The sequence below is a fragment of the Phocoena phocoena genome, chromosome 11, assembly GCF_963924675.1.
Source record: "Phocoena phocoena chromosome 11, mPhoPho1.1, whole genome shotgun sequence".
NCBI lineage: Eukaryota > Metazoa > Chordata > Mammalia > Artiodactyla > Phocoenidae > Phocoena > Phocoena phocoena.
Genome location: NC_089229.1, coordinates 95,792,004 through 95,912,781, shown reverse-complemented (window position 1 = coordinate 95,912,781; position 120,778 = coordinate 95,792,004). Strand labels below are relative to the sequence as shown.

At 52.5% G+C, this 120,778-nt stretch overlaps 8 protein-coding genes, 3 non-coding genes and 1 pseudogene across 16 annotated transcripts; 9 read left to right on the top strand and 3 right to left on the bottom strand.

Moving 5' to 3' along the window:
* Positions 1 to 10,245: 10,245 nt before the first annotated feature.
* LOC136130835 (thioredoxin-dependent peroxide reductase, mitochondrial pseudogene) lies at positions 10,246 to 11,017 on the top strand (annotated as a pseudogene).
* Positions 11,018 to 11,492: 475 nt separating this feature from the next.
* TRNAA-CGC (transfer RNA alanine (anticodon CGC)) lies at positions 11,493 to 11,565 on the top strand. Its single transcript has one exon. It is a non-coding gene; the product is annotated as a tRNA-Ala (tRNA).
* Positions 11,566 to 19,347: 7,782 nt separating this feature from the next.
* On the top strand, positions 19,348 to 25,068 carry LRRC23 (leucine rich repeat containing 23). Of its 2 annotated transcripts, none has more exons than XM_065887673.1 (7): positions 19,348 to 19,444; positions 19,904 to 20,076; positions 20,153 to 20,262; positions 20,710 to 20,963; positions 22,045 to 22,175; positions 22,825 to 22,961; positions 24,807 to 25,068. In XM_065887673.1, exons 2-7 carry the CDS (start codon positions 19,954 to 19,956, stop codon positions 25,066 to 25,068), a joined length of 1,017 nt encoding a protein of 338 aa, XP_065743745.1. In that variant the 5' UTR covers positions 19,348 to 19,444; positions 19,904 to 19,953. The 2 variants fall into 2 exon arrangements, with proteins under 2 accessions (XP_065743745.1, XP_065743744.1); XM_065887672.1 differs by lacking the exon at positions 19,348 to 19,444 and adding an exon at positions 19,605 to 19,692.
* Positions 25,069 to 26,240: 1,172 nt separating this feature from the next.
* On the top strand, positions 26,241 to 34,239 carry ENO2 (enolase 2). 2 transcript variants are annotated; one of them, XM_065887905.1, is made up of 12 exons: positions 26,241 to 26,367; positions 27,530 to 27,629; positions 28,139 to 28,234; positions 28,385 to 28,443; positions 28,732 to 28,801; positions 29,382 to 29,515; positions 29,723 to 29,945; positions 31,185 to 31,382; positions 32,259 to 32,460; positions 32,687 to 32,795; positions 32,958 to 33,016; positions 33,320 to 34,239. In XM_065887905.1, the coding sequence occupies exons 2-12, from the start codon at positions 27,545 to 27,547 to the stop codon at positions 33,387 to 33,389; spliced, it is 1,305 nt and encodes a 434-aa protein (XP_065743977.1). In that variant the 5' UTR covers positions 26,241 to 26,367; positions 27,530 to 27,544; the 3' UTR covers positions 33,390 to 34,239. The 2 variants fall into 2 exon arrangements, with proteins under 2 accessions (XP_065743977.1, XP_065743978.1); XM_065887906.1 differs by lacking the exons at positions 26,241 to 26,367; positions 28,385 to 28,443; positions 28,732 to 28,801 and having other exon boundaries at positions 27,545 to 27,629; positions 33,320 to 33,389.
* An 8,550-nt stretch (positions 34,240 to 42,789) lies between these two features.
* ATN1 (atrophin 1) lies at positions 42,790 to 49,910 on the top strand. The gene is made up of 9 exons (XM_065886995.1): positions 42,790 to 42,840; positions 43,109 to 43,246; positions 43,392 to 43,505; positions 44,197 to 46,175; positions 46,328 to 46,550; positions 46,947 to 47,643; positions 48,531 to 48,674; positions 49,003 to 49,183; positions 49,353 to 49,910. Exons 1-9 carry the CDS (start codon positions 42,814 to 42,816, stop codon positions 49,384 to 49,386), a joined length of 3,537 nt encoding a protein of 1,178 aa, XP_065743067.1. The 5' UTR covers positions 42,790 to 42,813; the 3' UTR covers positions 49,387 to 49,910.
* An 866-nt stretch (positions 49,911 to 50,776) lies between these two features.
* Positions 50,777 to 50,838, top strand: LOC136131631 (U7 small nuclear RNA). Its single transcript, XR_010656368.1, has one exon. It is a non-coding gene; the product is annotated as a U7 small nuclear RNA (small nuclear RNA).
* A 139-nt stretch (positions 50,839 to 50,977) lies between these two features.
* C11H12orf57 (chromosome 11 C12orf57 homolog) lies at positions 50,978 to 52,616 on the top strand. 2 transcript variants are annotated; one of them, XM_065887707.1, is made up of 3 exons: positions 50,978 to 51,153; positions 51,453 to 51,629; positions 52,388 to 52,616. In XM_065887707.1, exons 1-3 carry the CDS (start codon positions 51,102 to 51,104, stop codon positions 52,537 to 52,539), a joined length of 381 nt encoding a protein of 126 aa, XP_065743779.1. In that variant the 5' UTR covers positions 50,978 to 51,101; the 3' UTR covers positions 52,540 to 52,616. The 2 variants fall into 2 exon arrangements, with proteins under 2 accessions (XP_065743779.1, XP_065743780.1); XM_065887708.1 differs by having other exon boundaries at positions 51,102 to 51,153; positions 51,453 to 51,542.
* Positions 52,617 to 58,145: 5,529 nt separating this feature from the next.
* PTPN6 (protein tyrosine phosphatase non-receptor type 6) lies at positions 58,146 to 68,214 on the top strand. Its single transcript, XM_065888333.1, has 16 exons — positions 58,146 to 58,299; positions 58,378 to 58,500; positions 58,699 to 58,893; positions 61,343 to 61,532; positions 61,689 to 61,805; positions 61,892 to 62,005; positions 62,163 to 62,259; positions 62,641 to 62,720; positions 62,895 to 63,044; positions 64,437 to 64,568; positions 64,686 to 64,840; positions 66,854 to 66,921; positions 67,020 to 67,171; positions 67,269 to 67,360; positions 67,716 to 67,856; positions 68,025 to 68,214. Exons 1-15 carry the CDS (start codon positions 58,292 to 58,294, stop codon positions 67,828 to 67,830), a joined length of 1,788 nt encoding a protein of 595 aa, XP_065744405.1. The 5' UTR covers positions 58,146 to 58,291; the 3' UTR covers positions 67,831 to 67,856; positions 68,025 to 68,214.
* Positions 68,215 to 72,094: 3,880 nt separating this feature from the next.
* PHB2 (prohibitin 2) lies at positions 72,095 to 76,814 on the bottom strand. Of its 2 annotated transcripts, XM_065886915.1 has the most exons (10): positions 76,487 to 76,814; positions 76,239 to 76,323; positions 75,844 to 75,923; positions 74,792 to 74,976; positions 74,252 to 74,381; positions 74,046 to 74,149; positions 73,558 to 73,635; positions 73,118 to 73,194; positions 72,603 to 72,608; positions 72,095 to 72,419 (listed from the first exon to the last, which is right to left on the bottom strand). In XM_065886915.1, exons 1-10 carry the CDS (start codon positions 76,611 to 76,613, stop codon positions 72,392 to 72,394), a joined length of 900 nt encoding a protein of 299 aa, XP_065742987.1. In that variant the 5' UTR covers positions 76,614 to 76,814; the 3' UTR covers positions 72,095 to 72,391. The 2 variants fall into 2 exon arrangements, with proteins under 2 accessions (XP_065742987.1, XP_065742988.1); XM_065886916.1 differs by lacking the exon at positions 74,046 to 74,149 and having other exon boundaries at positions 72,392 to 72,419; positions 73,558 to 73,625; positions 76,487 to 76,613.
* LOC136131668 (small nucleolar RNA U89) lies at positions 73,726 to 73,981 on the bottom strand. The gene has a single exon (XR_010656398.1). It is a non-coding gene; the product is annotated as a small nucleolar RNA U89 (small nucleolar RNA).
* Positions 76,815 to 76,885: 71 nt separating the features above from the next.
* On the top strand, positions 76,886 to 82,704 carry EMG1 (EMG1 N1-specific pseudouridine methyltransferase). Of its 2 annotated transcripts, XM_065886743.1 has the most exons (6): positions 76,886 to 77,165; positions 81,124 to 81,225; positions 81,335 to 81,476; positions 81,841 to 81,899; positions 81,977 to 82,126; positions 82,436 to 82,704. In XM_065886743.1, exons 1-6 carry the CDS (start codon positions 76,998 to 77,000, stop codon positions 82,547 to 82,549), a joined length of 735 nt encoding a protein of 244 aa, XP_065742815.1. In that variant the 5' UTR covers positions 76,886 to 76,997; the 3' UTR covers positions 82,550 to 82,704. The 2 variants fall into 2 exon arrangements, with proteins under 2 accessions (XP_065742815.1, XP_065742816.1); XM_065886744.1 differs by lacking the exon at positions 81,977 to 82,126 and having other exon boundaries at positions 76,998 to 77,165; positions 82,436 to 82,549.
* Positions 82,669 to 112,793, bottom strand: LPCAT3 (lysophosphatidylcholine acyltransferase 3). Its single transcript, XM_065886742.1, has 13 exons — positions 112,569 to 112,793; positions 89,068 to 89,175; positions 88,457 to 88,563; positions 87,869 to 87,962; positions 87,685 to 87,722; positions 87,167 to 87,345; positions 86,332 to 86,440; positions 85,595 to 85,681; positions 85,336 to 85,502; positions 84,034 to 84,181; positions 83,800 to 83,958; positions 83,564 to 83,692; positions 82,669 to 83,332 (listed from the first exon to the last, which is right to left on the bottom strand). Exons 1-12 carry the CDS (start codon positions 112,717 to 112,719, stop codon positions 83,576 to 83,578), a joined length of 1,464 nt encoding a protein of 487 aa, XP_065742814.1. The 5' UTR covers positions 112,720 to 112,793; the 3' UTR covers positions 82,669 to 83,332; positions 83,564 to 83,575.
* Between the last annotated feature and the right edge of the window lie 7,985 nt (positions 112,794 to 120,778).

Genomic DNA, 120,778 nt, shown 5'->3' with positions numbered 1-120,778 from the left:
ACTGCCACCAGGAGAGAAGAGAGAGGTGGTCACAAGGTCATTAGTTGCTATCAAACCAGGGCCTTGTGTTTCTAGTTTGGAACTTTAATGGCAATTGGGCATTTCCCCATCAGAAGATACCAGCCTCATTATATTCTGGAAGCTAGCCCTTTGCCTAATACTTCTGTTTAGTAGCTCTGGGTGGCTTTTGCTTCCTGTTCCTCCACTGATACAGCCTCAACAGTTTGAACGTTTTTGGTTTTTAAAACTGTTATGCCATCCTTGGCTGGTTTTGAAATCCTTCCGTCCCAAGGCTGTCTTCTCTGGCAGGCGGTGTGAACTGTGACTTGAGACCAAGAGCTTTTCTCTTTCCTTTTCTGCCATGTATGGCCATTGTGAGGCACATACTTCTGCTTCATTTCTTCCAGGAATAAGTTTAGTGCTTTTAGAGATTTATCACATGTACTTTGCTGTCACTTTAACAGTTACAGAACTTGATGACCTGGCTTCACGAAATCTGTTGAATCTTGATTGCACATGTGATTTTTTAAAAAATAAATTAAAAAAAATAAAAAAAATAAAAAATAAAATAAATTTTATTTATGGCTGCCCCACACTGGCTTTCTCTAGTAGCGGCGAGGGGGCTACTCTTCACTGTGGTGCACGGTTATCTGACTGTGGTGGCTTCTCTTGTTGCGGAGCACAGGCTCTAGGTGCGCAGGCTTCAGTAGTTGTGGCTCACAGGCTCTAGAGGGCAGGCTCAGTAGTTGTGGCGCACAGGCTTAGTTGCTCCGCCCAGGAAGATGTGGGGGGATCTACCTGGACCAGGGCTTGAAACCGTGTCCCCAGCATTGGCAGGTGGATTCTTAACCACTGCACCAGCAGGGAAGACCCACATGTGATTTCTTGAGATCATACTCATGCTCCACGTTGGAGACGGACACACTGCCCCTCCTTAAGTAAGCTCAGTTTTCTTCCAGCATGGGAAGGGGTATGTTTCTTTGGCTGGGCGCCAGGTGAAATGGTTAGACTGCCTTCAGGTGGGTCGTGTTTGCGGAAAAGAGGCATCTTAAAACACTGGAATCCAACTTAAAAAGCAAAACACTAGAACCCAGTCAGCCTCCCAAGAAACACACGATGAGAGGCTGAGAACCGGCTGAGAGCAGAGTTCAGTCTCCCGCCTCCTCCCGCTCGCGTGGAACGGTGGCTGGAGACCTTCCGCCCTATTTAATCTGAGAATCGTTGGGCTCACGTTAAGGGTGCCTATGATGAAACCCCACCACATCTCATTTAATCACAACGAAGACGGCCCAATGTTTACAGATTCACAAAGCGAGACTCCGAAAGGTTAAACGACTTCTCCGTGACTAGAGCTGGTAAACGGCAGCAACGGGACTCAAAAAATGAGAAGCCACTGCGCCAAATCCCCGGGCGGGGACGAAATGGCGACTGCAGGAAACGCGCCCTAAAGCAGACGTGACACCCGCGTTACCGCCCGGACGCCGGCTACGTAACCGCGGCGCAGCGAGAGGCGGGACACGCTGACTCCCCGCGGTGGCGGTCACGTGCGCGGTTACGTGCGCAGGCGCGGCAGGCGGGCCGCCCGAGTGGCTCGCGCGCCTCCCAGCGGCCGCAGCGGTGACGCGGTCTCCGCCCCGCCCCGCCCCGCCCGCCCCGCCCGCCGCAGAGGGCCGCCTTGGGCCTGCAAGCTCCCGCCCCCGCCCACCTCCTTCCGGCGCTGGCGTTTGCGTCTGGAACATTCTGCGCCGGAACAAAGGCCCCAGGGCGGAAGTGAGGGCTGCTGAGGGGCGGCTGTAGCTCCGGGTTCCACGGGAGAGTAGAAGGAGCTAGTGCTTCAGCAGATCTGCTAATAGAGGCTGATGGCGTTTATCTACGTTTGAAGGGCTTCCTTCCTCCATCACTCAAAAAACCGTCCTTACTTCCCCATCTCTCTCCTCTTCCCACGGTCAGTGTAGTTCTGTGTAGGGACCCTCCACAGGAGACAGTATTTGTGTTCACCTGGGAGGAGAGCGAGGCCGGAAGTAGGAGACACCCAGGTTATTCTAGAAACTGCAGGGGAAAGGGGCACGCCTACAAAACCCACTCCCTCTTAAACTCTGCAAGCCTAGATCAATCAGTCATCAAAAGTCTTACTTGCCAAATCGAATGCCCCTTTGTTTATCATTGCTAATTTTTAAAAGACTGACTTAACTTTTTCTAGTTTTTCTCCACCTTTATATCCTTGAGGGCCTTCATTTCCTTCTAGTGAATCCTAAGTGGGGCTAGCTCCCTGGCTTGTCCTTTGTTCACTCATTAGTGAATCACAAAGTGGAGGGAGGAGCTAAAGGCATTTCATCTATACAGCAAATCCAAATTGAGGGCAGGAAGTTCTTAATTACTTTTAAAAATCACATTTAATACTCATTCTGCAAGTATTTATTGAGCACTTACTATGTGGCATGCACTGGGCCTGGGCGGTAGGGATGCAGAGCAAAACTGAAGGTCTGTTGGAGTTAGAAGAATCTGACATAGAAGTACTTGATGACATTTGGAAAGGAACAAACTCGATCCACAAATTCAGGTATAAAGACAAATTGTGTTTGCTGCCATCAAGGAAAAACGGGGCCCGGTAAGAGGGAATCCTAATTTAGATTATGGTTAAGAATGGCATTTCTGGACTTCTCTGGTGGAGCAGTGGTTAAGAATCCACCTGCCAATGCAGGGGACACAGGTTCGAGCCCTGGTCCAGGAAGATCCCACATGCCGTGGAGCAGCTAAGCCTGTGCGCCACAACTACTGAGCCTGCGCTCTAGAGACCTCGAGCCACAACTGTTGAGTCCGCGAGCCACAACTACTGGAGCCTGCGTGCCTAGAGCCCATGCTCTGCAACAAGAGAAGCCATCGCAATGAGAAGCCCGTGCATCGCAACAAAGAGTAGCGCCCGCTCGCCGCAACTAGAGAAAGCCCGCACACAGCAACAAAGAACCAACGCAGCCAAAAATAAATAAATAAGTTAATTAAAGAAAAAGAAAAGAAGAATGGCCTTTCTGAGAAGGCCTAGAAGACCTCAGGATGTAACCGAGCAGGACCCTGTGGGCCTTCTTGGGACAGACCCCGCCCACATAGCCTCTGTTTTATAGCTCCTCTCCAAAGTACCTAGATGATAGTATCTGATGCACATTTCCTGAGTTGTTTCATAGATGCTAGAACCACCACCAAGTGGAAGAAATTAACTGCTTGATGGCCATGAGCACATAGCCTACTGGTGCCTAAGGATTGATAATGTTAACCCCTGTGACACGGGCCTGTTACCTCACCATTCAGAAAATTGTGCACGAGCCGATCACATACACTGGGACTCCCCCTCCCTCACCTGGCCTTTAAAATTGCTTTGCTGAAACCCATGGGAAGTTTGAGTGTTTTAAGCACCAGCTGCCCTGGGCTACTCTCTTGCAGCCCTGCAATAAACACTGCATTTTCCTTCACCACAACCCGGTGTCGTGTCATTAGATTGGCTTTACTGTGCATGGGCAAGCAGATCCAAGTTTGGTTCAGTATCAAGGTGTTAGTTAAGAGTTCCACACAAAAGAAAAGAATATAAGTGAAAGCCACAAGAAGGAGGGAGTTAGGTGGGAGAAGGAACTGAAACAGGAGGGAAGGAGGCAGGGCACAACCTTTAAAAGAAAGATGTAGCCATAGGACATTACAAAAACTGGTTAGAACCAACCAGGTCCAAGATGGCAGAAGTTTCGACTTCCAGTGGACCTTGAGCCTCATTATACGCTCATTGTAATATATTAGCATGCTAAATGACACACCCAACAGCGCCATGACAGTTCTGAGGCTAACCATAAAAGGCCAAAAAGTGGGCAGTGGCCCAATTCCTGGAAATCCCCACCCTTTCCCCCCCGAAATAGTTGGAATAATCCTCCCACTCATTAGCCTATGAAATTACCCAGTCCATAAAAACTAACCACCCCCATATTTCAGGGCCTCTTGCCTTCCACACTCTGTCTGTGGAGTGTGTTTCTCTCTAGATAAGTCCACTTCTTACCTATTACTTTGTCTCTCACTGAATTCTTCCTGCCATGAGACATCAAGAACCTGAGCTTCATTAAGTCCTGAGACCAGGTGTGTGATCTCAATTAAAAACCCGTGGGTTCAAGTCCCAATCTGGGTTGCACGGTTTCAGAGCTGGCCCTGTGACCCAAGTGTGGCTGGAGCTCAATAGCAAAGGTCATGACAGACCTTGCTGGGCTTGCTACAGAACACAAGTTCACGTACCCAATGCATGGTGAGGCCAAACACACCAAAATGTTGGAGTTTGGAGCAAAGAAAGGTTTATTGCAGGGCCAAGCAAGGAGAACAGGTGGCCAGAACTTCCTGATGGTTTGGGGGAGAAATTTTTATAGGCAAAATTTGGGGTGAGGCTACAGGGTGTGACTTTCTTCTGATTGGTTGGTGGTGAGGTAACAGGGCGGTGCCATCCTCCACCTGGGTGGGGGCCTTAGTTCCTGCAGAAGAGCTCAAAGGTATTATTATTTTTTAAATTAATTAATTTATTTTTTGCTGCATTTGGGTCTTCGTTTCCGTGCACGGGCTTTCTCTAGTTGTAGCGAGCGGGGGCTACTCTTTGTTGCGGTGCGCAGGCTTCTCATTGCGGTGGCTTCTCTCGTTGCGGAGCACGGGCTCTAGGACTGCAGGCTTCAGTAGTTGTGGCTTGTGGGCTCTAGAGCACAGGCCCAGTAGTTGTGGCGCACGGGCTTAGTTGCTCCATGGCACGTGGGATCTTCCCGGACCAGGGATCGAACCCGTGTCTGTGTCCCCTGCAGGCGGATTCTTAACCACTGCGCCATCAGGGAAGCCTCAAAGGTATTATTATGTATATTCGCTGGGGAGGAACCAGGACCCTGCTCCAAGGTTGCACTATTGTTTCTTCACTGCTCTCCCTTTTTTCTGCATTCCCTCCCTTCCCTGATTATCAACTGTTTGAACCTGCCCTTTGGAACTCAGGGAAGTTTGTGAATGAAGCCTGTTTTCTACAAATAAGAAACTGGGGACACAGAAAGGATTTGTACCAGGGAGGGCCCCACAGGGTCCTGCTTGGTTTCAGGCTTTGCTTCTGGTCTAGGGTGATGAGTAACCATTTTATCCTAAGGGCGATAGGAAAAGCCGGAGGCTTCTCTTTACATTTGAAAAGGCTTACTATGACTGCTCTTGAAAGATGGCTGGATGAGAGAGTGTGGAATCAGGAAGACGATTTACGAGGCTACTGTACTAGTTCCAGGGAGTGATGATAATAGTTTGGGCCAGAGAGGTGTCACAGAAGATGGAAAGAAGTAGATGGAATCAAGACTGAGAAATAAAACATGGCCTGACATATCAGGAAACGAAGGATGTCACAGTCATCACCAATTGCAGCCCTCCAGTGGTGAGCTGGTGAGCCCTGAGGGAACTCAGGAAGGAAACAAAGAATACCTGCCAGCTAGCAGCCCTCAGACTGCAGCCACTCCCCACGGTGAACCTGAGGAAACTCAGGATGTGAAAACACAGGATACAGGCCCCAGATAGCTGAGGTGCATATCAAAGGAATGATTTCGGTGAGCTCAGACTCTTGCATCTTCCCAGACACAGAAAAGCGCTAAATTCCTTGAGATGTATAGTTTTCTTTTATTAACAGGAATCTTTTTTTTTTTTTCCTGCTGAAACCGTGCACCTCAGATTTGGACTTGAACCCCCATACCGGGACTCGAACCCAGTCTAAACGCAGACTGGGACTTGAACCCCCGGTCTTTTAATTAGAATCACTCACCTGGGGTCTGGACTTACTGAAGCTCAGGTTCTTTGTGTCTCAGCGCAGAAGGAATTCAGCGAGAGACAAAGTGATAGGCAAGATGTAGGTTTATTAATACAGGATGCTTGTAAGAGATGCAAGCAGGCAGGCGAGGGAGCTCTGCCCTGAGGATTAAGTGGGGTACAATTTTATAGTCAAAGGAAAGAGGGAGGGGAAAAGACCACCTTCTTGGAGTAGACAGGAGGCTTACATCCCTAGTTCCTCCTTCGTATCAGGCAAGAGAGTGACCCTATGAGGTCAAACTAGGAATATCATAGCGTTTATTCAAATCAGTAGAAGGGTGGTGACATTTTTCTTCCACCTAATGCCCTGGGACATATCTCGTGCTTTTGTTTATGGCTTTATAGTTAAGCAAGCCTGTTTCCTTCCCCGATGTTCCAATAGCTTTCTTGAGGGATCTTTAACTTACAATGGTCTTGCAAAGTTTCCTAGGTTTCCCTATCTATAGTCCCCTACTGGGACTTCTACAGCTACCTGTATAACTATCCTATTCTATCCCTGTCACTACTACTTGCCCTTTGTTGCAAAACTCCAGTATGTCCTAGTTCCCACCCTACCTCCTCAGACCACTTTTCTCGGGGTTACTTGAGATGCTGCCTCCCGGGATTGAAGTCCTTAGTATGTCCACGGAATAAAACATAACTCTCAACTTTTAGGTTGTGAATATGTTTCTTAGTCGCCAAGATATATTTGGAGTGGGATGGATCACGTTGGTGATAGATTCAATAGGAGCTATTGGGGGAAAATGTCATTGAGGGAGAAAAAAACGGCTAGATGATGCAAGGTTTCTGGTTTGAACATCTGAATGGTGATATGGGGAGCACTGAAGAAAAGCAGAGTTAGAGGAAAAGATATGGAATTTGTATATTTTAATTTTGAGATCTCAGTTATATAAATTGAGGAGGAGGTGAACTATATAAGCCTTGGACTGAGAAAAGTGTTCTTGGTTAGAAATAGAAATTTGAGACTCATTGAAATATGCAATGAACTGGAGCTGGCTTGAACAGGCTTGTGAGAGCTGTTTGTTAATTTTTCATGAATTCTGTGAGCCGGTTATTAAATGCAGCCATTAAAAAAAAATAAAATCGGGGACTTCCCTGGTGGCACAGTGGGTAAAGAATCCGCCTGCTAATGCAGGGGACACAGGTTCTATCCCTGGTCTGGGAAGATCCCACATGCCGCGGAGCAACTAAGCCCATGCCTCACAATGACTGAGCCCTCGTGCCACAACTAGTGAAGCCCCTGCGCCTAGAGCCTGTGCTCCGCAACAAGAGAAGCCACTGCAATGAGAAGCCCGCGCACCGCAACGAAGAGTAGCCCCGGTTCGCTGCAACTAGAGAAAGCCCGCACACAGCAAAGAAGACCCAACGTAGCCAAAAATAAATAAATACATTTTTAAAAAAATAATTAAAAAATTAAATTGTACAAATATAATTTAAATAAATTATATTAAAAACAAAAGTTTAAAAGTACTCAAAACTCATCACTTTCTAATTATTTTACTACCTTTTTGTATTAGTTTGCTAGGACTGCCATAACAAAAATGCTAAACTAGTTTAAGCAACAGAAATTTATTCTGTTCTGGAGGCAATCCAAGAGCAAGGTGTCAACAGGTTTGGTTTTGACAGAGGCCTCTGTCTTTCGCTTGAAGGTGGCTGCCTTCGTCTGTGCCCTCACACCATATTTTTATCTGTGTGCGTGCACCTCTGTGTCCGAATTTCGTCTTTTTTTTTTTTTTGACCACGCCTCTCGGCCCACAGGATCTTAGCTCCTCAACCAGGGACTGAACCCGGGCCCTTAGCAGTGAAAGCATGGAGTTCCAACCACTGGACCTCCAGGGCATTCCTAAATTTCCTCTTCTTATACTGACACCAGTCAGCTTGGATTTGGGCCCACACTAGTGGCCTCATTTTAACTTAATTATTTCTTTTAAGGTCCTATCCCCAGTACAGGTACATTCTGAGGTACTGGGGGTTAGGGCTTCAACTTATGAACCTGGGGGGTACACAATTCAGCCCTTAACAAAACTGAAATTATTGGGTTGGCCAAAAATTCATTCGGGTTTTTCTGGCCAACCCAATATTTATCTCTATTGTATCTGTATGGTGGAAACATGACATTGTGAGTTGCCAGCTTGCAATCAGCCGTGATGGGAATTTACAACAGAAAAATCAGTATATGCTAAAAAGGAGGGCCTTTTGCTCTCTCTGGAGAGCCTGCTGTTAAACATCTACCCGCATATCACTGCTATCGATGTTATTTCGTTTTTAGAGTATAATTTGAATGTGACAAATGCACGCACACACATGGGCACACACACACACTCCTTTTGTTGACGTGCTGCAAATTATGGCTGATAGAGATACAAAGAAAGGCTTCCTAGGGAATTCCCTGGCGATCCAGTGGTTAGGACTCAGTGGTTTTACTGCCAAGGGCCCAGGTTCGATCCCTGGTCTGGAAACTAAGATCCCACAAGCTGCACGGTGAGAGCCAAAAAAAAAAAGTCTTCTGAGTATCTATCACTGATTTTGCAAGGACAGGTATATCGAGATGCTTTCCACTGAGTCGCAGAAACTCTGACCAAATGGTGTTAAAGGACATCTTATAAGGATCATCTCATTTATCATCTCACATTAAACTGAACCCAAGGGTAGTGGAGTATGCTGGAAAAGAAGGTTCCTTGCTCTGCCCGAGATAGGAGATAGATGGGCCCCTGGGCTGGACAGCTGGGGTTTGTCAAGTGGAGTAAAACTGAAGCTTTGTTCTCACCCAGACACTCCAAGGACAAAGCTAGTGGCAGAAGCTCAGCTCTGCTAAAGTAAAGAGATAAGGCACTCACTCCTGAGGTCAAGGAAGACTTCCCTGTCTGCACATGTGCAGGAAGGTTCCTTGGGGGCCCCCACCCCGTAATAAGTGTGGACATGCACCCACAGGCCTCTGTGGTGGCATCCACCTTAGCAAAAATTTGCACACGCATGTTGGGGGCGCATATATGCTGGGGAGTGTCCTGGGACCAGTCAAGTGTGAAAAAAGAAAGGAGATAATTGGCCCAATGTAAACAAAGACCCGGAAGGACTGTCCTATATAAGTGATTTAAATCACCTCTTTACGGTGCTCCTCATTCAGGACTCCCACACTCCTCTCTGGGTGTGTATTTCTGCCTAGCTTCTGACTTAAATAAACAAACTCCTCCCATACATTGTGCTATGTCTCTAATAATAAACTTTGTACCTGTTTTTACAGTTTTTGTCTCCTTGAAACATTCGTGCTTTCAACAGGGGAAAGAGCAGGGGCCACTTTGCTTCTGGCCTCTAGCCCCTAGTGGTCTAGTGGTTAGGATTCCTGGTTTTCATCCAGGCTACTCAGGTTCAATTCCTGGGCTGGGAACTAAGATCTCTCTTCAGGATCGCTGCCCGCTGTCAGCGAGATTATTATGACCTCGGATCTCGACCTCCGAGATCATTATGAGAAAGCAGCAGGAAGAAGCTCTCTCTGGCTGAATGTGAATGGTTTCACCTGGGTCTCAGATTGCTCTCTGCATCCATCACATGACAACGGGAAGACTCAGCCATAGGGGAAGGCAGTACAGTACGGCAGACTGCAGTCCTGGAGGACATGGCGGAGCGGAAGGACCAGCCAACCTTGAAGCTCAGCTCTAGCTCCCTGTTTCCAGTGGTCTAATGGACATCTCCATGTCCATGGTAGTGGATGTCCCACTACCATTTCAACCTCAGTAAGTCCCAAAGAAATCGATCATCTGCCAAAGCTTCAAGACCAAACCTTTCTGTTCCTTTCCTTGCCAGTACTATTTCCCCAGGAACACTAGATTCAGGCAAACCTTGGGTATAGTCCTCTTCTCCATACGTTATGTCCATCCAGTTGCTGAGTCCTGTTGAACTTTCCTCTCCACCCCCGCTCCTTACCCCAGATTCTTCCACCGTCAATGAATCATTATACATCCATATATATATATATATATATATATATATATATATATATATTCATATATATGTAGTTACTCTACATTTTCTATTTTAAGAATTTAGCATCTTAAAATGTATTGAATTCCTCTACTTCTCTATCCAATAGACAGACTATTCTATTACTAGAATAGAATAATAAGATAGCAGGATAAATTATATACATAGAAAAATCAATAGTTATGACAGTGTGGTACTAGAGCAGAAATAGCTATATATATTATATATAGGTCAATGGAAAATAATAGTCCAGGGTTTTTATATGTATATATATATATATATATATATATATAAAATGGCATTTCAAATCAGTAGGTAAGGGTGGGATTAATCATTTCTTTAAGGCAACACTCTATAAACAAAGTGAAAAGACAAACTAGGAAAACATTTTCAGTATTTATAAAAGACAAAAAGTTAATGTAGACCCTGAAGATGGCGGCCGTGGTGGGAAGGTTGCTCCGGACTTCGCTTGTCCGACAAGTGAGTGCCATTCCTTGGGGCATTTCTGCCTCCGCAGCCCTTAGGCCTGCTGCTTCTCGAAGAACGTGCTTGACAAATGCACTGTGGTCTGGCTCTGCTCAAGCAAAATTCGCCTTTAGCACCAGTTCCTCATGCCATGCCCCTGCCGTCACCCAGCATGCGCCCTATTTTAAGGGTACAGCTGTTGTCAATGGAGAGTTCAAAGAAATAAGCCTTGATGACTTTAAGGGGAAATATTTAGTGCTCTTCTTCTATCCTTTGGATTTCACCTTTGTGTGTCCTACAGAAATTATTGCTTTCAGTGACAAAGCCAATGAACTCCACGATGTGAACTGTGAAGTCGTTGCAGTGTCAGTGGATTCCCACTTCACCCACCTGGCCTGGATAAACACCAAGGAAGAATGGCGGTTTGGGCCACATGCAAATCACGCTCTTGTCAGATTTGACTAAACACATTTCCCGAGACTATGGTGTGCTGTTAGAAGGTCCCGGCCTCGCACTACTAGGTCTCTTCATAATTGACCCCAACGGAGTCATCAAGCATTTGAGTGTCAATGATCTCCCAGTGGGCCGAAGAGTGGAAGAGACCCTCCGCTTGGTGAAGGCATTCCAATTTTTACAAACCCATGGAGAAGTCTGCCCCGCCAACTGGACACCAGATTCTCCTACAATCAAGCCCCATCCGACTGCTTCCAAAGAATATTTTGAGAAGGTAGATCAGTAGACCATCCCAGGTGCACCTGCAGCTTCCCACACCAGAAAAAAACAACAGCTGGAACTCACTTTTAGCATTTCAAAGATTATTATTTATAGAAGGCAAAAAAACAATTATGCTTGTATGCGTAAATATTACTCTAAATGTTTTGTTTTTGTAACATTGGCCAAGGCTTTTAAAATGTGGTTAGTTACTAACGTGAGGAGTCCTTTATTAGCAGTGTATGGACAGATGGCTAGTTGCTATAGAATGTGCAGTTCCCCTATTTCTTGGATATGTCTTCAAAGGGAAAAGGAAACAACTCTTCTTTATCAGCCTTACTTGAACCTTTGTGTACACTAGAGTAGTGTGACAGGCATCAAAACTTCTGATCAAGGGTCCTGAAATTTTCTTCTTGAGTTTCTTTGTATTAAACTGATTTTTCTTTTAAGATCATAGTTTTAAGTTGTTAGCATCAATGGTCTAATTTAACACTTGCAGGACTTCCCTGGTGGTCCAGTGGTTAAGACTCTGTGCTCGCAATGCAGGGGACGTGGGTTCGATCCCTGGTCAGGGAACTAAGATCCCACATCCCATGCAGTGCGGCCAGGAAAAAAAAAACCCAAAAAACACTTGCAATGAATGTGTACGTGATTGAAGCAGATGTGAATCATGTTTTTTAAAAAACCACCTACAGTGGCCAAGTGACTTAACTGACCATGCATGTCCCCCAGTCCTGAGATTTATACTTTATATAATTATTTTACTTATTTTGTTAGCTGACTTAGTGCCTACATACATTTCTAATATTTATTGGGCATAATTATAAAGGATAATTATTGAATCCAGGGATTGCATTTTGAATTTTATTTCCTGAAGTGTTCAATGTAAAAAAATAAACATTTTAAAATACAAAAAAAAAAAAAAGTTAATGTATATGTGTGGTGGTTTTCATACATGCCCACCAGGAATTCCCTGGCGGTCCAGTGGTTAGTACTCCACGTTTCCACTGCCAGGGGCCTGGGTTTGATCCCTGGTCGGGCAACGAAGTTTCCGCAGGCTGCGCTTCGTGCGGCCAAAAAAAAAACCAAACAAACCAAAACAAACAACGAAAAAACCCACGCCCACGAATTCTTTGATACTCTTCTCTTCAAGAGGTGGAGCCTATTTTCCCTCTACTTAAGTGTGGGCTGCACTTAGTGACTAGCTGCTAAAAATAGAATAAAGTGGAAGTGATCTGTGTGACTAAAAGGCACAGTGGCTTCCACCGTGGTCTCCTTCTCTCCTGGGGGAAGCCAGCTGCCTAATTGTGAGGACACTCAAGCAGTCCTGTGGAGAAGCCCAAATGGCAGGGAACAGTCCTGCTAACAGCCATGTCACTGAACCATCTCCAGGCCCAGTCAGTCCATCAGATAACTGTAGCCCAAGCTAAGATACTTTTAGATTCCTGATTTACAGAAACTGAGATAATAAATGTTTTAAGCTACTAAGTTTTGAGATAATTTGTTATAATCAACTAAGAATTGCATTTGGCTACAACATAGATCCCCCAAACCCAGAGGCTTAACCAGTTTTTCTCTTTATATAAAATAAGTCTGGAGACAGGCAGTTCAGCGGTGATATGATAGCTTCATGATATTTTCTGTATCATAGGCGGCTTTCTACTTATGTTCCGGCATTTTAGCATGTGGCTCATATTCTCTGGGGTATCTCACAGCCCCATGTGGTTGCTGGAACTCCTGCCATCACACTTCTACTTTACAGAGGAAGTAAGAGAAAGGGGAGGAGGAAAAAGGGACATTCTAGAAGTTTCACTAACTGACGTATCAGCAGTGCATGGAAGTTGAGAAATATATATATATTTTAAAGCTGGGCACAGTGTTGCCCCAATAATATAAAAGTTCTGTTAGCTCAAGAATGAGAAGACAAAAAAATTCAATTAAAAAGTAAGCAAAGAGTTTAAACAGACAGTTCCTCAAAGAAGGTATACAAATGGCCAATGAAAACAAAAGAGAGGCTTAACATCTTTAGCCATCGGGGAAATGCAAATCAAAACCACAGTGAAGGGCTTCCCTGGTGGCGCAGTGGTTGAGAGTCCGCCTGCCGATGCAGGCGACATGGGTTCGTGCCCCGGTCCGGGAAGATCCCACATGCTCCGGAGCGGATGGGCCCGTGAGCCATGGCTGCTGAGCCTGCGCATCCGGAGCCTGTGCTCCGCAACGGGAGAGGCCCCAACAGTGAGAGGCCCGCGTACCGCAAAAAAAAAAAAAAAAAAACAAACCACAGTGAAATACCGCTTCATATCCACGAGGACAGCTATAATCAAAAACAGGTAATAGCAAATGTTGGCCAGGATATGGAGAAATTAGAGCCCTCAGACACTGCCGGTGGAAATGTGATGTGGGGCAGCCCTTTGGAACACAGTTTGGTAGCTTCTCAAAGGATAAATATAGAGCTACCATACGACCCACTTACAATTCCACTTGTAAGGAAAAAATTGCCAATAAACTAGTTGAAATATATGAGGTCTGGTTCTATTTGTAACATTTTATTTCAGGCTCCTAGCAAAGTGCCTGGTACCTAGTAAGCACTCAATATTCATAGTTGAATAAAGGAATATGTTGAAACTGTAAATATTTTAGAATGGAATCTCCACATGGCAAAGAATCATATCCTCCTTTGGAATCCATTCATTACTGTATAGAATTCAATATCTTGATACTAAAAGTATTATTTTTTTATCGATACTATTCGGGTATATAACCGAGGGAGATGGGAATATTCGGCCACACAAAAATTTGTACATGAACAAATTCATAGTAGCATTATTCGTAATAGCCAAAAACTGGAAAGAACCAAATGTCTCTCAACTGACGAATGAAGAAATAAAATGTGGTATAAGCCATACGATGGAATACTGTTCAGCAATCAGGAGGGATGAGGTACTGTTACATGCTACAACACAGATGAACTTTGAAAACATAATGCTAAGTGAAAGAAGCCAGACGCAGAGGACCGCATGTTGTATAACTTCATTTATATAAACTGTTTAAAGACAGTTCTGTTAGTGAGAAAGACGGGAAGAATGAATATCAGGTAAGAAACTGGCCGTTTCCACCACAGTTAGTATTCAGATCATATAAAGCTCCTACGAATCAATTTTAAAAATTCATGACTTAGCAGGAACATGAAAAAGGACATGAAAAGACATTTTGTAAAATAAATACAAATACATAGACATATTAAAAAAAAACCTCACCAACAATCAAAAAGGCAAATTAGGGCTTCCCTGGTGGCGCAGTGGTTGAGAGTCCGCCTGCCGATGCAGGGGACACGGGTTCGTGCCCCGGTACGGGAAGATCCCACGTGCCGCGGAGCGGCTGGGCCCGTGAGCCATGGCCGCTGAGCCTGTGCGTCCGGAGCCTGTGCTCCGCAACGGGCGAAGCCACAGCGGTGAGAGGTCTGTGTACCGCAAAAAAAAAAAAAAAAAAAAAAAAAAAAAAAGGCAAATTAAAATAATTTTGTGGTTATTTGATAATGGCTATTATTAAAAAGACAAGAAAAACAAATGTTGGTGAGGATGTGGAGAAAAGGGAATCCTCACGCACTGTTGGTGGGAATGTAAATTTGTGCAGCCACTATGGAGAACAGTATGGAGATTCCTCAAAAAAATTAAAAAGAGAACTACCATATGATTCAGCAATTCCACTTCTAGGTATTTATCTGAAGAAAACGAAAGTACTAATTCAAACGATATGTGCACCCTTGTGTTCATTGCAACACTATTTACAATAGCTAGATATGGAAGTAAACTAAGTGTCCATCCATAGATGAATGGATAAAGAAGGTGTGTGTGGGGGGGTGGTGGGGGTGGGTGGTGGAATATTACTTGGCCATAAAAAAGAACGAAACCTTCCATTTGCGGCAACATGGATGGACTTAGAGGATATTACGTTAAGTAAAATAAGTCAGACAGAGAAAAACAATACCACATGATTTCAATTTTATGTGGAATCTAAAAACCAAAAAAATGAAGAAACAAAACAGAAGCTGACTCATAGATACAGAGAAAAAACTGGTGGTTGCCAGAGGGGCAGGGGATGGAGGGATGGATAAAACAGATGAAGGGGATTGAGAGGTACAAACTTCCAGCTATAAAATAAATCATGAGGATATAATGTACACATAGGGAATATAGTCAATATTGTACAACTTTGTATGCTGACAGATGGTAACTCGTCTTATTGGAGTCATCATTTCATAATGCATAAAAACATCAAATCACTATGTTGTATACCTGAAACTAATATAATATTGCATGTTAATTATAACTTTAAAAACGCCATAATAAACTAACCTCCCTGAAAAAAATAATATCGACATATCTATTTTTCAATCTATTAAGACTGGTAAAGATAAGTACATACACTTTGAACCAGAAACTGCACCTCCTAAGAATGGATTCCACAGAGCCATGTTACTCAAAATGCGGTCCATGGACCAGCAGCATTGGTGTCACTTTAAGGGGTCGGAATCTACATTTTAATGAGCTCCTCAGGCAATTCCTATGCACAATAAAATTTGAGAAGTACTGTTACAGAGTACTCACACCGAAGAGCAAAGATATATCTATGAGGATTTCTATTGCAGGATTGTTTATAATGTTGATAATTTTCTTTAAAGTTAATACACCTCAACAGAATACAGTTAAAAAATTACCATATAGCTATATAATGGAAGACTTAGAAAACTATAAACAAAGTGGTAGATAAATGTTTAGTAATATGAAAGATGTCTAAGACATACTGTTAAATGAAAAGAATCCAGATGTATGTATGACTGATACCATTTTTATCTTTTAAAAATCTATATATTAATGAGAGTGGTGCTGAGGGAGATCATGGACTTTTATGTTCCTCTATATACACATCTCTATTATTTGCATTTTTATTTTAATTAAATAGTATTTTTGTAATCGAAGGAGATGTTCTCTAGACCAGGCACTGGGGGAAGGATGTCACTGAGAAGGACGTGGAGTTTCTAGCTCTCATTACACGGCATCGATTCAGTCCTTGTCAACAAAACAAAATAAAACCTCCAGCGGCTCCTTACAGCTTTTGGGATAAAGTCCAACCGTCCGTTGCTCCTCCCTCATTCCCCTGAGTGCACCTCCGCTCCAGCCAGCAGAACCCCTGCCTTCCTTCCACTGACACTGAGCTCTTTCTCCTCTAGGACTTAACACCGGCGCCTCCTCTGTCTAGAGTCTCTGCCCTGAATATGTGATATTATGTGCACATGTGTATTATAAAATTATCCCCTGGCACTTCGTAAAAGCCCTGTAAGTGCTGGGTTTCATTATTATAACATATTTCTCATTATATTGAATTACTTGTCCACTAACCCTATCCCTGGACTGTAAGCCCCCTGAAGACAGGGACTGTGTTTTACTGTCCTTGAGCGCCCAGCCAGTCCAGCCGGGCAGAGAGTAAGTGCTTAACAAAAGCATGCTAAATGATCCCTCTCTTTCCTCTGCACCAAGGAAGAAAATCACATCCTTTCCCTCCGACTACATCAAACCACCTGGATGTTCCCCTTCTCCGCACTCCAGGAATGTGATAACTCCTTTGCAAAGCACTTCTAGTCCTTCAGAGAGCTTTCCTATCTACTCTTTTTTTCCCCCATTAATTAATTAATTTATTTATTTTTGGCTGCGTTGGGTCTTTGTTGCTGCGCACAGGCTTTCTCTAGTTGCGGCGAGCGGGGGCTACTCTGTGATGCGGTACACGGGCTTCTCGTTGCGGTGGCTTCTCTTGTTCCAGAGCACGGGCTCTAGGCACGTGGAATTCAGTAGTTGTAGCTCGCAGGCTCAGTAGTTGTGGTGCATGGGCTTAGTTGCTCCATGGCATGTGGGATCTTCCTGAACCAGGGCTCGAACCCGTGTCCCTGCATTGGCAGGCGTATTCTTAACCACTGCGCCACCAGGGAAGTCCCCTATTTACCCTTTTTTATTCCTAACAACAACCCCAGGACGGAGGAAACAGGCAAGGGTGGGTGGGAGATGTTTACGAGGGTCAACTAAGTGAAGGCGGTAACTCACACTCTTTTAACTGTCCAGCAGTCTTTTGAGGTGAACATGTTTATCCCCATTTCAAAAATGTGAGAATGAAACCTCAGTAAAATGATATAACCTGCTGAGGAACACGCAGCTATTAAGTGGTGGAGTGCGTTTGGAACCTGCTCTCTCTGACTTTAAAACCCCAGCTAGTTCCATGATACCAAGTGAACAGATTTGTCTGTGAACTATATTAGCCAAGCCAGACAAGGCAGGAGGTAGTATTTCCCGATTTTCAACTCAACACATCTGTCATCAGACCACTTTTCCTGTGGTATAGTCTGTAACGCACACGTTAACAATTAATCACATGACATGTTACCTTGTGACCTAATTGTTTTATTTACATTAGATTCTACAGGATTGGTAATATCCCCCTTCCCCTATGCAGGAATATTAGCTTCGCTAAACCTTAATTTCCTCTTCTCCCAAATATCTATCCCACAGGACTGATGTGGAGATTCAATAGCACTTACAAAGGCATCTCGCACAATGTCTGGCAGAAATATCTGGCACAATGTCCCTCCAGAAATATTTGTTGCATCTCAACCTCTCTTTTCCATCTCCTTCAACAAGTCACACAGGCTTGAGTGCCTGTACCAATTCTTGTTGATTATTTATATGACAGTGCCGGATGAGGATTATTTTAGTGGGCTCCTGCTGGACTTTCTCCCTTTATATCCCACAGAAGGTTTGCATCAAAAGATGAGGATGGAAATGGTCCCAAGCTGGGTTTAGCAATCGACACAGTGCTTCAGCATACATCACACTCTTACTCCATCCCTGTCAGCTGGTATAGTTAAACTTATTTTATAGATGAGAAAGTGGGGTCTTAGGTAACTTGCTAGCGCATTACAGATCTGTCAAGACTCCAAAACAGGCTTTTTTTTTTTTTTTTTTGGCTTCGCTGTGCAGCTTGTGGGATCTTAGTTTCCTGACCAGGGATCGAACCCAGGCCACAGCAGTGAAAGCGCTGAGTCCTAACCACTGGACAGCCAGGGGATTCCCAACAATCCAGGTCTTAAGATACATCGGGCCTGGGCTCCTTCCACTCCAGGAAGCCACCTGCCAGAGGTCTACCTGAAAATAATTATTGGGTGGGACCAGTAATTATTGGTGGGGGAACCAGACCAAATACCACTTGGTAGGTATTTCTTTCCTTTCTTTTTTTTTTTTTTTCTTTATAGTCCCTGAGACTCTGCTTGTCCCATCATGAGGTCTTAATTTATTTTATTTACTTTTGCTGTGTTGGGTCTTTGTTTCTGTGCCAGGGCTTTCTCTAGTTGTGGCAAGTGGGGGCCACTCTTCATCACAGTGTGCGGGCCTCTCACTGTCGTGGCCTCTCTTGTTGCAGAGCTCCAGATGTGCAGGCTCAGTAGTTGTGGCTCACGGGCCTAGTTGCTCCGTGGCATGTGGGATCTTCCCAGACCAGGGCTCGAACACCATGTCCCCTGCATTATAGCACGCAGATTCCCCACCACTGCGCCACCAGGGAAGACCCTCTTTTTTTTTTTATAAGTTTATTTATTTACTTATTTTGGCTGCATTGGGTCTTCGTTGCTCCGCATGGGCTTTCTCTAGCTGTGGTGAGAGGGGGCTACTCTTGTTGGGTGCGCGGGCTTCTCATTGCGGTGGCTTCTCTTGTTGGGAGCACTGACTCTAGGCGCGCAGGCTTCAGTAGTTGTGGTACTTAGGTTTCAGTAGTTGTGGCTCGCGGGGTCTAGAGGGCAGGCTCAGTAGTTGTGGTACACGGACTTAGTTGCTCCGCGGCACGTGGAATTTCCCTGGACCAGGGCTCGAACCCGTGCCCCCCGCATTGTCAGGTGGATTTTTAACCACTGCGCCACCCACCACTTGGTATTTCTTGCCCTTCTTCCCCACCTTTTGCTTCAGGGAACGAGTTTCTTTTGAATTCACAGTACTTCTGCATTGAGGTTGTCCGGTTCCTTTAAGGTCTCGCATGATGCAATGGCTAGCCGGCCCCTGTCCCGCCCCTCAGCTCTACTAAGCCGCGCCCACTGGCTTTTTCAGCGGGCCAATTACCGCCCCTCATCCGGGTTCCTAGGACTGGGAAATTGGGCTCGTAACCAGGCAACTACCGGTCCACTTGCTTCGCGGCGGATTTTCAGTTCGGTTACTCGCATCTCTTCTCTCAACGGCTGCCGGCTGCGGAAGGCGAGTGCCCGGCCCCCCCCGTTGCCATAACAGCAGTACACAACTCCTTCTCCCTTGCCCTCTACCAAACAGTCCTTCCCTCTGGGGCCAAGACCTCTCCAGTAGAGCTTCTAGTTGAGCAGAACCAGGGTCTGCGCCCCTTTGCAAAGGAGGATTGATTGAGTGGGAGGGTTGGAGGCTGCGTGTCAGGCTGGTGTCCCAGAGGGGACAGGGAAATGGGTCTACGCGGCGTGGGAGAGTTAGAAGAAAGGAGTAGAGCAGGGGTTATAGAGATGGAAGGGGATGGGAGGGGGCAGTAGGGAGGTTTGGAGGAGAACGTGGCTTAAGGCAGAAGTGGGGAGAACTAAAGAGAGGGAAGTCCAGGAAGCTGGACACCGAGCTGCTGGAGGAGTTGGAGCCCCTGAGAAGGGCAGGAAATGTCTTGGGGGTCTGGGAAGGCATCCAAGTCAGAGGGGTCCTTGGTGGAAAGTATGAAGTGGAGGTTGGGAGTCAAAATGAGATGTTCACAGGGATGAGGAAAGAAGCATCGCTGGCAGGAGGTCTGGGGTGATAGGGTGATGAGAGGGGTACCCATTCATGGAGGTGAGGGAGGGAGCGTTGGCAGACGCTGAGGAGACCTTCTTTCTCAGGGCCGGGACCTAGCTGGATTTGACTCCAGAGCCTTCAGCAGGGAAGAAAAATGTCAGCTGAAGATGATCTGGAAGACTTTGAGCCAGACCTGGATGGTCTGGAAAGGGAAGACGACAAGAAGGAGACAGAGGAGTGGGAGGACTACAGGAAAGAGGGAGAAGGCTCTGAGGAAGTGAGAGCTTGGAAACAGAGGGGCCGGGATTAAGGGCTGGGGTGAAAGGGATGCCTGAGTCCGCTTCCTCCTGCAGTGGATGTCCACGCCCCTCACAGAGGACGTGATGAAGGAAGGGCTTTCTGCGCTCTGCAAGACGGGTAATGGACTGGCCCATGCTTACGTCAAGCTGGAGGTTAAAGACAGGTGTGTTCATGGGGGATCAGAAGAGGTCTGAGGATGTGGGACCCAGTGTCCTTTCTCAGCCTCCATCCTGGGTGTTTCGGCTGAGGTTGGATCTCTGGCATCCTGGACCAGCGAGGAGGGAAGGATAGAGTCTACTTTTCAGGACGCTGTGACTCCCTGTGTCAGAGCTGGCCTGGGCAAGGCTGTGAGGGTATGGGATGGGGGTGGGGATTCCTGTTGGACTACCTCACAAGTCTTTCAGAGTGTCGCTTCTCGGCCCTTCACAGACACAAGGTCCCTGCCCACCGTTGAGAACCCACCTACCTTCTCTTCCCCCTCCCCAGCCCTCCCTTCTGTCAGCCACTCTCCTCTCCACTCTAAGCCATCTTCATACTGCCCTCTGCTTTAGTACCTCTGACAGTCCTTGCTGGATTCTTAACCCTGACCCTGGCCTCTACCGTCTCCTAGGGATCTGACAGACATCCACTTGCTGCGTTCCTACATCCATCTGCGCTATGTGGATGTTTCCAGAAACCACTTGACGGACTTGTCCCCACTCAATTACCTCACCCACCTGCTCTGGCTCAAGGCTGACGGCAACCGGCTGCAGAGTGCCCGGTTGAACGAACTGCCCTACCTGCAGATCGCCAGCTTTGCCTATAACCAGATCACCGACACTGAGGGCATCTCTCATCCTCGTCTGGCCAGCCTGGATCTCAAAGGTGGGGCCTTAGGATGGGCCTCACAAGATTCCTTCCTCGCCTGGGGCCGACAGAAGTGGGCAGTGTGGTCCTTGGCTGTGCCACACAGCAATCTGCATTCATTCATTCACTCATTCACGATGGTTCACAATGACAGTTCTGTGTGCTGGAGATGTAGCAGTGAACAAAACAAAGAAAATCCTTATTCTCCTGTAGCTTATGTTGTAGTCAAGGGAGGCAGGCAATTATCAGTGATCAGTATTTTATTTTTAATTTTTGGCTGCACTGCGTGGCATGCGGGATCTTAGTTCCCCAAGTAGGGATCAAACCCGTATCGCCTGCAGTGGAAGCACGGAGTCTTAGCCACTGGACCACCAGGGAAGTCCCAATGATCACAATATATAAGTAAATTTAGGGACTTCCCTGGTGGCGCAGTGGTTAAGAATCCGCCTGCCAATGCAGGGGACACAGGTTCGAGCCCTGGTCCAGGAAGATCCCACATCCTGCGGAGCAGCTAAGCCCGTGAGCCACAACTACTGAGCCCGTGTGCCGCAACTACTGATGCCCGCGCACCTAGAGCCTGTGATCCGCAACAAGAGAAGCCACCGCAGTGAGAAGCCCGCTCACTGCAACTAGAGAAAGCCTGTGCGCAGTAACAAAAGACCCAACACGGCCAAAAATAAATAAATAAAATTTTAAAAAATAAGTAAATTTATAAAGCATGTTAAAAGGAGATAAGTGCTATTTAAAAAATCAGGGTAAAGGAAAAGGGGGGGAGCAGGGGTGGCGATTTCAAACAGGTTTGTTAGGACAAGTGTCGTTGGGAAGTCGACATTTGAGCAAAGACTTGAAGGAGGAGAGGGAGTTAGCCATATAGATTGCTGGGCACCCTTCATTCACTCCTCAAAGACTTAGGTGGGCACATCCATCGGGCCCTCGGACTGCCAGACCACTGTCCAGGGCTCCGCAGCTCTTAAGTCTGGAGCTGTCCCTCCTCGTATCACCTGGCATTAGAGAAGGTGATGCAGAGGCTCCCCAAATTCAGGCTCTACTACTGCACATTTGAAGTGGCCCTTTGAACTCTTGACACCCTCCTTCTCAGGGAACCACATCCACATGGTGACAGGTCTGGACCCCCAAAAGCTGATCAGCCTGCACACACTGGAGCTTCGGGGGAACCAGCTGAACAGCACCCTGGGAATCAACCTTCCTAAGCTGAAGAACCTCTTCCTGGTAGCTCACTGGGTCCGAGGGTGGTTGGTGCTGGGAAGGGGGCACTGTCCGGGGGGCCAGGATGCCTGGTTCTAGTAGACTCACCTACTAACTTCATCATCGTCATCATTGGCGTCATTTCCTGAGTGCTTGCTTGCTGCCAGATGTTGTGTGGATTCAGAGTCAAAACAGACAAGGTGCTTGGCACCTAGCAGGGCTGATAATACACAAGGTGTGGATAATATAGAGACAGTTTGCTTTGATACAGGTAGCAGCACCTTGTGCATAACTGAGGTTCAGATCAGGCCAAGGAAGCCACTTATGTGTCTAGGCTTTTAGACTCTTGAGTTGCCTCATTCCAGGATGGAGCTGAAGCCATTTCTCCTCAGTGGAGCAGTGAGGCTCTTGGCCCCGGGCGGTGGGCTGAAGCATCTCCTCCTTAATCAGAGGTGGCTGTGCTGGGATGGGCAGTAGGAGTCACTGCTGAGCTGTCTCTGGGTTGGCAGCTTCTTCTGGATTCTTTACTCTCTACGCGGGTCTCTACCCACCTCCACTCCCCTCCTGTACCCTCTCTACCTCTTAGATTTGCCCTTTTGCTGCATCTCTTTCTGATTTCCTTCCCTCTCCCTGCACCCCTCTCCCAATCGACCTACTGTATCCTGGGGTCTAGGCCCAGAACCTGTTGAAGAAGGTGGAAGGCTTGGAAAACCTAAGCAATCTCACTACCTTGCATCTTCGAGACAACCAGATTGAAACTCTGAGTGGCTTCTCCAAGGAAATGAAATCACTGCAGTACCTCAACCTAAGGTAGGAACCCCCTCCAGGCCCACCGTGCCTTTACCCTTGACCAGGAGCCACCTTTGACCCTATGTTTCTCCCTGGTCCCAATCCCCCAGTTCTAGACCACCCCCAGATTCTCACCTCATCCTCTGTCCTCATCCTCCCCCCTCCTGTCCTTACTTTCTTCTGCATCAGTCCTAATTACAGCACTGAGACCTTTGTAGCCTGAGACCCCTGAATCCTATGCATTCAACCCACATATTGAGAACGTACTATGTGCCAGGCCTTGTGCTGTGTTTCGGGAACCATCTGAAGGAATCAGAGATGGTCCCTGTTCTCAGGGACTCACAGTCTGGCTCCATCCCATATAAGTTTCCACTGCCCTTCTCCATCTCCTGGGCCCCAATTCCCCTTCCAGTTTCCTGCCTCTCTTCTCCTGAGCCCCACCTGTAAGGGATGGCCCCATACTGCTATAAAACACAAGACATGCTCAGATTTGTTTTTGTTTTCCATAAATTTATTTATTTTTGGCTGCGTTGGGTCTTCGTTGCTGCCCGGGCTTTCTCTAGTTGCAGCGAGCGGGGGCTACTCTTCATTGCGGTGCACGGGTTTCTCATTGCGGTGGCTTCTCTTGTTGCGGAGCACAGGCTCTAGGCACGCTGGCTTCAGTAGTTGTGGCACGCGGGCTCAGTAGTTGTGGCTCGCGGGCTCTAGGACGCAGGCTCAGTAGTTGTGGCGCACGGGCTTAGTTGCTCCGCGGCATGTGGGATCTTCCCGGACCGGGGCTCGAACCCGTGTCCCCTGAATTGGCAGATGGATTCTTAACCACTGCGCCACCAGGTAAGTCCCCGTGCTCAGATCTGAGGTGAGAAGAGTATTTAAAAGAAAATCTCTAGATGGAAAGGCACTGAGGATCAGGGGCGATTTTCTTGCAGCAACTCTTGTCGGATGGAGGATTTTATGTGTGTATCTTTAAGCAAAGATGTAAGGAAATTGCCTCTTTCGTCAACAAAGACAGATCCTCGATTCTGGCAGTGGAAAAAGAGTCTCCATGTAGGGAGTGGTGGTTGTACCTTGAAGCCCAAAGTCCTGCTTTGACTGCTGGAGCGATCTCTTGCTAATTAGCTGTGCCCCCTTGGTCTGGTAGGGTACATGGGGTATTGTTTTCCTGTTAATGGTCTAGACAGGGATAATGGACCTTCCTCAGTGGCTATTTACCAGGGATGTTTAGAAGTAAGTGTGGGGCAGAGGGGTTGTCTCAGTGACTGGGAGGTGCCCCTGGGGCCAAAGGCCTGCAAGCAAGGACAGTCCAGCCCCTGAGGCGTGAGGCAAGAGCATGAAAACAATACACAGCATCCTACAATGAGGTACATCAGGGGAGGAAGCTTATTCTTCAGGCTGGGAGGCCCCGACCCATCCCCAGCTCCAGGCTCCTTCCTGTGGGAGCACCGAGACAGCACCATCTCCATGACCCTAGAGCCCGTTTCCGTCTCCACTGGCTCGGGTCCTACCTTCTAACCTTTGGTTAGGTGTGATGACACAGAAATCTGTCCCTACAAAGGAGATTCCCCCCTACTCCCCAACTACAAGACAGGGCTGATACCTAGCTCTGCTGCTCCAAAAAGATAAATATGACACATTACAGAATAGACAGTGGCACCTAGGGATTCCCTGAAGGGCAGAACAGGACAGGAGTAGGGTTACACAGCGTCTCTGCAGCAAATCTGGCAGTGCGTGGCAGGCCAGTCCACAGAGGCCATGTTTCTAGAGAAACCGGAGCCCAGTGGGAGACTCCCCCTGAGGGCCCATACCTGGTAGCTGGCCTCCGAAGCCCATCGTTCTCTCGTGAACACCTCCCCACCGCACCGGCAGGGGCAACATGGTGGCTGACCTGGGGGAGCTCGCCAAGCTGCAGAACCTGCCCAAGCTGCGAGCCTTGGTGCTGCTGGACAACCCGTGTACGGACGAGAACGACTACCGCCGGGAGGCCCTGGTGCAGATGGTGCATCTCGAGCGCCTGGACAAGGACTTCTACGAGGAGGAGGAGAGGGCTGAGGCTGATGAGATCCGGCAGAGGGCGAAGGAGGAGGCCGAGCCCGAGCCCGAATTGGAACTGGACCAGTCATCGATCTAGCAGTTCCCCTAGCCTCCAAGGACAGTAAGGAAGGGGGGCAGGGAGGCCAGAAGAGGAGGCCAAGGGCCTGGCGGATGGGAAGGGAAGTTGCTGTAGGAGGAGGTGGGGGAGGGAGGCAGAGGCAAGGAGAACCCTTGGGGAGACCTGGGTTAGGAGTCACAGGTGAGGAGAAAGAACCAGAAGAGCCTGGGAGGAGCTGAGAGAGGCTTAGGAGATACATCAGGAGGCCTGAGGAGTAAGCAGTATGAATGGGGCGGCAGGCAGAGAGGTGGCTGTGGGCTGGGCAGCCACACCTGATGGGAAATGCTGGGTCTGGGGCATGGGGGGGGGGCGGGGTTGGGGGCCGTGGTGTATGAGGATGGCAGCTGGGCCTAGAGAAGGCAGGAGAGGAGGATCCTGCACTAAAGAGCAAAGCTAAGAATAACAGGACAGAAGGAAGAAAGGAGGGCAGAAGGAGGCAGGAAGAGACTGAGGCTCTGAGACCAGGGAAGTGTGGCAGCTGGCACTTCAGATGGGGCAGAGGCAGCAGTGGGAGTGCAGGGGGCCCAGAGGATTGGCTGCTGTCCTCTTCCTCCAGGAGACCAAAGATGCTGGCTCCAAGAATGAGGAGACTCCCAGTTGGGGGGGCCCACACCCCCTCTTCCGGAGACAGAGGACGCTTTCTCTTGCCCCAGACCTAGGAATTCATCACAGCCCTCCTCCCAGACTCTGTGACGGGCACCTGGGCAGCGGTGACTGCGCGGGAGCAGCCCTCGGGTAGGCCTGGTGGGAACCAGGCCTGGATGGGCCAGGGGATGCTTGAGGAACTGGCTGCGGAGGCGGCGGCCTGGAGTGTTAGGAACAGTTGTTCGTTTTTCCAATAAAGAGACATTTTGATACTCTCGTGTCTGACCGGGTTTGTGAGACACTGAGGCTGTCACGGGCTTCACTGGCGTGAGGCTGAGATTGTTACTTTCCACGGGGTCGGGGCGTGGGTATGAGCGCGCGTGGGCGGCGGGGGTATAGGTCGTGGGTGGCCCCCGGCCCCTCCCACATCGCTCTCCTCCTGCCCTCCCCGCCCCATCCCATCGGTACCCCCTACTCCCCCGCGCTCCTACGTGCGCCTCCGCTGGCGGCTCCTGAATCATCGGGGGCTCCGGGTCACATGCGCCCGCCCGGCCCTATCCGCGCCTCCCCCGCCCGCCGCCCGGGCGCCGCAGCCGCCGCCACCGCCACTCCCGCTCTCTCTGCGCCGCCACCACCACCACTGCCAGCGCCACCGACAGCGCCACCGCCACAGGCTGGGTCTGCAGCCCCGAGGTGAAGCCCCAGCCGAGCCCCGCGCCCCTCCGGCCCCCTCCCCTCGCCGCCGCGCCCCCGCCACTCTCCCCGGGCCTCGCGCATCCCTCGCCCCGCGGCGCTGCGCACCTGCTTCGCCACCCGCGCCCCGCAGGCACCTCCTTCCCCAGCCTTCCCGGACCGCTCGTCTCGGTTTCAGGCTGTCGCCCCCTCCTCATTCGCGCGCCAGGCCTCTGCGCACCTGTGTCTAACTGCGCCTTTCTCCACCCTTGTCTACCCCCTCCCCATGCCCCTTTTCGCCTCCGGTTCTGTCGATGGTAAGGTTTCGCGGTCTCCCCGGGCTGTGCATTTTGACCCTGGCACGTCCTTTGGCTTTGCATCGGGGAAATGTCTTTCTCACGCTTCCTCGGCGTCCGCAGACTCCCTCTAGACGCCCCTCTCCCACTCCTCGCCCGCATCGCCCACTCCGGTTACAGTATTTCCACTGCACCGGGGAGGGATGGGAAGAAGGGAGAATTTGTCTAGGGGCCGGGGGAGGACCGGCCCAGCCGTGCCTCTCCCCACGGGTCTCGCTTCGTCCTCCTCCCTCCCCATGGCAACCTTCAGAGACTGAGGACCCTCTCGCAGACTTCTCTACTGTACATCTCTCGGGAAGAGGAGGGACATACATTTGGAGGGAGATTGGGACCTTGGAGTGGGGGTTAGAGCGTTAGACTGTGGGGGATGGGGGCTCAGGAGGAGAGGCCTCCCGCTGCCCATACGACCCATGCTCTTCTGGGCTCCAAGGAGAAATGCAAACCTAGCAGCCGGACCGCCCTGAGGAGATCTGGGGGAACCCCACCAGCCGGCCGCTGAGGGGGCGAGGGAACCACTGCCGTGCCCCTCCCCTCCCCTCCTCACTGCGGAGTCCTCCCATCTCGTTTTTGATCCTACCCCGCCCCCCACTGCAGTGACCTCCCCTTCCTCACTGCATTGACCTTCTCCTCTCCCCACGGGCGGGGGGATCCCTTCTACAGCCGACGACTGCAGCCAGCTCCTCGTCACCACCCCCACCCCCACCCCGCCCAGTGCAGTAACCTCTTTCCCATCCCTCCCAGCCTCCCAGCCTTTGGCCCCTCCCACTGGTCTCAGGCTCCACCCCTCTAAGCCTCTTACCTTTCTCCTTCCTTCCCTTCCACCCAAGGAGATCCCAGCCATCATGTCCATTGAGAAGATCTGGGCCCGGGAGATCCTGGACTCCCGTGGGAATCCCACGGTGGAGGTGGATCTCTACACTGCCAAAGGTAATGGGCAGGGCCTTCCCACAGCCGCCATGCTGGCTTTGCCCTCGCCTGGCATGGGAGGCTCCCCGGGAATTCCCAGTGGGGATGGGGTGCTGGGCCAGGCTCACGAGCCTGGAGCGGGGCGGGGTGGATCCTCCTTTTCCAGGGGAGCCAGGATAGGCCGGTCTCTGTGTGCTAGCTTAGTGTGTGATGCACAGCCTGGCTCTGCCCTCTGTGTTCACCGTGTGTGCGTGTGTGCACCGCGTGTGCGTGCACCATGTGTGCTGCCTGCGCAGCTTCATTTCTGTGGTTCCACCTGCACGTGGGACCTCAGTCGGGCGGATGAGGCCACTGCTTGTGCATCCGCCTCCGTGCGTGTGTCCGGGTCGGGGCGGGGCGGGGGGGTCGTTAAGGAGCACTGGTGGAAGAAGGCTGGATGCGGCTGCAGGGGCGTAGAGCTGGAAGGCTGAAGAATCTCTGGTCCCTGTGGTGTCCTCTCTCTCCATCCTCATTCCACGTTCCCCTCCCAGGGCTTTTCCGGGCTGCGGTGCCCAGTGGAGCCTCCACTGGTATCTATGAGGCCCTGGAGCTAAGGGATGGGGACAAACAGCGTTACTTAGGCAAAGGTGAGGCCCTTTGTCTTTTCCCGGCTCTCCCGTCCCTCTGCTGGGGACCTCACACCAGTCCCCAGCCCTCTTCCTGCATGCCTTCCCCCCACCTTTCCTCTTCGGGCCCCGCCTGGCCTGAGCCGGCCTGACCTCTCCACCTCTCCCTAGGTGTCTTGAAGGCAGTGGACCACATCAACACCGCCATCGCCCCGGCCCTCATCAGCTCAGTGAGGCCCGCTCTTTGCTGGGGGTGGGGACCAGGGTCCTGGAAGGAACCCTGGATTAGGGGACGATGAAGGAGAGGGAGAAAGGCCCACCTCTTGGGAATCATGGTTACCGGGGAAGGATGCCCCCTGCTCCCATGGAGCTTCAGGTCCTCTAATCCAGACAGGCCGCTGTTGCGGGAAGCTGGTTGGACCCTGGCTAGATGTGAGCCTGTGTGTGGATGTAGGGGGCCCTCTGGCTTAGGGTCCAGCCTTCATCCTGGCTTTGGGTGATGGAGGCTCTGCTCACAGGGTCTCTCTGTGGTGGAACAAGAGAAGCTGGACAACCTCATGTTGGACTTGGATGGGACTGAGAACAAGTGTAAGCAGGGGCTGGGAGAGAGTCGGGGTGGGGAGGGAACTCACGGAGCAGATGGAGAACTGAGGGGCCAGCACTGTGGGGGGCTTCTTAGGAAGGATGACCTGGGACTTCCCTGGAGGTCCAGTGGTTAGGACTCCACGCATGAGCTTCCACTGCAGGGGGCACGGGTACGATCCGTGGTCGGATCCTGCAGGCCGTGAGGTGTGGCCAAAAAAAAAAAAGAGAGAGAAGGATGACCCGAGGAGGACTAGCCCTTCAAGAAACCATGAGTTTTACGCCAGTGGGAGGGGAATGACATTAGACAGAAGGGAGAACTTTGCAGCATAAGGAGGGGGGAGTTGGTGGCAGATAGTCTGTGGTCTCAGGGATGTTTAGCAATAGTGCCGCTCTCTGCCCTTTCCACTCACCTCCCCTCGCCGCCCCCCACTATTTTCAGGAGAGGATGGATGAGGTGTTGCAGGAGTGGAGAGGGAGGAGGGGGGTCTCCTTTACTGGCTCCTTTTGGGGAGTGTAGGTGGAGGCGAGGCCTGGAAGGGGAAGGGGACGTGTTTGCTCAGTGCCTTCCTCTGTAATCTCCCAGCCAAGTTTGGGGCCAATGCCATCCTGGGTGTGTCCCTGGCCGTGTGTAAGGCAGGGGCGGCCGAGCAGGAATTGCCCCTCTACCGCCACATTGCTCAGCTGGCCGGGAACTCAGACCTCATCCTGCCTGTGCCGGTGAGACTATGACCTGCCCCTCCCAGGGGTGGGTGGGGAGGGAGTATGAAGCCTTGTGAGGACTGATGGGGCACAGCTAAAGAGAAAGGATGGGGACGGGGGACTCTGAGTCCAGGAAGCTGGAGGAAGTTTGGGATGTGGGGTTGACACTCCCAGGGGCGGAGAGGGAAGTGCTCTGTGACTTTTCTGTCCTCCTGTGGCTCCCAGGCCTTCAACGTGATCAATGGGGGCTCCCATGCTGGGAACAAGCTGGCCATGCAGGAGTTTATGATCCTCCCAGTGGGCGCTGAGAGCTTTCGGGATGCCATGCGACTCGGGGCGGAGGTCTATCACACACTCAAGGGCGTCATCAAGGACAAGTATGGCAAGGATGCCACCAACGTGGGAGACGAAGGTGGCTTTGCCCCCAATATCCTGGAGAACAGTGAAGGTGAGGCCAGGAGCCCCACTCCTAGCTCTAAGTCTCACTCCATCCCGGGACATCAGGAAGGGCCACACATTTCCCCAAGTCCCGAGGAGGCTGCGGGAGGGTCCCTGAGCTAATTCCAAGAGGTTCCATTCCTCGGAGTGGGTACCAGAGGGCCTAACAAATTCACATGCAGGCCTAAGAGGACATTCTTTATCCACCCAGCCAGATCTGTAAGCATCTGCAAGTTCCCACCGGAGCCCCTGGGGATGCTGGGAGATGGTCTAGGTGACCTGTGGGATCCATCCCCCCCTTTAACTCCGATGGATTCTCAGTTTGATGAGATACACCATACTCCAGGGAATCCACTCCAAATCTATCCCATTCCCACCCCAACCTCTTAGACTTCTAGGATTTCTAGCCTTTCTCTGCCCTGGGAGAAACCTTATAGTGAAGAGAAACTATACAGGCAGGTAGTGGCTAAGAGTTAACTTTCTGGGGCCAAATTGCCTGGATTTGAACCTTGACTTGAAGAGTTACTGGCTGGGGATCTTGCTCACTTAACTTCTCTGTGCTTGTCTTTCTCATCTGTAAAATGGGAACAACAGTCTCTACCTCTTAGCATAAGTGTGAGGATTAAATGAGATCATATGTGTAAGTGCTTAGGTGACATAGTTAAGCCCTCAATAAATTATAGCTATTTAAAACAAAACAAACAAACAAAAAAAACAAAACTGGGCTTCCCTGGTGGCGCAGCGGTTGAGAGTCCGCCTGCCGATGCAGGGGACACGGGTTCGTGTCCCGGTCCGGGAAGATCCCACGTGCCGCGGAGCGGCTGGGCCCGTGAGCCATGGCCGCTGAGCCTGCGCGTCCGGAGCCTGTGCTCCGCAACGGGAGAGGTCACGACAGTGAGAGGCCCGCGTACCGCAACAAAACAAAACAAGACAAAACTATGGAACTTCCCTGGTTGTCCAGTGGTTAAGAGTCCGTGCTTCCAATGCAGGGGCTGCGGTTCGATCCCTGGTCAGGGAACCAAGATCCCACACACCGTGCGGCGCGGCCAAAACAAAAACAAAAACAAAAAGACTATTATTAACACAATTCCATTCCTCTGCCTTCCTAAAAGGTGGCCTGCTCGTCGCAGACCTGGGAATAACCCCAAAACAACCTTAACCAGACCTCTCCCTAGCAACAGCCCTCCACTTCTGTTCTGAATTTCTTTCTTTCCCTCATTCCTCCTCGTCCATTGTATTCCATCCCCAGCCTTGGAGCTGGTGAAGGAAGCCATTGACAAGGCTGGCTACACAGAAAAGATCGTCATTGGCATGGATGTCGCCGCCTCGGAGTTTTACCGTGATGGCAAATACGACTTGGACTTCAAGTCTCCCGCTAATCCTTCCCGATACATCACTGGGGACCAGCTGGGGGCCCTCTACCAGGACTTTGTCAGGAACTATCCAGGTGAGAGCAAGGGCTGTGGCAGGGGGAGGGCGGGGGGCAGGCAGGGATGTGTTGGGGACAGCTCTGGACCTTACGGGGGTGCTGACCCGGGTGTCAGGGAGAGATGTCCTGAGAAGAACCTGAGAACCAGGGATGGGGTGAAGGAGCCTCCTGCAGAGGTTGGGCTTTGGACGCCGTGTAATTGTGCAGGTACCTGCGGTGAATCTGTTCCATCTGCTTTGGATCCTGAGTAAAGTCATGATCTCTGAAGCTGCTGGGATAAGGGGGCGGGTTTGGGAGGAACCAGGCATGGTGAGAGGGTGACTGGAACTAGCACAGTTCAGGATCTTTGGTTGAGAAAACTGGATGCTGGGGAATTCCCTGGCGGTCCAGTGGTTAGGACTCTGCACTTTCAGTGCCGAGGGCATGGGTTCAATTCCTGGTCAGGGAACTAAGATCCCATAAGCCACCAGTGTGGTGGCTGGATGCTGGATGCTGAATGGAGCTGGACGTCATGGGGATGAGGAGGTGCTGAATCACCCTCTCTAGGTCCCCCAGTGGTTTTTACCGCTGGATGGAGGCACTTGGTTTCCAGCTCCTGAGACAGAGCGAGAGAAAACAGACTTGGATTGCGGAATGAAGTTTCTAGAATAGCGACGAGGAAGGGCTTCCTGGGAGAAGGTGGGAAAATACCAAGACAGGTTGTGAGACAGCTTCTAAACTCTTGTTTTTTGAAAGGTTTTATGAAAGAATCAAGAAGCAGTTAGGGCAGGCTCGTTTCGGGGGAAGCAGGGGTGAGGAAGCTGAATTGGCCAGGGGGGTCTGACCTGTCCATTCAGGGAATCTCAGCGGGGTGTTCCTGCCTGACTCAGAGCCTCCGCACCGCTCTCCCATCAGTGGTCTCTATTGAGGACCCCTTTGACCAGGACGACTGGGCTGCCTGGTCCAAGTTCACAGCCAACGTGGGGATCCAGATTGTGGGTGATGACCTGACAGTGACCAACCCAAAGCGAATCGAGCGGGCCGTGGAGGAGAAGGCCTGCAACTGTCTGCTGCTGAAGGTCAACCAGATCGGTTCGGTCACCGAAGCCATCCAAGCGTGAGTGCCTGCCGTCCCTGACTCAGCCCGTTTCTGCAGGTGCCTCTCACCAGTGCTCCCAGCCCAGTCTTGCCCACAAGTGCTGAAGGGGGCAGGGAACCTGGAGTCACTTTCACGGCTCTCCTGGTTCTGCTCCCTCCGCCCAGACGTTTCTTGACCAACATAGGGGATGAGAAGAGGGTGCGGGCATGAGGGGCTGGGGCTCAGTGCTGCTGTACGGATGCAGGTGCAAGCTGGCCCAGGAGAATGGCTGGGGGGTCATGGTGAGTCACCGCTCGGGAGAGACTGAGGACACGTTCATTGCGGACCTGGTGGTAGGGCTGTGCACAGGCCAGGTGAGCGCCAGGGAGCCCTTTGTGCAATTGGTGGGTTCTAGGCTCAGGTGGCTCTCTCCTTCCAGGTGTTTGCGGGTGTTGGGGGAATCTCAAGGGAGTATAAGTTTCCTTTCATGGGGCAGACGGCGGCCACGGAGCTGCTTATCTTTTGTGGTGTTTCAGATCAAGACTGGTGCCCCATGCCGTTCCGAGCGTCTGGCTAAGTACAACCAACTCATGAGGTGAGGGGACCCGGGGAATGGAAGCCCAGGGCCCAGGGGGTTATAAGCTGTGTTTCTCCACCATTTCCTCTCCAGTGCCTGGGGCCTGGAGAACAAACGGTAGGCATCCAGAGAATACTTGTTTTTGATCGATGGGTTTACAGATGGCCTGATTGACAGCGCACGAAAGCCAGGGAATGCCCTCGCTCAGGCCAGGACCCGGGAGCAGGTGGTGCGAGGGGCTTGGAGGATGGTGGCCCCATGGGAAGCGGGGGCGGTCCTACTGCTTCCCTGACTCTTTCCTTTCTGACTCACCTCTCTCAGAATCGAAGAAGAGCTGGGGGACGAAGCTCGCTTCGCCGGACATAATTTCCGCAATCCCAGCGTGCTGTGATCCCTCTACCTGCCTGGAGACATGGAACCCCTCGCCCGTCCTCCTGGAACCTCTTCTTTCCAGTCCTGCTCGAAATTTCACCCCAGACAACACCCCGGCTGACCTGCTGCGCTGCTCCTTGACTGGTCCAGCCCCTGCTGTCTCCGCTCTCGCCCACTCTGGGTTCCACACTCTCCACTCCTTCCTTTCTCTTCTCCCTCCTCAAAAACTGGCCATGGACTGAGGATGTAAGGGCATCCATGGAAGACCAATCAGGGTCTGTGCTGGAGCGTCAGGGCTGGTTGTTGCGGTGTGTAGAGGGGCCGTGTGTCATGTGTGCTTTGCGCTGGGTCTGTTCGTTTCCAGGTTGCATATGAGACAGGAACTGCGCAGTGCTGAGTGGAGGGGAGTGCTGGCTGCGTGCTCAGGCCTGGCCTAAGGCACTGATGTATTATTTATTCATTTATTTATTTTTCATTCATCCTGTTAATGATTCACTTCCTCATAACTCCAGGGCCAGAAACTGGCCTGACTGGACGGGACCATGTGTCTGTATTTCATGTGACTGTAGATTCTGAGATGGCCTGGGGTGGGGGTCTTGCTGGAACGGGAAGGGTCACAGAAAGGGGCGTCGATGAGGGTTCCTGTGTGCGTGCCAAGCCTTAGCCTCAGCCTGGCTCGGTCCAGAGGTGGGGCTGTGTGCCCGGGGCTCCTCCCCTGTCCCTCTCTCCCCAGCCCGTCTCCCCCTCCTCGTTCGTTCTTCCTGCCGCTGCACCTGAGCACCATCTCACTCCCCCGTGCCGTGTTCCACAGCTGCCAGCACCTCTGTGGCGTCGAAATGAGCACCACCATTAAAGTGTGAGTCACCGTGCATTACTGTGTCTGAGGAGTCTTACTCTCGTCCACACGAGGGGACAGAAGATGGAGCTCCTGGAAGTCGGTGAAACTGGATAGCAGAGCTGGGGAGGGCACAGAAAGAGGAAGAAGCCCAACAAATAGGCCAGGAGGATGGCATTGCCCACCTCACCCTGGCCAGGCAGGGAGCACATTGCCTTGCCGTGTCAGCAGCGAGCCTGGCCCCAGGACCCAGGGGAATTGGGGGCCCCAGAATTCCTAAAAGTATCAAAAATTGTGTGTGTATACGCATTTTTGGAGAAAGGGATCCAAAGGGTTTGCAGATTCACCAAGGGCCTTGACCAGAGGAGGGATAAAGCCTGTGGGCTGGAGCAGCTCCGGTACTGGGCCTCTCCCAGACCAAGTCCTGGCTGCTTCTGGGATCGACCAGCACTGCCTGGGCAGCACCCCCTGCAAGGTGGGGACCCGGGGAGGAAAGGATGGTGCTTGGGAAGAATGGTACCATGGAGCGAGGGAAGAATGGTACTGGGGGTGCAGAAGCCGGAGGAAACAGCCTTCCAGTAAACTGGAGATTCAGGACCTGGGGTGCTCAACGGGCACCTCCCAGGGTCAGCCTGCGAGAAGGGTGCCAGTGTGTGGCCGGGGAGACGCACTATCACCCTTCAGCTCCAGCGGAGCCCCAGCATTGAGATGGGAACCCAGGAACCACAGGGGAGGAGGGGGGCGGGGGCGGGGGGGAGGGGCCGGAGGAGGGGGGCGGGGGAGCCCCCTCCAGGGCTCGGATACCCACGTGGAGCTGTGGCCACTAGAGCGAGTCAAGCTTCTGTAGGCTGTTGACTGCACTGGCTCCAGGGCGAGGGTGGGAGGAATCGCAAGGCTGCTCCCTCTGTGGGCCTCCCACCCTGTTTGTTCTCTGAGTCCTGGTCCTGGGCCCCCTCTGCCATCCTGCCCAGCTCCAGGACTGGAAGAGGATTCCCGTTCTGTATGGGCAGGACCCGTTTCTCTGCTTTTCTCCTCCTGTGTGGCTGACAACTCAGCCCTTTTCAGTCGAAGAGTTTCTCGCCCCATCCTCTGTGCCTCTTCATTACCGCGCGGGCATCTCAGCTTTCCCTTCTCTGCTGTCTCCTGGTGTCCTTTTCTGTTTCCCTTGGGGGCACACCGTACTTTTCTCTAGGGTCCATTATATCCATCTTTCTTCAGTAACTCCCGGTCGGAGCCACATTTCCTAACCTCTGCCCTTTCCTCCTTGCTAGGTCGCCTCCTCATGCCCCCCACACCCCAACCCCTCAGGTACTGGCTTGGATTGGGTTACAGCTAGCTCTGCCTGGGCCTCCCAGGCCCCTCTCTCCACTTTCCTTTTGTGCCGTTGCCTGGAGACGGGTGGGTCGTGGGGGACTGGGGCCAGAGAGGGAGCTGGGGTGAGGGATGGTGGTGGGGTGTGTGTGACGCTCCCTGAAGCTGAGTTGTGAGCCCGGCCCGCAGGTAGGGGAGGAGTTGGAGGGGATAGGCCCTGGCTTCTCTTCTCACTCTCCTTATCCCGTTTCTACCACTGCCTACGTTTTTCTTTTAGGCTCCGCTATGTCACCATCCTAGCCCATCCCTTAGTGGTTAAAAAAGGAGGGAGAAGAGCTGGGCCTGGAAAGGAGCTGGGAAGAGCCTGGGCCAGGGCCCAGTGGGGGACTGAACTGAACAGTGCAGACCGGGAGGAAATGCAGTGGAGGGGGAACCATGGGGAGAGGAGGAGTCTTGGAACAAAGTTGGGGGGTGGGGAGAAGGAGCTGGGGTTCTCCTAGGACACAGATGAAGGGAGTGGGCAGCAGGGGTGGGTGGGGGGGTGGAGCTGTCTGGAAGGCCCTGAGGGATAAGGAAGGTGGGACTGGGGTAATAAAGTGAGTGCCAACCAGTTCAAGAGTCTGAAGAGTGGTGATTCATTCCTAGGCCAGGGAAGCCTTCCTGCTCAGGTTCCCCGGTGCCATAGAATCCATTTAGAGCGTCTGGGTCCTCCTAGAACTTGGCTGAGCCTGGCCCAGGGAAATACGAGGCAAAATCTACTAGTTGCTACAGAGCTAAGCTCCTTCCCTCTCAGCAGGCTGGTGGGATCCTACCCTCAGGGCCCACCCTCGGCCTCTAGCTGGCGGGCTCACACACAAACACCAGCCCCAGCCCCAATCTGGAGCGCTACTGAGGGCTCTCAATCCAGACTCCGGCTCCAGCTCTTCCTGTTTCCCAGCCTGCCTCCCCCCCATTCTCCGGCCTTCCCAATCTCAGCTGCCAAAAATCACCCAGCGTCTTGGTGTCCTTTGTCCTGAGAGATGTTGCTGCTTGGTGTGGGGCAGGGAGAGAGCCCAGGAGACTCTGGGGGGTGGAGACTGGGAGTGGCTGGGGACTGTCAGGGGCAGAGGCTGCCTGGAGAGGGGTCTGCGGTGGAACTGTCTCCACATTAGAATGGTCGCGATGGGGGAACCTGGGCACCAGGGGTTGTCTCCACGTGGAGCCTGATCCCCACCGACCCCTTCCCTGTAGCCCAAAGTACTGTGAGTGATGACTTCGTACAGATTTGAGAAGGAAAATGGAGCTGCTACCAGCCAGAGGGCCTGAGGATGGTGTCCCACTCCCCTAAATGAACGCTCATGCGCCCCCATTCCTACCATTTCCTTCTACTGCTTTCCCTTTCCATCTCCCCTGGCTTGTCCTCCCTATCACTGAATTTCCCTCCTCCTCTGCATGGCCACCAAAGGTTTTGTCGATCTTACATTTCTTTCTCATCTTCATTACCACTCCCTTCCACCCGCACCCCATTCTATCTACCTTGTCTTGCCAAACGAAACCCTCCTCAGCTCTTTTGGAAACCACCACCCCCTCGACCCCCCTGGAATCCAGCCATCCTCCCCACCCCCACCCCATCTTCCACCTTCCTCTCCCACCCAGAACCCAGGCCCCTAGAATCTGCATCTGGTCCCACCATCTCCGTCCTTTCTTAAGGTTCCTCTTGCTTTCCCTTCTCTCTCCACATGACATCTCTAGACTCGTCATTCCCCCACATTCTTATATTTGCTGTTCTTTCCCCAACACCAATCACCCCCAAACTCTTCACTCTCGTCCAGAAACCCCATCCTCCTGTGTATGTCTCCATCTTTTCAATTTCTTCCCCTCATTATGCCCCAAACTTCCATCCCATTCTCTCTCACAAATGCCCTCCCAAACCTCTTCTGCTACGTTTGCCAAAGACGCTGTCACCCCAAGCTTCTTTCCCCTCCCCTTGTCACACACCTCACTGCCCCCGTGGCCCCCAAGAAGCTCCATCTCTCCAACCTAACTCCATTACCCCATCTCTGCCACAAACCCACAGGCTCCCCCCCCTCACCTCTACCGCACACCCCTTGGCCCCCAAACTTCTCCAGCCCCCCTCATAACTGCCCATACAACCCACGGCCCCTCCTACCTAGCCCTCTCCCGCGCCAGGCCCGCGGGCTCCCCGCATTCCGCCTGAGCGAACCCCTCCCCGCGCCCAGGCCCCCTCGGCCTCTGTCTCTGACAACTCGCCCGGCGCCTCCCCTTCTCCGGATCCCCCTCCCCCCCTCGCCTCGCCGCTCGCCTCGCGCTCCCTCCCTCCCTAGCGGCTCCCTCCCGGCCCCTCTCTCCTCCGTTCCTCCGCGCTCCCTCCTTCTCCCTCTTCCTCCCTTCTCCCATCCCCCTCTCCCAAGCGCCCTCCCTTCGCCGTCCGCTTTCCTGTGCGAGTCGCCGGACGCGCAGACCAGCCCGCCCGCCCGCAGCCCCGCGTCGGGCCGGGGCCTGGGGCCAGGACCCGTTTCGGGGGGACCGCCGGCCTCCGGGAGGGGCCAGGAGGGGGCGAGGGAGACGACCGCCCGGGAAGGGGCGGGGGCCGCGGGCGGAGGCCGCCTAGGGGGCCGGGGATCGCGCGACTGCGGGCTGCGCGGGGCGGGCGCGGGCGGCGGGCGGCGGGTCGGAGCCGAGCGGAGAGCCAGCCGGGCCTCGGGGGCGGGCGGCGGCGCGGCGGGGGCGGGCTGCGCGGCCCGGGCGTTCCGGGTGGCCTGGGGAGGCGGCAGGCCTGGGGAGGGGCCGAGCGAGAGCGGGGATCGGGATTTGCTCCGGAGGCGGGCGGGCGATCGGGGCCAGGTGGGGTAGAAGGGGGGATGGGGGCCGCCCTCCGGGGGGGTCGGGGCCGCCGCCGCCGCCGTCGCGGCGGCGACTGAAGCCGGGAAGAGGAGAGGGGGGCGGGGGAGCGGCCGCCGCCGCCCCCCGGAGGCGCCGGAGCCCCGAATCCCGCTCGGAGCCAGCCAGCCGTCCCGAGCTACAACCAGGTAAGATCTGCCGCGGCCCGGGCCTCGGGCCCGCCCGGGTTCTGGCCCGCGGCTCCCCACCCCCACCCCTCGTAGTTCCCCCTCCCGCCGCCGCCGCCTCCATTTGTTATTTTCCCGATCCGGTCCCCCACTGCGGGCACTGCCTGGCCTGAGGCTGGGGGCTCAGGGGGTGGGGCCGGCCCCCGAAGGATCGGGAAGGTGGGGGGAGTTGGGAGGATCTCAGGAGGAGGGCTGATGGGGCAGGAGGGTAGCCAGGACCCTGGGACCCAAAGAGGAACCCCGAGGTGGAGGGTCGGCGGAGGAAAAATGGGATGCCCGTGAGGGGGCTTCGGAGCGAAGGCAAAAAGGAATGGAGAGATGGCAGCGAGGTGGGGCATGAGGACTCCAGGAAAAGCCCCAAAGGCCCAGAACCCGGGTTTCAGAGCCCGGGGTTCGGGGTGCTAGGTGTAGAAGGGAGTTGGGAAATGGGGAAGGGGTGTGGTAGGTGGGAAGAGAGGGATTGTAGCTGATGAGGGAGGAGGATGGAACCTGGGGAAACGGGGGCTCTGAGAGGGCCACCTTTGAGAAGAAGAACCCGGCGTGTTCCCGGGTGGAAGTGGGAAAGTGATGTCTTTGTGACTCAGTTTTCTTTCCCCTACCCCGGGTCACCTCTGACCTTGTTTTTCCAATCTCAGACACAGGTACTTCTTGGAGAGGAGCACACTGGGGCCCAGTAGTGTGGGTCCTCCTGCAACTGATGAGGAAGACTGGAACCCTGAAGGGAGAGTTAGGGAGCAAGGGTTTCTGGGAGGGTGGAAACAGAGGAGAGAATTGGGCAGTCTTATAGGCACTCCAAACAAGTTGTGACCCCCATCCTCAAATCCCCAGAGCACCCACTGCCCCTCTAGCTGTGGTTTCCTTAAGAGGGGGTGGATCTTCATTACTGTTTTGTGCTCAGAGATTTCCCTTTGTGCATGGACTTATTTCTACTGGGGTAGGTACTCTTAAGCTCCCTTCCCTGAGGGTGCTATAGGAGGACAGGAGCTGCTTTGGCAACTGTAGGGGGAGTTGCTGGCAGATGGACCCCCGGGATGGACTGTAGAGGGGCAGGTTCTGCCATTTTGTTGCCATGGCAATGACCCAGCGGGATGTCTAATAGATGGGGGTTCAGAATCTTGATCGGGCCTTTGGCTATGCCCTTGGAACTCTTGGCTGGGTTCTGGAGGATGTTTCTGGAGCTGCTCATGGAGAGGAGGTTCCCCAAGGGGTCCACCGCCTTCCATCCAGCTGTCTTTGGGAGAAAGGTAGACATATTACTTGCAGGTCGTAGTTGTTTCTCTAAGACCCTCCCTTTAGGCATGGTGGGGGGATAGAAATGCTCCTGTTCCAAGTTATGCCATCTTTTGGCAGTTCATTATTAGGGACTTTCTGTATAGTCTTTTTCCTTCTTTGCACAGGTATTCTTCCATTTTCTTAAACTTGAGTCTTCCTTCCCAAGTATCCCTTTTCGTCTTTCCCAGACTATCCCCACAGCGACCCCTTCCCTCAGCTAACCTTGGACCTTCTGTTTCTCTGACCTTGTAGGAATGGCTGGGCTCTCCATGCCCATCCCAGGTGAGGGTGGCCCGGGGGAGAGGGCTGTGGAACAGCCTGGTGTAGTGGAAATACTCCAGAACAGGAGTCGGGAGACCTGGGTCTAGTCCTGGCTGTACCTCTAACTAACTGTGACCTTGGTCAAGTCACTTCTTTGAGCCTCAGCTTCATTATCAGATGAAGGGCTTATAGATAAGATGATATCTGAGGCCCCTCTGACAACTGTAGGTTCTAAGGCTTAGGCCAGTGCCTTGTTATCTGCTGGTCTGGGCTGCACTGTTATCTAGGACTGGTTTGTGAGTCTGGCAGGTCTGGAATGATGGTGGAGGCTGGGCCAAAGATCCTGGAATTCACCCTGCAAGCCCATCCTAGAAAGCCTTGTGCCTCGAGTGTATTCCTTCAGACAGCCTCCTCAGATTTCTCCCTTAATTTCTTTTCTTGTTCTTACTTAGAGACTCTTTCCCTATTTTTCATGTTTTCACCTCCGCAATCCGGCCTTTATCCTTTTGCTTTTGCGGTAAAAGGTGCCGACGGTGAATGTGCTTAGTGTTTTGCAGACACATAGTAGGTGCTTGTAGATAGATCGGAGTTACAGTGACCGGCTACTAGGACAGGAAGGAGGGTAGCTTAGCTTGTTGGTGCTAAAACATGGTCCAGGTTCAGGAATGTATATATAACCCAGCCCTACCTCCTTCTCTCTCCTGCCACTCCTTCTCCCCAGGGTCACCTACCCTTTTATGACTGCTTTTCTCCTTCAGAGCTACTCATTGCTAATTTTATCAGATTTTAACTGATTAAAGAAGTTGAGGTGGGGGAGGGCCACGCGAGGCTCGCTCTGCTCTTCAGGTACATGCCTGCCTTTCTCTGACCTATTGGATCCCCTGACTCTCACCAACCATGAACAGGTTCTGTGATAGGAAGGAGAGATGAGCACCCTCCTTTAAGGGGCTGGCAAAGACACCCCAGTCACAGTCATCTCTCATGCTTTTGTTAGGATTGTTTTCCCCTTTTGTTATGTTGGGTTTTGTTCTTTGCGGGGGGGGGGGGGGGGGGGGCGGGGGGTTTGACAGTATTTGAAAACCAATTCACACAACAACTCAAAAGTGCGGTTCCGTCCCAGCTATTTCGGGACTCTAAGTGAGTAAATTGTTATTAAGTTTCCTGGAAAGGTTAGGTCCACCCCTCACTGCATGCCTCAGTAGGGTTCAGTGGAGGTGAGTGAGAGGTATTTACTCTGTATTCCTTGGGAAAAATAGTGCTACAGAATGTAGAAAGGCTATTTCCCTAGCCAGGCCTCCTAACTGACTCAGAATAGGTGGCTAAGCCTACTCCATTTGCACTGAGGCCAGCAGCACTTCATTCGAGAAGACCTAACTGAAGTTAGTGGGTTTAAAGGTCAGTAGCAAGAACAGACCAGAACATCCATATATACATGACATCTGTGGGGAATAGGGAAAGGAAGAAAACTGTAAGAAGATATCATTTTTGTTCTCAAAAGATCTTACGGTTAGTAATATGGAGAGATGTGACACTTAGCAAGAAATACAAACAAGTGCAAATGAAAATTACTGGCTATGTAGATAGAGATACGTAGATAGGCCGTGAGGAGGTATGAGTCCCTGTCTAAGCCAGGTGGGAAGACAGGCTTACCAATGTGTACATTTGTCTCGTTTACCCACTGTTACTCACTGATCTGGTTGGTAGAGTGAGAGCCTGGACTTTTCCTCTAGCCGTAGGGAACGCAAGCACTAGAGCAGGGGTCTTATGAGACTCTCAGAATTGAAGTTCTGCACTTTGGAGATACCTAGGTTTGGTCTTGGCCTTGGTCGGGCCGTGTGCCTTTGCATTGTAGAATGGGACATTGTTCTCCCACCTACTCTGATGTGAAAAAAGATTCTTTTCATATCTCTGGGACTGATCTAGGCCTTCTGAGAATCCTCCCCACCACCTTCTGATGAGATCACAGCTAAGTACTGAAGAGCGAGCATGGGCTTTGAAGTCAGGGAGATGGGGCTTGGTTCTGGTGCTGTCACTGGTTCCTCACTGTGTATTTATCACACAAAGTTGGGCAAGTCACAGTCACAATCTTTGAGCCTCAGTTTCTTCACCTGTATAATGGGGATAATAAGAATACCTCCTTTTCAGGGTTGGTTGTAAATATTAAATGAAATTGTACATGTAAGGGCTTGACGTAAATAAGGTACTCCATAAATCAGCTAATACTTCAGCTACATTTCTTGATGCTCCTTTTAAAGGCTCTGTGGAATTCGTGTGTGTGCATCTATTTCCTAGGGATCATGAAGGGTGACACCCTGAACTGGGGTGCACAGGCACCTTGGCGTTTTCTGCCTTCCCACGAGATGAAAGGGATGCTGTTGCCGGCAGAGCTGCCCTCACAGGTGGCTGGGACGACCCATGGGCACGCCAGCAGTGTCTCATGGCTGGGCTACTTACTCGGCCCCTTGACAGGCACGGTAGTGTCCCCTTCAGACTAGTGTTCCCCAATTTGGAGACTCTGATGGTCTTTTTCCAACAGGCTTCACTGAAGACAGACCGTGTGAGTTCCAGGTGCCTGTACCGGAAACTTGGAGATCCTGCTTCCTAGGCCACAGCTGTGGGGAACTTAGGGTGAAGCAGATAAGTTTCTGTATTCAGCTGCCCAGGCGGAGGAGAATGGGGTCTCCACAGCCTGAAGAATGAAGACACGACAGAATAAAGACTCAGTGAGTAGGAGCTAAAATGAGAAACACGAAAGATCAAGGGCAGGGAAGCTTCTGGCCTGTCCCAGGGCCCAGCCCGCCCCTGCCACCCAGCTCCACTCTTTCCTCTCTTCCACCGCCAGGCAGCAGCTCCACCCCCCAGCAGACAGCCTGGCTTTGAACCCCATCCTTCTGGGACACCCGCTGGCGGGGAAGCATAGAAATAAGGCACATGATGAAGTGAGGCACAAGGTAGAAAACGACATGACCTGCTTGCCTCCTTCTCCCTCAGATGTCAATGAGGAGTGGACGGAAGAAAGAGGCCCCTGGGCCCCGGGAAGAACTGAGATCGAGGGGCCGGGCCTCCCCTGGAGGGGTCAGCACGTCCAGCAGCGATGGCAAAGCCGAGAAGTCTAGGCAGACGGCCAAGGTATTTTGTCCCCATGTCCTGCAACGGGATGCCCAGGCACCAGGGCTGATGGTGTGTATGTGTGTTGGGGGGAACTTCCTGTCTGGCTGAGGGTACTGGTGGAGCTCGCGAGGTATAGGACAGGCATTTTCTTTCTCTCTAACAGAAGGCCCGAGTAGAGGAGGCCTCCACCCCAAAGGTGAGCAAGCAGGGCCGGAGTGAGGAGATCTCGGAGAGTGAAAGTGAGGAGACCAACGCGCCAAAAAAGACCAAAACTGAGGTGGGAGACCCTTGCGGCCATCCTGACCCACGTTCTGACCGTTCTTTCACCCAAACTTCCTTTTGCTCACAGTTCTTTAGCTTTGCCTGGAATGTGCGAGAAAAGTCTTATCCTAGCGCTTATTAAAGTAGCCTGTGTGTCAGTCAGATCTTTAGGGCCTTGGCCAGACTGTCAGATGGTCAGGCAGGGCCAGAAGGGGACGGGAAGAGTGTGGGGATTCTAGCCTCTCCTTTTCTAGGCGCTGGCTTTCGTGCAGGGGCTGGGGAGGAGATCCAGGCTGAGGAGTCTCAGTGGAAGGAACAAATAAATCATAAGGAGCGTGCAGAAGTGGTCTTTTTAAGAACCAGTGGTTTCTGGGATGTGCAGTTAAAGGGGGAGATGAGATGAGAGGATGGCAGATGGGCTGGTGGGTGGAAGACAGGGATTTGGGTTCAGCTGTGGATTGGGAGAAGGTGCTAGAGACGGACACTTGAGGAGGGAACTCAGGCGGCTGCTGGGGAGCAGCCGAGACTGCGGGGAGAGTGGGGGAACCCCCGGAGGGCAGGGAGGTGGGCTCCAGCAGGAGTACTCAGCGCATCGTGGCACAGCGGTGTGCTGTGAGCGGGAGGTTATTTTGTGCGAGGGAGGCCCCCAATCCAGAAGCAAGGAAGGAAAAGGCAAGGGAGAAATGGCCGTCCCTCTTCTACCGCAGGAGCTCCCTCGGCCACAGTCTCCCTCGGATCTGGATAGCTTGGATGGGCGGAGCCTCAATGATGATGGCAGCAGCGACCCTAGGGATATCGACCAGGATAACCGAAGCACGTCCCCCAGCATCTACAGCCCTGGAAGCGTGGAGAACGACTCCGACTCGTCTTCTGGCCTGTCCCAGGGCCCAGCCCGCCCCTACCATCCACCTCCACTCTTTCCTCCCTCCCCTCCCCCTCCAGAGAGCACCCCCCGACAGCCAGAGCCCGGCTTTGAATCCCATCCTTCTGGGACACCCACTGGGTACCATGCTCCCATGGAGCCGCCCACATCTCGAATGTTCCAGGCTCCTCCAGGGGCCCCTCCCCCTCATCCACAGCTCTATCCTGGGGGCGCGGGTGGAGGAGTTCTGTCTGGACCCCCAGTGGGCCCCAAAGGAGGAGGGGCTGCCGCTTCAGTGGGGGCCCCTAGTGGGGGTAAGCAGCACCCCCAGCCCCCCACCCCCATTTCAATATCCTCTGGGGCTGGTGGTGCTCCCCCAGCAAAGCCGCCCAACACTCCAGCTGGTGGTGGAAACCTACCGTCCGCTCCACCACCAGCCACCTTCCCCCATGTGACACCAAACCTGCCTCCCCCGCCTGCCCTGAGACCCCTTAACAATGCCTCCGCCTCTCCTCCTGGCCTGGGGGCCCAGCCGCTAGCTGGGCATCTGCCCTCCCCCCATGCCATGGGGCAGGGTATGGGTGGACTTCCTCCCGGCCCAGAGAAGGGCCCCGCTCTTGCTCCGTCACCCCACCCTTTGCCCCCTGCGTCCACCTCTTCTGCTCCCGCCCCGCCAATGAGGTATCCTTATTCGTCCTCTAGCAGCAGCTCTGCAGCAGCCTCCTCTTCCAGTTCTTCTGCCTCGGCCTCGGTCTCCCAGTACCCAGCTTCCCAGGCACTGCCCAGTTATCCCCACTCCTTCCCTCCCCCCACCAGCCTCTCTGTCTCCAATCAGCCACCCAAGTATACTCAGCCTTCTCTCCCATCCCAAGCTGTGTGGAGCCAGGGTCCCCCCCCACCTCCTCCCTATGGCCGCCTCTTGGCCAACAGCAATGCCCACCCAGGCCCCCTCCCTCCTTCAGCTGGCGGCCAATCCACTGCCCACCCACCAGTCCCAACACATCACCACCACCACCAGCAACAGCAGCAGCAGCAGCAGCATCATGGGGGCTCTGGGCCCCCTCCACCTGGGGCTTATCCTCACTCCCTGGAGAGCGGGAGCTCCCACCACGCACACCCCTATGCCATGTCTCCCTCACTGGGGTCTCTGAGGCCCTACCCACCAGGGCCCGCACACCTGCCTCCACCTCACAGCCAGGTGGCCTACAGCCAAGCAGGTCCCAGCGGCCCCCCAGCCTCTTCCTCTTCCAATGCCTCTTCCTCCTCTCAAGGGTCCTACCCGTGTTCACACCCCTCTCCTTCCCAGGGCCCCCAAGGGGCGCCCTACCCCTTCCCACCGGTGCCTCCGGTCACCACCTCCTCGTCTACGCTTTCCACGGTCATTGCCACGGTGGCTTCCTCGCCAGCAGGCTACAAGACAGCCTCCCCACCTGGGCCCCCACCGTATGGCAAGCGAGCCCCGTCCCCAGGGGCCTACAAGACGGCCACCCCGCCCGGATACAAGCCGGGGTCCCCGCCCTCCTTCCGAACGGGGACCCCACCGGGCTACCGAGGCGCCTCGCCACCGGCAGGCCCAGGGACCTTCAAGCCGGGCTCGCCTACGGTGGGGACCGGGCCGCTGCCGCCTGCAGGGCCCTCGGGCCTGTCATCCCTGCCACCACCGCCTGCGGCCCCCGCCTCAGGGCCGCCCCTGAGCGCCACGCAGATCAAACAGGAGCCGGCTGAGGAATATGAGACCCCCGAGAGCCCGGCGCCCCTGGCCCGCAGCCCCTCGCCCCCTCCCAAGGTGGTAGACGTGCCCAGCCACGCCAGCCAGTCGGCCAGGTGAGAGGCGGGGTGGGGGTGGGGTGGCGGGCGCGGGACGGGCCTTGCGTTCGTTCGTGTGGTGCTTTTCAAAGTACTCCAGGCCCTGGTCTCGGCCGCTGGTGCGGGGCCGCTCGCAGGGGCTGAGCGCGCGCTGCCTCCGCGCCCGGCAGGTTCAACAAGCACCTGGACCGCGGCTTTAACTCGTGCGCGCGCAGCGATCTGTACTTCGTGCCGCTGGAGGGCTCCAAGCTGGCCAAGAAGCGAGCCGACCTGGTGGAGAAGGTGCGGCGCGAGGCCGAGCAGCGCGCGCGCGAAGAAAAGGAGCGCGAGCGCGAGCGGGAACGCGAGAAGGAGCGCGAGCGCGAAAAGGAGCGCGAGCTGGAACGCAGCGTGGTGAGTTCACCGCGCGCCGCCTCCCGCCTCTGGCCCGCCCTCTACGCGACTCGGGGCGGCTCGAGGGGGGTGGATGTGGGGTGTGTGTGTGTCATGCGCCACCTGTCGGAGAGGAGGAGCCACTGCAGCCCAGGAAATGGAGACCAAAGGATTCCAGCGGGAGGAATTGCATCTCTGGGCTGGAGGAAGGCAAGCTCAGGTCAGAGTACCTGTGGATCCCAGGGAGAGCCACTAACCTACATAGGAAGAGAAGGGGCAGGGAAGTCCCTGGCGGGCTGAGTTCCAATGAGTTGAAGCTTTAGGTGTTCAATGCTGAGACATGAGCAGCTGAGGACCAGGACCAGCCACCTCTTTCCAACCTGCTTTTTTGACCCCGCTTCTCCGTGTATCCCGCAGAAGTTGGCTCAGGAGGGCCGTGCTCCAGTGGAGTGCCCACCGCTCGGCCCAGTGCCTCATCGCCCTCCATTTGAGCCGGGCAGTGCTGTGGCTACAGTGCCCCCCTACCTGGGTCCCGACACTCCAGCCCTGCGCACCCTCAGTGAATACGCCCGGCCCCACGTCATGTCTCCTGGAAATCGCAACCATCCATTCTACGTGCCCCTGGGGGCAGTGGACCCGGGGCTCCTGGGTTACAATGTCCCGGCCCTGTACAGCAGTGACCCAGCAGCCCGGGAGAGGGAGCGGGAAGCCCGTGAGCGAGACCTGCGTGACCGCCTCAAGCCTGGCTTCGAGGTGAAGCCTAGTGAGCTGGAACCCCTGCACGGGGTCCCTGGGCCAGGCCTGGATCCCTTCCCCCGACACGGGGGCCTGGCTCTGCAGCCTGGCCCACCTGGCTTGCACCCTTTCCCCTTTCATCCGAGCCTGGGGCCCCTGGAGAGAGAACGTCTAGCGCTGGCCGCTGGGCCAGCCCTGCGGCCTGACATGTCCTACGCGGAGCGTCTGGCAGCTGAGAGGCAGCATGCAGAGAGGGTGGCTGCCCTGGGCAACGACCCGCTGGCCCGCCTACAGATGCTCAACGTGACCCCCCATCACCACCAGCACTCCCACATCCACTCTCACCTGCACCTCCACCAGCAGGATGCCATCCATGCAGGTGAGACTCCTGCTTCCTGGCCCAGGCCCTTTGAGGCCACCTTGCCGCCCTGGCAAGTGATCGGTGCTTCTGTCCCCCGGGCCAGGACTTCCCTCCCCACGTCTGGCCTGAGCCTCTCTCCTGAGATTGCTGCCCTGGCCTTTGCCTTTGCAGCCCGTCTCCTCCTGCCCCAGCCTTGCCACGGAGGCCCTTCCCCACACCCCAGCCCTCTTCAGGTCTGGTGCCCACCCACGACAGAGGCCCAAGGTGGGAACCTTTGAAGGAGCATGGTCTTCCTCCCCTCACAGCCCCTGCCTCTGAGCCTTCACGGAACTATTTTCTTCTTCCTCTGGATTCAGCTCTTGTTTCTTGCCATCTTCTCCCCTCCCTGGCGGAGGTGTTTCATGTTCCTCTCTGCCTCTAGATCTGTGACCTTCTGGAAAGAGAGCCTTGTGGCTCAGGTTGTGGGATCACAGTTGACAACGAGCTTTACTCACTGTCTTTTCACCGCATTTCTTACTGTCAGAACACTGCACCGTCTAGCCTCACAGTCACGTTCATTGCAGGCTCCTTGTGCTTTCTCTCTTTGAAGCTCCTCCCCGTCTCATTTCCTAAACTTCCAATCCTCTTCCGTCTCCTCTCAACAGTCCGCTCCTCCCTCCCTATTCCTCAGGTCCCTCTGCCAACTGTAATCTCCTGTCCTCTGCCATCTGTACATCCCTACTGCAGTAGGGTCTTGCCCTGTCCATCTCCCAGGCCCCTAGTTCCTCCATTGTGCCTCCTTGATCCACTGGATCTCCCAGTGTGTGATTGCCCACCTCTCGTCCCAGGCATGGATGCCTTCACCCAAATGCATGGCTTTCCCCAAACCTCCCTCTGGTGACACCTTCCTCTTCTCTACCCTCCAGCCTCTGCCTCGGTGCACCCTCTCATTGACCCCCTGGCCTCAGGGTCTCACCTTACCCGGATCCCCTACCCGGCTGGGACCCTCCCCAACCCCCTTCTTCCTCACCCTCTGCACGAGAACGAAGTTCTTCGTCACCAGCTCTTTGGTAAGGATGGAGGTCTCGGGGTTGGGGAAGGTCTCACGAGGGAAGGGCAGAAAGGAGGAAGTTAGGTGGTGGGATTGGCCTGGTTGGGCTTGGGGAGAGATGAGGAGGTACCCAGAGGAGCTGGGAACGGGAGTAGGAGGGCTGAGGCCCTGCCCAAGAGAGGCACAGGGTTTAGGGCCCGGCTAAGAGGCCTGAATCCTAACCACCCCTGGCAACTTGCTGGGCTGGCTGCCACCTAAGTTGATTAGTGGTAGCTCCTCTGTATGTAAAGCGGCTGGCTACCTCAGTACGCCATCAGTCACGTGGCCCCTGCCCTTCCTGCCCACAGCTGCTCCTTACCGGGACCTGCCAGCCTCCCTCTCTGCCCCGATGTCAGCAGCTCACCAGCTGCAGGCCATGCACGCGCAGTCCGCTGAGTTGCAGCGCTTGGCGCTGGAGCAGCAGCAGTGGCTGCACGCCCATCACCCGCTGCACGGTGTGCCACTCCCCGCCCAGGAGGACTACTACAGGTACCGCGGGGCGCCCTAGGCCAGCCCGAGGGGACGCAGCTCAGCCCGCCTGGGATGGGCTGTGGCTCCCGTGGGAGGGGAACCCCTTCCCCGCCGTCCTCTGTGAGAGGGGCCAGGTCAGGATGGACCTCAGCCTCTCAGTCCCTGCTCTGCCCCCCTCTTCCCCCAGTCACCTGAAGAAGGAAAGCGACAAGCCGCTGTAGAACCTGCGATCAAGAGAGCACCCGTGGCCCCTGCATCTGGACCCAGGAGGCCTCCCTCCCCGCCTGCCACTCAGAGCGGAGGGGGCTGCCGCTCAGTCCCAGGGCCTGGGCCTCTGGGCAGAAGGAAGGAGGAAGGGACAGATGGAAGGCCAAGGCTCCTGTGGTGTGCGGAGGTGGGGAGGGGGCGGGGGTGAGGGCGGAAAAGCGCACAGCATCTTGGACCAGGTCCCTCTCCCTTGGCCCCCGCCTTTCTCCCTCCCCCCACGCCCCACCCCCGTGGCCACCGCCTCTCCCCCGCCCCTTGGTGTGATTATTTCATCTGTTAGATGTGGCTGTTTTGCGTAGCAACGTGTGCTGCCCCCGCCCCTCCCCAGCCCCCGTGTGCGCGCCCCCCACTGCGATGTATGCCCCTCGCCCTTCCCCCACATTAATAATTTATATATATAAATATCTATATGACGCTCTTTAAAAAACATCCCAAACAAAACCAACCAAACAAAAACACCCTCACGACTCCCCAGGAAGATGTCTGTGGCTGTTTCTTTGTGGGCTACCGGGCGGGGGTTGGGGGCGTGGGTCTCTGCGCGGCGACGCCTCGAGAGAAAGCTGTGGGATCACCGGAGACTAGCCCGGAGGTGGGTGGGGCCCCTGGAGAGTTGGAGAGGGGACCTCGAAGAGCCCGGGGTCCTGGAGCTCTGGCTCTGCCCTAACGGGGTCCGTTATGGCGCAGAGTCTTGGCCTTCCTCCCAAGGCCGGCAAGTCAGGACGCTGGCGGCCTGGGACAGCTCTAGGCGACTACGCAGACTTGGGAGGCACTTCTGCCACTGGCCCCACAGTTAGGGGCCACCAGAGACTTGCATCTTTTCCGTAGGATAGTTAGAAATGATGTTGAAGCGGAGGTGCAGGGGGCGTGGCTGCTATAAGTTTAAGCGTTCAGAACGCAGGAGTTTTAACCACCCTATAGTTCGAGGAGGGAGTGGGTGACAATTTCAAACGCCCGGAAGGGAAAGGAAATTAGAGGGCGTTATAACGCTTCCCCCCACCCCGCCCCGACACAAGGCCATTTTCGGAAAGCGCGGGAGCTGCTTCAACGCCAAGCTTTTACTGCTGCGAATCCTCGTCTACGTTCTTAAAAACTAAAGGGGAGTGACTGGCTTCTTCCTGAGCCAATCGGCATAGAGTTATTTGCATAGGCCTGTACCAAACGTTCACAAACTCTAGAAACGGATGATTTAAGAGAGTTCTTTTCAATACTGTTTTCCCTTCTGAAAGCTGCAGTGTGCCCTGGTGCTTGTATAGCAGTAAAGATTGGAAAAAATGCCATGGGAGCTCACCCTCACCAACAGTGGAGTTGGTGGACATGCCACCTTCTCTCCAGGGCGTGTTCCGGTAGTGTTACAGCTCTTTTAGAATTTGTCTAGTAGGTTTTCTGGTTTTTACCGGAAAACCCCCACCATACAGTTTGTCTTTAACAATAGAATAATTTTAAGTGAGCTGGAAGAATTTCAGATTGTAGGTTAGGTTAGCTCACTGTTCTCCCGACGCGCTCGTTATTGGTTGTTAAAAACAGAGAAATGGAAGCGGTATCGTGAGGTTTCCGGCATCAGCTGATGCAATTTCCCTAGCGCACCCCACCCGCTGGGAGACCGCTCTAGGAGATCGCTTGTTTCTCCTGGCTGTTTCTCGAGCGCGGTTGCACGTGTATCTTTTGTTCTATGGCGGCCGCCTCTGCTCAAGCTGCAGCGTTGAGCGCCGAGCAGGCCAAGGGTGAGAAACCTTTTAGTTGTCGGGTGGGATTCTTGCTAAAGAAGAGTGCGGGGAAAAAGATCTGGGGCGAGAGAAATGGCTGCGTTCGCTGGGAAATGCGGGTACTCGGTACCATACTCGGTCAATTAACAAGGGTCCTTGCTCCTGGAGCGAGAGATTCGGAGGCCGAGTTCCTTGGGTTACTATGGTTTCGGTCTGTTAAATAATTCCCTGCCCTCTTTCTTGTGTTTTCGTTTGGGCCCGCCGGCCGTGCGCCGATGCGTACCCGGGACTTCTTCCGGGATGCGTCTGTTGCGCAGTGGTCCTGGCCGAGGTGATCCAGGCGTTCTCGGCGCCGGAGAACGCCGTGCGCATGGACGAGGCTCGGGACAACGCGTGTAACGACATGGGCAAGATGCTGCAATTCGTGCTGCCCGTGGCCACGCAGATTCAGCAGGAGGTTATCAAAGCTTATGGCTTCAGCTGCGACGGGGAAGGTGGGTCGGACGGGGATGGAGGAGAGAGCGATGGATCCCTTGCGTGTCCGAGCCGTAATCCCTTTTCTCGCCACACGGCGGCAGCCACACTCTAATAGTATTGGTACTCTGAGACCAGGGTCTGTTCATGAACTTGAGCCAAGCGAAGTCTGAAGTGAGTTTTCTAGTTATCGTTAATTATACTGTTACACTATTTTAAGATGAGGAAACAGACTCTAGAAAGTGCCGGAGGTCACAGCCGAGTTGGACCTGAAACCCGTTCTGACGGCTTGTCGTGAGGTGTCTGCATGACAGCACAGCTCTGCAGCCCCTCCAAGGTGTTTCAACTCTTTTCTGTTTGAGGGTTGGCAGTTCAGTTTCTCTGGGGAGATCAGGGTCTCCCCCAAGGGCGTTTACTGATTCAGCCCAACTGGCCCATGGCCCTCCTGTTCCTGGTTCTGGACTGCTGATCTTGTGGGTGTGCATCCTTTGGGGTCTTGTAACTAAAGTGCTAAAATGGTTCGCCTGATGGCGGGCAGCACACTGCTTCGGGATATTTTCATTCACTGCATCACATCCAGTTGTGCCCCAGTGTAGACCAGGAAGTAGTTGATCCAAACCACACAGGGCAGAGGCCTGCATATGTCTTGTTTTGCAGACAGCTGCCTGGGGCCAGAGCCAGAGTAGCCAGCGACTCCGGCTCAAGCTGCCCCCTCCTGCCATCTTGGGCACATCCGTCCGCTGGGGGTGTGGACTGATGCTCCTGTTTCCCTTCGCAGGTGTCCTTAAGTTTGCCCGCTTGGTCAAGTCTTACGAAGCCCAGGATCCCGAGATTGCCAGCCTGTCGGGCAAGCTGAAGGCGCTGTTCCTGCCGCCTATGACCCTGCCGCCCCACGGGCCTGCTTCGGGTGGCAGTGTGGCCGCCTCCTGAGGGTTGGCCCTCCCGTGGCACTGCTGGGGAAGGGAAGACCTTGGTGTTCCGGAGGATATAAATGTGCCTGTGACTTAGCCTTGCCGTCTGTCTTTTGTGACCCTGACAACCTCTGCGTCCTGGCCCGATGCGCTCCGCCTTTCAGGCTGCTCCATCTTCCTGTCCGAGTCCTCCCTGTGCTCCTGCTGGGCCAACCAGCTCCGGGGCAGAGTGGGAGGGGCCGGCCCCTCAACGCCCTGGATTGGGGGGCCCTGCACAGGCAGCCCCGCCTCTGAGGAGTGGGGTTTCCTGGGCTTTTTCTGAGGCCCCTTGGCTTCTCTGTGCTGGGAGGCTCCCCCATTGGTTGGTGCTCCCTTGGCCAGGGTCTCTGGTCTCTGGTCTCAGACTTCCTGGTCTCTGCCCGCAGCACCCATCCTCCCTCAGCTCCGTCGGACGGAGCGCAGCGCCAGGTGGAGCTCCAGGTGGCTCCTCCCTTCCCCAGGGAAGGAGGCGGGGCACAGGCCGGCGGCGCTGGACCGCGGCGTAGGGCTAGAGAGAGAAGCCAGCTGCTGTGGGCGGTCTAAGGCCAGCCCCTCCCCACCTGTCCCTTTTCCGGGTTTATTAAGTCCAGGGGCTTGTCCCTGTGGCATCTTGGCCTGGCGGGCAGCATCGAGAGGAAAGTGGCTGAGTTCTGAGTGTTCTTCCTCACCTTGGGCCACTGCACGGCTGCGGCTCGGGCTCAGCCCCGCCCCCTGTGGCCATCTGCCTGTGACTCCCTACCCCTCTCGGGAAATGCTGTCCCATGGGTAAGTCCCCTGCTCTGCTTGCGTATCATGGTCCTCTGTTCATTTGGGAGGGAGGGGCAGTATTCCTGCTCACTCCTGACAGGTGTGTGACCACGAGTGCGGCCTGCCTCTGCCCCCTGCCCTGGGTCTGCTTCCCCGAAAGATGTCAGGAACTCCGGGCTCATTCGTAGCCCTCTGCACCACCACCCCTTCTCTAGCACTTTCTCCCTGACAGATGCATATTTTTTCTCACCATTGCATTTCTCCCTTCACCCTCTGGTCCCCTGCTTCTGCCATCTGCTTAGGATCTGGCCCCCGGGGGAGCCCATGTCACCTGAATGAAACATTACACGTCTGAAAGGCAAATCTGAGAAGGCTCCCCTGTTCCCACTAAGCTTCCCAGTATCCTTCATTCAGATTTCCTTCAGTTTCCCTTCACTCCTCTGCATCAATTCATTCAACAGATACCTGTTGAGCATCTATTACACGCCAGGTGCTTTTTAAGGTGCTGCCAATACTGTAGCAAACAAGAGAGACATGGTCCCTGCTCTCACGGAGCTTCACTCACTCCAGTGGAAGGTGACAGACTGCCCAAGGAACCCACTAAGTAGGACAATTGCAGGTTCTCAGAAGTGTTACCCAGAAAATGAAACAGCTTCACGTGCTAGTAAGTGACTGCGGTGCCAGTGGCGTCACTGGCTGGAGGGGGCAGGGAGGGCTTTCCTGAGGAGGTGACACAGGAGCTGTGACCTGGCGGGGGAGCCAGGCTCCAGTGCCCCTGGGCGGAGGGAATGGCCAGTGCAAAGGCCCTGCTGTGAGAACAAACTAAAGGACAGTGCCTGCAGCAGAGCAGGCCAGTGGGGAGGGCCGGGGCAGACCAGGCCTTGCTGGAGTTTGGATGCTACAGTGAGGACCTGCTTGGCATGTTGGTGAGTTGATGGGTTGGCCACCCCCGAGTCCTGCAGGTTCTTGCTTCTCACACTGACATCTGCCCTGGGGTGGGCCCTGCCTCCCCCAGTGCACACCTTGTCTCCTTCAGCCCCGATGTCAAGGTTTTGATTGAGTTGCCTGATCCCTGATCCCTTCCGCACTCCCGCCTCGGTCGTTTTCCTACCACGTGGTTGGCAAGGCCTCTCCTGGGACAGAGTCCTTCCTCGGGGCCCCAGCCTGCCCCTGTGAGACCCTCTGCCATGGGTCCCAGCCTCTGAGAGCAGCTCAGCTCAGCCACAGTGCCCAGCTCACACCCAGCGCTGCTCCAGTGGGTCCTGTGCCTGCCACCCGGGTGCCTTTGCAGATCCTGCCTCTGCAGGAGTGCCGGCCCCTGTGGCCTCATCATGGGCTGTGCCAGTGCCCTGCCTCCTCCAGCAGTGGCTGGTGTGGTGGGAAGGGCAGTGGCCTCACATCAGACAGCCTTGGTTTGTTGCCTTCCCCTTACTAGCTTGTGACCTTGGGCAAGTTACTTCTCTGAGGCTTAGTTTTTGTTTCTAAAATTGGGGTTGGTCTAATGAGCCCTTCCCAGACCAGGGCTCGGACCGTGTCCCCTGCATTGGTCTATTTAGTAGGTCTAATGAGACCTACTAAATAATGTTGGCATGTGGATTAATAATGTCACATAGAAGGTGTTCGTGCCAAAAACTTACTTCATATTGGTCTTTTGTATCAGTATTTGGGAAATATTGTTAAGCTCATTTATCAGGTAGGGATACTGAGGCTCAGGGAACTTCAAGAACTTTCTAGATACTATTTCACCTTCTTTGCTCTTCCAGACTGCCTGTCTTTCTGCACCCCCCTTGATCTTCATCTCTACCTTTATTTCCTTGCTTTCCAAGTGAATAATTTTCTCTTCGGAATTAGTAGACCCTTACTTTTGTAACTCGCTTCCTTGAGCCTGTTTTCCTCCCTTAAAAAAAAATTCAGAAAAATAACTCCTACATCACAGGGATGTCTGAGGCCCAAATGGGATTGTGTGTGTGTACAAGTGCTCTGTGAACTCCAGAGCACTTACGTCAAGGGAAGGGAGGTGCTTCTTATTTATTTTCGTGCCAGAGGACAGCGGAGACGGTACATCTCATCCTGGTGTCTGCCTGCCTTCTGGCTTGACCCCCTTCAGAGAAATTCCTGCTTCTTCCGTGGTCAGGAGTTTCTGGGTTCCTAGTTAGTTTCTCTCCACCAAGTGGTGTAAAAGCTCCAGAAGGAGAGTGGCTTGTGGCCAGGGTGCAGGGAGTGTTTAGTGTCGAGCACGGACCTGCAGCTCCGTGTGTGGTCAGGATGCGGTGTCCACATGTGGGTGTTTGCACCCAACCAGGTACGTGCGTAGATAGACATGGATATGGTGAGGCGTACGTGGTGGGGCTGTGTGTGCATAAGTGGACGCTCGTGTGCTTGTGTGTGTGCGTGTGTGTGTATACTCACCTGTATATGACAAGTAGGGTGTGCATGTGTAGGACCGGACCTGGGCTTGTGGCCAAGTACGTGCACGGGTCCGGAGGAGCTTGGTTATTGGACACATACTCTGTGCGAGGCATGGTGCTAAGTTTTGACCCCTTGGAGGTGAGCCAGACTGGCAGCGGACCCCCTGTGGTGGAGAAGGCGATGTCCACCTCCTTCCTGCCCCCTTCTGTGGGGGTGAGTTCGTGGTCTTTCAGGGCGGCTGTCCAAGACTGGAGGTAGTCAGTGTTAGACCATGCAACAGTAAACAGACCAAGCAAGGCTCCCAGGGCCCCAGAAAGAGGTGGAAAAAAGAAGCCCTTCTTGGGGTGGGGGGGGAAATTGATGTTCAAAAAATGATAAAGTAGCCAACATGAGAAAATAGACTTTTGTTGGGCTTGAGCACTTTATTTATTTTCCTTATTTTCTGAGGCACAGCATACATCGTGTGCGTGAATGTTGAACATCACATTTACTCCGTCGTGTATACACCGCCCGGATCGCGATGTAGAGCATGCCCAGTACCCCAGAAGTGTCCCAGGAATTGCCATCTCCCAGTCAGTTTACTTATTTTTATCAAGGTAATACGTGCCCGTGATACAACCTTCAAAGAGGTGGAAGGGAGAAGGAAAGGTCCCTCCCGGCCCTCTCCTCCAGCCGCCTGGTCCCCCTCCCTAGGGAAGCCACCAACAGGAGTTTCTTGCGTCTGTTTTGTTGGGCTTCTTTCCTCTTGCTTTGGTTTGTATTTGGAATTACAGGGAGCATGGTAAGCTTTCAGTGTTTAGGGCCTCTCCAGGTCAACCGGCCCTGAGAATAAGCCCTGGAAGGCCCTGCGCCCTCAGCCCCAGTCCCAGGAGACAGGCCTCTGGTCAGAGTCCTGAACCCAGTGGATTCAGACCAGACCCCCTTGGCAAGACCTTACAGCTCAGGCATAGGGTGGACGCACCCATGGGGGCTGGTGGCTCCGCCCACACCTGCTTCCCTAGGTCTGCTCCTTACCTGACTGCAGGGTTGGGGCCAGATGGATGGGCCAAAGCCTGAGGACAAGAAGCAGAGAAGGTGCAAGTTGGACAGGGCATAGGGGTCATTCTGTCTATCCCTCTGCCCCAGGGCACCTCTTCAGCTATGTGTGTCAAGGGAGGGGAGGGCATCCCTCTGTAGGCATCTTCCTGGCCTTGGCAATTACGGAGTCTCCCCCTCCCACTGCGACCCTAATGGAAGAGTCTCCCAACCTCTGTTCTTTATTTTTTAGCTTTTTATTTTTATTTTTAAAATATTTATTTATTTTTTGGCTGCGTCAGGATTTAGTTGGGGCATGCGGGCTCCTCGCTTAAGTAGCGGTGCGTGTGCGGACGTCTCTCTCATTGTGGCACGCGTGGCATGTGGGATCTTAGTTCCCCAACCAGGGATCGAACTGGCGTCCCCTGCATTGCAAGATGGAGTCATTTTTTTTTAAATTTATTTTTAATTATTTTATTTTATTTATTTGTTTTTGGCTGCATTGGGTCTTCGTTGCTGCACGCGGGCTTTCTCTAGTTGCGGCGAGTGGGGACTACTCTTCGTTGCGGTGCGCGGGCTTCTCACTGCGGTGTCTTCTCGTTGCAGAGCATGGGCTCTAGGCGCGTGGGCTCAGCAGTTGTGGCGCACGGGCTTAGTGGCTCTGCAGCATGCGGGATCTTCCCAGACCAGGGCTCGGACCCGTGTCCCCTGCATTGGCAGGCGGATTCTTAACCACTGCGCCACCAGGGAAGCCCCAGCTCTTTATTTTTTTATTGGAGTACAGCTCCAACCTCTGTCCTTTGAAGCCCTGAGGCCTGGCATGCAGTAGCTAAAATCACCGGCTTTGGAACCAGGCCGTCTGGTTTGCATCCTGGCACCGCCACTTACTGACTGTGTGACCCTGGGCGAGCTCCCTACACGCCCTGAGCCCCAGGTTCCTTGTCTGGAAAATGGGGATAACGAAGGTACCTGCTTCATGGGGCTATGGTGATGACACATCAGATAAGGCATGTAAATATCATACAGGACAGTGCCTGGCATACAGACTCCATTAGTGACAGTTGCCACCGTCACCATCATCGGTGGCGTGGACCAGGGAAGGCTGCGTGGAAGTGGCTGGCGGAGCAGGAGTAGACGGCACGTGACTGGGCGGCTTTCCACGTGCCGAGCATGATCTGCGCCCGGAGTGCGCCAGGCGCACGTGTGTCCTTACTCGGGTGTCCCCCCATGTGTGGAGGGCCTGGCTCCCGAGGCCTTTGATGGCAGGCGTATGGGAAGTGGGCCCCCCCGCGCCCACTGCCACCCTGCGCAGCTTCTCCCCACTCTGCTCTAAAACGAGAAGTACAGTGAGTTCCCCCAAGGGGTCGGCCGCGCCCCTTCCTGTCCCCGCCCTGCCGGCTGCCCCAGACCAGTGGAGTGGCAGCCCCAGAACCAGGACCGCAGTGGTGAGGTGACCTGGGCGCTGAGAGCCTCGGGAGGCTTAGCCCCAGCGTTCTCCACCTGCCCGGACTCAGCAGCTCCACCCTGTTGCCTGCGCCCCCTTCCCCCCGGGCACCCCCAGGATGGTGAGGTAAGGGCCGGGGACCCTGGGTAGGCAGGAGGTGGGGTGCCCCAGGGCCCTCTCCTCACTGCCCTCCTGGCCTCCCAGGTGGTTTCACCGAGACCTCAGTGGCCTGGATGCCGAGACCCTGCTCAAGGGCCGAGGGGTCAACGGGAGCTTCCTGGCTCGGCCCAGTCGCAAGAACCAGGGCGACTTCTCCCTCTCCGTCAGGTGGGTGGCCCGAGGCTCTAGCCGGGGCCAGGACTTGGCCTCTCACTCTGGTTGCCCAGGCCCCAGCACGCCCCGGCCCCGTGTGTGTCCACCCCGCCCCCGTGTGCGCTCCCTGCCCAGGACCCCCGCCCATCCCCCACGCCGTCCCCACCTCCGCTCTCACATCCACCGGCCTCACCTCCGCCCGGTGCCCTGCAGGGTGGGGGATCAGGTGACCCACATTCGGATCCAGAACTCGGGGGATTTCTACGACCTGTATGGAGGGGAGAAGTTCGCGACGCTGACGGAGCTGGTGGAGTACTACACGCAGCAGCAGGGCGTCCTGCAGGACCGCGACGGCACCATCATCCACCTCAAGTACCCGCTGAACTGCTCGGACCCCACCAGTGAGAGGTGAGGGGCTTCGCGTCCTGGCCCAGCCCACGGAGAGGTGCGCTGGCCTCCACCCCAAGTGCCCCTCCCCCGCTCCTTCTCAGGGCTCTGTGGGGCCTCTTCCCTCCATGTGATCCTGGGGCCCCTTTCCATCAGCCCCTGAGGAAGCAAGAGAAGGTCACCTCGCCCTTCTCCAGGGTCCCTGTCTGCCAGCAGCGCAGGCTCTACTAGTGCCGGAGAGGCCACTCCTCGTGGCTGTGTTCCCAGCAGTCTGGCTCTGTTGTTAGAAAGAACTTCTTCTTCTTACCTGGAAGAGAACCTGTAACTGTTCCCTCCCCAGCAGGGGTTAATACAGGGACAGGCTGATGTTGAGGAAGAGCGTAGGGGCCAGCGTTCCTGAGGACACGTAGTGCCTCATCTCAGCAACCCGTGAGGACGGGTCTGCCCTCTTGGGCTGGGTGGAGCTGGACGAGTCCCTTGACCAGAACCCGGATCATTGAAAACTGTGTGATGGGTGTGTAAGGGACCTAGTACCTGGGCACAGGGTAATACTCCAGGCATCTTTTTGGCTCCAAAGATGTGGTCCCCAAAACTGGGTTGGCTGCTTCCCATGCAATCTCCCCAGTGCACGGGTGGAGGGTGGTGGGACCCCAGCACTCAGCGGGACATGGAGGCTCATTTTATAGCTTCATCTCCATGACAGCTCCTACTGAGGGGAAGGGCAGCTGAACAACTCTGGGTTCTTTTTTTTTTCACACTCCTAGGGCCAAGTCAACTTGCCCTTGTCCTGTATTTGTGTATCGACTGTTGAAATGATTCTGAACTTTGATTCTGTCCACTTTCAGTCTCTCTGACGTGCATGCCTCCCAGTGTGCATTCATATTTTTTTCAAGTCAGTGATTGAAACTTAGCCCTGGATGAGGCTGAGATAAAGGCCCTGGGGCCCACCCCTGGAGACCTCTTTCCCGTGAACATGAAGCCACTGATCCCCTTCCTGTGAAGCTACCTCTTCTAGGAGGGAAGCCACATTGATGATCTTGCTGGTGGCTGCCCTTTCTTGCCCTTTTCCTGCACCCCACCTGCAACATTCATGGGGATTTTCCACCCAGACTCTCTTGAGCTCTTCATGTCCTGGCTTCCTCCTCGTCCTGGCCAGGATCTGCCCTGCTGGCTGCTGCAGGAAGAGGGTGGAGCTGGAAGAGGGATGGAGCTGAGCAGACCCCCCGGGGAGGGGCCTGAGGCCTGGGTTCCAACTGGGGCTGGGAGAAGTCGAGGACCGAGGATCGAGGGAATCAAGACCAGGGCAGCTGACTCTAAGAGGCCCTTCTGGTTACCCGTGCCAGGAGGCCTGGGCTCGCCCTTGACCCTGGGAGTGTGTGGAGGAGGCCCTTTCTCCAAACCTCCACTTGTGTTCTCGCAGCTGCCCCACCCCCTCTGCGGGAATTTGCATTTGTCCCCTCACTGGCTAGCTCTCCCCTGTGGTCAGCCTGACATTTGCATGGAAACTTCCTCATCCTGGGGCCTGGGGGAAGCGGGTTAGCCCCCTCTCCACAGCCCTGCGGACCTGGCCTATCCCCAAGTGATGGGATGGGGTGGCCCAGGGGGTCCTGGACAGGGCAGGAGACTCTGGAAGTCTCTGAGCTGCAGTCTCCTTGGGGCAGGAGTGAGATGGGGTGGGACAGACTGGCCCCCTCCCTCTTTCTCCCCGTTCCTGCGGTTGGAAAATGCCCCCCCTCCCCTGGTCCCTGGGCTGAGGAAACCTCACAACCTCACTTCTCACTCTCTCCCCAGAAGGAGTTTTGTGTTTTTTCCATCACGTGGTTTCCTGTGGGGCTGGGCATTGCGGGGCTACAGTTTCCTCCTGGGAAGGGGGTGTGCTTTGGGGAAAGGTCCTAGTTCTGCTTTCTGCCCCTCTGAGCCCCTCTGAGCCCCTCTTAACAGCTAGTTCAGTGACACCATCCCAGGCACCCCAGAGCCCCCAAACCACTCTTACCCAGCGGGGTTGTCTGCCTTCCCGGCCCCCCTGGGGGACTTCTCCCCATTATGCCTCCCTTGTGACTTCCGTCTCTCCCATCCCCAGCACTCTCTGTGGTTTGGCCTCTGCATTTGTTCCCCTAGCCCAGCCCTGTCTTTCATGGAGACCCTTCCTGGATTTCTCCCCTCCAAGTATTCTGGACATGGCCTGCCTGTCTGCCTTTGTCTTAAACTTTCAGAGGTGGGCCTGCTTAGAAGTCCTGAGGCTCGCCTCTTATCGGCAAGGGCCTTGGGCCAGTGTGCCTGCCTCAGTTTCTTCATCTGCAGAATGGGTAGTATCTACCTCTCAGCATTTTTGTGATGGTGGTGGGTTTGAAAGCACATAGCAGAGTGCCTGCACGTGGCAGGTGCCCGGTTTCCCTGCCCCCTCCGTGAATGTCTACCCAGCACCTGCCCCTGGCCTCGGTCTCACCTCCCCGGGTGCTGTCTTCTCTAGGTGGTACCATGGCCACATGTCTGGAGGGCAGGCAGAGACACTGCTGCAGGCCAAGGGTGAGCCCTGGACTTTTCTCGTGCGTGAAAGTCTCAGCCAGCCTGGAGATTTTGTGCTGTCTGTGCTCAGCGACCAGCCCAAGGCTGGGCCGGACTCCCCACTCAGAGTCACCCATATCAAGGTCATGTGTGAGGTAAGGCATCTGGGTAGTGGGGCGGCATCCTGCTGGGGGTCCATCTGTGCGCCAGCGTTGCCTGTGGGGAGGGTCAGCCCGGCCTTCGGTCTGAGGCTGGGGGTCCGGGGAGGGAGACTTGGGTCCTGAGAGGTGGCCTGACTCGGCCCCCCTCAGGGTGGACGCTACACAGTGGGCGGTTCGGAGACCTTCGACAGCCTCACGGACCTGGTGGAGCATTTCAAGAGGACAGGGATCGAGGAGGCCTCGGGCGCCTTCGTCTACCTGCGGCAGGTGAGGGGTGGGCCAGGCTGCCTCCTTCCTTCCCCTGAGCTTCTGAGCTCTAGAAGCGGCTGACTTCTCGCTCTCCCTCGCCCCAGCCATACTACGCCACGAGGGTGAACGCAGCTGACATTGAGAACCGGGTCTTGGAACTGAACAAGAAGCAGGAGTCGGAGAACACAGCCAAGGCTGGCTTCTGGGAGGAGTTTGAGGTGTGTGAGGGGACCAGCAGGGCAAAGGGCCTGGGGTCCCAGGCAGACCCCGTCCCCTCTCTCCCCACCTCTTACACTGATCTGCCCCACATCCTCGCCACCCGTGGATGGCCCTTCTCCAGGGCCTGGGGCTCCATTTCCCCCTCTTGCCCCACAGAGTCTGCAGAAGCAGGAGGTGAAGAACTTGCACCAGCGGCTGGAAGGGCAGCGGCCAGAAAACAAGAGCAAGAACCGTTACAAGAACATCCTTCCGTGTGAGTGCCCTATCCCTGGGCAGCCTCCAGCCCTCCCCCATCCATTCACCCAGGAGACTCCCCTTCTGCCAGCTGGCCTCGCCCCATCTCAGTGGGTCTCTTCCCCCAGCTCAAGGGGGGAACCCTCTCCACCCGCAATAGCCTCCCCTCCTCCAAAAAGCCTCTGCTCCTCCCAGAGGGGCCTCCGGCACCCCACCCCCACCCCCTTCTTCCTCTGAAACCTCCAGCCCCACCCCACACAGATCCCTCCCCCCATACAGATCCCCCATCCCTGCCTGCCTGCAGGGCTCTGAGAGCTCGTGGCTTCTGGGCAAGAAAGGCCTGGAAACTCAGGAAGGGTCTGACCCATGCCTTTCTTGCTTCCTCTCCGCTCGCTCCCAGTCGACCACAGCCGAGTGGTCCTGCAGGGACGCGACAGTAACATCCCTGGGTCCGACTACATTAACGCCAACTACGTCAAGGTGGGTGTGCCCGCCGGTCATGGGGGAGGGGGGGCTGGGCCCTGGGGCCCCCCGTTCGTGGGGGGGCTGGGTCCAAACATGCACGGGCGAAGCCAGAGCTGTTGCCTTGGGTGGCTGAGTGTCGCAGGGGTGCGAGGGGCTCACAGTCCTGCGTGTCTCTGCACCCGCGTCCAGAACCAGCTGCTAGGCCCTGATGAGAATGCTAAGACCTACATCGCCAGCCAGGGCTGCCTGGAGGCCACAGTCAACGACTTCTGGCAGATGGTGTGGCAGGAGAACACCCGTGTCGTCGTCATGACCACCCGGGAGGTGGAGAAGGGCCGGGTAAGCCGAGCCACGCACCGCGAGCCCCCCAGTAGTCGTCTGCCACCATTAAGCCAAAGAGACTTGGGGCACCTCGGAGGGCAAGGGTCCTACCTTGTTGGGAAACTGAGGCACGAGGTCTGGGTACACGCTGACTCCCGGATCCCCGCTTCCCACCCTGGGCTCCTCTGACCACCAGACCCAGATTTCCAGTGGCCTCTTTCCTTAAAGTGTCCCTCTGTTCCGCTCTGGGCAGTAGCCCTTCCTGTCCTCTTGGCCTCATAATACTGTCCGGAGTCAGCCCCAAACCCTCACGCCACAGGCAAGCTACCTCCCTGCCTGCAGGCTGCCCCCTTCCCACGGCACCCTCTGCAGTGGAGTGGCCATGACCCGTGCAGAGCACACACTGCACCAGGCTGCTCCCTCTGAGAACCCTGCCATGGCTCCCAGCTGCCTTCAGAGCAGTCACACTGCCGGACCTGGCGCTCAGGCCTGGTGGCTGCCCTCCAGCCCTCGCTGCCTCTGACCGGCCAGAGTCCCTAAGGTTTCCACGCCTCTGCACGAGCTCATTTCCACTAGGGACTGACTTCCTGGCTCTGCACTCTCTCTGCCTCACAGACTCCTCGCTTTTTCTCTTTTCCTTTCTTTCTTTTCGGTTGCGTTGGTTCTTCGTTGCTGCGTGTGGGCTTTCTCTAGTTGCAGTGAGCGGGGGCTACTCTTCGTTGCAGTGTGCGGGCTTCTCGTTGCAGTGGCTTCTCTTTGTTGCGGAGCACGGGCTCTAGGCACGCGGGCTGCAGTAGTTGTGGCATGTGGACTCAGTAGTTGTGGCTCACGGGCTCTAGAGCGCAGGCTCAGTAGTTGTGGCGCACGGGCTTAGTTGCTCCGCGGCATGTGGGATCTTCCCGGACCAGGGCTCGAACCCGTGTTCCCTGCATTGGCACGTGGATTCTTAACCACTGTGCCACCAGGGGAGCCCGACTCCTCGTTTTGTGAAGACCCAGCTCAAATGCTCCCTCCTCTGTGAAGCTGTCCCTGATTTCCTCCGTTCCCAAGAGAGAGGATTAGTCTCTCCCTCCCCCGGGCTCCTCAGCGGCTCTGGTTCCCCGCTTACCTATCTCTCTGTGAGCTCCTGTAGGCACAGGGGCATAGGCTGCGTCTCACTTGTGTCTAACTCCGGCCCGGTTTGCACAGCTTCAGGTTCAGCGCGTGTGCCAGCCAACGTGCGCTGAATGACGTGTTAAGTGGCCGGTGAGGTCTCACCACCTGTAAGAGGCCGAGCCAGGCCCTATGTCTCTGACTCTTGGCCATTTAATCTGTTCATCCATCGGATGCTGACGGGGCAAGCGCCAGGGACTCAGGCCCTGCTCGAGGTGGGCACAGGCCTCAGTCCCCACCTTCACCCTCCCTTTTCAGAACAAATGTGTCCCATACTGGCCAGAGGTGGGCACTCAGCACGTTTATGGACTCTACGCTGTAACCAACTGCAGGGAACACGACGCGGCTGAGTACAAACTCCGCACCTTACAGGTCTCCCCGCTGGACAATGTGAGTGGCCCTTGCCCCTGCCCCATGCCCGGGGCCCTCCTCACACCTGTTCTCTTTGGTTGGGTCGAATGAGGCCATGCGTGGGAGCAGGGGGCACTGACAATGTCCTTGACCCAGGGGGACCTGGTTCGGGAGATCTGGCACTACCAGTACCTGAGCTGGCCTGACCACGGGGTCCCCAGCGAGCCTGGGGGTGTCCTCAGCTTCCTGGACCAGATCAACCAGCGGCAGGAAAGTCTGCCTCACGCAGGGCCCATCATCGTGCACTGCAGGTGAGCATAAGAAGGATGATGATGTTATTATTATTAATAATAATAATCAAAGTAGTAGCTGGCAGGTGAGTACTGCCAAGTGCCATGTGCGCTTGTAAGCAACTTTAACTCATCTAACGCCTCCCCTGGCCTCCACCTCTTCTGGGTTCCCTGATACGGTTTTTTGTTTTGTTTTGGCCATGCCGCGTGGCGTGTGGGATCTCAGTTCCCGCACCAGGGGTGGAACCCGCGCCTCCTGCATTGGGAGTGAGGAGGCTTAACCTCTGGACCACCAGGGAAGTCCCTGGGTTCTCTGATGACTCCAGACCCACGGGTGGAACTTAAGCTTGAACCAAGCCCATTGTTTGATCCCGTGCCTGGCGGGGTGGGCTTCCTCAGAGACTTCCCTGGATGTAGCATCTAGTCCAACCCTGCCGCATACAGATGAGGAAACAGGCCCAGCCTCTTGCCAGGTCACCGCTGGTCAGTGGGGGAGCCTAGAGCAGGGCTCACGGTAGACCCAGGTCCTGGTCACTCCTGTTTTCTCAGACGCGCCTACCCAGCCGGTGTTTCTGGTATTTCTCCTTAGGGTTGGTGTAGCTCCCCATCCATTCTCTTTTCCATCTGCAGCCCTGGCGGCAGGCTGAGGCTTCTTCATTGCTGCAACCTATCTCTCCCTTCCCGCCAGTGCCCCCAACTCAGCCCTTGGGCTTATGCACCACTGGCTCCACTGGAGACCCTCACGTTCATGATCAGGAGACCCCATTCCTACTAAGGTGGGAAGCTGAGGAGTCAGCAAGGAGGAGCAAGTGTCCCATCAGGCCTGAGGGGGATGGGAGGCAGCAGGCACGGGGTCCTGGACAGACTTGCTGCTCAAAATTCCAGCTCCTCCACTCACCGGCTGTGCGATCTTGGGCAAAGGACTTCCCTTCTCTGACCCCCGGATTCTTGTCCGTAAAATCAGCTTCTTATAGGGTTATGAGTGTGAGACCCTCTCACTGCGTCTGGAATACAGCAAATGCCCAAGAATGGGATCTGTTAATGCTTTAATAACTCACGTCAGGCAGGGAATGGGGAAATGGGAATCTGCTCTGTCCTCTTCCCTTCCAGCTCCCTCCACGTGACCCCGGGGCCGTGAGGGCTGGGGCTTCCTCCTTCTGCCCCACCAGCAATTGCGCGTCCTGGGGCAGGGCCGGGGGGCTGCGTCTGGAGGTGCCCCCCACGTGCTGCCTCAGGGACTCTGCCTCCAGGCCGTGCCCCCCCTCCCTTCTTGAAATCCCCATGGCCTTAATTTAGACGTTACAGGAAGGAAGTGGGTGAGGGGGTGTTATTTTTGACAATCTGGGTTTGAAATTAGACAGTGCAACTCAGGGCATTGGCCTGACTGGCCTAGCCGAGGGGGTGGGACTGGGGTCTGTGTGCGGTCCTGAGGCTCCTGGGGTCTGTTGCAGCAGAGGGTGGGGAGAAGGCAGACTTCCTGCTGCGATGCTCCCCCAAGTTGCCTGAGCCCGGTGGCTCCCGAGGCCTGCTGTCTTGGACGCTGCCCTTGCCCTGCCATCAGGATCTGAAGAAAAAGGGAAATGGAGCCTTGCCGAAAGATGCTCCCGAGGCCAGGAGGGCAGCCGCGCTGGGGCCAAGGCTGTGGGAGAGGGCCGGGGAGGCCCAGAGTACCAGGGGAGCAGGCAGGATGTGGTCGGGGCCCGGGGTCCCAGATCTCCTGGGGTGGGGGGCAGAGTGAGGGGTGGAAGCAGGCGGTGGAGTGTGGTGCTGGGAAGGAAAGTGATGGGTGTCTGGGGAGCAGCGTCTTAGCACTTGAGAGCCAGCTTCTGCCCCCAGATCCCTTGGCTGGAGTGATGAGCACGGGTGCAGAGTTGGGCAGACTTCCACCCTGCCTACCTTCGCAGTGACCCGGCCTGGTTCCCTAAGCCCCGCCCCTGCCGGTGCTGTGCCGACACCCGCCCCCGGCCCCCCTGCCTTGCCGCCGCTTCCGGCTAGTGCGGGCTGGGCCTCTGATGGCGCCCCTTCTCTCCGCAGCGCCGGCATCGGCCGTACGGGCACCATCATTGTCATCGACATGCTCATGGAGAGCGTCTCCACCAAGGGTGAGGGGGCCTGTGGGCGAGGCGGGGCAGACGGCGGAGCGGCCCCCGGGTCCACCACCTCTGCCCAGGGCCTGACGTCCAGCCGCCCTCCCTGCCAGGCCTGGACTGTGACATCGACATCCAGAAGACGATCCAGATGGTACGGGCCCAGCGCTCGGGCATGGTGCAGACGGAGGCGCAGTACAAGTTCATCTACGTGGCCATCGCCCAGTTCATCGAAACCACCAAGAAGAAGCTGGAGGTCATGCAGGTGCGGGCAGAGCATGGCCTGGAGGGGCCGAGGGGGGCAGTGGGCATTGCCCAGTGCTGCTGGGACCACTGGCCTCCCACCACATTTCTTCCCACAGTCCCAGAAGGGCTGGGAGTCGGAGTACGGGAACATTACCTACCCCCCAGCCATGAAGAATGCCCATGCCAAGGCCGCCCGCACCTCCTCCAAGTGAGTGGCCCCACCTCCCACCTCCCAGCGTCTGCCCCTTTCTCTTCCCCAGCCCGACCCGTCCTTTCCAGGGAGGTTCGGGTTAAAGTTCAAGCTTGGTTCTTACAACCTGTGTTCACAAGTGTCTCCTGAGTGCCCTCCACGTGGGGCCTGTGCTAGGCACTGATGTGTGAGATGGAGCCTCTGCCCCCAAAGGAGCTTCTAGTCTAGTATAAGGACACTGTCAGGACTGGTCTCCTTGCTCTCCTGGCCTCAGTTTGCTCACCTGTGAGATGGGGGTGGCCCCGAGGGCTGTGTCCTCGGGAGACCCCTGCCCTGTGTCCTGACTGCCCGCCCCCGCCTGCCGCGCCTGCAGACACAAGGAGGACGTCTATGAGAACGTGCACGGTAAGAACAAGAAGGACGAGAAGGTGAAGAAGCAGCGGTCGGCGGACAAGGAGAAGAGCAAGGGTTCCCTGAAGAGGAAGTGAGCTGGGCCCGTCCTGGGGCGGCCATGGTACGGCCCCTCCCTGGCCTGCCCTCAGGGGCCCCCAGGCTCGGTGCTCTCCCTGGGATGGACGGGGCGGCTGCGGCCTCACCCTGTCTTCCCAACCCAACCAGACCTGTGTCTTGTCCCCCCTCCAGGTCCAACCCCCTCTTAGCCCTTCCTTCCCTGTCTCTGCAGCCTCAGCCCCGTCCCTGCAGAGGCCTCCAGTGGAAGACCCAGAGCCTGAACCTCGGAGCCTGGCCCCCATTCCATTGTAATTTAAATGGCCATGTCCCCACCTCCCTCTCCCAGCCCCTGTATATAGCCCAGCAAGGCCCTTGGCAGGGCCGGGCCCTTCTCTTGTAAATAAAGCCTCTAGGTCACCGTGTGTAGGTCTCTAACTCTGTGTGCCTGGGCGGGAGGGGGAGGCGGGCAGGGAGTGCTACATGTGGACACAGAAAGCTGGGCCTTCACAGTCTGACACACGAGTGTGAGTGTGGGTCAGGTTCCGCCGTCTCGTCCCTTTAAAGTGGAGGATGATCCTGCAAGGGTGGTCGTGAAGATCACTGAGATCAGGGATGATGAAATTCGTTACACTCTCGCTGTGTGTCAGGCGCTGTTGAAAAGACTAAAAGTGGTTATTGAACCGAGGTACCTGTATCATTCCTATTTTACAGTGGGAGAAACTGACACAGAGAGATTAAATAACTTGCTCAAGGCCACAGGACTGTTGAGCAGTGAAGCTAAGATTTTATTTTAACTCAGGCCCTCCGGCCTCAGAGCCTGCATTCATGGAGACGCAGCCAGGGTCACCCCGAGGGGGACATAACCACATTCTCCGGCCCAGACTTCTACATCCGGGAGCTAAGAAGATGGATAACAACGGCCAGTTAACACAGGCCCAGGGCCCAGGGCCAACCTCCCTCCCCCGGGCACCTGGTGTGCGCCACGCTCCTCCCTTTCTGGGGCTACTAAGAGCCCTTAGGCCCTTGGTCAGATTTTCAGTTTTATTTTTGTCCGCTCTTCCTTCCCCTGGGCCCACAGTGGACGACAGCGATGATTCCTTCTTTGCGTTAAGGCTTTATGTTGGTTATAATGCTAGTCTCCTGGGGAGTTGAGCCTGAGAGAGTCTGACTCGGGAAGGCCCGGCTCCCTGCTGCTGGGCCGGCTGAGGCTGGGTGGTCATTCACTCAGCATACACTTTGTGTATTGAGCGTCCCTGTGTCCCAGGCACTGGAGCAGTGCTGGGGCATGATGGTGAGCCCGACAATTCCTGTCCTGGTGGGAAGGCAGACCCAGAAACAGTCCACAAACATAGAATAAGTACAAACAAGAATTAAGAAGGACGCAAACAAAGGTGTGGGGGTGTTAGGGAGCGAGAAGGCAGAGCTGGGATTGGGCTACACAGCTCAGTTCCCAGGAGCTATCGCCCTCCAGGGGGTGCGTGGGTGGAGCATCACCTGTGGGCCTCAGGGCCCCTCTCCCAGCAACGCCCTTTCTATCCCAGCTTGAGCCACACAAAAGAAAGGCGGGTCCCATCCCCTCTCACCGCCCTCGGGCTGACTGCCCGGCGGCTGGGGCTTGGACTCTCCAGGGCTGTGAGGTGGGTCCAGGGGCAGCTCTGCCCGGCGGGGCGCCCGGCCCCTCTGGAGAGCAGAGCCAGGGCTGCAGGAGAGCAGCTCAGAACCTGAATCGGCCGGGTCAGTGCCGACGCTCCTGGCCAGCTTGGGACTCTTGGCGGGAGGGGCGGGCACCCCAATACTAAGGGTGAGGACAGAGAGGCGCCCCTGGGGGACCCGCCTGCCCTCCACACAGGTGGGCACCGGGCAGGGGCACAACCCAGTCCCTGCTGAGCTGAGCCCTCTCTGCCCTCAGGCTCTCGGGCAGGGGCCTGGGGGAAGGGGCTAGCCGGTGGTGGGAGTGGCCGTGGGGCGAGGCCAAGGAGGAAGGCGAAGGGGGCGAAGACAACCCGTCCCTCTGTCCCTCCGACACCAGGCTCCCTGGTCTGGGCCCCGGGGCAGAGGAGAGACCACGGCCGAGGGTCCGAGGGTCGGGGCCTGCCGGGGTGACCAGGCCTCAGAGGAGGCGCCTGCGGCTGGCGCTGGGAGGGAAGGGGTTAAGGCAGCGGGGGGGTGCAGCCTATGGCTGGAGGACACACCTGTGCGCAGGGGCGGCGGGCGGGGCCCAGGTAGGGGCCTGCGCTGCCGGCAGGCGAAAAGGAAGGAGGAAGAGTGGAGGCCAGGGCGGCTTCTAGGCCTTGAATCCCGAGCCTCGATTCCTCCTCCTCTCCACGGCCCTCGCTCCCTGGGGGGCAGGCGGCCTGGTGGCAGGTAAAGGCCGGCGGGAGAGGGGTCCTGGGGTTGAGCGAGGGACTGCTGGGGTGGGGTGGGGGTGCTGAGCTGGTGCCTGGGGGGCAGGGAGAGGCTGGGGGGGCGGGGAGGGGGCTCAGGGAGGGGAAGAGATGGGCGGGGGGCTTCCGAAGCCTTGACCCGGCCTCAGTGGATCAGCAACCCGGGATGGGCCTGGTGACGGCTGCCGGGCTCACCCGGAAGTGTCCCCGGGGACACGGGCGGTGGGGGAGGGGAGCCAGGGCTCCGCAGCTCCACCGGGCGCCTGGGCGAGGACTGCCGGCCCGTCCGGGCGGTGGGGTGGGGGCCCCCGTCTTACCCAGCAGTGTTTGGGTGCTGGTTGAGAGTCTCTAATACTGCCGGGTAATGATGGAGGCCCCTGCCCCGTGCCAGCGACGCCCACCGCCCCGGGCCCCCAGCACCCAGCTGGCCGTGACGCCCACTCCCGAGCCTCCCCCAGCCCTGGAGGCCCCTTCCTCTTGAGCAGAGGGTGCTGAGAAAGAGGTGGCCCTCGGTTGGCTGTTGGCTGGTTGCCCACGGAAGGGACACAATGGCCCCAGCCCCTCCCCCAACCCAGTGTGATTTGTCATCTGGAGGACCCAGAACCCACAGCTTGACCCTGAGCTGGGGACTGGCTCGCAGACTTTCAATAGACCTCAGCTGGCCTGCGGCCAGGGTCCTTGGAGCGACCGGCCGGCTTCAGCCCGGACGCCTGTGGCCGGCTCTGGGTCCATCTTCCAGCACAGTGTTGGATGGTCTAATGTTGAAGCTCCTAACACTGTCTGGTAAAGATGGCCCCCGGCCGGTGCCCTCGGCAATGACCTTCAGGGAGCCCTGAAGACCACGGAGGCCTCCAGACCAGCAACCTCTGACCTTTACCCTTGGGAAGGGGGGGGTTAAGTCTCTAGGAAAAGTAAACAATGGGAGGAGACAAAATGGCTGCCTCGGAGACACAGCGGGACTTGGGAACACGTTGGTTCTCTGGGCATCTCCATCCTCTTCCTGCCTCGGGAATGCGAAGGAAATAAAATGTGGATGGGGCTTGGGCGGACTCGTTCTGCTCACTCACCGCTCACCTTGGGCTTCCAGTTCCTCAGGGCTGGGGCGGCCACATCTGCTTGGTCTCCCCGTCCCTTTCATGACAGTCAACCTGCAGAGCAGGGGACAGTTGATCTACTTTCTTCAAAAACCGAAGCAGCTGAAGGTGAACCCAGGCCCTCTGCCCTCTAACCCCACCACTAAGAATTCCAGGATTCCTACCTACACTTTCGCCCCGGCACGGCTGGGGTGGCACGTGGGCACAGCCAGCGGCCTCGTTTCTCTACCGCCCGACGACCCTCAGTGAGGGCGGCGCCGGGAAGGGAGGAGGCGCCTGTCCCGTTGGGGGCCCAGGGCTGTGGGAGTGAAGAGCCCACCTCCAGAGGTCGAGCCCTGACTGAGAGACTGAAGTGCGGGTAGCCTGCAGCAGGCGACACGGTCTGCCAGCCGTCTGAACACGTAAACCCCCTGATGAGCACAAGTGGTCTCCCCACAGCTGCATGGAGCCCTGTTACCAAGGAAGCAGCTCCTGTTGGGGTCATGAGATTTTTGGTCTAGCTCAGCAAAGCCACAGCTGCTCCAGCCTTTAAAAAAGGAGATGTTGGTAAGCAAAGGGGTGATGCGGTTTAGGAGGGTGGGGTGGGGAGTGCAGCTGGCCTCGGACTCCAGGACTCGCAGTTCCCACCCTGGGTCCCGTTCTGGATCCGGCCCTGAGGGCTTCCAGGGTGAGAGCGGCAGGCCCCGGCTCTCCCTACCTGCCCCGGCCGGTGTCCTCGCGCCCCCTGCTGGAAGAGACGAAGAAGGACCCAGGAGTGCTCGGAGTGAGCGTGCGCATGCGTGCCTCCCCAGCCCAGTTCAGACACCGGAGGCTTTGACTTCGGATTAAGTAATAAACATTTATTGAGAATCTCTGGGGTGGTGGTTGTTGCTTCTGACCACGAGGGAGGAACCAACCCTGCAGGAAATCACACAGTCCCAACACCTCTGGCCGACACAGGGAGGAAAGTCGCTCCCCTGAAAATGGTCAGTCTTTGTTCACCCGAGAAGGGCTGGGAGGACAGATGCAGAGGGACCATCACTTGACGGTGGGGGCGGGGTAGGGCCCCAAGCTGGCTCCTCAAAAACCGGGGAAGGAAAAGATCCACTTCCTCCCTGAGGGTGGAGTTCTTGTTCAGCCGTTCATTTCTTACCCTTGATGAGGCTGTCACTGTGGAAATGAGACAGACGGTGACGTTATTAGGGGGGGACGTAGCTGTGAGAGGCAGAGCACCTCGGTCCACTCCCTCCTCAACTACCCTCCTCCCTGAATGTGTGGGTGGGGGGGTGAGAAAGGTGATGTGGTGGGGAAAAGGCAGGACCCCACAGAACCAAGGATGCACCATCAACTTACCTTCCCCTGTGGACGCCAGGTCACCAGATGAACAGGGAACACAGAACAACAAGAGAAAGGTACATGTGACTTGACAGTTTCGTGCCCCACCCAACTCTAAACCCTCCTCCGCTCCCAAGAGAAAAAGACAAGCACGTTGGAAGCCGGGAATCTCAGGCTCTGGGAAGAAGACTTGCTCCCTGGCCTCTGCCATTTCTCACCCCTGCTTTCCCAGCATCCTTCCATGCCCCAGAGCAGCTCCCGAGGAAGAACAGCCAGTATCATCTTTTACCACTTTTCACTTAAAACTTTACAATTAAAGTGCTTTTTACGTGAATAATCCCATTGGATCGCATAAAATCAATCCTGTGAGATTCGAGTTAGGAACTGTCAACCACCCACTTTTCTAACTGGTTCAGAGACATGGTGTTTTCAAGGGTCACACGAGTAAGCTGGTAACAGGCTCCAGGGCCCAGGCGGCCAGACTCCGGCCCTTGTTCTGTGTCAGCACCCCACCTGAAGGCCATGCCTCTCACCGGGTGAAACTTTCATCCTGTAGGTTCAGCACAAGGTTGTCAGCAGTGAGATAGACACGATTCTGTGATGTGGCGATCTACAGGGCAGAAAGTAAGGTGGGTGTTTGTACCAAGCAAAAAAGACCTTGATTCCTACCCTTGCAATTCAGGAACCACTGGTGGAACACACGTGTGGGTTACGAAAAGGGAAGTGGCGATGTGAGAGCCACGGTTTCTGCGCTCACACAAGGATCCAGAGCAGCGAGCAACTGTGATGCATTAGGTCCACAAGAGGCATGAACAAAAGGTCAGGGGCGCCCAGGGGACACCATTTTTGATGGGAGAAGGAGTGTCAGAGAAGACAGTTTGAATAGAAATCCGAACACGCAAGACCCTAATTCCCTCATTTCAATGTGTAGAAACACCTTCCCCCCTCAAGGCGGCCTTGAGCTCACACTCACCGTCTTGGAGATGTTCTGGGCTGCCCGAATCTTGCGCAGCTTGATGTAGCCTGGGTTCTTGCCCAGAGCTTCTCCCAGGTGAGCAGGGTAGGGTTAAGGGTTCACACAAGGCCAGATCTCAGCTGGGGCGGCACCCTAGGACTCGGCTCACTCAGCCGTCCTCTGGGCTGTCAGATCCAAGGTTGCGCTCAGGTGGCTCGTGCCCAGCCCTACTTTGCCCCTACCTGTAGGCCTCCCCGCAGACCGCTGCCGGGAACAGGAGGCAGCAGCACAGATGGAGGCAAGGCCAGCAGTGCTATTGATCTGCCTTACAGTGAGGAGCCAGGCCTCCGCTGCCCCACTAAGACTTCAGATCCCACCCGGCACCCCAAGCCCCCAGGGGTCAGAGAGCACGGTTCGCATTCGCCTTAGTGTCATCAGCCAGCCCACAGGGCCAGACGGGAGCAGAGTGTCCCGGGGGCTGGGCTGAGAGCCCTGCAGCAGGATATCATCTTGGCGGCCTCAGCCTCGCCCTCGGCCTGCACGATCTTCTGCCGCTGTTCCTGCTTCGCTTTTTCCACCAAGAACTGGGCCCGCTGGGCCTCCTGCTGGGCTGTAGCGGGCGAGAGCCGGGGTCACAGATGCAAGGTGTCAGGAACCCCATCCCTCCTCCTGCTTCCTCAGAAACCCTTGCCTGACTCCTCTTGCGACTCACCCACTTGTTTAGCTTCTACAGCAGCTGTGTATTCTCGGCTAAAGCTTAGCTCAGTGATGGCTACGTCATCCAGTATGAGGCTGAAGTCCTTGGCCCTCTCTGTCAGCTCCCGTCGGATCAACAAGGACACCTGGGGGCCGGGGGGAGGAGAGAGGGGCGTTGAGGGGACTGGAGAACGGAAAGGAAGGCGTGCTTCTGTGATCGTCAGAATCCCGGATCTCCGGAGAACCGCAGAAAGTGCGCTAACCCCTTCTTAGTTCCTCGTTAGGCCAGTTGAGCTGGGAAGGACTTGGGTCACGCTGACTCCTCCATGCTGTACCAACCCTACACGCACGCCTGGACCACTTTTCTCCCACGCAGCCCGACACTAACTGCTATTGAGCTCCAATCTTGGCTCTCCTTGTTTCCCACGGTGGCCACCTGCACAGCTTTTTGGGGGCAACGGACCTCGGGTCACTACCCTTTCCTAACACCCAGTGCGCTGGGCCTAGGAGGGAAATGCTGATGCTACGCAGATGGTGATGGGAGCCAGAGCCAGACCTGGGCCCGCTGGGTGATCAGCTGGGAGGCGTTGAACTTGGCCACCACGCTCTTGAGCACCTCGTTGACAATGGATGGCAACACGCGCTCCTCGTAATCCAGCCCCAGGCGCTGGTACATGCTGGGAAGCTCCGCGGCGTTGGGTCTGGACAGCACCCGCAGGGAGATGTTCACCATCTGCAGGTCTAAGCGTGAGGTTAGCAGTGGCTGGGCAAGGCCACGGGGGCCTCAGCTGGCTTCCTAGCAAAGCCTGCCTCCCCAAGCATTTTCTCCTCTGGCTTCTCTCTTTACCCAGGGCAGTGCCCTGTGGTCCGGAACTGCCCTGCGGGAAGGAGAGTGATTCGGCACAGACCAAATGCGTCCTTGTCCACTGTCAGGTCTTCTCTACCCACAACCCTCCTCCAGTAAAGCTGACCTTTCTTTTCGCTACTCTACTTTAGGCTCTGTTACACTGTACCATAATCCTGAACTAGACTGTAAGGACTTGAGAACAGAGATGGTGTTTTGTGAATCCTTGATTTCTTAGGGCCTAGGGTTTCGGGAATATTAAGCAACCTGCACTAAAAATCGTGCAAAACAGTACGTTACAGGTGAGCTACTTGCCTCATTGTGAATGTGAATGTGTGTGTGTGTGTGTGTGTCTAAGGGTTGGTCTGGGGACTCTCAAAGGCACAGCTTCTGTGAATGGTCTGGGAGGGAACAGGTGCACCAGAGAAAACTGCAGCCAAGTTTCCCCAGGACAGAGCGTACCAGAAGATTAATGAGTCAAAGAATTAAAAGAAAGGTTTTAAAACAAAGGTTTGTTCTAGGCAGTGACTAAGACAAACAATGCTCTCACCGAGTTCACGTTAGGGGGGAGGAACAGTTGAAAAATGTACAAACACACAGCGTGTCCAGAATGTACTGCTTGAACTCCAGAAGCAGGTACCTTTATTTTAGCTTGTTTGCAAAGGTGGAAACGAAGGCCCAAGAGATCTGACACTCCCATCTTGCCTAGTCTCTGGCCAGGCTCCCTTGTTTACTGCCAGTGGCACCCCAGTGCCCAGACCTACCTTTGGAGCCTGTGGGGGAGGAAATTTTTCGGGGTCTGGCGCGAATGTCATAGATGATGGGGTACTGGAACCAGGGGATCCTGGAGGGGAGGGAACAGGGACAGGGATTAGGAGACTACCGTTTCCCTAGTTTTGTCCGGTTTTCCTTCACCACGTGTTTCTTGGCCTGCTCCTCCTCTTAATGACCACGGTCAAAATGAAATTCTCTTTTCCCTCCGGAGAACAACAGTATGTGCTCTTGAAGATGTGGCCAGCACGCACTGTTCTGGGAGATGGGGTGAGGAGGGTAAAGAGCGGCGCGGAATCCCGCTGAAAGTCCTCCCACAGCCATAGGTGGGTCGGCGTTCAAGAGTGAAGGGTCAGGGTCAGGGTCAGTCCGCTCTGCCCGCCATTACCTGAAGTGAAGGCCCTCGGCCAGAATGGTGTCCTGCTGCACGCCTCCGATCCGATTAAAGAAAATGGCTCTGTGCCCTCCTTCCACTGCAGGGAGAGGAGTAGGGGTCAGCCCAGGCCGGGCTCAGAGTACGTGCCAGCCGCTGGTGGGGCGGGGTGAGGGGCTGGGTGAGCGCGGGGACCTGGCGGGGCTGGGCAGGGGTCCGGGAAGGGTCGGGCGGAGTCCGGAGGGCAGGCTGAGGTTGCTCACCGGTGAACACCGACTCGCGGACGCCGTAGGCCACGGCGCCGGCCCCCAGCAGCAGCTTCAGCGCCGTGCCCATGCCCCGGGGCCCGGAAGGCAGCCGTCCCGCTAAGTCCTTCAAGTTCTGGGCCATGTTCGGTCCTGAGGCCGGCGGCACCAGTGGTCCGAAGGGGGTGCCGGCCCGCCTCTACAGCTCTCCAGTTTACGGATCGCACTCTCCACACGAGGGTCCGGCCCCAGGTGCTCGCGGGAGAAAGGGCACCGGAAGTGAGTTCCGTTCTAAACTCTCCCCCCAGCCTACAGCGGACCCGAGCTTGCGGCACAGGAAGCACGCCTCTGGAAGTTCCCTCCCCTTTCTGGAACCCTGCTCCCAGAGCGGCTTCGGGAGCATCTGCAGCCAGCCGTCGCCATTTCCGAGAGCCCACTTTCAAAATGGCAGACGGAAGGAAGCTTGCAATTGGGGCGAGAGCGAGGCCTTAGTTTAAGGACGTTACACAATTTCCGGTCCGGTTGCAAGATGGCAGCGCCCGGTGGTGGATTACAACCTCGTGAGCGGCGCGCCGCGGAGCAGGAAGAGGACTGGGATGTTGCGACGCCCAAGCGGCCCCGACTCGGGGTGGGAAGCAAGATCGGAGGCCGTAGGCTCATTGTGGTGCTGGAAGGGGCCAGTCTGGAGACAGTCAAGGTAGTTTCGGACTAGGGGGTGAAGAGCTAGTAGATCGATAGGATGGGACCAGGTTGGGTGAGGGTGATGGGCTCAAAGTGGATGGAGAAAGCGGAGACAGGTGAAACATGCTTTGGAGAAAGAGTGGCCTAATCGACTGTCTCTTCCTTTAACACGGGTCGGCAGTGCTCGTTTTCTTTGCCCTTGAATCCCATTGCAGCCGTCACATGCTTGCTTCCGATTGATTTACTAGGATTCTATGGTAACCCTAACCCCATCCCCAACCCCAGAGTCGTCTAAGGGGAAGGGGTTTCGTCCATCGCGTCGTCCCGCTTCATCCCAAGACAAGCTTACTAGGTAGAGGAGAAAGGTAGTTACTGCAGCTCAGTCTTCCCACCCTTTTATTTGTAAGGACTTAATGTTTTAATACGTTGAAAGGTGTCTGTCACTCTTCTTTATATTATTGTACATTTCAAAACACTGCCTGGACCAGATTATCATTAATACTTTCACATCTTTATTTTTACTTATCATTTGGCTCTTCTCCCGAACAAATCCGGCAGTTCCCCGTCTTAAAAATTTGTGCAGTGTTCTCATTCTTTCTGATATTGTTTCTCATACTGTTTAGAACTAAACTTGTTCAGTGAGTAGGGCCAGAAGAAGTAGCACTGGTTTAGAAGCCAGACCCGGATTTTAATCTTGGCTCTTACACTTATTTCAAGTGTGTGATTTTGAGAAAACAAGTTTGTCCTTAGTTTGTAAAGCGGGAGTTAATACTTTGCAGGGGGATTGTAATGAAAGTGCTTTAAAAGTAGTACATTGCCATAGTAATCTGAGTGCAATTCATTTCCAGCTTTTCTTCCTCAACCACTATGGCACTTTATTAAGCTTGCAGTTTAGAAAACTTTTTTCTTTTTTTAAATGACCAGCTAATCAGGTTTCCTTTCATTTTCTTCTATAATTGATATTTCTAACCTAATTATAGGTTCATATATTCATCTCCCACTTCATTGCTGCTGTCTTCCCAGGCTATTAATTCTGAGCATCACTTAACCACTTCATTTCTTCATATCTGTGGGGATGACAGTAGTACCTATTTTACTGGGCTGTTGGAAGGATTAAAGGAGACTTGGAAATAGTTGTTATTATTATTCTTGATTCAGGTTACTTATTAGGAAGTTGAAAAGGTTGTGGGCAAATTAAAGTTCCTAGAGCATGCTCTGGCATAAATTAGGCCAGTTGTCATGAATGGTACTCCAAGGGTGATGGACTCCATAGCTGGTTGAAATCTTCCATACTGTTAGCTTTTGTCTTCCTTGTGCTGATACCTCTTGCTTCTGCAAGCCTCATCTGAGCCTGCACTCTCCATTTATTCTTTTTCAATTTTTAAAAATTGTTTATTTTTTATTAGAGTGTGATTGCTTTACAATGTGTTAGTTTCTGCTGTACAATGAAGTGAATCAGCTATATGTATACGTATATCCCCTCCTTTTAAAAAATTAATTAATTAATTTGGTTTTGCTGGGTCTTAGCTGGGGCAGGCGGGCTCCTTAGTTGCGGCTCCAGGGCTCCTTAGTTGTGGCTCGCTGGCTCCTTAGTTGTGGCATGTGAACTCTTAGTTGCAGCATGCATATGGGATCTAGTTCCCTGACCAGGGATCGAAACTGGGCCCCCTGTGTTGGGAGCACAGGGTCTTATCCACTGCACCACCAGGGAAGTCCCTCCATTTATTCTTTGTACTCCAGCCTCACTGCCCTTCTTTAAGCTCTTTGAAAGCACTACGTTCTCTTATACCTTAAGGTCATTGCAGATAATGTTGTTTAACTGCAAGCACCCTTTACTCGACTCTTTGCTTTATTAATTCCTACTTAATGTTTATTCATTTAACAATTATTGAGCCTATTAGGCTACTCATTCTTCAGTTATTAGGTTAAATGTTACTTTCCCATAGAAATGACTCCCTTCAAGGTATAAATCAGGTCCTCATAATTCTTTAGTGAACCGTTTAGTTTTCCTTGGTAATGTTTATCACAATTCGCGTTAAATACTCATGTGCTTGTTTAGCTTGTCTCTTCCACTAGAAGGCTATAATGAGGACAGAGAATAAGGTTTTAAAAATTCTTGTATCTCCAGTGCTTATTACAGAATACACATGGTATTCATTCTCTGATTATTCTAATTAGTGGTTTTCAAGCTTATTAACCACAGCCCACAGTAAAAAAAATTACATCGTGAGCCAGTATGCGCACTCAATTATATGAAGCCGAAAGTTCCATAAGCCTTTACTTACCATGACTATACTTGAAGTACTCTGATGTTTTCTATTCTGTTCCATTAAGAGAACGAAAACCCTGGTTATAACTTACTAATGGGTCAAAACTAGATTCTTCTATTCAAGAGGTTCTTTTTCTTCTGTAACTAAGAGTGTCCCATGGACTTAGTTCTTGGTCCTTTGCTTTACTCTCTGTGACATTCTTGTTATTTCAGTTACTCAGTTAATTTCAAAATCTATGTGCCTCTTCCCCCAAACTTTTTGGAGTTATATCTCAAGATGTTGCCGGACATACAAATGTTGTGTTGATACATAAAAACTTGGCCTTTTCGAAACCTGTGTTTGTACTTACTGGTATGTTTTTATTAATTTATTTTTTTAAAGTCTTTTAATAGAGTACTTGGAAAGCTACATTTTTTTAAAAATAAATTTATTTATTTATCTTTGGCTGTATTGTGTCTTCGTTTCTGTGCGAGGGCTTTCTCCAGTTGCAGCGAGCGGGGGCCACTCTTCATCGCGGTGCACGAGCCTCTCACTGTCGCGGCCTCTTGTTGCGGAGCACAGGCTCCAGACCCACAGGCTCAGTAGTTGTGGCTCACGGGCCCAGTTGGTCCGCGGCATGTGGGATCCTCCCAGACCAGGGCTCGAACCTGTGTCGCCTGCATTAGCAGGAGGATTCTCAACCACTGCGCCACCAGGGAAGCCCTACTGGTATGTTTTTAAACTTTTTATTGACCACCCTATAATGCTCCTCAGAGCTCTGATTTGCAGTTGTTTCTTTTAGCGGTTGCTCACATGTCTTAAAATTGGAACCACCCCTCTTTGTTTTACTTATGAGAACGTTCCTTGATTAAACTACCTCTTGCCTCATTAGAATTTTCACATTTCTTCCTGCTCTGATTTGCAGCTCTTTGTGCATGTTTGTTATAAGCAACCTGAGGGTAGTGACCGCGTATGTTTTGCCCAGTGTCTACATAATGCTTTTGTGATAAACAAGCATTCGGTCTTGCTCATTAACCTCACTTCTGCCTGGTTCCAGAATCCCTCACTGGCTTTGCCTAATACCCATAGGTTTTAAAATTAAATCCAGTTTAGGGACTTCCCCGGTGGCACAGTGGTTAAGAATCCGCCTGCCAATGCAGGGGACACGGGATCGAGCCCTGGTCCGGGAAGATCCCATGTGCCACGGAGCAACTAAGCCCGTGCACCACAACTACTGAGCCTGCGCTCCAGAGCCCGCGAGCCACAACTACTGAAGCCCGCGCGCCTAGAGCCTACGCTCTGCAACGAGAAGCCACCGCAATGAGAAGCCGGCACACTGCAATGAAGAGCAGCCCCCGCTCGCTGCAACTACAGAACACCTGAGCGCAGCAACAAAGACCCAGCGCAGCCAAAAATAAACAAATAAATTAAAAAAAATTCAATCCAGTTTAGATCCTGTGGAATCACAGGCTGCACTCTTCCTCCCTTTTCCCTCCAAGACCATTTATGGGATGGGGTGGCGGGGGGAGGACGTGGCCACACAGTAATCCCCTGGACGGTTTCCAGGGCCGCACACCGTGTGTCTGATTTAGTAGGTCTGGAGTGGACCTGAGAATGTGACTGTCTAACAGGTTTCCAGATGTTGCTGGTTGGGGACCACCTCTGAGAACCGCTGTTCCAGGTAAAAGCAGCTTATGTTGCTCTTGACCTTGTTCCGTTCGTCAGGTGGGGAAGACGTATGAGCTGCTCAACTGTGACAAGCACAAGTCCGTGCTCTTGAAGAACGGACGGGACCCTGGGGAAGTGAGGCCAGACATAGCTCACCAGGTAAGTCCAGGGACAGGGCTCAGGCCCCCGTGCCTCTGTACGGAAGGTAAGGCAGATGCATGCGACTTCTCTTCAGTCTTAACCGGGCCTTGGTCTCCGCCTCCCTCAGAGTTTACTGATGCTGATGGACAGTCCCCTGAACCGGGCTGGCTTGCTGCAGGTTTATATCCACACACAGAAGAATGTGCTGATTGAAGTGAACCCCCAGACTCGAATTCCCAGAACCTTTGACCGCTTCTGTGGCCTCATGGGTGAGAGAGAAGGCTTAGGACTTAAACTTGGCAGTAGTGATGAAGGGAGAGGCAAAGGGATAAATTAAGTGTGGAATTTTTAAGTGGGGGAGGGGCACACGTGGCTGATTCCAGAACAGGGGGTCTGCGCTTTCTTCCCACGCACAGTGGGTACAGCCCGCGTGGGTTCCTGGCTGAGGAGCAGGGAGGGGGCCTGTCACCACACAACCAGTGATGTGCTCGACAGCTGCTTGGTCATGACGTTTCAGTCGTGTAGACACGCAGGGCATGTGGAGCTCACCTCACCTGAGGTTTTTCCTGGTTAAATTACTGGGCATAAGAGGCAGGCTCTCTGGCTAGCTCTGAACTCTTTTTTCTGCCCTAGTTCAGCTTTTACACAAACTCAGCGTTCGAGCAGCTGATGGCCCCCAGAAGCTCTTGAAGGTGAGGTGTTGACAGCTACTAGTTGGAGGTAGTGCTCTGGGAATGTGTCTGGGGCTGATTTTTCTGTTTTTCTTTAGGTGATTAAGAATCCAGTGTCACATCACTTCCCAGTTGGGTGTATGAAAATCGGCACTTCTTTTTCCGCCCCGGTCGTCGGCGATGTGCGGGAGCTGGTGCCCAGTGGCGACCCTGTTGTCTTTGTGGTGGGGGCCTTTGCCCACGGCAGGGTAAGGCCTGGGCTCAGCTCTGAGATTCTTCCCGGAGCTGAAGCTCAGGACAGAATCCCAGGAGCACTTATTGTTTTGATGATCCTTGTCCTTATAAGTTGGGGACAGATGAGGCTTCCATTTCCTGCCCCCAGGGCGCATCCTTTGAGGAATGCTGGCATATGTGGCATGGTCAAAGCCAGGGCCGTCTCCGTCCTTTGCTCACACTGGTATTAAACAGCACTGGGAAATGGTAGTTTTCCTGCCCTAGACAAGGGCTGAACCTGTGACGGAGTGACAGAGCCGGCTGACTGACTGCTCTCTCCCCAGCTGGATGTGGAGTACACAGAGAAGATGGTGTCCATCAGCAACTACCCCCTCTCTGCTGCCCTCACCTGTGCAAAGCTCACCACAGCCTTTGAAGAAGCGTGGGGCGTCATCTGACAGAAGCACCCTGCCCTGACACAGAGACTGTGGACATTGCTTCCCCGCCCTGGTGCTCAGCTGACCGCCGCAGACCCCCTTCCTGCACCGAGACCGGGTTCGCGCGGGTCCGGGCTGTGCACCTGCTATTGTTTATCTTATAAACATTGTTCTTGCAAACCTAGTTGTCCTGTGGGGATTCCTAAGCTCAGCAGCCGCTGATGGTGTGACCTGGCGTAACCCCTCAGACCTCAGGAAGACACGTGAGGTTACAGTGTTTGCAGTTTGGCCCTGGGCTTCGCGGGTGGGCTCTGTGCCCTAAAGGAGGGAGCCCTGATTATTTCAGCCATGGCAGATGTGGAGGGCTGTGTCTGAAAGAAGGCAGTCAGGAGCGCTAGAAGTGAAAAACAACACACTGAAGTGACTTTATCTGGTACAATCCTAGGTAGAAAAGTGGAGCAGGTGGGGCTGTGCCCCTCCCCTCCCCCCATGGGGGGGCGGAGGTAGCGGCACATATACAATCATAATAAATTGGCAGAAGAAAACCACAACAGATTCCTGGCTAGAGGGGGAGAGATAAGGCAACGTGCATGGGGGAGCCCAGAGGGGAGACAACGGGCCCCTCTACTCCTCCCGCGAGAGTCTCCCCTTTGGCCCCAGATGGAGGTGTGGCCGGCAGCAGAGGCACAGCTGGGGGAGCCCCGTCTTCCCGCACCCTGGCTTCTGGTTCTCTGTGCTCTGGGACGAAGGAGTGCTGTGGAAAGGGAGGCGAGTCGTTTCTGCACCAGTCCTGCTCTGGGCCACCTGCAAGGGGAGAAGGCGGGCAGGCAGGTCGGTCTCGCCCTCCTAGTCCCCGGTCTGCAGCCCTTCCAGCTCCCTCCGGGCGCGCCTCAGGGTAGTCAGTGCCCCATGCTGTGCTTCCTGGAAGGCAGGCCCCGTGAGGTTCCCCCCCGCATCTCCAGTACTACCCCCCCCCCCCAGTCTGTTGCTCTCTTCTGTAACCTGGTAGTTTCAGCTCAGCTGGAGGGATCTTACCAGGGAAATAGATTATTCCATTTTCTTTAACTTCTCTTTCCTCGGCACCACTGCTTTGCGAACATAAGGCAATGTGAATAGTAGACTCAAGAAGAAGACGTGGCCAAGGAAATAGACGGATTTATACACCTGTGGAGGGATACAGGCCACCGCGGTAGACAGAGGGCCTGGACTCAGTCCCACTGCCTGAGGTTTCAGTGGCTCCCTCCCCTCCTGGCAGGCAGGCCCTCGTGTACCTTCAGCCACTTGTCCCACGTGAAGAGGCAGAAGGCAGTCATCGAGTAACCCATGAAGAGCCAGTGGATGGTCTGCTGCACCAGGTAGTACAGGGGCTGCAGGACCCTGATGGAGGCCAGGCTGCTCAGGGCTGGGCTGTCTTGAATCAGGCTGGCAGCCTGTGGAGGAAGGGGAGAGGGCTCAGCGCCTTACCCCTTCTCAGGCCCCTTTCATCCACCACCCTTAAGGTTTACCTGTCTTTCCACAATAACAATGAGGAATTCCATCTGAAAGCAGACCAGGTACCCTGAGTGGAGGCCGTGCCAGAGGGACAAGAATAGCAATGAGAGGCCCTGGGATAGTTGTTTATTTCCAAGGAACTTGAGTCGTTTGAAGAAGTAACTAGAGAGAAGGGTGAGAAAGGATGAGACTCAGATCCATCCTGCCTCTGGGTTCTTGGAGCCCTTAGGGGTGCAGGGGTGGCGGCTGCTCCCACAGGGCCCCCTGGGGGAGGGGAGGCAGTGCCCTCCGATCACTTTATTTATTTATGGCTGCACTGGGTCTTCGTTGCTCCGCACGGGCTTTCTCTAGTTGTGGCGAGCGGGGGCTACTCTTCCTTGCGGTGCGCGGGCTTCTCATTGCAGTGGCTTGTTGCGGAGCATGGGCTCTAGGTGCGCGGGCTTAGTTGCTCTACGGCATGTGGGATCTTCCCGGACCAGGGCTGGAACCCGTGTCCCCTGCACTGGCAGGCGGATTCTTAACCACTGCGCCACCAGGGAAGCCCCTCCGATCACTTTAGAATGAAAGGCAGTGAAGCTGACGAGTCCCGGTTTAGACAGAAAATAGACGTAAGGCTCAGCTGGGGCCCCGCCTGGTACAACGGGTAACGACGGAGGGCCTGCCAGCCGCCTGGTGCTGAGGCTGCAGCGGTAAGCGGGGCAGGCCCTGCACCCACACTGCTGACAGCGCCCCCACTCGTGGGACTGAGGAAGTGTTTGTGAACATAAGGCCGGCAGCAGAAGTGGGGTGAAAACCCAGCACTTAAGGCCATGTATGCCTTGTTTCTGTCTTTCAAAAATGATAGGGATGGGACTTCCCTGTGGTACAGTGGTTAAGAATCCGCCTGCCAATGCAGGGGACACGGGTTCCAGCCCTGGTCCGGGAAGATCCCACATGCTGCCGAGCAACTAGGCCCATGCGCCACAACTACTGAGCCTGAGCTCTACAGCCCGTGAGCCACAACTATTGAGCCCAGGTGTCACAGCTACCAAAGCCCGCGCGCCTAGTGCCTGTGCTCCGCAACAGGAGAAGCCACCGCAGTGAGAAGCCCGCGCACCACAACGAAGAGTAGCCCCCGCTCGCCACAACTGAAGAAAGCCCGCGCGCAGCAACGAAGACCCAACGCAGCCAAAAAAAAAAAAAGGGATGGTTTGGGGGGGTTGGGTTGGGGACAAAAGTGGGTGTGGCTGGGGGTGTGAGAGTGACTGACGGGGGGGCCCCCCGAAGTGGGGAAAGCTGGAGGAAGTGACGTGCGACCTCCCCGGCTGGGCGCTTACCGGGCCACCCAGGCGTTGGTGTTGATGTTGAAAGAGGCGATGGTGCCCGTGAAGCGGGGGTCTGTCTCAAAGAGCCACACCTTCATGTTGGCGCAGGTGTCCCACTTGGCCCTCCCGAGCTCGTCAAGGCCGTGGAAGCCCAGCCCCGTCAGGATGCACACGCCTTCCTGAGGGAGCCACGGCGTAAGCGACCCCGCAGCTCTGCGCCGTGCCCAGCCTGCAGCTCGTCTCGCTGCGCCCCTGGGCCCTCTCTCCTTACCGTGACCAGCCAACAGGCTACGTATTTGTACAGCACAACCTTGCCCCAGACCAGCATGTACAGGCAGCGGAACCAGAAGCTGCGGTTCTTGACAGGAGAGAAGGCATGAGCATTAGGGACACCGCCAGGCCAGGAGGGGCCCCCGTGCTCCCCGTTCTCACACGTGTGGCTGACTACTACCCTGTGTCGCCCCGACGGTCTGCCTAACTGCTCTGCAACAGGCCAAGGGGACCCAGCAGGGAGCCCCCTCAGAGAGGCCCTCAGACAGTACTGTCCTCAACTCCTTTCCTACAGAGCCGGGCACCTGGGACACTAGTGCTGGAGGACTTTCACATCCACGTTCGACGTCAGCTGAAGGAGACCAACCTCCCCAGAGCCGGGACGGAGCCTGAGCCAGCACTCCCCCTCCCTGGGTCCTGAGCTCCTAGAGCCCTGGTCTGCCTGGGCCAGAGGGGGCTCGAGCCGCCTGGCTGTAAGAGGGCGAGCTCAAGCTGCTGGGGGAAGGTCAGGGGTGCTGAAGTGCACCTGGCACAGCCCTGTGCCCGCGAAGGTCGTTCAGTGCTGGCTGATGAACGGGTCCCGGCCCGGCTGGCATTGACACCAACTCTCAGATCTAGAGCAAAACCAACACGCGTTTGTAGGTGGCGTTACCCACTTCTCGGCTATCTACGGGCTCCTGGCCTGGCCACTGTCTATCTCTGGCGCAGTCGCACTGCTGCCGTTCAGGAAGCACTCACTTCGTAGTCGTCAGTGAGGAGATAGTCTTCTGTGATGTGCTGGCTGAGCAGGGTGTAGCCCACTAGGTAGACAAGGCCCAGACTCAGGCGCTTGAGAGCAGGTACGGCGCTGGAAAGGAACAAGCAGGGTCACCACGGGCGGAGGCCCCTCCCTTCACCCTCCGACCTTCACGAGGGAGCAGCTTCCCAGAGCGAGCGCAGCCTTAGGGCCGGACATAAGGATGGAGCGTGCAGACCCTGCGAGTTCTGCGGTGGGGGTGGGCAACGGGGGGGCGGGCCGGGGAATCTGGGGTGCTCGCCCTCGGGGGTCCCGTGGACCTCGAAGGCTCCCCCATGTGCTTGGGCTACATCGGGACTGAAAGCCCGATGCAGAGACGGGGAAGGACCGGTTTTGGATCTTGCTCCCTCCTCTCCTGGCTGGATCAATGTTCAAACGCAGGCTGGACAAGTTCTCCACAAAGGGATTTTCCTGGTAACTTATCAATCTTCTACTGTAAGATATATTTATATATATATAGATTTTGATATATTTAACAGTATTTTTTAAACTGGGAAAGTGAGTGTTAAAGGCAGGGACGTGACTGGTGCAGGCAAAATCCTATGGCATAAAAGTGAATTTTTATTGTTTGTACTACAGGGTCGGGAGGGATGGCGGGAAGTGACCCAAGCTGAAAAGGGCCCCCTTCCTGCAGTGAGCCGGCACGGAGCGCCCGTCACAGGCCGTGAGCCAGGGCCAGGCCAGAGAATGCAGCCGGCCGGCCTGCAGGAAGTCACTTCAGAAGTGGCTTTTTGTCGGGCAACGCCCGCAGACGCCCTGACTGAAGGGGGCCGTTACCTGTTTGGTATCTTGCCTGGTAGGTCAGTCAGCTGTCCCTGCACCAGCTTCATGTAGTGGTTCATTGAGAACTGGGGCCCCACCAAGAAGGCCCCATAGAAGTAGGAGAAGCCAGCAACCTCCAGCAGGGAAGGGACGCCCCGTATGGCGTATTTCTGTTGCTCAGAGGACAGGGATTTCTATGCCGAGAAGAGAACGAATGGTTCAGGACCCCAAGAGCCAGTCTGAGGGCTCCCCACCCTTGTCCCCACTGATCCAGGCTCTTCAAATAGAGCCTCTCTGAGGGGATGACAGGCTCGGCCTAGGCCGGCTGCTGCTCTTCCCAGTGCCTTGCTGGCCCTGATCTCTGGATTCTGAGCTAGAGCTGGACCCGGGCAATTAGATTCGTCGGTCCTTGATCAGTGCGGGCCGGAAATGGCGATCACACGGGCGGGCATGAGGGCGTGGGGATAACAACAGCCGTCCTCCTTCCCTCTGGTTAAACTCCTCCACATCTCCGCGGAGGGAGGGGTACTTACTTGATCTTTCCCTCCGTCATAGTAGTCGATGACGAGACCTGCGCAGAGAGAGAAGGTGTGGGTGGAGAGGAGGGAGGAGACATGGGACATGGCCAGGAGCGCACAGGGCAGGGCCCGGGGTAAGCCTACGGTCTGAAGAGAGGAGCCTGGGTGTCAACGGGGAAGGCAGGGCCCCACCACTCACCGATCAGCTTCAAGGTCAGGACACAATGTGGCATTGTCCACTTGATATCGTAGTTGCCAGTGGCTGTGTAATAGTATCCGGCAAGAAGGTAGGCCTGGGAGAGGGGCAAATATTTATTCTACCATTGCTCTGATTTATTTTCTCCCTGCTCTGGAATCCAATGTATTCTTTTCACTTTTCCTTTCTCCTGGTCTAGAAACTGAACCTGTAAAGGGGAAGAGACGTCCTCAACGCTTATACTCTGTGGCTCATTCTACGTGGATTTTCTGCCTTGCCTTTAAGTGACTCCCCTCATGGACAGCTGGGCTAATCTGGTCAGACTCAAAGAACCCCAATGGCACAGTCCTATGCACAAAGGACTGCCGGCACCCTGTCCTTGAGGCGGGTGAAGCATCGTCACTGCAGCCTGCAGATGAAACACCTGGGGCTTCTGGCAAGTGACCCAGAGCCACACTGCCAAGTGTCGTGGGGAGAAAGGATTAGAAACTGGATCTCCCAGTCCACGGCTTCCTCTACACCACAGTCCCCATCCTCCCCGCCCCCAACTGCTGTCAGCTGTGACCTGAGCTGCCAGGGAAAGACGTTTACCATCTGGAAGCAAAAGGTAGTGAAGATGGCAGTGATGGTGCGGCCCATCAGCCGGAGGATGAGGAACTGAAGCACGACGCATAGCAGGGAGTGGTAGAGCTGGATTCCTGGATGCAGAGGAGAGAGCAAAGTTTTACCTGTTTTTTTTCTGCATTCCCACCCTTCCTGAGACTTCTAAACACAAAGAGTATACATATAAAAAAACCTTTGGTATTAGGATTTTTCTTCTTTTTTAATAGCCTCATGTTTTGGAGGAAGGGAAGGAAATTAACTCTATAAACAGAAAGGACTGCTAGGGAGTTGCTGTATTTCTGAACTTCGGGCCTACGGGATGCTCCTGAGGGGACTGCTTGGGTCCGTCGGCTGGTTCCAGCCACAGCAGAGACAAACTGGTGCTTCTCTGTTGATAGTGTCTGGTAAGGGTACCCATTCTCAACATGCTTTTACCGGGGAGGGGAATGTATGTGAAGGGAGAAGTTAAGCTTGTGTCCCTGCCCATACAAACCCTCTGCTACCAGAGCATCACAACTTCCCTCTCCATCAAATTCTCTCCAGGAAATTTTGTTCAGGTCTGTTCCTTCCAAGGTTCCCTGTAATCTCAGTTCACTCACCAAAGTTATAATACGCAATTGAGAGGCCTGTGAAGGTGTGGAAGAGATGGATGAGGTAGCTGTCCTTGTAGAAAAGGTAATGCCGGTAAAACAAAGCCAAGGGGTAACCTGGAGGGGGAGAAGAGCAGAATAGGGTTACTCGTGCCTGGCGTCCTCCCAGGTTTGTTTTGGAAGTTGATCTGGCATGAAACTCAGCCCAGAGAGGAAAAAACATGCATTATATGGATGTCGACAAAGACAGTAACAGCATCCCCAATTATCAAAAGAAGTCTCTTTGTAAATACAAATTTAAAACTGAAGGTATTTTATATTGAGGCAATACAAACTGGGTCTGAAGACTGGGTTTCATTTTTGGCTTATTAAATATTGCTAGGTATTTTCTCTTGCATTTTCCTTAAATGATACAAGGGATTCAGGGTGCCCAGAAACACCATTTTACACCTTTATGACCTATAATAATTTCATCACCAGCAGAGTATTATCAGTCGTATTATTATTATTCTTTTTTGTTTTTTTTTGTTTTTTGTTTTTTTTTGGCGGTACGCAGGCCTCTCCCTGTTGTGGCCTCTCCCGCTGTGGAGCACAGGCTCCTGACACGCAGGCTCAGCGGCCACGGCTCACGGGCCCAGCCACTCTGCGGCACGTGGGATCTTCCCGGATCGGGGCACGAACCCGTGTCCCCTGCATCGGCAGGTGGACTCTCAACCCCTGAGCCACCAGGGAAGCCCCAGTCGGATTATTTTTTCTTTTTTCTTTCTTTCTTTTTTTTTTTTGGCCGCCTGGCATGTGGGATCTTAGTTCCCTGACCAGGGATCGAACCCACGCCCCCTGCAGTGGAAGCGTGGAGTCCTAACCACTGGACCACTGGGGAAGTCCCTCAGTCAGATTGTTAAGAGGATAAATATAAATTATTCCCGGCTACAAACTGGGGTTGCTGACGGCCTATACAGTCGCATAGCAGGTACAGGACACATGTAGATACTCCTTACATAATGGGCATCGACCAAGTTATAAATCCAACTAGGTATACTGGGAAAATGTCTTCTCAAGCCGTGATTTAGAGTATGGTCCCGGGGCTTGACTCAACTACAGGGGATCTCCTGATGGGCCATGAACTGATGACGCACGGCCAAGGGTTGCTTACTGAATTAAAAAGGGCCAACAACATTCATTATTCCTAAACAAAAATTAGCATGTTCCCTGGTTTTACTACAGACCCACATTCAGTGTTCCATCAAGAAGTCTGGCTGATGTACTTGGCAACCTTCCTACTGCAGTAGCGTGTGTGCGAAGAGTTGGGATCCCCACTGTTTTTTGGAAGGACACTTTACCCAGTCTATCATTGCATAATCAGTGTTCTGAGTTGTTCATGGTTTACAGCTGCTGCAATTCTTACTTTTTTTTTCTTTTTTTGGCCACATGGCTTGTGGGAATCTTAGTTCCCTGACCAGGGATCAAAACTGTGCCCTCGGCAGTGAAAGCCTGGAGTCCTAACCACTGGACCCCCTGGGAATTCCCCTTACTTTTCACTCATAAGTTGCAGTTAGTTTATCATTGGCGATATAGTTGTGAGTTTGGTTAACTCTGCAAGGCTTAGATAAGTGTCATCCATAAAGTGCTCAATTATTTAAGTGAATAAGTAAATGGATAATCATGTTATATATTAGCTTATGTCCTTTTAGTCTTTTTTCCCATAACTTTTTTTTTAAACTTATGATCACAACCTGTGTACTCATGTATCCTAGTTTTTTCACACAACAGTGTATCAACCATTTATCTTCTTGGTGTCAGGATTTGCTGGCGTTCTTTTTTTTTAAATTTAATTTATTTTTTTATTTATTTTTGGCTGTGTTGGGTCTTCATTGCCGTGCGCGGGCTTTCTCTAGTTGTGGCAAGTGGGGGCTACTCTTTGTTGCGGTGTGCGGGCTTCTCATTGCGGTAGCTTCTCTTGTTGCAGAGCACGGGCTCTAGGTGCGTGGGCTTCAGTAGTTGGGGCATGCGGGCTCAGTAGTTGTGGCTCGTGGGCTTAGTTGCTCCGTGGCATGTAGGATCTTCCCGGACCAGGGCTTGAACCCGCATTCCCTGCATTGGTAGGCAGATTCTTAACCACTGCGCCACCAGGGAAGCCCTAGTATGTCGTTATTTTTTATGGCTGAATAATATTCTTTTGTTTAGACAGACCATACTTCATTTACCCAATCATCAGTTGATGGACATCTGGGTTGTTTCCACTTTTGGGGTATTAAGAATAAGGCTGCTATGGACATTCCTGTACAACTTTTGGTGTGGTGTATGTTTTCAGTTCTCTCGGGTATATACTTACGAGTGGACCTCTTGGCTCTTTTATCCTTCTGACTAGCCCTTCTTGGTCAGTGGTATAGACCAGTTTTCAAAATTTCCCATGCGTTGTGGACCAATACTTTTGTAAAATACAAAGTCATGGTCTTGGATGATGTGGCACTATGGAGTGGCTACAAAAGTTCCTAAATGTTTACTTTTCACTCATTGTGCTTGCTTTGAGCTTTGCCTTGGCCAAGGGTGGTGACGCAATTCAAGTAGATCGCGCCAACCTCTCTTTCTCTGTCTCTTTCACCCAAGGCTTTTCTCTGGCTTCTGAATACAGCTGACCTCCAGGAGTCAGCCCTGGTCCTCTGCTATTTTTTTTTTTTTTTGCGGCACGTGGGCCTCTCACCGCCATGGCCTCTCTCGTTGCGGAGCACAGGCTCCGGACGCGCAGGTTCTGTGGCCATGGCTCACGGGCCCAGCCGCTCCGCGGCATGTGGGATCTTCCCGGACCGGGGCACGATCCCGCGTCCCCTGCATCGGCAGGCGGACTCTCAACCACTGCGCCACCAGGGAAGCCCTGCTATTCTTGCTATACTGTCCTCTGGAAACTCCATCCACTCTCATGTAACTTAATGTGATCTTTACGCCAAAGACAGGTCCACATCTTTAATCCTGACTTCTCAAGTTTCAGTTCCACGTTTCCTACTTCATGGCTGGGCATTTTCAGTTTGATATCACATACCATCTCAAACTCTGTGTGACCACAACATGGACTTTCCCCCGAATCAGTCTTCTCTTGGCTTCTTTTGTTTGTTAATGGCGTTACCGTTCTCCAGGCCACACAACTACATTCAAAGGCTTGAAGTTGTCTTTGCCTCTTCCCTCTCCTTGGTTCCCTATACCTATAGCCACCAAATCCTGTTGATTCCTCCTTTCCAGCGTTTCTCGCCACCGTCACACCCCCTCCTTTCCTGTGCTACATCTGCAGTGAAGGCCCTCAAGCACTCCCCCTTCAACTCTTGCCGTGACCTCACCTCTGCCTGCAGCCTCATCCTCCAACAATCCTCCACCAGAGGGCTCTTCCTGTAACCCCTGCTCAGAAAACATCAGCGACTCCAGCTGACTACTCAACACAGCACCAGTTCCCAAGCCGAAGATTCAAGGCCTATCTTCTAAACTACATTTCCAGTTAAAGCCTCTTATCTCCCTGCTCCAGGTGACTGATATGCTAGTTTTTGCTCAAATATATCTTATGTCTTTCATCTCTAGACCTTCGCTTGTGCCAATGCCTTTGGGTGGGACACCTTCTCCAACCACTCCTCTACCCAGTAGAGTCCTACCCATTCTCGGAAACCCAGTTCAAGTGTCTCCTCCTTTAAGGCTACCGCAGACCATGATGAACTCATGGCCCTGTGCGTTATGGACTCATCCCTTAAATACATGGCACTTAGGGCGAAGACTCTCATTTGGCAAATCATTGTATACAACAAATTCCCATTCCTTACATTCTTGTTTTATCTTAAAATTAACATGTTCACAATCTCTTTTCCTAAAGTCCTCCTATACCTTTGGATCTCCCATAGCATACTATACTGTGTACTTCAGGTTTTGATTGGTTGACCAACAGTAACTGACACTTAATAGCCATTTGATGTTGAGCGTCAGTTTCCTCATCTGTAAAATGGGGACAGTACCTGCCTCAATGAGTTGTTGTAAGGACTAAAGGAGATAATGCATATAAAGTAGTTAGCACAGCCTAAAATATTGTAAGTGGTCACAAAAATTACACACACACACACACACACACACACATATTCACATAAAGTTACAGGGAGTTTGTAAAGCAGGCCTTAACTGAGAAATTGCGGTGAAAGTGGGTATCAGGGCTTCTGAATCTAATCTCCATTCCATGTGACAAATGACTAAGGGATTTCCTTCCCATCTTCATTTCAAAAGAAGAGTCACAGCATATTTATTTTATAAGGATACTGATTATGGTTTGCCAAGAGCATTTTTTCTAAAACGCAACGTACTATTAAATTAAGGCGCTGTATGGTTAGAAGAACACGAACTCTGGAGTTGAGACAGATCTCAGTTTGAATCCTGGTTCTGCTACTTACTAGCTGCTCCCTCAGGCTGGTTGATGAGTTAATTTTTTTTGGTCCTCAGTTTCATCAGTAAAGTGAGTATCTAGGTTTGGGTTCATATATTAAGCCTGGTACATATTAGATACTCAATAACTGTGAGACTGCTTCAACCTCTGCTTTAACAGAGAAGTGCCCGGCGATCTCCTCCAGCCACATGGCTTTAAATACCATCTGTTTGCTGATGGCTCCCAAATTTGTTCTTCACACTCGTGTACAACGTGGACTGGGTGCACGCCTAACGGATATCTCAAATTTAACAGGTGTCAAACTGAACTGCTGACACATCTCTCTCACAAAGCCTGCTCCTCCCCTGGCTTCCTCATTTCAGCAAACGCCAACTCACTTTTCTGCTCACTCGAGGCTGAAGCTCTGCGACCTTCTCATCCTTCCTGAACCCCACCCTCCCCCTGCAACCAGTCTGTCAGCAAACTCTGTCTGTTCTACCTTCAAAGTGAACCCGGAATTTGACCACTTCTTCCCCTGGTCCAGGTCAATGCCATCTCTGGCCTGTACCATTTAAAAATTTTTCTATAGTATTTTATGAAATTTTTATTTATTTTTGGCTGCGTTGGGTCTTTGTTGCTGCATGCGGGCTTTCTCTAGTTGCGGCGAGCAGAGGGGCTACTCTTCATTGTGGTGCGTGGGCTTCTCCTTGCAGTGGCTTCTTTTGTTGCGGAGCACGGGCTCTAGGCACACGGGTTTCAGCAACTGTGGCACGTGGGCCCAGTAGTTGTGGCTCACGGGCTCTAGAGCATAGGCTCAGCAGTTGTGGCGCACGGGCTTAGTTGCTCCGCGGCATGTGGGATCTTCCTGGACCAGGGCTCGAACCCGTGTCCCCTGCATTGGCAGACGGATTCTTAACCACTGTGCCACCAGGGAAGTCCCTCTGGCCTGTACTATTACAGTCGCCTCCTGACTAATCGCCCCATAGGCCTTCAGTCTCACTCAGCAAAAGCCGAAGTCCAACCAGAACCTACCAGACTGATCTGTTCATCACTACCCCACCTTTCTCTGACTCATCTCTTACTCTCGGCTGCCCTTCCTGGAATGCCAGCAGGTGCAACCTTAGAGCCTTCGCATTCATAGGTTCCTTGCCTGGGATGTTCTTTCACAGATAAGCTCAAGTCCCTCCAGCCCTTCAGATTTTTACTAAAATGTCATCTTATCAGTGAGGCCTTCATAGCATCTACTGCACACACTCATCCCACCCTCTATGCCACCAACACACACTTCCTGTTCTTCTTTCTTACTTCATTTTTCTATTTCCCCTCAACACTTATTACTCTTTCACATACAATGTATTCTACTTATTTATCAGTCTTTGAAGGCAAGGATTTTTGTCTCTTTTTTTCCCCTGCTGTACCACAAGTGCCTTGTGCAAAAAAGATCTTTTCCTGGTACAGAAACGGTCTTTTCCTGGTACAAAAAAGGTCTCAAAAATATTTGTTGAATGGAGGAAAGAATAAAAGAATGAATGAACAAATACTGTATTCTAGGCAGTCAATAAAATATTTATAGAGCATCCATTATGTGGTCAGCAATGCATTAGGCAAAAGGAGAATATGGTAGAGTGTAAGAGATGCTTTTAGACTCTTAAGGAGCTTTTTAGAGAGAAAAGAAAATCAAGCAACGATGTTCTATAAATGCTAATTGCATGGAATAGCCAACGTTGTAGAGGTTAGAGGAGAGGTCGATAATGAACACAGCAGTCAGGATGAAAAGAGAAGAAATAAGGAATGGGCAGGAGAATTATGTACTAAAGACACGGTGGTAGGAAACAGCATGGAACAGTCACTTCACAAGACCGGCTTGACCACAAGAAGGGACAGGAAGGTTTGGAAAACCAGGCAGAGTCTGAAATTGATCTAATAGGAAAAAAAATCAAGAGGAATGACTGGAACAGGGGTTATGATGGAAAGGGATAAATTAAAGGTGGCTAAGCCCCTACAATGGTCTTCAAACTTTTAATTTTTTTTTTGCGGTACGCGGGCCTCTCACTGTTGTGGCCTCTCCCGTTGCGGAGCACAGGCTCCGGACGCGCAGGCTCAGTGGCCATGGCTCACGGGCCCAGCCGCTCCGCGGCATGTGGGATCCTCCCGGACCGGGGCACGAACCCGTGTCCCCTGCATCGGCAGGCGGACTCTCAACCACTGTGCCACCAGGGAAGCCCCTTCAAACTTTTTCGATGGAATAGCCCCTGAAAGAATTCTGAAAAGATATAGATGCCTTCTCACATTTGTAAGTTGCCATCTAACGTTTATATGTTTTTTTTGCTTTTAATTAATTTTTATTGGAGTACAGTTGCTTTACAATGTTGTGTTAGTTTCTACTGTACTGCAAAGTGAATCAGCAGTACATGTACACATACCCCCTCTTATTTGGATTTCCTTCCCATTTAGGTCACCACAGAGCATTGAGTAGAGTTCCCTGCGCTATGCAGTAAATTCTCATTAGTTGTCTATTTTATACATGGTCTCGATAGTGTATACGTGTCAATCCCAATCTCCCAATTCCTCCCACCCCCAACCTTCCCCCTTGGTATCTGTACGTTCGTTCTCTGCATCTGTGTCTGTAAGTTGAAACAACAGCAAATGATGTGTTTTTAAACATGTATATTGAAGGTGTGCTTTAAGTACACATGGAAAACGTCTGCCTTGTAATCTAAATGGCAAACCAATCAGCTTGATCACTTTCTGTCAAAAGAGGTCTAACCTCATTTTTTAATTCAAATAAACAAGTTAATACTTCTCCTCATGACAACCACCTTGTCTCTGAATTCTACTTCTAAGATGGAACAATAAGGCAGAAGGTTGTCATGAGTTTGTCTCCTGGATAAAATAAGGGGCTGCTCCTCTTTGCTTCACTTTCGTGGCTCCTGTGAAATGTTTCCCTGGGGCACCCCTTACCCCCGGGCCTTTCTCCTTTTTTTTTTTTTGCCACGCCGTGCGGCATGCAGAACTTCCCCGACCGGGGATCGAACCTGCATCCCCTGCAGTGGAAGCACAGAGTCTAAACCACTGGACCACTGGGCAAGTCTCCTTTCTAAAGGCTGGTGAAGAGTGACTGTAAGAGAACTTTCAGAGCAGACACTGTCTCAAGCACGTCAATTTTAGAAAAGAATACATATGGAAGCTTAGAATCTGAGAGTGGATTCCCTCATCCGTGCCCATGTATCCCCTGGAAAGTCTTCATGTACCCCTAGGGTACATGGACCACAATGGGAAGACCACTGGCCTCAAGGTTCCATGTCAGAAGGTGGTGCCACTGCCAGAGACACACAGATCAGAGGAGACAGCTGGCTCTGCTGGCAACAACTGAAGCCAGATAAAACTCTCACAGGGAGAGGCCGCAAAGGGAGGGCTGGGTCCTGGAAAATGCCTGTACTGAAGGGAGCCAAGCAAAAGAAACGGAGATAAAACAGAGAACAAGAGGTAAATGAGGACAGTACCCATGTGAGAAAGGAAGATGACTTCTGCGGTAGGAAAGTTTAAAAACATCGAATGTGCCGGAAGTCTAAGGAGCGTGAGGAAGACGTTCACAATGAGGTCGTTAGTCACCGTGAAACAGAGCAGCACGAGGGACACCGGGGCTGGGACCTGGGGGCCAGCTAAGAAGCGGGGGCTGGACCAAGAGGAAATGCAGGCTGGATGTGGAAGCGAGGCAGTAGGCAGTAAAAGACTCTGGCCAGAGAGCGTGGCCACTGAGTGAAGGGAAGCATTTCTAAGACAGAGATGTTCTATCCATATGTGGTTTTTTTTGTTGGGGAGGGATGTCTCTGGATTCTTTCTGTTTGTGTATGCTTGGGAGATGGCATGCTGCTTTGTTTTTTTTTTTAAATAAATTTATTTATTTGTTTTTGGCTGCATTGGGTCTTCGTTGCTGTGCGCGGGCTTTCTCTAGTTGTGGCGAGTGGGGGCTGCTCTTCGTTGTGGTGTGCAGGCTTCTCAATGCGGTGGCTTCTCTCGTTGTGGAGCACGGGCTCTAGGCGCACGGGCTGCAGTAGTTGTGGCATGCGGGCTCAGTAATTGTGGCTCGCGGGCTCTAGAGCGCAGGCTCAGTAGTTGTGGCGCACGGGCTTAGTTGCTCCGCGGCATGTGGGATCTTCCCGGACCAGGGCTCGAACCCGTGTCCCCTACATTGGCAGGCAGATTCTTAACCACTGCGCCACCGGGGACATTCCCATATGTATTTTATGGAAGAAGACAAGCAGTATAGTGGGCGAGGACAGTATCTGTGGGAGAGCAACAAGCGTTTACCGCAGAAAGAGGGAAGAAGCCCTGGCCCTTCCCCTGAGACTGGAGGGTGAGGCAAGGAGACTGGCAGAGAAACCTGGGAGGCGGGTGAGCAAGTTCAGGAAAAGAACCTTCCTCTCCTCAGTGAGATGGGTGGTGAGGGCTGTCCCTCGGGAAGAACGGCCGTGTAGGAGGACCTGGATGAGACAGAGGGCTGCAGGGACCCCAGCCCACGCCCAGGGAATCAGTCAACTCGACTGATTCTCTTTGGAAAGGTTATCGAAAACAGGAGTGGGCAATTCCTCAGCTGTGGAACACGCTTCTTTCTTCAGAAGCTGGGACTGCGTAGGAGCGTGGCAGAGAGCTCCCAAGTTCTGATTTAGAACATCGCCGCCAATGTCCGTGTCTCATTGTCTAAACGTAAGCAACTGATAGGAGCTGGGAGACAGGTGTGGCATGCCCACTTTCCTAGAAGTTCTGCAGGAAAAATTCTCAAGTAATTTAACTGGTAAAACAAATCCATTATACAAAATGGAATGCCAAGTTGTCCTGTATTTTAAAGATACAACACGAGCCTTCAATGACACTTCTGTCTTTCAACAGCTGCTTTAGGCTGAGTCCCTGAGCCCCGGAGAGGATACCTTTGTTTAGTTTTCCACCCTGGCCTTCAGGGAGCTGTCCGCGGGAAAACTGAAGAAGCTCTGCTTGAAATCCAAGCTTTTCTCCTTCTCTCCAGACTCAGGGGAAGATGTCCCTCCCTTCTCTTTAAACACCCTCCCCTCCTTCCCTTTGGTCCCAATCCTCTGAATTCTATCTACCCCAACCACTCTTAGGTGGGAACTTCGTCTGTGATCTTTCTTGCCAGCTTCCTCAGTCTTTTCTTCCCAATAATAACAAGTATTATCATCAATGCTGGCAACTAACCTTTATCAAGGGCTTACCATGTGTCATGTATTGAGTTTTACACGAAATGTAGGCACATTACCCCAGTGAGTCCTCACAACGATATGAGGTAAGTAATCATTTATGGTCTGCATTTTACGAATACAGTGACCTCAAACACATCAAAGCAGTTATCTAACCTGTACTGACTGCTCGTGACTGATGAAGCCGGATCCACGCATGACTCGGTCGCTCCGCACATTCCCTCCGCCCCCTTCCAAAGGCACAGCCCCACCCCTCTAGCCCCCCCCCCCCCCCCTGCTCCTTGGCCCTGTGCTGCTCCTTCCAGCTACTGCCCTTTTGCAGTCAACCTCCCAGAGTTGTGGTCTAGCTCATCGCCTCTGTTTCCTGTCTACCCATTTCTTCCTTGGCCTGCAGGAACATGGTAACATACCCCCAGCCCAGGGCCACTTGCCCTCGCCTCCTGTGAGAAGATCTGGTTCAGAGTGTCAATGGGCTCCTTAGAGTGAAGTGACGAAAAGTCATCTCAAACTCAAAATTCATGCTTATGGTCAGAGATAAAGGGATGGGGGACAGAGGATCTCAAAAGAAGGCTATGTCTGCCCATCACTGCTCTTAGGGCTTGTTTACTGACACGGTTATGGTGACTCTGGAATTTCTGGTTAAAGGAGGTGGTTGGAAAAACCTGTTTCAGCCTTGCGTCATCTGGATGTTGGAAGTTTCCTAGACTATGTAATGTTCCCGTAGATAATGGGCATTTTGCTTTGGGCAACTGGAAAGTCACTTTCAGGATCAAATTTCAGTTCAATTTTCCCAAGAATCACAGACTAGAATATAAAACAGGACTGCTTTTGAATATGGCTTATTTGTAGATTATTTTTACCAAATATTTTCACATGATACTTTTATCATTCTTATTTCTACTGTGAAGATCTGCCACTCAAATTTCTTTTCTTTTCTTTCACCAAAGTGGAAATTCCTTGTGCTGAAGAACTATACGGAGAAAAGGAAGACAAGTAGAAATAGGAAAGAGAGTGAGGCCCTGCGTGACACTGTCTCTTCTCGGGGACAGGTAACCGATGAAGGCACTGAATGCTTCCAGCTGGGTTACTGATCACTCTGCCAGCCGGAAGAACATGGGGAGGTTATGGACACTGAGGTGGGGATGAAGCTCGCCTTTGAAAGCTGTTCACGATGGCCCTGTTTCTCTTCTGCAGATTAGGTGCCAACACGCCTTCCCCACTCTGACAGTCTGTATGGCTCGGGCTGAATCATATGCTGAATGGTGATTCATAAGATCCAGATTCTTCGAACCCACGAAACCTTAGGAATCACTGACTCCAAACCCTTCATTAGATAAGAAATTAAGGCCCAAAGGGGATAACTGGCACGCCTCAGGTTAACAGAGCAGAGCTACAATTAGAACCCACATCACTTGATTTCCATGTTGAAACTTTTGCCGCATGCCTTGACACCTGGCAGTGGCCTGCGAGTGCATCTCTAACAACCAGCTGTGTGCTTTTAAAGCTACAGCTGTATTATTCTCTGATTCTCTGTTCACCGACGCATACAGGCCCATGTTTACGTCTGCTTATCTTCCTATCTAAAACGATTCAAAAACTTCGTTTCAGTGCTAAATTTAGGTGCTCTTCCCTACTTTCTTTCTTCATCAATTCTTGGGGACTCCCTGTCCCTACCCTCGTACCGTGCAGCTTTCTTTTTTTTTTTTTTTTTTTGCGGCATGCGGGCCTCCCACTGCTGCGGCCCCTCCCACTGCGGAGCACAGGCTCTGGATGCGCAGGCTCAGCGGCCATGGCCCACGGGCCCAGCTGCGCTGTGGCCTGTGGGATCTTCCCGGATCGGGGCACGAACCCATGTCCCCTGCATTGGCAAGCGGACCCCCAACCACTGCGCCACCAGAGAAGCCCTGGTTTCTTTTTTTTTCCTCCAATTTTTTGGCCATGCCACGTGGCTTGCAGAATCTTAGTTCCCCGACCAGGGATCGAACCCAGGCCCACAGTGGTGCAGGTGCCAGGTCCTAACCCCTGGACCACCAGGGAATTCCTGGGGCAGTTCATTTCTGAAAGTGACCTCCAGCTGAGTATCTCAAACGTTTTGACAACTGTAGTACAGGATTCAGGGAAACTGGGAGAAATGATCAAAATGTCCTGGGAATAAATGAAGAACAGAGGGGACATTTTAAGGGTAAACTAGTAAACAGCTGTTACTTGTGAGAAAGAAAGGAAAAGTGTTCTTATGAAGATTAAGAAATACTAGTTTTTTTAGTCACTTGGCCCAAATAAACAACCTAAACCTGAACTGCCCCGAAGTCCCACCAAAAGTCAGTCTTTAATTGCTTCACTCAGACCACGTGCTCTTGGTAGTTAATAAGCAAGGACTTCTTAAGCTTAGTGTCAATGACACACATGCCGGCGGGCTGGTGGAACCTGCTGCCAAAGCTGAAAAGTTATAATACTACAACAGACCAGCCCTGAAGCCGCCAATCCCCTCTGTGTGACCCTATGGGGAGCAGACACTCACAGGCGCTCACTGGCTTCTGAGCCCAGGAAAAGTCAGTCACCCGGCAGTGGCCAGCCCTCAGGAGTATCTCAAGCCTGATCAGATGGCAAAAGGGATGCTCGGAACACCGTCCTCATCTGTGAACATCTGGATTACAGTCTTTTCTGTACTACTACAGATTGTTCAGATGGTCACGTAGTTATTTTGTTATGACAAAAATTTATAGACTGAAAGAATGTTAAGGCTGTGGACCAGCAGTTCTTGCCTTTAGTGGAACGGGGACAACAGATGTTGACTGACTTTGACGCACTTTAAGACACCGAAATGCCTTTTCTAGCAAAGATAAATGGCACTCCTGTTGCTTATATTCAGTGCCTTTTATCACATTTTAATTCTTTGCAAGTTAGCGAACCACATGGTGGCAACTTCTAGCCAGATTATCTGATTCTAGCTAGAATATCCCCGGACTCAGGAATCAGAGTAAACTGGTTTAGAAATTCGGCTCTGCCACTTGGGCGAATCACTTAGATTCTTTGTACCTTAATTGCTTCATCTCTGAAATAGGGATGTAAAGAAAAGAATGTTGCCCTCCCCATTCCAGTTCTACAGGGACCAAGCCATCAGGCACTGCAGTCACCCACCGACAATGCACCCAGAGGGGAATTCAGGACGGAGAAAAACTGAAGGATTCTGGGCTTTGGATACGGGCCCTGGATAGTTAAGATGTATATCTAAGGAATAGTTTCAATCAGCCCAGAGTCTTGCATCTTCCCATACAGAGAAAAGCACTAAAATCATTAATTTGAGATGTCTGTTCTTTGTGATCAGCAGTAATCTTTTGATGCTCGACTACATGTTTTTTCCCAGCAAAAAATTCCTATATATCCTGGCTCCTCCCTTGCCTCTTTGGGGCAGTTCCTCAGAGCTATCTGAGAGACTGTTTCCAGGGCTATAGTCCTCAGTAAGGTCCCCGAATAAAACTTAACTTGCAACTTTTAGGTTGTGCGTTTTTCTTTCAGCTGACAGGGAAAATATTAGCCATCTTGCAGGCTGGTGTGCAGATTAAAAGAGAAAATATCTGTAAAAGCATTATACATGTACTTCCTTGAGGCCACTTAAAAGATATTTACGGGGCTTCCCTGGTGGCACAGTGGTTGAGAGTCCGCCTGCCCATGCAGGGGACACGGGTTCGTGCCCCGGTCCGGGAAGATCCCACATGCTGCGGAGCGGCTGGGCCCGTGAGCCATGGCCGCTGAGCCTGCGCGTCCGGAGCCTGTGCTCTGCAACAGGAGAGGCCACAACAGTGAGAGGCACGCGTACCGCAAAAAAAAAAAAAAAAAAGAGGATTTCTAGTAGCCCTTATGGGTCAATATTTTTAACCAGGGCCCTGTATGCTGTCCTCCAACTGTATCAGTCTGTTCTACTTTTGTCTGAGGTATAAGCCATAGGAGCCTTAAAGGGCACCATTCCAGTTGGCCTCCGCTTGCTGGCTTGCAAACAGAAGTTTTATATTTATGGACAGTAATCCAGAGTGGTGTCCATCTGAGTTTAGAATTGCTATCACAGCAGAAACTGGAAACCTCAAGAGATATAAGCCATTTAGCACGTCTACATGGAAGCCACTTCTCATTAGAGCACATACAAATATACAGTGACCAGAACTTAGCCTCCTGGGCTCTCATATCCTCCTCAGATGTGCAAACAACATATGCACACCAGTCCTCTATTTTTTGTTTACAGTGACTTCTTAATTGCCTGCAAAATTACTATCTCATCACTTATAATTTCATTTAGCAGGTATGACTATGTATACTTTTTTTTTAAACATCTGTATTGGAGTATAATTGTTTTACAATGTTGTGTTAGTTTCTGCTGTATAACAAGGTGAATCAGCTATACGTATACATATATCCCCATATCCCCTCCCTCTTGCGTCTCCCTCCCACCCTCCCTATCCCACCCCTCTAGGTGGTCACAAAGCACCGAGCTGATCTCCCTGTGCCATGCGGCTGCTTCCCACTAGCTATCTATTTTATATTTGGTAGTGTATATATGTCAGTGTCACTCTCTCACTTCGTCCCAGATTACCCTTCCCTCTCCCCGTGTCCTCAAGTCCGTTCTCTACATCGTGTCTTTATTCATGTCTGACTATGTATACTTTTCTTATCAAAATGCCGTAGCAACATGATAGCTACTTGATACTGAAAAGTATCTTTAATTGACAAAGCTTTTTAATTTAAACTTAGCCTATGGTTAGCGTGAGGCATTTAAACCACCTACTTGACTTCACGTGAATCAAGAACAAAACCTGAATCTGACCATTTCTGGCCTGACCCTCTACCCGCTTTCTGGCCAACTGTCTCTATAATTTGAACGCAATGACACTTCCATCAGACGCCTCTATTACTAACAATTATAGTACACATGGTTTTCAGACAGAATCCTTCATTCAGGGTGTCCAGAGTTTCATGAATCTCACTTATCTTCAAAGCCACTGCTTGAATAGGGAGGAACTTAGATTTCAAAAGCAGTCCATTTTAAACCAAAAGGAAATTCTTATCCAGAAATTACTTATCCTTATTTTTAGTGTCTTACTCGCCCCCCGCTTCCCCTTCTTGTTTTGAAAATAGAGGTAAATAAAGATGCATGCAACATCTTTTGGGCTACACAAGTCTTAGGCTTTAAGGTCTCTAGGAAGCTATTATTGCTTCATCAAGAGAACTCCAAGTGGGCCCTAAATCTCCTTACCCTTGACTTCAGCAACTGCTGGGAAAATGTCAACACACACACCCCTACCTTAAAAACTCTCTACTTGGGCTTCCCTGGCAGCGCAGTGGTTGAGAGTCTGCTTGCCGATGCAGGGGACACGGGTTCGTGCCCCGGTCCGGGAGGATCCCACATGCCGCGGAGCAGCTGGGCCCGTGAGCCATGGTCGCTGAGCCTGCGCGTCCGGAGCCTGTGCTCCGCAACGGGAGAGGCCACAACAGTGAGAGGCCCACGTACCGCAAAAACCAAAAAACCAAAAAAAACAACTCTCTGCTTGAGAAGGACAGTTCGCTTAGAACATCTTTCCCCGGCAGCTGCAATGAGGGCACCTAATTTTTGTTAAAGCTCCAAGTCACAACAGACGGTGTGGGTAATGATGATAGTTCTGATAATAAAGATGATAATGATATAATAACGTCGTTGTTATAATGACATTAGTCATATGATTCAAGAATGATCATAAGATTTGGAGAATAACAAGAGATGTTAGCAAACGGGGAAAACTAAGCCGTAAAGAACCTGAGAGCATTTTGTTTATTCCAAAGATCATAGGATACAATGACATTTCAAAAAGTTTAAGGTACTATCAGGACATCAAGTATTACAAAACGGATACTTGAAGCCACACACTAAACCCTTGATCCTCAAACGTCAGGGGAACCGGTATAACCTGGAGGGCTTGTGAAACCACAGACCACTGGGCCCCGTCCTCAGTTCCTCATTCAGTTGGTTGGGGGTGGACCTGAGACTCTGCATGTCTAACGAGTTCCTAGGACAGCTGATGCTGCTGGCCCCAAGACCACACTTGGAGTGCCCTGGGAAAGGAAGGAGATGAAGATCTATTGAGGGAAGGGAGAGAACGGTTACTTAGAGCTACCCTGGGTCAGGCTTGCTCAGGTGTTTATACAGCTCATCTCGTTTCGTCCTCAGAGCTTCCCAAGGAGCAACGCTTCTCACGCTTTGCCAGAGCAGAATGAGAGTGAACACACACATGCGAAGGATACGCTTAGGCAGTTCTCTAGAAATAAAAAAGCTCTTTGATGACTATATTGTCTTTTAAAATGCAGGTGAATTTTGTATTCTGTTTCAAAATATTGCTGCTTGTTATGAATTAAACATCATTAAAGAATTATTTATCAGATACACGGCTTAACTCTTAACCTCAAGTTCTTTAGTAAAATTGGCCTTTGGGAACATGAGGAAAAGGATGGCTGAAGTTTAGTAATTGGTCGATGGTGAAAGAGCTAGTAGTACATGTTTAATCTTTTTTTTTTTCTTTTTGGCTGTGCCGCGCAGCATGTGGGATCCCAGTTCCCTGACCGGGAATCAAACCCGTGCCCCCTGCAGGGCAGGCACGGAGTCTTAAGCACTGGGCTGCCAGGGAAGTCCCAGTACGTATTTAATCTTAATTAGTTTTAGAGACGCGCACGTAGGCCCGCAGGTCTCTGAAGATGATGTGCGTCCTGCCAGCTTACTCAACCTACTCGGCCACCTGCACCTCCCACACACCTGAACACTCCACCAGGCTCTTCCCTGCTCCTCCTTTACGGAGCCTCTGTTGTTCTGGCCAAACTGGATTACTTGCTGTTCCTCAAAATTTTCTCACTTTTCCTGCTCTCCACATACATGCTCATTATTCTTTGCCGCTGGAAAGCTCCCTTTTTATTTCCACCTGACTAGAATCTTCCACACCTTTTAAGGTCCAGCTGAAATGCCATTTCCTTTTTGAAGACCAAATCCCATTTTGGTCGGACGGAACTGGACGGAACTCCTTCAGTGAGTTCCCATGGCTGCCCGGACAGATTTAATGTCAGTGGGCATGTAATTGCTTTTGTTAAATTCTTCTGTGTGTATCTCATGGGCCCTGATTTACACACGCCTCTGCAAAGAAACGGTTCTGTTTGACATTCAAGTTATACTGGCATTCAAACATGAAGTTTCGTGCAATGTAAGATATTTGAGTGTAGATAAAAAGTAGTTGGAAAGAGGGAAGGGCTATGGGGACATATGTATATGTATAACTGATTCACTTTGTTATAAAGCAGAAACTAACACACCATTGTAAAGCAATTATACTCCAATAAAGATGTGAAAAAAAAAAAGAAAATGAGTAAAATTCTAATTAATTGCTTTAAAGTCATGAATGTGTCAAACTGGTTTGTTGGAGCATTTATTTTCAAAAAAAAAAGTAGTTGGAAAAATATATTTAAAAGAAATCCCCAACAGGAAGCTTTAGGTTATGATGAAATTTGTGGCTATGAATTAGAATAAAGTCTAAAATGTAGAATGTACCTAGCCTTTTAGGATATCAGAAGAGGCTTTGAAAGTCATTTAGGACAACTCCCTTATTTCACAATCATAGAATTTTTGGAAACTGCTTTGTACTATGGTCTGAAGTCCCATTTGTTTAGTTAATGCAGTGCAATTTCCATCTTGCTTACCTTTGGTTTTCTTCATATTGCTACCCGAAGAAAGCTTTTTGCCCTGAATGATGATTTAGTTCTGAAGGGCCAGACCTGACTTTGGTCCAAAGGGAGCTTAACTGCAGGACCTCCTTTGATTTTAAAGGTTGCTAACCATAGTGGTGCTAATTCGGAACCTCCGAGGAATGAGCCCTTACCCCCAAGTGCCATTGGTGAGCCCACCAGCCAAGCCACAGCGGCCAAGCTTGGGGAGGAAGCTTGCGCTGGGCGGGGTGGCCATCCGTTTCATTTGGCCGGTGCCAGCTTTGGCCTCAGAGAGGTATCTCACATGCTGCTGACATCTTGGCTCAGTCACGTAGAATGAAAACAGTGAAGGACGCCAAGGGCCTTTGCCTTTCCCACCTCTGCGTGCTCTTCCCAATCCCAAGGTGGTGGAGCAGGGATTTTAGAGGTGGGCAGAAACAGGTGTGACCTTAGGAAAGCTATTCAACCTTTGGAGGTCCCAGTTCCCTATCTACCCAAAGGAGATGATAAGAGGACTGTAAGTGTCTTAGGGGTAATTGGCAAGCTTAGGTGGGGTATCGTTGAGCACTTTATAAATGCCAGCCACTGTCATTACCAGTAAAGGGCAGCAAGGTCAACACACTCTAGATTCTCTTCTGTGTCAGCTTCAGTCCCTCCCTGCCTCAATTATGATATCACTATTGACTCCTAAAACTATATCTTTATTTATTTGTTTATTTATTATTTTTGGCTGCATTGGGTCTTTGTTGCTGCCTGCGGGCTTTCTCTAGTTGTGGCGAGCGGGGGCTACTCTTCGTTGCGGTGCATGGGCTTCTCATTGTGGTGGCTTCTCTTGTTGTGGAGCACGGGCTCCAGGCGTGTGGGCTTCAGTAGTTGTGGCACGTGGGCTTCAGTAGTTGTGGCTCGCAGGCTCAGCAGTTGTGGCTTGAGGGCTCTAGAGCGCAGGCTCAGTAGTTGTGGCACACGGGCTTAGCTGCTCCACAGCATGTGGGATCTTCCCGGACCAGGGCTCGAACCCATGTCCGCTGCATTGGCAGGCGGATTCTTAACCACTGTGCCACAGGGAAGTCCCTAAAACTACATCTTTAGTCCAACTTTTTTCCTGAACTGAACACTAGGCTTCACAATACAACCTGGAGGTGCCCTTGGAACCTAAAGCAAGTCCAAAACTAGATCATTCCCTGGCACTGAGCACCATCTCCTCTTGACCTCTCATTTGTGAAAGACACTGTCACCTTTCTAGCTACGCTGGCAGAAGGACTCAGTTTGTTTTTTTTTTTTCAACTACTTCTTTATCCTCCATGTAATCAGTTGCCAAGTCATTCATTCACACATTCACTCATTCAACAATTATTTATTGGGCCTTTTCCATAAGCTAGGTACTGTATTAAACTCTGGGTACACAGTGACGAACAAAACTTACATGATTAAAAAAAAAAAAAAAAAAAACTTACATGATTTCTGCCCTCATCTGCAAATATATAATTACACATTGGCATATATACTTAGAAAGAGATTTCAGTCAGTAGGAGAAAGTACAGCAGGGGACTTAATTTAAAATGAGAGGCAGGAAAGAACTCTTGGAGGAAGTGAATATTTGAACTGAGGCCTGAAAGACGAAAAGGCTCTGTCAGGTAGGTAATGAGTGCAGCGCGTTGCTGGCAATGGGATCAGCAGGTACAAAGGCTCGAGGTTGGAAAGGACCTGATGCATTTTCTGAGGAACCGGGGGAAGGCCACGTGGCTACAAGGCTGTGAACTTGCTTGAGTCAAGGCTGGAGCAGGAGATTCCCAGGGGTGTATGGGAGCCCCTGAAGGGGTCTGAGTAGGAGAGGCACAGGGTCAGACCACCCTGGCTGCTCTCAGAGAACGGACTGGGTGGGCAGGAAGAAATCAGAGACCCATCTGGGGGCTGCTCAGGTGGTTCTGGTGACAGATGGTCAGTGGCCGTGGTGATGGAGGAAAGTGGTGTATCTGACACACAATTTGGAGGTGGTGTGGATAGGACTTGGTGATGGGGGTGAGGGGAGAGAGAGAAAGGGAGGTGGCAAGGCCGCTTCTTAGGCTTCTGGCTCGAGCAGCTGTAAAGTGCCCATGGAACCTACCTTCCAAAAGAGGCTCTACCGCTGTATCAGCTCCCAGTACAGTGCCAGCCACATCACTCCCCTTTCAGGTATCTGGGAAGGCTCCCTATCACCTGCCTAAGCACACACTCCTTGCCTTGGCTTTCAAGGCTCCACGACCCACGTTTCCAGTCTTATTTCCCACCACTTCTCTCCCTAGGTTCTGCTTCGGTCCAGCTGGACCACTTCCTGTTCCCTGAATGTGTAACCACACATCCCTGCCTCGGTGCCCCTGGCTCACCCTATTCCTCCGTCTCACCATCTCCGTCTGCCGAAACCTTATTCAACGACTTTCAAGGTTCATTAAAGGGCCAGTGTTTAAATCTCACAAAGCTCTGTAACTCTCTGATGGCACTTAGACTCCTGCCTGTTACTGTGGTTATGACAGTACTTATCTTGTGCCCATTCCCTGCCCCCAACAGACCGTATGTCATACCTTCGGGTGCCCGGCCCTATTACTCATTCTGCACCACCGCCCTTGCCCTCACAAGGGTCAAGTACAGGGCTTCACCCACAGTAGGTACATTTTATTGAATTCGTTTGGGACAATTCATGTTATTAATTATGCTAAGGAACACTGAGACCCAAGTTTTTGAGGCCGAGATGTTTTCCAGTAGCATCTGGCAGCACCAGAGCTCACAGTGGAATTTATCTTCCACCAAAACTCCTGGCAAATCACGTGCGACACAAACCATGCCTCCCACAACAGTCCTGTGTCTGCTCAAAATACTCCAGTGCAGCAGTGCTCGTAAGCTTACCCTTTCCTGGAAGTACGGAATATTAAAAGTCACAGCCTCTAACTCAGGATTTTTCAAACTGCTTGTTGTCACCCATTAATGCGTCATGAAATCAATTTAGCAGGTCATCAACAATACTAAAACATAAAATAGAAAATAGCCAAACACACTGCCTATACTCAGGATGAGTAACGTTTCCTGAAACTTTTGCTTCCAATGCAAGCATTCACCTATGTGTATAATGGTCATGATGTAAAACATATTTCTTATCATGGGTCTCAGTTAAAAAGGTTTAAAGGTTGGGTGGCCCACCTCAAGATCGGCACACAGAACTCAAGTAGGGAGAGTAAGATGTTAAGGAAAAAGTAATGAGACTATCTAATTAAAATAGTAATGAGGGGGTAATCATATGATTCAGTAACGATAATATTTGGAGAATAACAAGAGATGTTAGCAAATGGGGAAAACTAAGCCATAAAGAATCTGAGAGCATTTTGTTTATTCCAAAGATCATAGGATACAATGATGTTTCAAAAAGTTTAGGTATTGGGACTTCCCTGGTGGCGCAGTGGTTAAGAATCCGCCTGCCAACGCAGGGGACATGGGTTCGAGCCCTGGTCCGGGAAGATCCCACATGCCGCGGAGCAACTAAGCCCGTGTGCCACAAGTACTCAGCCTGCGCTCCAGAGCCCGCCAGCCACAACGACTGGGCCCGTGTGCTGCAACTACTGAAGCCTGAGCGCCTAGAGCCCGTGCTCCGCATCAAGAGAAGCCACCGCAAGGAGAAGCCTGAATACTGCAACAAAGAGTAGCCCCCGCTCGCCGCAACTAGAGAAAGACTGGGCGCAGCAATGAAGACCCAATGCAGCCAAAAATAAATAAATAAATAAAAATAAAAAAAATAAAGTTCCCTTTAAAAAAGTCGAGTACAATTTAAAAAAAAGTAATGAGACTATCCCTTTAAAATGTGAATGTCTGATATCAATATATAATACCTAACCCTTCCCTGGGGGTACCTGCATTTAGGTGCTTTTAACCCACATTAATCTCATCAGTAGAAAGTGAAGAAAGTGAGTCAGAAATCATTTCGGACTACAGGCCTTCTTGGTACCTCAAGCAAGGATTTCCTCCAGTATCCCAGCTCCCCAAGAGAGCTGGTTCAGGAACTCCATTGCTGAAATGCTACTGGTTTCTAGGTTACAATACACAGAAGTGATAATACTTTTGTAAGAGAAACATGTTTACAACCAGAATGCACCCTTTCTTCCACACACTTGTCAACAAGCTTATCAATTTATGTTTCTATGTATTTATTTAACATAAACCTAGAAAATACAGTCCTATACATCCACGTGCAAGACCTATGCCTGATCTGAGGTAACGTGAACCCCAAGTTGATCTAAATGTGAGATATACTGTGAGGTACTGAAGGCAATAGCGCATGTGGGATAGGAAGGGGGGATGTGGGAAATGGTACAATGGACAAGGGGTCTCAGGAGTGTGGTAGATGTATTATGCCAAGTGTTTATTACTTTGATGCTTGGTGGTAATGAGAGGATGAGGTTAGAGGGGTGGGATACGGAGAAAACAATTTTCTAGACAGCTGTATGCACCATGATAGTATATAGTAGTCCACCGGGAGTGTACAGGCTGTATTTGATTATGTCAGCACTAAAAGGACAGATTCCAAGTCCTAATTCCAGCCCCAGCTCCATTTAACAGGTTGCCCCTTATAATTTGTTGCTTCTTGTGTTACATTCTCAATTTATAGTTGAGACATCAACAGTGAGCTTCCTAAGGAATGAAATGTAAACACTCTTAATTGCCAGTTAGAATACCAACAAATAACTGGGCCAGAGACAAGGATGAAGAAGTAGGAAGTTCAAAGTTGGTATGGTGCAGAGAACCTTAGATTGAGGTACTGATAAATTTGGGTTAGATCTGGGTGACGTGACATGAAGCAAGTCACACAACCAAACGTTCTGTCCGCCTCTAAAATTTTACAGTTCTACAAGGGAGGGAAAAGGTGACCTTCATCTGGAAGAAAGGAAGATTATATTGGTTTGGTGTGTAATAGGCAAGTGACAATGACATTACCCAAGGTTGTTTAAATATGAATTAATGCCTCTCCCATTATCTAGATCGGGTTAGGTGATATATGTGAGTGTCTCTACTGACTACTGGATAACTTCCAAATTTCTTTCCCAGCATTTAAGGCTTTCCACATCTGCCCAAGTTATCTCAAATTTCTTGTGGTTCAGACCCACTCTTGCCCCCCAGTCTTGTGTGCTTAGTTCTTCCCCACCCCTACTCTCCTAGCTAATGTCCCATAACCTTCCTAAAGCCTTCCAGCTACTCAAATATTTATGTATCAGCTCTTCACCTTTGAATTCCTACAAGACTTTACAGCAGTCCTATCAGATAGGCATTATCGTCCTCATTTCATAAATAAGAAAACTGAGGCTCAGAGAGGTTAAGTGGTTTGCCCAGGGTCCCACAGTTTGTAAGCAGCAGCAGGGCTGGGTCTGATTTGTTTTCCAAGTCCACACACTTTTTTTTTTCTCTCATTGTGCCATGCTGCTTCCGTGTATTAAAAAACCACGGAGAAAGGATGCAGTAAAAAAGCCTATAAATCAGTTATAATACAGTTTGTTGTGACATAAATGCAGATACAAAACATCCTTTGAACCACGTGTGCAATAAACGCTTGGGGTAGCATGGGTAGTTTTTAAGAAGTTGCCACTCTTGTTTCCCAAGCCCAGTATTAAAGCAATATTCCAGGGTAAATGACAGGTGTATGGCTGAGGAAAAGAAAAAGCAATATGGTATAAGAGGAAAATATTAGAAGCGGGACAAAAAGATGAAGGTGTAATACAAGCTGGGAATGCACAAGAGACACTCAGAATATGCAAGTATGGAGTATGGGGCTGAGGGGGCCCATAGGACTAAAATATCTAAGTTAGGGGGCCTATAACTGCCAATAAGAAGAGCACGTGTGTGACGGTTGGTATTAATAACAGCAGTACACATGGACAGAGAGGAGAACTCCAGAGAGAGACAAATAAGGACGGGTCGCCGGGACACAGGGTAGAGCATGGCAGGATGAGAGGGTGGTGGCGCCTAATGAGGGGCCAGAAGGGTACAGCAAGGGTCGAAGGGAAAGGTGAAGAGGTTCAGAGGGCACGGCGCCCCCAGACTCGGGACTAGACTCGTCTTCCTCTCCACAGCTGGTTGGTGTGTTCTAGGATTCACATCTGCACCCTCCAAAGCCCTCCCGGTGGCTCCGGGAAGAGGGGGCGGTCACTTCCCCGTTCCTTGGGGACTCCGCGAGGGGTCCTTACCTAGGAAGATGGAGATGATGAGACGCAGCGCCTGTTCTGACGCGCCCAGGGACGTCGCCAACTTGTTAAGGCTCAGGTTCTGGAAACCGCACCGCAGCACCGTCGCCAGCTCCGCCGCCGCTCCCACGTCCCCCTCGGCTGCGGACGCCATCTTAACTCCGGGCGCCCCCCGGAGACCCCTCAGCTCCGCGCGCCCCAAATGTGGGCACAACGCTGGAGCTTCACCCCCAATTCCGGCCCGGAGCCCGCCCACGGCGTGCGCATTGGCTGCAGGACCGCCCAGCGGCTCCGGGATCAGCCGATCATTGGTCGGCCCGGGCAGGGGGCGGGGCCTCACGCCGCAAGGTAGGCAGGGGGCGGGGTCGAACGTTTGTAAGGCAAAGGTGACTCGGGCCGAGAATGAACGCGGAGCCGGCAGGGGGCGGGGCTCGGAATCGGGAACTAGACCCTTGATTGGAAAAGTCAGAAGCCGGCGGCGCGGCGACCGTACAACTCAGTTCTAACAGCTCGGGGGAGGAGTCGGGGCGGGCGAGAGTCCGGCCGGCTCGAGCGCTGCCTCCCCATTGGCTGAGACGGAGCAGGCGAGAGTCAGGGCGGGGGGGCCGTCACCCGACCGCGAGGTTACTCTCGGTCGCCGGCGCGCCGGGGTTACTGGGGCATGTAACGGGAGGGCGGGAATTCCTGCCGCGGGCTCGCGAGCGCCCCCTAACGGCGCCTCGGCCGTTCTTGAACCGTTAGGCACGCCGCCTTCCCTCCCCGAGGGTGGGGAGAGCCCGGCGCCCCCAGCACTCTTTGCCTGCTCCTTTGATTTCATGTAACTTCCTGTATTAAAACTACCTACCCCCGAGAGGCGGTGAAGTTAAGATATGCTGATTTAGTCCTTATGATTTTAATTAAAAATTAAACTAGTTTGTCACTATTCAGGTAATACAGGTTCAAGATCAAAGTGCAAAGAGGATAGAGACTGAAGACAAAATAAAAGTCCTTTCTTCCCACCTTGCTTCCCATTCTCATTTCCACTGTTCAGATTAGGCTAACGAAAATGTACCAGGGCCTGTGCTGGGCTCTGAGCCCAGAGCTGTGGAGTGGGGATGGCGCACGGTCATATAAAGCGTGTAATTGCAAGAGAAAGGAACAAGGTTCCGTGAGAATACTTAACAAAGGAACACTAAGAGTTTCCAGCAACCACTGGAATTCGTGGAGCATTCTTGTACAATTACAGTTAATACTTCTATAGCACTTCGCGCTTTATGCAGCTCTGATACCCATATTATTTCGCTTAATTGATTATGAAACAGGATATTTATTATTACGATGTCCTCTTACAGACACAGAGGCTTGGAGAAATTAAGGAACTCGCTAAGTTCCTTCCCTAGTAAGGGGCAGCGACAGAATTGAAACCTTAAATTTCACCTCCCTCCTCTTTTTTGGGGGACAAAATTAAAAAAAAAAATCAGAGAAGTCAAGAATAATATAACATCCCCCAGATTAAGAAACAAACATCACATGTACAGCTGAAGAGCCTGGTGTATCCCTTCCACAGGGCATTTCCCTCCTTTCCTTCTCAGAGGTCACCTCCTTTCTGACTTTGGTACTTATCAACCCCATGCCTAGTTTTATACTTTACACTCTGTATATATCCAGAAACAATTATAGTTTTGCATGCTTTTACAGTTTATATTTATGGTTACAGTGAATGTATCATTTTGCAACTTGTTTTTATGCTTAACATCTTTATTGAGACATTCTTGTTTCTACATGTAGCTGTAATACAGTCGTTTTAACTGTGAAGTAACATTGCACTGTATGGTTTTCCACAATTATTTTTCATGATTATGTTGAGGAATACTTGGATCACTCACTATTCATGTATTTCTTTTATTACAAACATGGCTGCTGTGGACATTCTCCTTTAAGCAACAGTGAAAGTTTCTCTAGGGCTGTAACTCCAAACAGATTTTTTGTGTGTTTGTTTTTTTTAATTAACTGGGGTCTATTGTAGGAAACACATTGCTATCCAGTATACACACATGCTCATACACTACGCAACTAATATGTACACGCATGTGTGCAGCGTGTGTATGTGATGTGTTCTCGTATATTTTCTATTCTATTTTAATTCATTAATAAAATTGCTCATCAGGATCCACTAACTTGATATCACTACTTGCTCAGTGTAGAAAACACCCCTCTAGGGTTTATAACCAGGAGGGGAATCATGAGTTGTAAGGTTTGCACACCTTCAATTTTACTAGATTTTGCCTAATTGAAGTGTTTGGCTAAATGTTACTTAAGACCCTTAAAATCTTTGATTTGCTGAATAAGTAAGATATATTTATTAAAGCATCTAGTTAGTTAGACCCTATTTAAAAATAGATGAAGTCGGTTTCTTTTCGTTTTGTGCAATTAGGTAATATGTCTGCCCCTTCTTACACCTCTGGTTTTCCAAGACAAGAGTCTGTGTGGCAAGAGGCTGTGTCTCCGTTGACACAACAGATTCCTGTTTGCTTTTCCCCTCAGGTGTTTGATCAGCTACATTCCCTTCATTCTTCCTACTGTTCCAACGCAGCACCTGTTTCTCCAGTTACACTAGCTGCTGAGCTGGTGAGTGGGAGAAGATTAAGATTATATGGCCTCTTACTTTATAACGCAGCACATTCATGGAGGGCTTAGTAAGTCAGGTTCTGTGCTGGTCCCTCGATGCAAAGATCCATAAGAGACAGTCCCTGCCCACAGGAAGCTCTGTGTATGGGAGAAGAGAGACATGAAAAGATAATTATGAACCAAAGTGGTTGTGTCTGTATAGAAATAAGCATCAGGTATTAGTGAAATCCCTCCTCTCTCATTACTACTTTCCCCTGCCCTGTCCTTCCTTCTTTAGCAAGTTCAGTATTTCCTTCTACTCCCTTTCCTCTGGCTCATTGACCTCTACTATCTATTACTATCTGCAGGGCTTCCCACCTTAAAACACCTTCCCTTTCTCTGAGGTTACTGGCCTCTTTTCCTTCCCTACCGTACTTGTGGAGAAACAGTCTGGTCGGAGTTGACTCAATATCCAGGTATGAGTCTACAACTTCTCAACCCCCTTGCAGTAAGCTTGAGACCACATGACTAGTTATGGCCCATGGACTGTAAGCAGACATGAAGCGGCATTTCCTGGCCCGGGAGGTGCACAGCTCGTGTGACTCCCAAATCTCTCTGTTCCCTAGATAGTGGCACATACAGAGGCCATGCGTCCTGTCTGGTATAGTATGAGATGGAGGAAGCCACGCAACTGGCATCTTGCTCAACACTTAGCTTAAGCGAAAAATAAACATTTGTGGTATTAAACGCCAAGATTTAAGGTTACTGCTTTAACTTACCCTGACTAAGACACTTACCCACCAGTCTTTATACCCATTAGAACTTGGTACTCATTTTCACCACTTATGAAACTATTCACACAAAGGCCACCGACTATTCCTTAATAGTTACATGTACTCTCCTTCTCCATCTCATTTTTTTTTTTTTGCGGTATGCGGGCCTCTCACTGCTGTGGCCTCTCCCGTTGCGGAGCATAGGCTCCGGACGCGCAGGCTCAGTGGCCATGGCTCACGGGCCCAGCCGCTCTGCGGCATGTGGGATCTTCCCGGACCAGGGCACGAACCCGTGTCCCCTGCATGGGCAGACGGACTCTCAACCACTGCGCCACCAGGGAAGCCCTCCATCTCATTTTTAATAACCTTGTTTTTTTTTTTTTGCCTGCGCTGCCCAGCTTGCAGAATCTTAGTTCCCCCACTAGGGATCGAATCCGCACCCCTGCAGTGGAAGTGCAGAGTCCTAACCACGGACCTCCAGGGAATTAAATCCCTCCATCTCATATTCTTAATTTTCAAGAACTCTTTATGCTGAGATAGCATCTTTTTTCCCCCCACAGCATTCTTGTTTTATGGATGAACTTTGCTATACTAGCCTTCTGAGAAGATTAATTAGGGATTTTTTTATTTGTTTACTTATATTTCTTCTTTTATTCCCTGCATTTTTCCTTTTCCCTCAGGATTTCTGCTTTCCTTTTGTTTCTTTTATCTCTTTTAAGATGCCCACTGTCCTTTCTAATACAAACAAGGCATTACAAAGTTGATTGGATATATGGGCCCAGAGTAGGGCTTGTTGACTGGTGAATTTCCCTGAAGGGGATTGGGCTGGGAGCTCCCCTTTTGACCTAGAAACTTCCAAATGTCTGTATTGGAGGGTTTATTTATTTATTAAAAATTTTAAAAATCTATTTTAGGCCTGCATTGGGTCTTCGTTGCTGCACTCTTCGTTGCAGTGGGTGGGCTCAGTAGTTGCGGCACCCAAGCCCTGGAGTGCACGGGCTTCAGCAGTTGTGGCTCGCGGGCTCTAGAGCATGGGCTCGGTAGTTGTGGCGCACGGGCTTAGTTGCTCCGCGGCATGTGGGATCTTCCTGGACCAGGGCTCGAACCCGTGTCCCCTGCACTGGCAGGCGGATTCTTAACCACTGCGCCACCAGGGAAGCCCCTGGAGGCTTTATTCTTTAGGATTATTCAGTCTCTTCAGAGAGGAGTCTCCCAGTCTCCTGCTTGGAAGATGTACGTCTGTTTTATAGGTGCACATCTCTCTCTTGTTCCATGCAATGTTTGATGTCTTTGGGTCCAGAGTCTTTCCTATCCATTTTCGCAGAGAATATAGCATCAATTCTCTGCCTGGTGGTGGTGGGGTTGGGTACTTCCCTGGTTGTGCTAGGTAGGGAGGGGGCTTGAGGGTCCACCTTTCTGGAGTCTAGGCTTTCAGGCCATTCCTCCTGTTTTGACTCCTTGTCAGCTACTTCCCCTGGGCTGTATCATCACTACACCACACCTTCTTTCCATTTTTCAAAACTGTGTTTAAATGTTTCATCTGGTCTTCTTCCATTCACTTTGTTCCTATAGATTTATACCTTCTCCACCCCACCCTTTACTATATTTTAGTGGGATTTTAGGCACAAGAGGCAAGTTAATTTGCCATCTTTATGAGAAGTTTTCCTCTTTGTTTTAAAGTATATTTCTTTTCTTTTTACAATGATTTGTTTATTTATTTATTTTGGCCACACCATGTGGGATCTTTTTTTAAATTTTATTTATTTATTTTTGGCTGTGTTGGGTCTTCGTTGCTACCGGGCTTTCTCTAGTTGCGGCCAGTGGGGGCTACTCTTCGTTGCAGTGCGTGGGCTTCTCATTGCGGTGGCTTCTCTTGTTGGGGGCACGGGCTCTAGGCGCGTGCGCTTCAATAGTTGTGGCACTCGGGCTCAGTAGTTGTGGCTCATGGGCTCTAGAGTGCAGGCTCAGTCGTTGTGGCACACGGGCTTAGTTGCTCCGCGGCATGTGGGATCTTCCCCGACCAGGGATCGAACCCGTATCCCCTGCATTGGCAGGCAGATTCTCAACCATTGTGCCACCAGGGAAGTCCGGCACGTGGGATCTTAGTTCCCCAACCCTGTGCCCTGTGCAGTGGAAGCGCAAAGTCTTAACCACTGGACCGCCAGGGAAGTCCCTACAAGTATTTTTCTAATAGTCTGCTTAAAAAAGTACTTTTACGGCTTCCCTGGTGGCGTAGTGGTTGAGAGTCCTCCTGCCGATGCAGGGGACACGGGTTCGTGCCCTGGTCCGGGAAGATCCCACATGCCGCGGAGCGGCTGGGCCCGTGAGCCATGGCCGCTGAGCCTGCGCATCTGGAGCCTGTGCTCCACAACGGGAGAGGCCACAGCAGTGAGAGGCCCGCATACTGCAAAAAAAAAAAAGTACTTTTAGGGAATACCCAGGCAGTCCAGTGGTTAGGACTCTGTGCTCTCACTGCTGAGGGCCCGGATTCAGTCCCTGGTTGGGGAAATAAGATCCCACATCTCACAAACCACGTGACACCACCAAGAAAAAAACCCCAAAAAACTCTTAGATAATCTGTATTTTGAATAGTTTTATGTCTTTAAAGAACAGGCTTAAGCTTCTGTATTAGTCTGGGTTCTGCAAAGAAACAGAGCCAGTAGGATAAATGTATATAGTTGACCCTTGGACAACAGAGGCTTGAACGGTGTGGGTCCACTTACGTCCAGTTTTGTTTTACTATATGCATACAATAGTGCCACACGATCCACAGTTGGTTGAATCAGCAGATGCAGAATCACTGATACAGAGGGTCGACTGTATAATTATACGCAGATTTTCAACTGTGTAAGGGGTTGGCATCCCTAACCCCCATGTTGTTCAAGGGTCAACTACATATATATAGGTATATATATATAAAATAAGGAATTGGCCCATGTGAATATGGAGGCTGAGAAGTCCCTAGATTCACAGTCAGCAAATTGGAAATGCAGGAGAGACAATGGTCCAGTTCCAGTCCAATTCTGAAGGCCTGACAACCAGCAGAGCCAAAGGTGTTATTTTCAGGCCGAGTCTGAGTCTGAAAGCAGGAGAAACCAATATTCTAGCTCAAAAGTTCTCCTTTACTCAGCCTTTTATTCTATCAGGCCTTCAAAGGACTGGATTAGGCCCACTCGGTAAAGCAGATAGCTTTACTCAGTCTGCATATTCAAATGTTTATCTCATCCAAGAACACTCTTACAGACACACTCAGGATAATATTTAACCAGATATCTGGGCACCTCGTGGCCCAGTCAATGGACACATAAAATTAATCATCACAAGTCTGCCCCCTGTCAATTTGGCACTCATATGTGTGTCCCTAAGCCATACTTATTCTCCAAGTAAAGACAACAAGGTCATCATTCCACCTATCGTGATACAACCATCCTGTGTGCCACTGCAAATGCACCAACTCCTTCCCCAGAAGGTGAGGGAAAGTCCTTGAGTGATGTTTGCTCTTCTCCTCGATCTCTCATAACTTCAATACTATGATGTAAAATTAAAAACACTTAAATCCGGGACTTCCCTGGTGGTCCAATGGTTAAGAATCTGCCTTCCAATGCAGAGGATGTGGGTTCGATCCCTGGTCGGGGAACTAAGATCTCACATGCTGCAGTGCAACTAAGCCCGCGTGCTCTAGAGCCCGTGTGCCACAACTACTGAGCCCGCATGCAGCAACAAAAATTCCCACATGCTGCAACTAAGACCTGACGCGGCCAAAGAAAGAAAGAAACAAAGAATGCGAGGGGCGGTATAAATAACATGATGTATGGATGTCATGAGGCTAGTCAGGAGCAGGGGATTCATTCTAATGAGGGGAAATCACTGAGCCTAAGTTAAAAAAACCCACAATTCTGTGAAAGAAAGTAAATATATATTATGGTACATGATAAGGGAATAAGAGGGGAAAAACCATAATATGTATATATATAAATTCATAACAAAGTAAGGAGGAATACTTTTTTTTTGATAAGCAAGAAGTAGATTTATTAATATAGGATGCTTTTAAGAGATGCAAGCGGGCAGGCGAGGGAGCTGTGCCCTGTGGATTCAGTGCGCTACAGTTTTATAGTCAAAGGAAAGGGGGAGGGGAAAAGACCGCCTTCTTCGAGTAGACATGAGGCTTACATCACTAGTTCCAAGGAGGAATACTTTTGATAATTACAGTCTTTATGTAACTGGGCACATGGCCATAGCTGGTATTTATAACTACCTTCTTTTACTACCCATTCTGTAATTCCTTTGCCTTCAGCAAGCACATCAGTTTTTGTGGGTCTTTACTTGGTGGAGTGACTCGCACCTTCATTCCCAAGAGGTCTGGGTCATTAATAGTCCCGCCTGGATTGGATTGTCAGTTTTCCATTGACCTTCATCACAGGGCATGGTAATGGGAAGAGAAGCCCTAAGGGATCTCTTGTATGGCAGACTTACTCTCCCTTATGCCCATTGTGGAGAAGCAGTCCAGTTTCCCCTTGGAAGACAGGGTCAGTCAGCCCAGCCAGCACAGTAACTCCCTTCTTTGAGTTCCTCATGCCTCTAAATCAACAGGCAAAGTGGCCGGGCAGCAGTCTTAACTTCCAGTTCAATGGAATCATTGTTGTGTCTTCTAGTGGAAGCATTCCTTCCTCTGAACCAAGACCTCCAGGCCAGCAGAGGATAAGGACACAGGGACAGGAAGCAAAAATTTTGCTAGTGGGTTCCTAGGATTAGTAGCGATCACTGCCACTCCCATTCCCACCCCTTGATTCCTGGACCCATGAATCTTGGCTGGGGGTGAAATATTTTAGGTGCTGATTCAGAGCATATACGGCC

Excerpts from the sequence above, each read along its gene's own strand:
- LRRC23 (XM_065887673.1), top strand. The coding sequence starts at position 19,954 with ATGTCAGCTGAAGATGATCTGGAAGACTTTGAGCCAGACCTGGATGGT. Across the intron at positions 20,964-22,044 it reads GGCCAGCCTGGATCTCAAAG|GGAACCACATCCACATGGTG; the intron begins GTGGGGCCTTAG and ends CCTCCTTCTCAG. Across the intron at positions 22,962-24,806 it reads CTGCAGTACCTCAACCTAAG|GGGCAACATGGTGGCTGACC; the intron begins GTAGGAACCCCC and ends CCGCACCGGCAG.
- ENO2 (XM_065887905.1), top strand. The coding sequence starts at position 27,545 with ATGTCCATTGAGAAGATCTGGGCCCGGGAGATCCTGGACTCCCGTGGG. Across the intron at positions 28,444-28,731 it reads CCCCGGCCCTCATCAGCTCA|GGTCTCTCTGTGGTGGAACA; the intron begins GTGAGGCCCGCT and ends CTCTGCTCACAG. Across the intron at positions 32,461-32,686 it reads GTCACCGAAGCCATCCAAGC|GTGCAAGCTGGCCCAGGAGA; the intron begins GTGAGTGCCTGC and ends GTACGGATGCAG.
- ATN1 (XM_065886995.1), top strand. The coding sequence starts at position 42,814 with ATGAAGACACGACAGAATAAAGACTCA. Across the intron at positions 42,841-43,108 it reads CACGACAGAATAAAGACTCA|ATGTCAATGAGGAGTGGACG; the intron begins GTGAGTAGGAGC and ends CTTCTCCCTCAG. Across the intron at positions 46,176-46,327 it reads CACGCCAGCCAGTCGGCCAG|GTTCAACAAGCACCTGGACC; the intron begins GTGAGAGGCGGG and ends CGCGCCCGGCAG.
- C11H12orf57 (XM_065887707.1), top strand. The coding sequence starts at position 51,102 with ATGGCGGCCGCCTCTGCTCAAGCTGCAGCGTTGAGCGCCGAGCAGGCC. Across the intron at positions 51,154-51,452 it reads GAGCGCCGAGCAGGCCAAGG|TGGTCCTGGCCGAGGTGATC; the intron begins GTGAGAAACCTT and ends TCTGTTGCGCAG. Across the intron at positions 51,630-52,387 it reads CTTCAGCTGCGACGGGGAAG|GTGTCCTTAAGTTTGCCCGC; the intron begins GTGGGTCGGACG and ends TTCCCTTCGCAG.
- PTPN6 (XM_065888333.1), top strand. Across the intron at positions 58,501-58,698 it reads GACTTCTCCCTCTCCGTCAG|GGTGGGGGATCAGGTGACCC; the intron begins GTGGGTGGCCCG and ends GGTGCCCTGCAG. Across the intron at positions 62,260-62,640 it reads TTACAAGAACATCCTTCCGT|TCGACCACAGCCGAGTGGTC; the intron begins GTGAGTGCCCTA and ends GCTCGCTCCCAG.
- PHB2 (XM_065886915.1), bottom strand. The coding sequence starts at position 76,613 with ATGGCCCAGAACTTGAAGGACTTAGCGGGACGGCTGCCTTCCGGGCCC. Across the intron at positions 74,150-74,251 it reads TGTAGAAGCTAAACAAGTGG|CCCAGCAGGAGGCCCAGCGG; the intron begins GTGAGTCGCAAG and ends CGCCCGCTACAG. Across the intron at positions 73,636-74,045 it reads AGGCTGAGGCCGCCAAGATG|CTGGGAGAAGCTCTGGGCAA; the intron begins ATATCCTGCTGC and ends TACCCTGCTCAC.
- EMG1 (XM_065886743.1), top strand. The coding sequence starts at position 76,998 with ATGGCAGCGCCCGGTGGTGGATTACAACCTCGTGAGCGGCGCGCCGCG. Across the intron at positions 81,226-81,334 it reads GGCCAGACATAGCTCACCAG|AGTTTACTGATGCTGATGGA; the intron begins GTAAGTCCAGGG and ends CGCCTCCCTCAG. Across the intron at positions 81,477-81,840 it reads CCGCTTCTGTGGCCTCATGG|TTCAGCTTTTACACAAACTC; the intron begins GTGAGAGAGAAG and ends TTTCTGCCCTAG.
- LPCAT3 (XM_065886742.1), bottom strand. The coding sequence starts at position 112,719 with ATGGCGTCCGCAGCCGAGGGGGACGTGGGAGCGGCGGCGGAGCTGGCG. Across the intron at positions 88,564-89,067 it reads AATTGCGTATTATAACTTTG|GAATCCAGCTCTACCACTCC; the intron begins GTGAGTGAACTG and ends CTCTGCATCCAG. Across the intron at positions 83,959-84,033 it reads TTGTTATTGTGGAAAGACAG|GCTGCCAGCCTGATTCAAGA; the intron begins GTAAACCTTAAG and ends CTTCCTCCACAG.